This window comes from Amborella trichopoda, chromosome 2 (assembly GCF_054954075.1).
Source record: "Amborella trichopoda isolate Santa Cruz 75 chromosome 2, AtrichopodaSantaCruz75HAP2 v2.0, whole genome shotgun sequence".
Classification (NCBI taxonomy): Eukaryota; Viridiplantae; Streptophyta; class Magnoliopsida; order Amborellales; family Amborellaceae; genus Amborella; species Amborella trichopoda.
In genome coordinates, this window is record NC_142337.1 from 58,950,461 (window position 1) to 59,088,417 (window position 137,957).

The 137,957-nt window shown below is 34.4% G+C and overlaps 6 protein-coding genes and 2 long non-coding RNA genes across 18 annotated transcripts; 4 read left to right on the forward strand and 4 right to left on the reverse strand.

Moving 5' to 3' along the window:
• Positions 1–10,023: 10,023 nt before the first annotated feature.
• On the reverse strand, positions 10,024–31,295 carry LOC18431231 (small COPII coat GTPase SAR1A). Of its 2 annotated transcripts, none has more exons than XM_088858941.1 (3): positions 30,592–31,295; positions 15,816–15,947; positions 10,024–10,799 (listed from the first exon to the last, which is right to left on the reverse strand). In XM_088858941.1, exons 1-3 carry the CDS (start codon positions 30,718–30,720, stop codon positions 10,479–10,481), a joined length of 582 nt encoding a protein of 193 aa, XP_088715067.1. In that variant the 5' UTR covers positions 30,721–31,295; the 3' UTR covers positions 10,024–10,478. The 2 variants fall into 2 exon arrangements, with proteins under 2 accessions (XP_088715067.1, XP_088715068.1); XM_088858942.1 differs by having other exon boundaries at positions 10,024–14,213.
• Positions 31,296–36,228: 4,933 nt separating this feature from the next.
• On the reverse strand, positions 36,229–49,198 carry LOC18431230 (hypothetical protein). Of its 3 annotated transcripts, none has more exons than XR_016049806.1 (4): positions 48,691–49,151; positions 38,766–40,696; positions 37,296–37,612; positions 36,229–36,650 (listed from the first exon to the last, which is right to left on the reverse strand). It is a non-coding gene; the product is annotated as a hypothetical protein (long non-coding RNA). The 3 variants fall into 3 exon arrangements; XR_016049807.1 differs by having other exon boundaries at positions 37,296–37,600; positions 38,766–39,189; positions 48,691–49,138; XR_002280490.2 differs by having other exon boundaries at positions 36,229–40,696; positions 48,691–49,198.
• Positions 49,199–55,507: 6,309 nt separating this feature from the next.
• On the forward strand, positions 55,508–56,730 carry LOC18424745 (large ribosomal subunit protein eL29z). Of its 4 annotated transcripts, none has more exons than XM_011630835.3 (3): positions 55,508–55,693; positions 55,859–55,970; positions 56,440–56,730. In XM_011630835.3, the coding sequence occupies exons 2-3, from the start codon at positions 55,869–55,871 to the stop codon at positions 56,524–56,526; spliced, it is 189 nt and encodes a 62-aa protein (XP_011629137.1). In that variant the 5' UTR covers positions 55,508–55,693; positions 55,859–55,868; the 3' UTR covers positions 56,527–56,730. The 4 variants fall into 4 exon arrangements, with proteins under 4 accessions (XP_011629137.1, XP_088715071.1, XP_011629136.1 ...); XM_088858945.1 differs by having other exon boundaries at positions 55,863–55,970; XM_011630834.3 differs by having other exon boundaries at positions 55,508–55,549.
• Positions 56,731–64,812: 8,082 nt separating this feature from the next.
• Positions 64,813–74,746, reverse strand: LOC18431228 (dihydrolipoyl dehydrogenase 2, chloroplastic). The gene is made up of 15 exons (XM_088858946.1): positions 74,259–74,746; positions 73,114–73,260; positions 72,373–72,507; positions 71,899–72,016; positions 71,237–71,361; positions 71,002–71,127; positions 70,830–70,910; positions 70,456–70,518; positions 70,300–70,374; positions 70,118–70,196; positions 69,677–69,777; positions 67,699–67,812; positions 67,039–67,152; positions 65,798–65,869; positions 64,813–65,109 (listed from the first exon to the last, which is right to left on the reverse strand). Exons 1-15 carry the CDS (start codon positions 74,583–74,585, stop codon positions 65,062–65,064), a joined length of 1,725 nt encoding a protein of 574 aa, XP_088715072.1. The 5' UTR covers positions 74,586–74,746; the 3' UTR covers positions 64,813–65,061.
• Positions 74,747–77,096: 2,350 nt separating this feature from the next.
• LOC18431227 (Pentatricopeptide repeat (PPR) superfamily protein) lies at positions 77,097–80,330 on the forward strand. Of its 2 annotated transcripts, none has more exons than XM_020665377.2 (2): positions 77,097–77,577; positions 77,667–80,330. In XM_020665377.2, exon 2 carries the CDS (start codon positions 77,819–77,821, stop codon positions 80,192–80,194), a length of 2,376 nt encoding a protein of 791 aa, XP_020521036.1. In that variant the 5' UTR covers positions 77,097–77,577; positions 77,667–77,818; the 3' UTR covers positions 80,195–80,330. The 2 variants fall into 2 exon arrangements, with proteins under 2 accessions (XP_020521036.1, XP_006841418.1); XM_006841355.4 differs by having other exon boundaries at positions 77,166–77,568.
• A 3,023-nt stretch (positions 80,331–83,353) lies between these two features.
• LOC148783385 (uncharacterized) lies at positions 83,354–84,418 on the forward strand. Of its 2 annotated transcripts, none has more exons than XR_016050402.1 (2): positions 83,354–83,425; positions 84,159–84,418. It is a non-coding gene; the product is annotated as an uncharacterized LOC148783385 (long non-coding RNA). The 2 variants fall into 2 exon arrangements; XR_016050401.1 differs by having other exon boundaries at positions 83,376–83,963.
• Positions 84,419–89,296: 4,878 nt separating this feature from the next.
• MSH6 (MUTS homolog 6) lies at positions 89,297–113,723 on the reverse strand. Of its 3 annotated transcripts, none has more exons than XR_016049808.1 (21): positions 112,575–113,723; positions 111,222–111,318; positions 109,689–109,791; positions 109,552–109,605; positions 109,400–109,474; positions 108,307–108,375; positions 108,026–108,109; positions 106,923–107,120; positions 106,131–106,687; positions 105,915–106,044; positions 105,266–105,357; positions 102,512–102,690; positions 102,217–102,419; positions 101,744–101,845; positions 99,171–99,333; positions 93,811–94,109; positions 92,334–92,471; positions 92,102–92,204; positions 91,334–91,433; positions 90,913–91,042; positions 89,297–90,011 (listed from the first exon to the last, which is right to left on the reverse strand). XR_016049808.1 is itself a non-coding variant. In XM_006841354.4 (21 exons), exons 1-21 carry the CDS (start codon positions 113,569–113,571, stop codon positions 89,773–89,775), a joined length of 4,089 nt encoding a protein of 1,362 aa, XP_006841417.1. In that variant the 5' UTR covers positions 113,572–113,723; the 3' UTR covers positions 89,297–89,772. The 3 variants fall into 3 exon arrangements, 2 of the variants coding, with proteins under 2 accessions (XP_006841417.1, XP_088715073.1); XM_006841354.4 differs by having other exon boundaries at positions 92,102–92,181; XM_088858947.1 differs by lacking the exons at positions 109,400–109,474; positions 109,552–109,605; positions 109,689–109,791; positions 111,222–111,318; positions 112,575–113,723 and having other exon boundaries at positions 92,102–92,181; positions 108,026–108,114; positions 108,307–108,374.
• A 12,146-nt stretch (positions 113,724–125,869) lies between these two features.
• Positions 125,870–129,161, forward strand: LOC18431225 (universal stress protein A-like protein). The gene is made up of 5 exons (XM_006841353.4): positions 125,870–126,011; positions 126,188–126,367; positions 127,937–128,043; positions 128,555–128,673; positions 128,908–129,161. Exons 2-5 carry the CDS (start codon positions 126,202–126,204, stop codon positions 128,987–128,989), a joined length of 474 nt encoding a protein of 157 aa, XP_006841416.2. The 5' UTR covers positions 125,870–126,011; positions 126,188–126,201; the 3' UTR covers positions 128,990–129,161.
• Positions 129,162–137,957: the final 8,796 nt, after the last annotated feature.

Consider the following 137,957-nt stretch of genomic DNA (forward strand, 5'->3'; position numbering starts at 1 on the left):
AAGTTGTTGGATAAGAGGAAGCATCTAGTATGGACCACGTGTGCTACACACAACATCAATCTTATGTTAGAGAAGATCGGTGAGATCAAAATTGTGAAGGAGACTCTACAGGAAGCGAGGTTGGTGTCAAGATTTATATATAAGCATTCTAAAATTTTATTTTTGTTTAGAGAATAGTTTAAGAAAAAAGAGATAATCATGCCTTTCATAACCCGCTTTACGACAGATTACTTGGTTGTGGACTCCATTCGGGAATCTAAATGTGCATTAAAGAGATTGTTTGCCAGTGAAGAGTGATTAAATGACCTCTTCTTGAATTTCAGTACCGGGCTAAAAGTGGACGGCATAGTCTCAAATAGGAGGTTCTGGTCTCGATGTTCCAATATCGTAGAGGCCACTGCCCCTTTGGTCACAGTGTTAAGAATGGTGGATGCTGACAAGAAAGCTATTATGGACATCCTTTATGAAAGTATCGAGAGGGCCAAATCAGCTATTGGGGAGAAGTGTAGTTTTGCTAGTAAAGTGATCAAAATTATAGAAAGACGGTGGAACACCAAATTTGGACGTCCAATTCATTATGCAAGTAAATATATATTTATATCATTAGCATGTTTCAGTCTAAATTATTTTTTTATGAAATTTTAAATGACATTTCTCTATCTATATATTTTCTAAGTTACTACTTCAACCCAAAATTTTTCTATTTGATACATGAACATCCCCACAAGATTATGGAATGGGTCAGATACATTATTGCCAGGTTGGAGAGAAGCCATCGAAACCAGGTAGCAGCAATACAAGAGGTATTATTTAATATTTGGGTAAGAACTTAATTGAGTTGTTATATTTGTGAGGAATAATGCACTAAAACGAAATATTTTGTTTTAGTTTACTATGTATAGGGATGTTATAGGATCCTTCGGAACTAGACTTGTTAGGAATTCTCGAACTAAGATGGATGCAGGTTATCCCCTAACTAATATTTTGTTCATTCATATATATAATCTTATGAATTGTTCTTGCCCTTACAATGCTTTTTGCATTTTAATCCACCTGAATGGTGGGAGATATATGGTAGTGATGTACCTCACCTAAAAAAGATAACAATCAAGGTGCTCTCCTAGACATGTTTTGCTATTGGTTGTGAGCGAAACTGGAGTACGTTCCAATTATTACACTTAAATCTCCGAAAGCGACAAATAAGAAGGAAGCTTGAAGACTATGGGCCGATAGACTATGACACAATATTTGTCACAGACACAGCAGAACAATGGGTAGTAGAAGAAGATGATCTAGTTTTGCACAAGAGAGTGCTCCTTGAGGCTATCGGCGAGGAAGATCTTGAAGAAGGTGATGAGAAGCATGAAAGAGGAAGCAGCCCGCCAACATATCCACAATTCGTCAGAGATGTCGATTATATTGCACCTAATGAGGGAGAGTGGGAAGGGGGTCTAAGGGAAAATGAGAGAGATGATGATTCTGAGGCCACCCAATCCCAACAAAATTATTCACATATCGAGTCCCAGCAACAAGAGGGTAGGGATGAGCATGATAGTGTAGATGAGCATGAAGGATGGACAAGCTTCGGGGATTTTAGATTAAGACCACAACAAAACACTAACACTCAAGCATTTGGGTATAGTCAAGTGCCCACTAATTTGGATAATTCGTTTTTAGAATGAGTCAATGAATTGTCATGCAAATTCAATTAATGGCATCAACGTGACCAAGATGAAGAACGACGTCGTCTTGTCATTTTATTTTTAGATCATATGTTACGAATTGTATGCTTTATTGTAGTCCATGTATGATGATATACTTAATCCATGATAATTTTATGTTTATCCTTTTATGTAATGTAAATTAAATGGTAAACAGTAGTTCATGCAAGGAAAGAACATATCAACATTCGCATATTCATGCAAAGAAATGAAAATTCTTAATGGATTACCCTCATTTCTTATTGAATTCCTAAAAAACAACATTTATAATAAATTTTAATAATTTTTTCGGATTTTTTTTTAGGTTTAATCCGACGAACTCAGTCGATTACCGATCCGGATCGTCGATTGGCCGATCCGGATGGGTTTTTGAGATGCCCGATTCAGGTCACCGATCCGCTTTTTAAACGATTGGTGTCAAGAAATGTAGTTTCAATATTGGAAATCTTTGTGGTAGCCTTAAAGTATATTTTTATATTTAATTATAAAATTTAAAGCTTCAAAAATAGTGTATATCTACATATCTATGAAATCTTGAAAATTGACGGTCCAAAAATGCATTACAAAATACACTATTTCCAAAACTTGAAATCGATTTTTTTCTCATGTCCATGCTTCATGATGTCAAGATGATCGATTTGAAGATATTTGGGCATCAAAACAACCTCTTCTAGTGAAATTTTTTAGATAGGTTCAAAATTGATTGTTTAGAGCCTCGGCTCTATATAAACTTTTCCCATAATATAATGTTTTCTACATCACCATGAACGTAGATGCAGATTAGTAGACCTCAACACGGTGAGGTTATATTGTAGTGGCAGAAGTTGCTTCTACATGTTTTTATAATTAATCAATTATTATATTTTTTATTATAATAAATTATTTTTTATTTATAATTAAGAAAAAAGTGCTATATGCATCCGTGGATGCACTTCTACATCTCTATTCCTTGACGCATGATGAGATGAGATGGTAAACATGACACTATCGGAAAGATGGCATTTGATTCCTATCAAGAGGAACCATAAACCTATTTAACAATTCTATTACGTGGAGACTTCAAACATCTGATACAATGCGGTCACAATTTCTTACAACCATTTAATGTGAAATTTGATAGCAAAACCAATACTTTTTGGAACTTCACTTCTAGAGCTCCATCTCGCAGAATCAAAAGCTGGAATAAAATATTGAGTATATGGAGAATCTACCCTTTCTTTCTCTGTCTTTAAAAGCGTGAGTGAAGGTACGAAAGACAGGAGTTAGTTTGTTCAAGTCAATAAGAGGTAAGGTCTCGCTTAAGTGTGTTGTGGTATCTCCCGAGCGGCAGATGAAGAGGGTCTCTCTCCGAGGTCACTCTCAATATAAATAGGCACATCTTTGTGCACAGCTGATTGTGTAAGAAAATAGGTTCCTTCTATTCTTCCTAGAGGCAAGAGAAGCGTGCTATTCTTTGTCCTCCAAATCTCGTAAGAGAATATAATATAGGGCTATTTCCTCCATTAATGGGTATCTTTTTCCCCCTCGTGATTGGGTTTCCGTATATAATAAAGTTCGAGAAGATTTATTTTGAAGTTTGAGCTTGGTCAATGGAATGATTGCAGCCACCCAACTTTATATCCAATCGTCAAGATTATTGTGACCACATTGTCTCAATGGTAAATGGTCTCATTCTATACTTTCCCTAAAATACAAGTCATTATATGATATAATTTTATTAGAAGTGTGGTTACCATACTTAAAAAAAAATAATGATGCTATCTAATGCATACTTTCCAGTGTTGGAGCCGTGTTGATACCAAAATTAGGAAATCGTAATTTTTAACACGAATTCTTTGCAAAATATCGGCAATTTTTGTATCAAAATATCTGGAAAGATCATGACTACTTCGTTCAAATGTGAAAACGCTCCACTTTGCAATGTTGGAAAAAAGAAATCTTTTCAAAAAAGCTTTCCAATTTTTACATGCTTCCAAATTCAAAATTCTTTTTCTGTAGTGTTTATTCATTTGACATTTCTACAATTTATTTATGAGATAACTTACTACATTGAATCAAGATAAATATATAATAAACTAATTACTTAATATGCATTTGGTAAACAATTCATTGAAACGAATAAAAAACATTTATGTGGAATCTGTATGCCCCTTCTGCAGCAATGACGATGATAGTATTTGGCACATGTTGTTACAATGCAGGTTCTCACAGTATTCATGGAAATCGATTGCATGGAGGTGTGGTAAGCGTCTTATTCCAAACACATCTATTACAATAACGTTGAAAAATTGGATCGGCTTCGTATTCAAATCAGATGGGCTTCTTAATGTCTAGCTATCCCTTTTCTTCACCATAGTTTGGTTTCTATGGGAAGATCACAATTGCAGAATCTTCTAGAAGAAAGTTTCAAGAAAGGAAGGTTTTTTTAAGAAATATCACTCATCATGTTCTTGATTTAGCAAATGAGAAAGCTTGGGACTTCCATATAGCAAAAACGTCAATAATTGAAAACTTACAGATCCTTTGGCGCCAACAAAAAACAAAAATTCTATCCCAGTTGCTTGATCTTTCCCTCACCCCCAACACTTAAAGCTCAATGTTGACGATGCATCTTTCCAAATCCCGGGTATAACAGGTGGTGGTGGGGTCATCAGGGATATCAATGGTACTTTTATTACTGCTTTTGCTACCCCTTTTTGACATTGCATGTAATAATTGTGCAAAGTTCTTTACTTCAAAGGTGGGCGTTGATCTAGCCATTGAACTTTACTGTTTTCCACTCCAAATTGAAAGTGGTTCGTTAATGATGGTAAATATTATTCAATGATGTTGCAAAGCTCCAGGGGCACTCCACACAGTAGCAACCAATTGCCGACATTGACTTTGAGATCGTAGGTGGATCATTTATCACGTTTATTGTGAAGCTAACATAGTAGTAGATACATTTGCCAAGAAGTGAATATCTCTTTATTGTGCTACAATTTAGCATTTTAAACCGCCGAATTTTATTTCTCTATCTTTATTTCATGATTTTGCACAATTGCCTTATAGCAGGGTTGTTAAAATATGATTTGTATATCTCCATCTTTATTTAATGAAAAATGGGTAGCAGGCCTTCTCCCCATTGACTTACCCAAAAAAAAAACTAATAAAAAATTTCATCAACAATTTCTAAATAAAAGTGACATCTCATTTAAGATAGTATCAAATCTATACTATCCAAATATAATGAACGGTGCAGATTACTACAATTATTTCTACAGGCAATATTGCAACCTTAAGTAAACCGCACCCTCAACAAAGGAGACTGTATACATGCTAAATTTTGTGAGAGTGCAGTTTACTTAAGGTTGCAACACTTGTAGAAGTAAGGAGGCAGTGTTCATACCATCTATTTTAATTGCACACCTTAGATTTGACAATTCTTGTATAGAATACAATTTGTATAAACTTGCAGCCCTACAAGTAAAAAGGTGTAATTTGTTTTGTGGGATTGTATATAATGAGACAATTTACTTTTGGTAAGGATGTCACAATTATTTACAACCATCTAATGTGAAATCTGATAACTTGGGTGTGTTACGAAGTTAAAAAAAAATTATTTTGAACTTTGAGCTTGGTTAATGAAATCAATGCAGCCACACAATTTATATCCGATGGTCAAGATTAATTGTAACCACCTTGTACTAAAGGTAAATGATCTTGTTATATACTTTCCCTTTGTAAAAAGCTATAGAATAAACTCGGAATGTTAGATTATCATTATACCCCAACTTGCCACACTTTGGAGGTGCGTCAAACCAATAAATAAATATAATAATAAATAAAAATCAAGGGTCATTAATGTCTGTGTCTTTAGAAAGTTCTTTATAAAATAATAAATAAGAATGTGACTTTTAAATTTGTCCCCTCTATATTCTCCCTTGTTCTTTTTCCCTGAACTCTCATCCCTAAATTCTCTTTACTAAAAAATTATGTTTCATTTGTTACATGGATCTAGTGATAAGGTTGTTGAAAAAAATTACATCAATTTCTCCTTCAATTCTCTTTTTTGTTTTCTACCAACCTTTGAGGAGAAGCTGTCATGTGAGGCAATGAAGCACTTTTGCATTTAATAAAATAGAAGAAGAAATAAGGGTGAAGAAAATATACAACATGATAAACTTTTAAAAGAGGTTTTGATAATTTAATCCTGTCAATCAAAAAAGAAAATCTGGAAATCAGAATTCCAAAAATAATTTAACCTAAATAAAAACTTAAAACTCAACAAAAGATTACAAGTTGGGGAATATCCAAAAACTAACAGCTGAATAGGAATTCGAATGAATTATAAATGAAATGAAAATAAAAATATGTTATTAATTAGATGAACAATGATCCAATGCAACGGTTGTATCATAGTATAATGCAACGACACTTCTAGAAAACCATGTTTGTGGTATTTGTATGATCTCAAATTTTGCACACACACTCTCTTCATCTCAATAATCAATCCCTCCAAAAAACAAAAGTTCAATTTGAACTCTAGATATGGTCAAAATGAGTTCCTTTCAAAAACAAATCTAGACCATTCATTTTCTGAATTTCAAGATCTTAGCCTTTATAAACTAAAAATCATTTTTTCCTCTTTTAACATTGTTCATCTAATGATAATAAAGCCATCCAAAAAATTTGAAAATGAAAAAAATCCTTCTAAAACCTAGATCTAAGCATCTCACCGAAATAAACGGCCTATGTTAATTGACAAAGATCCATTGCTAGAGAGGGAGAGAGAGAGGAGAGAGAAAATAAAGAATCCAAAACTGTATTACAGTGCACAACTAAGAAAAATGCCTCAAAGTAAATATGATTAGGAGGATGCTTAACCAACCACCTATGCAAGAGAGATTTCCTCCCAGGTTGTCGTCGTAAAACGTACAGCCATATTATTCACATCAGAGAATTATAAGAGAGAGATAAAAGTTAACACCAAAGCTTGCTTGATTCTGTTCTTAGAGGCAAAGACTTATCTTCGATGAGCCAGCATCAACACCCAAGTGGTTTTTGAGGTCTTCTCCTTTATCATTAACAACAATGCAGAGCTCAAAACAGTCTTTAGAATCTGAGCATGCAACCTTTGAAGAAACCCAAAATCCCTTCTCTCGTCCAAATGAAAATGCAACTAATCCCTTCTCTTTCCAAATGAAAATGCAACTAGGAAATTCTTTTATCTAACATTTTTTGATGGCTTAAACAGGCTGCATCAAGGGGTCCTAAAATCCATCCTAGATACGAGAGAGTAAATGACAATATTATACAATTTTGGGGTTTAATTTAAGTTGAGAAATCTACCTTATTGTTGGAGCATACTATCCATTTTCTCTCCCGGTTAAAACACATTTTTACGACCTCAAATTTTTTTCATGTCACATCTTTAACTGAATGGCCAAAAAAGACAAAATAACTCGCGCTCCGTGAATGCCTGAGAAAGCAAATCTTGTTATAGGTTTCTTTTTCATGGTAAATGGAGATGGTCTCTACCCCTTTAACTAAAATCTAGAAGTGGCCTAGCCCTCACAAGATACAGGCTTTCTTATGGTTGCCTATTTAGAATAAAATATTGACAAATCGATAACCTAATCAAAAGGCGTAAAGTGCTTCCTAACATTTGCCTGATGTGTAAACTTGACTAGGAGACTTGGAATTATCTCTTTCTTCCTTCGTTACAATGTTGCATCTAGAAACTGGTATTGGTTCTTTATTGAACTAGGGGTCTATGCCTCTCTTCTGAGGTCGATAATGGACAATATTTCACAGTTTTCTTTTCACCACTTGCCTTCTGAAGGTTATATGGTCTGGTGCGGTGCGGTGCGGTACGGTGCTTTGGGAAATTTGAAAGAAAAGGAATAGAAGTACATTTGACAGTATTAGCCTTTCGTTTGACCGGTTGCTAGACAACATTAAGATCTCCATTTGGCATTGGTACTCGGTAACTAAGGATAACTGGGGCCTTTCTCAAGCGGATGTCATGGTTAATTTTCAAAAGCATCAAACCTCTCTTGCTCGGAAGAATCGAAACACATCGAAATGGTACCAGCCATACTTAATAATGGAAGAATTTGGCAGAAATATGTCAAATTGTCCCTCCTAATGGATCCATCCCGGACAGAGCTAAGGCTCGTGCCCAATCCGATCCGATAAAAATATGTTTCTCATCGGAAAAGTGAAGATACAGCCTTGCTGCTTCTAAACTCCACAGAGATTGACTGCTTCAGACTTAATTTTGATGGAAGCTCTCTTGGCAACCCTGGTTTGGCTGGCATAGGGGGTGTCTTACGTAATGGTTTGGGTGAGACTGTTTTTTCCTATGCGGGTGCTCTTGGTTCAGCTACGGCGAATCATTCTTTATTGCAATGACTTAAACTCATTTATCTTAAAAAATTTGGCTCATTGCTGTATTTGTGAAGGATACTATTTAAATATTATTAGTTGGTATAAAAGGAGTCGCACACCATGTGGTTACTTCGGTCTCTATAGCTGGAAATCATGGATGTTGCAGCTCCTTTTTTTTTTTTCCTTCTCTCATGTTTATTGTGAAGCCAACAATGTTGTTGACTCCTTTGCTAACGGAAGGGCTCTCTGTTAGTGTCCACTAATGTAATTTTCTTTGAGTAATTCTTATTAATAAAACTTGGAACCTTTGTCAAAAAAAAAAAAAACCTGTTAAATTAAACAAACTAACGAATTTTGGTGAGCGATGTGGTTTGCATAAGGCAGCACCCTCAAACAATCAAAGTAAAGTGTTTTTACAAACTTTGTCATGAAATGTAATTTTGGTGTTGAAAATTCTCAAGATGGTGTGAGAATCTATTTTTATCTCTAATTATAAAATTTTAAACTAAAAAAATAGTTCAAATCAAGCATATATATATATATATATATATATATATATATATGAAAATATTGAAAATTGACCGTCCAAATAATGCATTGCAAGATGTATTATTTTGAAGACTTGGAATCTCTTGATAGCAAGACACTATTTTTAAGACTTGAAATCTCTTTAATTCTCATATCTATACATCTCGATATCGAGATGATCAACTAGATATTTTTTCATTAAAAAGCAACCTTTTTTTAAGGATTTTAAAGGAACATCTTAATTTTACATGTTAAGATATAAACCTTACATAAATGTTTTTTTGGTGAGAACTTAGCGAAGAACTCATAATCCAATTCTATTTTAAAAAAGAAAATTATTGCATGCGGTATGGACCACATTTCTACAATATGTGGTCGGTCCTAAGGTATAAAGCCTCCACCTTAAAGATGGATGCAAATAGGTGGTCCACCTAAAAACAACAGTTATAAAGCTTCCATCTTAAAGATGGATACAAATAAGTAGTCCATCTAAAAACAATTGAAACTAACAATCCAATTGTTTTCTTAACAGAATTATTATTAAAATTTTCAAAAAAAAGAATATTTATTTTTTCACGTCTTTAAAAATTAAGTCCAAAAATCCATCTCAAAAATAGATTTTTAAGAGGTGACTCATAGAAACCGTGTCCTGTTAAAAATAATCACCAAAATTTAAGATAAGGAAAGACAATTGGCCTTCTCAAAGAATCAGTTAACATCCATACAAAGAAAAGGAGACAATTGGCCTCTTAAAATGATAAGGAATCAGTTAACATCCATACCAAGAAAAGGATTGCTCAAAAGATGGATGGACCAGCCAGATCTGACAATTGGAGCCACATATGCCGTTTCAGCACCAGAGCGGCACACCATAGAAGACTACCGTCTCATACCAAGGTGCTGGCAGTCAGAAAATCCCCCATGGTGTACCGGAAATAAAGGCCAAACAGGCCCAAGCTGATTTGCATCCTATGGTTGTATAAGATTTAGCGACAGAAAGCGAGCTTTGACGGATGAACTGGACATTGAAAATTTGAAACTTCCCATGAATATACGAGATTTCGAGTGAAAGAGAGCTTTGGAAGGCTCCTCTGGCTGATTTTTCATACGGTCTTTCGATTCGCATCATTTTCTTAGGAAAGGTCAATTTGAGTCGATAATGGAAAAAGCAACCACACACGAACTGAAAAAACAGAGCTGGCTAAAATTGATTTACTACCCTTCAGCTTTTCACCCAATGTTTTTTCTTTTCTTTTTCTTTTTCTTAACGCTAAAAAAAGAGCTAAAACATAATAAACAGTGGATAAAAAATACAGAATAAACAGTGGATAAAATAATAGAGAGTAGGCGAGGTGATACCAAACGAGACGCAAGACAGCATTCACATGTACATTACTACTACTTTCTTTTACTACTACTTTCTTTTCTCACTATTACCAGCACTCCAAATACCCCATACATTGGTGAAATACAAGCAAAATTTGTGAAACTCATAGACATACCGTATAATAAAACCGAAGCCAAAGCACAACAGCCAGGAGAGAACTAAATAAAGAAAAAAAAAAGGCAGCTACAGGAAGCAACCGACTGGCCTTTCAGTGAAGCGAGAGACAGACGAGTTCAAATCCGATTAAAATTACACTCACTTTACACCAAGGATTAATTAAATAGAGAACTATCATCATTTTTATCTCTCCGTTCTGGCAGAGGTGAGCACAAACACGCGTCACGCGTAAAAAAAACCGAGTTCTTCTACCAATCAAAACAGATTACGAAAGGGCTCGGCCAGAAGGATACTTTTGTTCAGAAGCTATGCCCAGCTCTCTCTCTATCTCTACTCTCTCATCTCTCTCTCACTCACTTGATGTATTGAGACAACCACTTGAAACCATCTCCATAACCCATCTTGCGGACAATGCTGCACATGAAGACTTCAAGGGGTCGGACATTGGAGTCAGAAAGGACTACTTTGCCCTTACCAGTGGTGAAGTTTGTGAGGCCGAGATAGTAGCGAAGCTCATCTTCAGAGGCGGCGTAGGGAATATCAATCTTGTTGCCCAATACAAGGAAGGGAACTGCGGCCAGTGAGTCATCGGAGAGGAGTGCGTCAAGCTCCTTCTTCGACTCTGCAAACCTCTCCTTGTCAGCTGCATCCACTAAGTAGACCACCGCATCCACCTGAAATTTTCAATTGGATTAATTTGCATCGAAAAGGATAGTGGAACGGAAGAGTAGACCACCGCAACCACCTGAAATTTTCAATTGGATTAATTTGCATCGAAAAGGATAGTGGAAGGGAAGAACGACCATTTTGTGTCGAAGACCCCAACGTGGATCGATGTACACAAACATGGATGTACACGTGTTTCTAACCAAAGAGATCAACATGAGTCACTATGACTTAACTTCATGGGCAATGATATTCATAATACATAATCAAAGAAGGTAAAATCTTGTAAAGCAACCAACCTTGGGGGGCTAAACACATCCCATCCCTCATAAAAAACTTCTATCGAAGTATTATGCTTTAACCATTAATATATTTTCATCAGTTTCAAAGAATAACTAACAGTGAAAGCCATAGGAGCAGAAGTAGTCATTACAGATAATCAATGAAGGCAAACTAATCAGTGAAGCCATAATTTCTACAAAAAAAAAAAGAAAAAGATAAAAAAAAAAGATCAGATCTATATCCCTACAGGAAATTTATCAAAATACCCATAGGAGATGATGCACAATTTAGTATTTTAGACTTTTGATACTATTCCAACTCACAATCATGAGTCTTTTTATTGGTATCTTAAAATTAAATAAAAAAACTATCGATACAATGTTAAATAGTTCATCTCACATGTGTATTTTCATAATTTTCCTTACTATGCACACATGAAGAGCGGCCAGGTTCCAAAACCTCAAAACTGAGTGCAGTGCAGAGAGGTTGAGAAGCACACAATAGAAACAATTAATAGATACATTCAAACAAAGTAAGGCAATGAAGTGTCGAAGACCCCAACTTGGATCGATGTACACAAACATGGATGTACACGTGTTTCTAACCAAAGAGATCAACATGAGTCATAAGCCTCCCAATCATGACTATGACTTAAGTTCATGGGCAATGATATTCATAATACATAATCAAAGAAGGTAAAATACCTTCAGGATTTTATACAATCTTGTAAAGCAACCAACCTTGGGGGGCCCAAACACATCCCATCCCTCATAAAAAACTTCTATAGAAGTATTATGCATTAACCATTAACATATTTTTATCAGTTTCAAAGAATAACTAAACAGTGAAAGCCATAGAGCAGAAGTAGTCATTACAGATAATCAAAGAAGGCAAACTAATCAGTGAAGCCATAATTCCTACAAAAAAAAGAGAAAGAAAAAAAAAAAGATCAGATCTATATTCCTACAGGAAATTTATCACCCATAGGAGATGATGCACAATTTAGTATTTTAGACTTTTGATACTATTCCAACTCACAATCATGAGTCTTTTTATTGGTATTTTAAAACTAAATCAAAAACTATCGATACAATGTTAAATAGTTCATCTCACATGCGTATTTTCATAATTTTCCTTACTATGCACGCATGAAGAGCGGCCACGTTCCAAAACCTCAAAACTGAGTGCAGTGCAGAGAGGTTGAGAAGCACACAATAGAAACAATTAATAGATACATTCAAACAAAGTAAGGCAATGAAGGAAGATCAGATTGCAGATAGACCCAAAAACCTCAGGCCCACTGTAACCCATAAAGGGGAAGATCAGGATACAAATAACCAAGAATATTTGGTAATCATGACATGACATGACCCATTGACACTGGAGCTTGGCAATCATTACATGACTTGACCCATTGACACTGGAGCTTGGCAATCATTACATGACATGACCCATTGACACTGGAATTTGAGGACATGCACTTCAAGAAAAAGAAAACAGAGAATTTAATTTCCACTTACAACTCCAACCAAACATCCTCAGTACAGCCAAAGGAGATACAATAGGTAAGATAAGTGGCTCATCATCTCTTTGAAGCCCCCTCAAAAAATAAGCCAAATCCTCTCCCATCGCGCATGCTTAGATCTTAATCCAAACCCATGCTTATTGCCCCAACTACCAATGGCCAGTATACTTTGGAGATTCCAAACCCATGCTTATTGCCCTACCCAACTACCAATTGCCAGTATACTTTGGAGATAAAACATTCATTGACAATTATGTTGCCGAACCTCTAGGGATCTACCAAAGTGATAACCTTCTATGATCAAGTATCACCTATATATCTATATATGCATCCAATGTATATGCCCGCCCTGGTTTGCCAGCATTCGGTTGCCTTTCTAGATTCTCATCTAGCATCCAATGTATATGCCGGCCCTGGTTTGCCAGCATTCAGTTCCCTTTCTAGATTCTCATCTAGCATCCAATGTATATGCCCGCCCTGGTTTGCCAGCATTCAGTTCCCTTTCTAGATTCTCATCTAGCATCCAATGTATATGCCTGCCCTGGTTTGCCAGCATTCAAGAGCAAATCTTGGTGCATGCTTCTTAATTTCAAATAATGGAAGTAGTTAATGTGCATGCTTCTTAGTTTCAAATAATGGAAGTAGTTAATGTGCACGCTTCTTAGTTTCAAATAATGGAAGTAGTTAATGTGCATGCTTCTTAGTTTCAAATAATGGAAGTAGTTAATGTGCATGCTTCTTAGTTTCAAATAATGGAAGTAAAGTAGTTAATGTGCATGCTTCTTAGTTTCAAATAATGGAAGTAGTTAATGTGCATGCTTCTTAGTTTCAAATAATGGAAGTAAAGTAGTTAATGTGCATGCTTCTTAGGTTCAAATAATGGAAGTAGTTAAAGAACATGCTTCTTAGTTTCAAATACTGGATTAATTTCAAATAATGGAAGTAGTTAATGTGCATGCTTCTTAGTTTCAAATAATGGAAGTAGTTAATGTGCATGCTTCTTAGTTTCAAATAATGGAAGTAGTTAATGTGAATGCTTCTTAGAGTTTCAAATAAAGGAAGTAGTTAATGTGCATGCTTATGCTTCTTAGTTTCAACTAATGGAAGTAGTTAATGTGCATGCTTCTTAGTAGTTAATTATGAGGAAGCAAAAGATGTCAGCCTTCTAATGTACATGTCATGGTTTGTCATCATTCGGATGCTTCTTAGCTTCAATGAATGAAAGTGATTTATGAGGAAGAAAAGCATACCAGCCTACACAGCACAATGTAGTTAATTATGAGGAAGCAAAAGATGTCAGCCTTCTAATGTACATGTCATGGTTTGTCATCATTCCAAGATAACTCATGGATGCTTCTTAGCTTCAATGAATGAATGTCATTTATGAGGAAGAAAAACATATCAGCCTATACAGCACAATGTAAAGTTGGAACACATCAAATAAGCCTAACTGTTATATTATCTACAACACTAATAAAGTCCACATTCAAAATTCCACATGATTCATATGAGTGAATATGTGCTTTGATAGACATCTCTGCTCCTGAAAAAGCTCCACCATGGGCGGCTTTGATACAACCAGATGAGCACACACCAAACCAAGATATCTCTGCGCCTGAAAAAACTCCACCATGGGCAGCAATCCAACCACAAATGAAATCAGTCTTTAATGCAGAGGACCACCCAATTTTCAATCACAATCATTTTAAGCCACATGCCACCACCATTAGAATTAATTTTACAGATTTTTCTTAGCAACATGTAGATGCACGCAGACACACATGCACGCACGTACATTAGGGTTTTGATGCGTGAGCACAAACACACACACGCAGTTTTGGTGTGTCAACCAATGCACCTATCCAAACACGATGCCCTTCAAAGATAAATCTTAGAGATGGATTTTGAATCTATATTTATAGAAGTCGATAGTCTCAACAACCAAGATATTTTAAACTTCCCTTTTGAACCGTTCATTTTAATTTTTTAACTTTTCACCGATCATCAGATCAGCACTTCTATTTGTTCGAGCAGAAAAATCAATCTAAATGGGAAATGCATCTAATGTGTCTTAGGACATGTTTCAGACCCTAAATCCATTACTAAGATAGATCTTTCAAACGGGATCACATTTGAATAAGACATCCAATTAAATGTTGTGTGTGCATCAGCTATAGCTGCTATTGTGGTCAATTAGACAACAGTATAGTAACAGTTTCATCTACCCAAGTCTGACAAAGAAAATTGCAAAACAGCTTTATTAAGCCGTTTTCATAAAGACACATTGATTACAGTAAGAATGACAGCTGCATAAGAACATACTCTGGGAAACCAGGCATGTTAATTGCAGCACTGTAAATATTTAGCATTGACAGGCAGCATCACATCATGTAGCCATGATTAAACCCAACCCAGAATACTTACCCAGGATGTGCATCATGGAATGTCCCCTACGAGACGTGTACCCATGAACGATTACATAAGGGAAATAATTACCACCTTACATAGGAAGCATTTTCAATGTTAATAAAGCTCAAGCATAAGATTTTTTTAAACTGTTTAATAGACCCTCAAAAAATTATGAATGGGCGACCTTTTTCAAAGAACAAACTAATTATCAAATATCAATAATCTTTAGCTACTCTCCTACTACCTTGTCCTTGAAAGCGAACACACTAAAATCTATTAAAATCAGAAGTTCTATTCGTAGCATATTTGATGTTATCTATCTAAAACAATGTAATAGGAAACACCGTAACAAAGATCTGTCATATTGGAAAGCCATACAAACCAGCTATCAATCTCGTCAAATGCTTTTAAGTCACCATAAAATAAATGGCAAGCTAATAGTGCACATATCAGACTCGATCAAAAGATCTCTGATGGTGCAGAAGAATAAAAATTAAAAATTGTGTAAAATTAGCATGCTAATGATTAAGCATCCTAAAGCCCAAATGGAAATGCCAAAATATGAGGAACAACCTCACCAGCCATCAAGATACACCAACTGAATAGCCTTTGCTAATAGATTGAACTCTATCCAGATAGAGTTTGCTAATAGATTGAACTCAAGGCAAATATCCAGACAACTAAAGCACAACTAAAGTACCAAATAACTAAAGTACTAAAACTAAAGTACCAAATAACTAAAGTACCAAATAATGCATTACACAAAGCTATAGGCACAAATATATCTAAGGTCAATCAAGACACTCACTTTTGCGTAGTAATCTTTCCACACTCTCCTGGCGATCTGATGACCCCCCAAATCAAATGCTTTGAACTTAATTTTTCCAATGCTTAGTTCCTCTGATGTCGGATACTGGGTAGGTTGGTGTTGTACCAATCTCTGCAACCAGCTAAAATCAAAACCCATAATATAACAAAAACCCATAACATAACAAAAAGAATAAGAAGGGCATTCTTGTTGGGCCATATAGACACTAATCTATCACCACATAAAAAACACACTCACAATCACAATCCGGGTGAGTGGCCAAGGCAAACGTTGAAATAAAATATAATGTGTCGACAACAACACAGTATACCACAAAAAATCACAAACTTGAAGTAAAATATAATCACTATGTAAACAACAAAAACACAGAGAATAACACAAAAACATCACACACACACATGCACACACAACACAAACAAAAAATTTACCTTCGTCGAGCAAAAGTACACCATAAAAGGCAAAGATAAAGTACAGCTGCATTAATATGACCCATCACAAACATTTCCAAGTACATTAACAGCAACTACGAAAAAATGAATAACATAAAACATAGTAAAGTACACAGAACAGATAATTTCATTGTGAGATTCAATAAAAAATAAAAATGGAACAAATATGTATATATATATATATATATATATATATATATATATATATATATATATGACCCATCGCAAACATTTCCAAGTACATTAATAGCAACCACGAAAAATTGAATAACAAAAAACATAGTAAAGTAGATAAAACAGATAATTTCATTGTGAGATTCAATAAATAATAAAAATGGAACAAATATATATATATATATATATGGCTGGGAAAGGGTGAAGAGGAGGGGGGGAACTATCATATTGTCTACATCCCCAAAACAATTGCAACATACACATCTAGATCAACTCTCTCTCTCTCTCTCTCTCTCTCTCTCTCTCTCTCTCTCTAGTATATAAGCTGTCTCCTTCTGTGTTCAGTTCGTATTAGAAACTTTTGATTAAGAAGATCGCTTTGAAACTTTGTAACACAATGTACAATAGCTAAAATCTCTTTTTTAACTGTTGAATAGTTTTGCTGAGTCTGGTTCCAAGCTTTGGAAGTCAAACGAACTAATTGTTCTTTTTCGAAAATTATTTGTTTTAAGATTCCTCCTAAACCTATTTCGGAGGCATCACATTCTATGATTTTAAAAGCATTAGGATTGGAGAGTGTAAGGCAAGGTCATGCCTTTGCCTTTATTTTTATTTTTCTGATAGCTGAGTATGTTCATCAGTCCACTTTGGTGGATTCTTTTTTAACCTTTGAAACAAAGGTTTAGCATCAATGGCCAAGTTTTTATAAAAATCGGCGATATAATTAAGACATCCCAGAAACCTTTGAAGTTCAATTTTTTCTAATATAATATATGGGACTTTATTAGCAAATTCAATTGCCCTATCTATGGAGACTATACTTCCTTGGAAAATATTATGTCCCAAAAACCTTATTTTGGTTTGGCAGAGACCACCAGTCCTGCATTTTTTGTAGCATTTATGAAAACATTTATATGTTTAAAGTGTTGTTCTAAATTTTCAGAAAATATTAGAACATCATCTATATAAATTATCATGTATGGATTGAAGATATCAATCATGATATTTTGAAATTCAAAAGGAGCATTTTTTAGTCCAAATGGCATTACATTCTATTCGTACTATACAAATGGAACGTTAAAAGCAGTCTTATACCTATCTTTTTCAGAAATCTGGATTTGCCAATATTCTGATTTTAAATCAAATTTAGAAAATATGCAAGCGCTAAACAGTCTATCAAGTAAATCTTTTTTATTTGGAATTGGATACCTTATCCATTTAAGAACCTTATTGAGACGTTTATAGTTTATTACCAGTCTAGGGGCCCCCCTCTCTTTTTCAGAAGCCTTCTCGACATACAATGCTGAACAACTCCATGGTGATGAACTTTTTCTGATAAGCTGTTTCTGGAGTAAATCATCAATTTCTTTTTTGCATATTTCTAGTAGTCAAGAATTCATTTGAATAGGTCTAGCTTTTGTGGGTATTTTATTTTCATTAAATCCTTCTTCATATGGCAAGCTTACTATATGCTTTAATGTTTGCTATATATTTTATATTTTCAGCCAAAGAGAGTTTTTCTTCTATTATTTTATATCTTAATTCTTCTTTTAAATGGCAAAGAAACTTTTCTTTATTTGAAATAATATGTTTCACATTATTAACTTCTCTTATTTTTGGTTTATCTACAAATTCGAATTTTAAACTGTCAGTACATAAGGCAAGTCCTTCCGCACATATTTCAGCGGATAATTCTCCTAAAGTATAAAGAGAGAGTAAGAAATTATTTCGTTAGGTTTATTTTTCAATCTATTTTTAACTCTTTCGGCAAAAAGGTATGGTAATCCGGCAATAAACTTTTCTTTCCAGTGATCAGCTTTACTGTCTTCTCTGGAAAGGAGCCGAGAAAAGAATACGTCTTTATACCATTTGTAATGAGATAATATTGGACATCTAAGATTAGATAGAAGATCTTCAGATCAGGCATCTAACAGGGCAGTACTCCCTACAAAATGGAGAGTTATTGTATATATAAGGGTGTTTACTGCATCGCTTTCACTATTGGTTATATCTTGTCCATATTCATTTTTCACTATCCATTGCCTTGTGGCAGTCAATATTTCTCTCTTGATGGTTTCATCCATATGAAAATCCCACCATCCTCTTAGCCAACGGGTAAAACCGCATACAATAGCCTTAGCTATCTCCTGATCATGATTACCACTTATTTTACAGGTTGTTGAATACATTGTCATATGTTTCATTGTGTCTAGTATCTGATGATCAGACATACCATCAATATTCCAATTAACTATTGCTCTTCCACAGTAAGACACTGCACTGGATATTAGGTCTTTTTCAAATTGTATATCTACAGGGGTAGACCTTGAATGATACATTCTGGTATGGGAAGTAGGCCTGAACTTTTTTCCATAATCTATTCTAATAAGGTTTCCTTCTTTAAATGCTTCCTCCATTTCATGTATTTCATCATTGGTTGAATTCTCTTCTTGCAATACCATAGCTTTTGATTCAACTAGAACTCTTTTACCCTTTATATCTAGTTTGGCTAATTTCTTTACCAATTCATCTATTAAATCCTTATTTTCTTCATTCCATCCAAACTGAATCGTCTTTATTAATTTCTGAAGGAGGTTTAAATAGAACAGCCTTTTTGCTTTCCTTTTCGTTTAATTTGGTTTTGTTATTTTGGAATTTATTTACTGTATTATCAATCCTGGTAGTTTGCTTTCCAATTGTTTGTAAGCATAGATTAGTATAATTGTTTTGCTCAATTATATGTGGTATAACATCTATTTTATGACTGTGGTGGTCAGTTTCTTTAAGAATTATCTTATAGGGAGAGGGTTTAGTTTCAGGTTTTTCTTTTAATGTCCTTTTTAATTGGAGACTCCTATCAGGAGGATGTATACTATGTATTTCTTCTCCTTTTGTAGTATAAAATGCTTGATATTGGTTTTCTATGGTGTTTAAACCGAAGACGAAGATTGGGATATCTTTTTCTTTCATAGTGGATCGTAGCAAGTCAAAAAATCCTATAGTTTGTTTATTTTTCTTTATAAATTTATTAAATCTTTTATGAAAAGCATCCAGTAGTTCTTGAGGAAATTCTGTTAAATACCAGTCACGAATTTCTTTATTTTTCTCGAAAAGGTAATCATTCTTGATTACTTCTAGGTCTATTTTTTCTTATTTTTGAAGAGTAAGAATATTAAAGTCTAAGTCTGAAGGTGTTGGTTCGTTATTAGATGAGCTAAGGTCATATATCTTATAGACAAGTTGATGGATATTACCAATGGTTTAAAAACCGGATCGGTGACCCGGATCGGGCTTTTCAAAAACCGATCCGGATCGGCGAATCGGCGATCCGGATCGGAATCGGGTGAATCGGTCAGAATAAAGCTTCAAAAAAATCCGAAAAAATTATTAAAATTCATTATAAATATTGGTTTTTAGGAATTCAATAAAAAATGAGGGTATTCCATTAAGAATTTTCATGTTTTTGAATGAATATGCGAATATTGATATGTTCTTTCCCTGCATGAACCGCCATTCAGCATTTAATTTACAGTATTTTGTGCTCATCCCTACACTGTTGCTGTTGGGACTCGATATGTGAATAATATGGCTGGGATAGGGTGGCCTCAGAATCATCATCTCTCTCGTTTTCTCTTTGAATAATATGGATTAAAAAAAAAAAAAACAAATTTTCAAAAAAATCTATCATGGATTAAAAAAAAAATCACAAATTTTCAAAAAATTCTATCATGGATTACAAAAAAAAATTCGATCATGGATTAAACAAAAAAAATCACAAATTTTCAAAAAATTCAATCATGGATTACATAAAATTCGATCATGGATTACATAAAATTCGATCATGGATTACATAAAATTCGATCATGGATTACAAAAAAAAACAAACAAAAAAAACAAAAAATTCAATCGTGGATTACAAAAAAAGAAAAAAATAGTTCGATCATGGATTACAAAAAATTCAATCATGGATTACAAAAAACTCTATCATGGGTTACAAAAAAAGCAAAAAACAAAAAATTCAATCATGGATTAAAAAAAAACAAACAAACATTTCAATCATGGATTACAAAAAAAAAACAAACATTTCGATCATATATTACAAAGCATTCGATCATGGATTACAAAAAATTCTATCATGGGTTACAAAAAAAAAAAAAAAAAAAAAAAAAACCGATCATGGATTACAAGAAAAGAAAACAAACATTTCGATCATGGATTACAAAAAATTCTATTATGGGTTACAAAAAACCAAAAAATTCGATCATGGATTACAAAAAAAATCTATCATGGATTACCAATAAAAAATAAAAAATAAATAAAAAATAAAAAATAAAAAATAAAAAAAAAAAAAATTCCGTACGGAATCGCCGATTCACTGTTCGGACTCGCCGATTCCGTACAGTGAATCGGCGATTCACTGTACAGAATCGTCCGGTTCTCTCTAGAACCGGACGATTTCCGATTTTTGGGCGATCCGGTTCCTTTTTCACTATTTCCGAGTCGAACCGGGCGAGTCCGGTTCGACTCGGCGTTTTTTAAAACGCTGGATATTACTATTAGTTCAGGTCAAGCCTTCTATTATTGGTCTTTGAGATATTGAAGAAGTAGAATGCCTAAAAGGTGTAGGAGTTGGAGTTTTGATAAAGCCTTCTGAGAGGTTAAGTCTGGTTCTTCTATTAGAGTTGAATTGGATTTCAATATCTCCATCAAGATATTCTATAATTTGATCGGGTTCTCTGTTTATTGGGGTCCTATAATGTTAATTTTCATTATATATAGACCAATTATCAGGAAGAATAATTTGGGACCAATTTACGGATTTAGGAATGACTGTATTAGATTTTTCAGCGTTAGTTTGAAAAAATATCGTTTGTCGTTTAGTATCTTTCTGAAGAACATTTGGACTTAAAGGTATTCATTACCCTATAGCATATCCTGTATATTAAAGCAATATTTTGAGAACCAGGGTTCATATCAAACCCTTGAGTTTTTAGATTCAAGGTGAGGACCTTTAAGAGATTAGGGTCTGTTAACGAAATAGAAAAATTAGGAAAACAATTAAAATATATAGGTCTATTACATAAGCCAGATTCAACTACTCCTAATAAGGAATCAGTAAATTTATTATGACGACTATCTCTTAAACATAAAAGTATAGAATTATTTAATCCTAATCGAGTTAGAGGTTTAATTGCTACTTGAATTAGTCCTATATGTAGATACTTATATTCTTTAGCTTTATGATTTTGAATCATTGGATCAGATAAAAGTTGAAAACTTTCTTGTTCATTATTAACAGATATATATTTGTTCTACAGTTTTAATAGAATAACCAGTCCTAAATTCAAATGTTCCTTTCTTATATATGTCAGATATAGGAACTCTTGGGATGTTCCAATTTTGTATTTGCTTTTCAATATTATCTATAATTATTTCCTCCTTATTTTTTATTCGTAATGTACCGTTTGATGAAGATGTTGTTATATTGGACAATGTCCAAATAAAATTTTCTATTTTAAGATAACGGATGAGTACACGAGTCAATCGGAAACAATCCTTGTGCCTTTTCAGTGGCTCTTTTGGCCTGTTTTTGGCAATACGGGTCACGACGACTTCTGGTCTCAACTCTCGGATTTATCTTAAATGTCAAATTTTATTAAGCTATTAGCCTACAGAACAGTATCTCCAACTACAGTTCACCACTGTAATTTTAACTTGGCTCTGATACCAACATCTCCCAAGATCTATTTTTCAATTAATACTTTAGTTGATTTTAAGCTTATCCTAAAAGGTACAGATAATTCATTGTAATAACATACGAATTTTTACAAGAAAGAAAACTAACAGACAAATAATAAACAATACTGGAGAAATGTCTATAATAAATCATTTAATGTAGGCAGAATTATTAAATTTTAGACATACTATAAATTTAAGTTACATAATAAACATAACCAAAACATACTTCAGATAATCAACTTTAACCACCGTAAAACAACTTACATTAAACACATGCAATAGCTGGAAAAGAGTTTCCACTCCTCCGGACAGTAGTTTGGTAGAGTTGGAAAATTACAATCACACATAAAATCTCTCTTTCACTCAAAAGAAGTTGATATGGTTATATATGTACCACCCGATACACAATAGTAACAAAATAAGAGAGAAAAGAGGGTTTAGACTATATTTTAGAAAAGAAACAGAGAGAGCAGAGAATTTATAGTAGATTAGAGGAAGATACTTATGCAAACATCTAATTCTGTAAAACCCAGAGTAAAACTTTTAGAGAGAGAGCGTTGATGGAAAAGTGAAGCTTTTAGAGAGAGCGGAGATGGAAGAGTGAAGCTTTAGAGAGAGCGAAGCTTGAAAGAGAGCAGAGATGGAAGAGTGAGGCTTTAGAAAGAGCGGCGATGGAAGAGCAAAGCTTTAGAGAGAGCCAAGAAAACTTAGGCTTCTTTTTCCCGATGCCTTCTTTGCTTGGCTGAGGTCTCTTTTTATAGACCCCGGACTCCAAATGTAATTAATTCCATTGCACAGTGGGGCGTCGGTTGAGTGACAGCTCAAAAGGGATGAGCAGAAAAAAGGTAGTAGTACAGTGGATGGAAGTGACCAAAAAGGCATCTTGGAACAGTGAAAAGGTGAATAGTATTTGTCGGCAGCATCTTGGAACAGTGAAAACGTGAATAGTATTTGTCGACAGCATCTTGAAACAGTGAAAAGGTGAATAGTATTTGTCGACAGCATCTTGAAACCGTGAATAGTATTTGTTGGCAGTATCTTGAAACAGTGAAAAGGTGAATAGTATTTGTCGGCAGCATCCTGGAACAGTGGAATAGTATTTGGGCTCGGCGATCTTTTGTTCGGGCTATTATGAAAAGTCAACTTGTGGTTGTATGAGCCCACAGTCCTCATTGTTTTGTGTGTAGTCTTCATCATTCCGAGTGGATGTGGACATTGCTTCTTCTTCTTCATCAAACATTTGAAGTAGCTTTTTCTTTAACTCTTCTTTAGTGGCCGTAGGGTTTTGTTGTCTCATCTTGTTTATATAGTCAGCTAAACCCTACGGCTACTAAAGAAGAGTTAAAGAAAAAGCCACTTCAAATGTTCGATGAAGAAGAAAAAACAATGTTCACATCCACTCAGAATGATGAAGACTACACACAAGAAAACGATGACTGTGGGCTCATACAACCACAAGTTGACTTTCCACAATAGCCCGAATAAAAGATCGGCTGAGCCCAAATACTATTCCACTGCTCCAAGATGCTGTCGACAAATACTATTTACCTTTTCACTGTTCCAAGATGCTGTTGACAAATACTATTCACCTTTCACTGTTCCAAGATGCTGCCGACAAATACTATACACCCTTTCACTGTTCCAAGAGGCTGCCGACAAATACTATTCACCTTTTTACTCTTCCAAGATGCTGTCGACAAATATTATTTACGTTTTCATTGTTCCAAGATGCTGCCGACAAAGACTATTCACCTTTTCACTGTTCCAAGATGCCTTTTTGGTCACTTCCATCCACTGTACTACCACTTTTTTCCTGCTCATCCCTTTTAAGATGTCACTCAACCGACGCCCGACTGTGCAATGGAATTAATTACATTTGGAGTCTGGGGTCTATAAAAAGAGACCTCAGCCAAGCAAAGAAGGCATCGAGAAAAAGAAGCCTAAGTTTTCTCAGCTTTCTCTAAAGCTTCACTCTTCCATCTCCGCTCTCTCTAAAGCTTCACTCTTCCATCTCCGCTCTCTCTAAAGCTTCACTCTTCCATCTCCGCTCTCTCTAAAAACTTCACTTTTCCATCAACGCTCTCTCTCTAAAAGTTTTACTCTGGGTTATATATAGAATTAGATGATTGCATAAGTATCTTCCTGTAATCTATACTAAATTCTCTGTTCTCTCTGTTTCTTTTCTAAAATATAGTCTAAACCCTCTTTTCTCTCTTATTTTGTTACTATTGTGTATCGGGTGGTACATATATAACCATACCGACTTCTTTTGAGTGAAAGAGAGATTTTATGTGTGATTGTAATTTTCCAACTCTACCGAGCAACTGTCCGGAGGAGTGGAAACTCTTTTCCAGCTATTGCATGTGTTTAATGTAAGTTGTTTTACAGTGGTTAAAGTTGATTATCTGAAGTATGTTTTGGTTATGTTTATTATGCAACTTAAATTTATAGTATGTCTAAAATTTAATAATTCTGCCTACATTAAATAATTTGTTATAGACATTTCTCCAGTATTGTTTATTATTTGTCTGTTAGTTTTCTTTCTTGTAAAAATTCGTACGTTATTACAATGAATTATCTGTACCTTTTAGGATAAGCTTAAAATCAACTAAAGTATTAATTGAAAAATAGATCTTGGGAGATGTTGGTATCAGAGCCCAGTTAAAATTATAGTGGTGAACTGTAGTTGGAGATACTGTTCAGTAGGCTAATAGCATAATAAAATTTGACATTTGAGATAAATCCGAGAGTTGAGACCAGAAGTCGTCGTGACCCGTACTGCCAAAAAAAAGGCCAGAAGAGCCACTGAAAAGGCTCAGGGACTGTTTTCGATTGACTCGTGTACTCATCCGTTATCTTAAAATGGAAAATTTTATTAGGACATTGTCCAATAGAACAGCATCTTCATCAAGAAGTACATTACGAATAAAAAATCAGGATGAAATAATTATAGACAATATTGAAAAACAAATACAAACTTGGAACATCCCAAGAGTTCCTATATCTGACATATATAAGAAAGGAACATTTGAATTTAGGACTGGTTATTCTATTAAAATTGTAGAACATAGTATATCTGTTAATAATGCACAAGAAAGTTTTCGACTTTTATCTGATCGAATGATCCAAAATCATAAAGTTAAAGAATATAAGTATCTACATATAGGACTAATTCAAGTAGCAGTTAAACCCTTAACTCGATTAGAATTAAATAATTCTATACTTTTATGTCTAAGAGACAGTCGTCATAATAAATTTACTGATTCCTCATTAAGAGTAGTTGAATCTAGCTTATGTAATGGACCTATATATTTTAATTGTTTTATTAATTTTTCTATTTCGTTAACAGACCCTAATCTCTTAAAGGTCCTCACCTTGAATCTAAAAACTCAAGGGTTTGATATGAACCCTGGTTCTCAAAAGATTGCTTTAATATACAGGATATGCTATAAGGTAATGAATACCTTAAGTCCAAATGTTCTTCAGAAAGATCCTAAAGGACAAACGATATTTTTTCAAACCAACGTTGAAAAATCTAATACAGTCATCCCTAAATCCGTAAATTGGTCCCAAATTATTCTTCCTGATAATTGGTCTATATATAATGAAAATCAACATTATAAGACCCCAATAAAAAGATAACCCAATCAAATTATAGAATATCCTGATGGAGCTAATGAAATCCAATTCAACTCTAATAGACGAACCAGACTTAACCTCTCAAAAGGCTCTATCAAAACTCCAACTCCTACACCTTCTAGGCATTCTACTTCTTTAATATCTCAAAGACCAATAATAGAAGGCTTGACCCGAACTAATAATAATATCCATCAACCTGTCTATACGATATATGACCTTAGCTCATCTAATAACGAACCAACACCTTCAGACTTAGACTTTAATATTCTTACTCTTCAAAAATAAGAAAAAATAGACCTAGAAGTAATCAAGAATGATTACCTTTCCGAGGAAAATAAAGAAATTCGTGACTGGTATTTAACAGAATTTCCTAAAGAACTACTAGATGCTTTTCATAAAAGATTTAATAAATTTATAAAGAAAAATAAACAAACTATAGGATATTTTGACTGGCTACGTTCCACTCTGAAAGAAAACGACATCCCAATCCCTGTCTTCGGTTTAAACACCATAGAAAACCAATATCAAGCATTTTATATTACAAAAGGAGAAGAAATACATAGTATACATCCTCCTGATAGGAGTCTCCAATTGAAAAGAACATTAAAAGAAAAACCTGAAACTAAACCCTCTCCCTATAAAATAATTCTTAAAGAAACTGACCACCACAGTCATAAAATAGATGTTATACCACATATAATTGAGCAAAACAAATTATACTAATCTATGCTTACAAACAATTGGAAAGCAAACTACCAGGATTGATAATACAGTAAATAAATTCCAAAATAACAAAACCAAATTAAACGAAAAGGAAAGCAAAAAGGCTGTTCTATTTAAACCTCCTCTAAAAATTAATAAAGGACGATTCAGCTTGAAAGGAATGAAGCAAAAAGAAAAAAATAAGGATTTAATAGATGAATTGGTAAAGAAATTAGCCAAACTAGATATAAAGGGTAAAAGAGTAATAGTTGAATCAGAAGCTATGGTATTGCAAGAAGAGAATTCAACCAATGATGAAATACATGAAATGGAGGAAGCATTTAAAGAAGGAAACCTTAATAAAATAGATTATGGAAAAAAGTTCAGGCCTACTTCCCATACCAGAATGTATCATTCAAGGCCAACTCCTGTAGATATACAATTTGAAAAGACTTAATATCCAGTACAGTATCCTACTCTGGAAGAGCAATAGTTAATTGGAATATTGATGGTATGTCTGATCATCAGAAACTAGACACAATGAAACATATGAAAATGTATTCAACAGCCTGTAAAATAAGTGGTAATCATGATCAGGAGATAGCTAAGGCTATTGTATGCAGTTTTACCGATTGGCTAAGAGAATGGTGAGATTTTCATATGGATGAAACCACCAAAAGAGAAATATTGACTGCCACAAGGCAATGGATAGTGAAAATGAATATGGACAAGATATAACCAATAGTGAAAGCGATGAAGTAAACACCCTTATATATACAATAACTCTCCATTTTGTAGGGAGTACTGCCTTGTTAGATGCCAGATCTGAAGATCTTCTATCTAATCTTAGATGTCCAACATTATCTCATTACAAATGATATAAAGACGTATTCTTTTCTCGGCTCCTTCCAGAGAAGACAGTAAAGCTGATCACTGCAAAGAAAAGTTTATTGCCGGATTACCATACCTTTTTGCCGAAAAAGTTAAAAATAGATTGAAAAATAAACATAACGGAATAATTCCTTACTCTCTTTATACTTTAGGAGAATTATGCGCTGAAATAAGTGCGGAAGGACTTGCCTTATGTACTGATTTAAAATTAAAGAGACAATTAGATAAACAAAGGATGACAGGCAAAAAAGAATTGGGTGATTTCTATGAGCAATTCGGATATAACACTCTATCCATGTCCAATAAACCCAATAAAAAACAATATAAAAACAAAAAATACAAATCCAGACATAAATCAAGTACTAGAGAAAAATTTACGAAGAAATTTGCCTCTAAAAATAATTTTAAAAAATCTGGAGGAAAAAGAAAAATCCTTGTATGTTATAACTGCGGTAAAGTGGGGCACTATAAAGACAAATGCCGAATAAAAAAGAAGATTAATGCCTTACATATAAAAGAAAATATAAAGAACCTGTTGTATCAAATATTACAAATGGATGAATCTGATGACAGTTCATCAAATACTGATTCATAACCACTTGTTGATGAAATTGAAGATGAAAATCTGATATTTAGTCGTGCCGACTCTGATGATAGTAATTGTTTTTGTAATATGCTTTCTGAGGAAGAAAACCTAATTATTGAAATAATCGATAAAATAACAAATCCGGAGGTCAAGAAAGAAGCTTTAACTCAATATATTCAGATCGCTAAAACAAAGAAGAAACCTCCCCCATTAGTAAGAACTCAGGAAGATTCTAGTCTTGCTGAGATTCTGAAAAGGATTAATACTAAAACCAATGTTCAGAAAGAGCCATCCATAGCTGAGCTTAAAAATGAAATAACTGAAGTAAAAAATGAATTAATAGCCCTTAAAAATAGAATAGAAATTCTAGAACTTACTTCTAATCTGCAAAATACTCTTGAGAACACTGATGAAGAAATAAAATTTGATAGTATCATAAACAATTATAAAAAGCCATTAACACCAATAGTTGAAACACCAGAATCCTCTAGTACTGTACCGACTAATAATTACGTAAACCTAATTTACAACGTAATTACACAAAAATGGTTTACACTCATAAGAATAATAGTAAATAAAGGATATAGTTTCCAATCCTTAGCCTTAATAGATTCCGGAGCAGATCTAAATTGTATAAATGAAGGTTTAGTACCTACTAAATATTTTAGTAAAACAACCCAAATATTAAATACTGCTGATGGCAGCAGGCTTATCATAAAATTATAAGCTCTCTAATGCTGTTATATGTAATAATGGAAACTGTTTTGAAATGCCATTCATCATGGTAAAAGGATTAAGCCAAGTTGTAATCCTTGGGACTCCATTTCTGAATCTTTTATATCCATTAAAAATTGATAGCTCAGGGATAGAAGCTAATATAGAAGGACACAGTATAAAATTCGAATTTGTAGATAAACCAAAAATAAGAGAAGCAAATAATGTGAAACAAATTATTTCAAACAAAGAAAAGTTTCTTTGCCATTTAAAAGAAGAATTAAGATATAAAATAATAGAAGAAAAACTCTCTTTGGCTGAAAATATAAAATATATTGCAAACATTAAAAAGAAGATAGAAAACAAAATTTGTGCAGACTTACCCAATGCTTTTTGGAATAGAAAAAAGCATATAGTAAGCTTGCCATATGAAGAAGGATTTAATGAAAATTAAATACCCACAAAAGCTAGACCTATTCAAATGAATCCCCGACTATTAGAAATATGCAAAAAAGAAATTGATGATTTACTCCAGAAATAGCTTATCAGACAAAGTTCATCACCATGGAGTTATTCAGCATTCTATGTCGAGAAGGCCTCTAAAAAAGAGAGGGGGGCCCCTAGACTGGTAATAAACTATAAACCTCTCAATAAGGTTCTTAAATGGATAAGGTATCCAATTCCAAATAAAAAAGATTCACTTGATAGACTGGTGAAAGCTTGCATATTTCCTAAATTTGATTTAAAATCAGGATATTGGCACATCCAAATTTCTGAAAAAGATAGGTATAAGACTGCTTTTAACGTTCCATTTGGACAGTACGAATGGAATGTAATGCCATTTGGACTCAAAAATGCTCCTTCTGAATTTCAAAATATCATGAATGATCTCTTCAATCCATACATGAAATTCATGATAGTTTATATCGATGATGTTCTAATATTTTCTGAAAATATAGAAAAACACTTTAAACATATAAATGTTTTCATAAATGCTATAAAAAATGCAGGACTGGTGGTCTCTGCCAAGAAAATCAGTCTCTGCCAAACCAAAATAAGGTTTTTGGGACATAACATTTTCCAAGGAAGTATAGTCCCCATAGATAGGGCAATTGAATTTGCTAATAAGAACACAGAAGGAGACAGCTTATATACTGGAGAGAGAGAGAGAGAGTGAGATGCAGGTCATGCAAGAGAAGTACCCAAGGATCCAGATTAGACCCACATTAACAAAAGAAATGGACCATCCATCAGACAAATCACGCTCTATTTGTACGAGAAAGAAACCAAGAAAACAATCACTAATCAAATAAGAACAAAAAATTGCACGACTCAGACATAAAAAATGTCATCCCGAGACAAATAATATAAGAATGAGTGAACACAAATATTGTGAATGGGTGTCATCAGAAATATCAGGCCATCCAAAAACATAAACCCAGAGTTAGATGCATGAATCAGGAAATAATATGAAGCAAGACTCCAATTTTCAAGGGCATAAATAAGAGAATCATAGACAAATGACCCATAAATCAATGAGCAATACAAACATAACTGAAGTATGAGATTCATCATAAACTACGATTCTGTGTGCAAGTTGACAATATTTCAGACAAATCAAGCAATAACAGAGCACAAAACGCATTAAAGAGGCACCAATTAGACAAGTTTATCGGGCAGCAGAAAAAAACAACAGAAGGATTTAGGCAAGATAAGATGGAGAGAAATTCCAAATTCTAAATCAGGTAATAATCATTCCTACCAAGTACCAACAATTACCAACAAAAGAACAATCCAAAATCATACAGATATTGCAATAAGATAGATAAAAAAATAAAATAAAATAAAAAAATCATATTACCTCATCCTTCAACATATGAAGGAGAGTAGTCTTCCCAGCGTTGTCAAGACCCAGAAAAAGGATCTTGGCCTCTTTCTGCCACAACCCTAAGGAAGCAAGAACACCATAGAACCAGTCAAGTAGAAACATGATTCCAGCCTATATAAAACCCTAGATCGTCAGAATTCTGGCCGGAAAATACTGGATCGGGTAGAAAAACACCCTAAATCACCAAAATCGACCGCAAAATAATCAGATCAGGCTCTCCAACTGTTCTTTTGAATAGCCCAATAACAGCCCGAAACACACCGGACCGGATGGGACCTGAGAAAGCCCTAAATCACCAGAAACGACCGCATAATAATCAGATCAGGGCTGAAAAATCTCCAACTGTTCCTTCGAATAGCCCGAGAACAGCCCGAAAATTGAAGATCTAAACGCCCGAGCTTTTACAACCCGACGGAAAAGCAGGTCGCATCGTCAGAAAATCGTACTTATCGTAGCTTCAAGACCTCCCTCGCCCTCTCTTAAACGAAAAATTACTTGTCGCAGCTTCAAGGCCTCCCTCGCTCGGCCTCCCTCTCATAAAACGGAAAATCGCACTTATCGCAGCTTCAAGACCTCTCTCGCGTAAAAAGGAAAAGAATGACCTCTCTTTCAACACCTCCCCCGCCCTCTCTCAAATCCTACTTATCGCAACTTCATGACCTCTCTCGCACTCTCTTGAGAAGTGGCCCTCTCTTAAACAGAGGTGCACAAAAAGGCCAAGAATTGACCCCTCTTAAAAAGAGGTACGCAAAAAGGTTAAGAATGAAAGGCACGGATTAAGTCCAGCTGTCCGGGCCGTATTTATATCGTGGATGAGATTCTGGTTACCGGCTTAAACGGTGGCCCGTGGACAAGAGAAGGGTATCTGAGATAGGTAGCAATAGGGTATCGCGTAATGAGGCCTGCCTCATCATCGGTCGTCGATGGTTCGATAGGCAATGAACGGTAGAGATTAGATGTTAATTACGCGAGGGGTTTCAGTGAGGAATCTAGTCACGCCATTCTTTGAAGGGAAAAAAACATGGAAAAATAGTTCGACAGGGCTGCAGCTCATCGAAAATTGTAGTTCTATTAAAACACTTTTATATCGATCATTATAGTGGTGAAAAAAAAAAAAATTAAACTTTAAAAAATATATATATTTTAATTAATTATCTAAACAGTTTATTTAGCCCAAAAATAAGTTTTCAAGGATCCGCAAGATCTATATTTTTTTAAATTTCAAAATTTTTTTAATTTCAAAATTATAATCGATGTTACAAATTGATTTTAGAGCCGTCGTAGAGATTTTCGTTGCCAAAAGTATTTCTTAACCAAGATTTAAGATGAAGATTTATTTATTTATTTATTTATAAAGCCTAGGCCTTCTAGAAACTTCATCCGATTGCACGGCTTCCATTAGGCCACAGCCTCGCGAAAAAAAAGTAAAGCTTGTCAGAAACACTACTTTGGGGATGGGCTTGATCATGAAGTTTGTTGCTCAAAAAACAGTATAGATCTTGCAAATCCGTAACCATTATAAAATAAACGGTCGAGTTAATGTACACAATTTTAAACTTTTATAATCTATTTTTCACTGGTCAAAGTTGAGATAATTTTTAAGTCTTGGAATCCTAGTATTTTTCACAAGCATAATGAAATATTTTTCACAAGCATAATGATGAAGGTGAAATGATTGATTTGGAAGCCTTTCAACACTAGAACTGCAATTTTTTTTTGGGAGTTTTTCGCTAGTGCAAATTTAATAGAGGATTGGACGTCCAAAATTTGGTATCAAAATAGTTTATAGAAAAAAAATTAAAAATAAAATAGTAGAGACGTGACATTGTGATTAGGGCAATCTTAACCCTCCATCCAAAATGGATGGTTGATAAAAGGAAGTATATAAGTTTTATGTTGTAGAGGAAACATAAAAAGCTTACCCCTAATTTAATATCTCATGAGTAAAAATGATTGGGACTTCCATATACAAAGATAAATAGTCTATTTGTAGAAAATCCCTATTATTAAATGTAGTAATGTACCATGTATTTTAAATTACAGTTCCAAAACAAGAGATTTTATCTAATCAAGACCAAGCTACTTGAGTTTAACCAAATAATATAAATGCCATTGCTTGTTTTATATGTGCTTCAAGTTTAGAACAAGATATTTCAAATTAAAATATATTTATTTCAAATTAAAATATGTTATAAGTTCAAAATCTTTTTTTTTTGGGTAGATTAGTGAGAAAGGGTCCCCTAAACAAGGGCTAGTGGCAGTTTGTAATCATTGAGATGTCACTAAAATGTTCGTCGCCACTACCATGAGAGCCTTTTAAGTTATTTGAGTTGTTTGAGAATGGGTTCAATGCTAAGTGGTCAAGGTTGGGGGTGTCATTTTATTCCGTCATGAGTTCCATTTTTAAATCATAGTAGGAGACTCCTTTTATGCTGAACTACCAAAAAAAAAAAAACACATAACTTGGAACCATCATAGTGGAGTTTGTGCATCACATGGCCTAAGAAATTTTTATGCTCATAACTTAGAACCATCATAGTCGAGTTTGCGCATCACATGGCCTCGATAGCATAAGGGGGAAATTATTAAATTGCCCTTGTTCCAATTCTCAATTGAATCGTATGGCCTAGATAGCATAAGGGGGGGGGGGGGAATTATTAAATTGCCCTTGTTCCAATTCTGAATTGAAAACAAAATCATAGTAGGAGACTCTTTTTATGCTGAACTACCCAAAAAAAAAAGCACATAGCAAAATTAATTGTTGTGAATGATTGTCCTTTTCTTTTAAGTGGTTTGGCAAACCATTTTCCTTATTGAGAGTTGTTTCATGCGGCCTAACCACATTTCTATATATGCGATCCAAAAATTGTAAAACATCCATTTTAAAGATGGATGCAAGTAGGTGTTCCATCTAAAAACAATAGAAATTAACGGTCCAAATGTTTTTTACTAGAATTATTATTTCTAGTTTTAAAATTTATTTATTTTTTCATATTCATGATCTCCATGTTAGAGATTACATGTCCTTAAAAATTAAATCTTAAAATCCATCTCCAAAAATAGATTTATTAAGTCTTAACGGACCCGGTTTTTATGCGGCCAAGCCCGCATATGTAGAAATGTGGGCCTCTTAATAAATCTATTTCTAGATGGATTTTAAGACTTAATTTTTAAGGACATGTAATTTTAAGCATGGAGATCATGAATATAAATAAATAAATAAAAATTTAAAACTAAAAAAAATAATTCTAGTAAAAACACATTTGGACCGTTAATTTCTATTGTTTTTAGATGGAACACCTACCTGCATCCATCTTTACGATGGATGCTTTATACTTTTTGGATCGTATATGTAAAAATACAGTCCAACCCACGTGAAACAATTTCCGTCCTTAAAAAAGATGACTACTAGGGAAGTACTGAAGTGAAATATGTTTTTAAAGTAACACCATACCGAAAAATCGATAAAAGATTCAGGATATCAAAATAGAAAAAACAATAACTACGCACAATGTATGTGCCATTAACTAGTGCCATCAATATGAAGTCTAGTAAGACCTTCATCATAGTCAGGATTGTTGCCAAGGGCCCAGCCCAAGGCCTAAAAGCTTTGGCCCCAACCCCGGGCCAAAAAAAAGGGCTATATGAATATGGAATAAAAGAAAAAGTATAATGAATTGTTGGCCATATGGCTTGATTTAATCCGAGCCACAAGACTTGCTGCAAAAATATTTTCCATTTAGATTCCATAAAGAATTGGAAGTGCTCAGCGTACATGGCAAGGCGAAGAGTGGGCACCAAGACTTGAATGGTACAACATGGCGCTTGTGCACCGTTCCGCCGTACATGGGCAAGAGACTTTCTCTAATTTGTTAAAATAAGAAAACAGACAGGCAAGTTTTTGTCCTTCATAGAGTTCTATCTTCCCCTTTATCCAACCGTCCATTCTGATTGAAGGGCTAAGATTGTCCCAATCACAATGTGATGTCTCTACACTATTTTATTTTAAATTTTTTTTATAAACTATTTTGACACCAAATTTGGACATCCATTCCTCTATTAGACTCGTACTAACAAAAGAAAAGAAAATATATATATATATATATATTCAATAAAATAAAATAACCAAAATACCTTTAAAAGTTTCAAAGGGTATTTTGGTCATTATATTTTATCAAAAAATTATTTTTAATATTTTTTATAGGTGATCCCCAATGAGAAAATGACAAATACCGAATTTAATATTCATACAATTTGTATAAAAAATACTAAAAATAAAATACTTTGATACGTCGGATCTAATATCAAACGGTGAGTACCTCTCTTGATCAAAATTGGATGACTGAATGGTAGGAAGAGGATAAACCTACAGCATAAAAACATTTCCCTTAAATTAGATGGCCTGGGGTGAGTCACGAAGTTCGAGAAAGTTTTTTTGAAACTTTGTGTCTATTAAATGACACTCTTACAAAAACTCATTTCAAAATTTAAGGGACAATAATGATTGTGATCTTCATATACAAAAGATAAATGGTATCTTTGCACACAATCCCTTGTGCCATTTAGCTCAATTTATTTGTACATTCAAAAATTGGATGGTCTCTACTAATAAACTATATTTTTTATGCAAATCTAAAATGAGAGTTTCTTTTCCTTTTCTGAGGCTCGTGAGGCTATCCGCAAGCCTGGGGCCTTAGAAAGGCTCAAAATTTAGATCCTAAAAACGCTCTTAGATTTAGAGAACTATTAGAACATATAAGATAGGCTCCGGAGAGCATATAATCTTTGCTAACCTAGAGATCTACATGCTCAAAATTGAGGTCCTAAAAACGCTCTTAGATTTAGAGAACTATTAGAACATATAAGATATGCTCCCGAGAGCATATAATCTTTGCTAACCTAGAGATCTACATGGTAGAGAGAGAGAGAGGCTGGATCATTTTAAGTAACAGTCTCTCCTTGAGTAACTGTAATTTTTTTATTTAGAATCTTAACATTTTACTATTTACTAGTCCCCAAACGCATATGGTTAATTAAAGGGGTACAAGTAACAAAGGTGAGGATGTGAGAAAACATTCTCTTTTTCACCCACAGTTCAAATAAAAGATGAGCATTGACTATCCTTTATGTATAATAGTTAGACATATCTAATTGTCTCAGTATCAACAATAAGGCAACTAAATATAACTAATTTTGACAACAAAAAGCTTTCTTCCTCATAATCTGGTTTTTTGCAACACTTGTGAAGATAATGGAAGGAGAATGACCAAGATAACCATGAATTTTCTCTCATTAAATGATAAATCTTAAATTCCAGAAATTTCGGAAATAAATAGTGCTCCGTGCCATCTTTTTTCTATAAAAGATAATTATAAACTATTAGTTAAAATTAGCAAAATAAAATTTTGAAAAACACAACTTTTATCACTTGCATGAAAAATTAAAAAATTTCAGGTATATGCAGCATGGGGGTTCTGCTACTTTTGGATTATTATTTATGAGATGTCCTCGTGCGCTCTGTATATAAAACTCAGAGATCTCAGTTAAGCTGCTTTCTGGGTAGGATTTAGAATTCTGATATAACTGCCAAAATCTGATCACCTAATACTAGCTGCAATAACTCAATGATATACAAGAAGGAATGATGGTAAAAAATAAGATATGCATACACACCTGATATACAAGAAGGAATGATGGTAAAAAATAAGATATGCATACACACCTGATATACAAGAAGGAATGATGGTAAAAAATAAGATATGCATACACACACCTGAGTGAGAGAAAGATTTGTAGGATCACTTGTGAAGGATTTGTTACTTCTTTTTCTTGTCATCCTCAGGCTTAATAAGCTGAACAGGTGCAGCAGGTATTCTAACCCACCATTCCTTCAATCTTCGGATCAGCTTCTCATTGCTTGCCTTCCTCAGAGGCATTTCTCTTGTATAAACCTCAAGAAATACCAGCATAATGATGGAATTCAGGGGCACCAACACAAACACTATCGTCAGGATGATCAACACAAGAGCAGCCTACAATTAAACAATAAATTATGCCTCACATGACAAAGTCATCATCAATATCATTCATAATGGGCAAGTTACGTAGCTGTAGAGTTCAGCACTTACAAACAAACAAATGATACATTATTCATTGTAATGTATATTGCTATGTGATTCTTCAACTTCCGCATAAAACCATGACGGTATCTCTAAATCATAATTCATTATTTCCTCAACCCAGTGCGCATTCACCAGTGAGCATAAGATACACATTTTTATCCATGAAGATAACTCTAAATGATAATTGATTATTTCCTCAACCCAGTGCGCATTTACCAGTGAGCATAAGAAACACATTTTTATTACCCATGGTAGCAGCCGATGGAGAGAGAGAAAAAGATCTTTTTGTTCCACTTTCAAATTCAGGTGGAGAATAGCTGTATCAGCCAATGGAGAGAGAGAGAGATCTTTTTGTTCCACTTTCAAATTCAGGTCAAGAATAGCTGTATCTTTAGAATACGATGAAAGCCAGCTAAAAAAAAATCATGAATCAATAACAGAGAGATCAAAAAGAATAAGTGTCAAGTATTCCTTAAAAAATAACCAAGGAGCAGCTCATTCACACAGAAGAAAATATAAAGGGGAGAGATTATGAAGAACAGGCGAGGTCCATACCCTTGGAAGAAGTGCGAACAAGAGAACTCTTAATTTGAGGAGCACGATGTTCCCTTCTTGGACAAGAGTTTCAAATTGAGAGATGGTCTCCTGCAACAATAGAGGCTGTTCTACAGGGTTCCGAGCAGGAGGAGGTGTAACCTTGAAAACTTCCAATTGCTTCCTTTTGTTCCGATGCTTATGCCAGAGTATTAGACAAGCAAGGATAATGAAAATGCAAGGCATGAAGTACTTTATCCAGCCCCCGTAAGCCAGAGATATGGGTCAAAGTGCAAGTCTTTGTGTTCCATGTGCCATGTTATAACCTATAGAAATACCTACTTTCAAGTAGTGAGAGAATTGCCAAAATATAGAAATAGAGAGGAATCATTCTTCGAATCATTATGCATAATTCTGATTCTGGGACCCAAGAATCAAACGAAATTGCAAATGTTTTAGCAAAATAGATAACAAATCCAAGGATTTCGATACATTCAATGTCAGCATTCGGCGTGCGTATTGTATAAGTCTTAGTATGCATAAGGACGCATGCATAAACCCTTGCATGAGAGAGACAGAGGGAGAGAGAGAGAGGAAGGAGAGAGAGAGAGAATCAATGTGTTGACATCATCCAGCGGTGGTCTAGATGAGTGCATAAAAAACTTACTAGCAAGAGGTTTACAAAACTATGATTACATCTCAAAGGGCTAAAAAAGCATAATTCTTTTTCCAAAAACAAAATCCTTAAAATTGGGGATTACGTATTTGGTTTCAAATAAAGTTAATAATCCAAAAATATGAGACAATCACCATTTACATCCAAAATATTTACTCTTTAAGTTCAGATAAAGATAAAGTATTTCTTAAAGGAAGAGTTTCACTTTCGAATTAGATTACCTACTAAATATTCCCAATCAAATACCAATGAAAAAAATGTACAAGAAATGATTAGGGAAAAATTGCAAGAAGCATAGTTTTGTCAGAAAAATATTTGTATGCAGACAAGCTAAAAAATTGCCTAAAATGGGGAAGATGCACCTTACATCATCCTCAGAAAACAGTCATAATTGTTGGTGTTCTTTTAGTATTCAAATTTACCTAAATAGATTTACCATTTGCCAATTTGACATACAATCATGCAGGCATTAGTAAAAAATAGCCAATTTGGCAGGTGCAACCAGATTCAACGGAACCATAACCCAATTTAGTCATGGCATGCCAAAGTGTTGAACTGGAAGGGTAATGTCCTTTCCCCGGCTAGACTAACCAAAAAAAGCCCATCCTACATTCTTGTATTTTGCGTTTTGCCTACCAGACTAGCTGACTCTTTGTCTACTTTTCTTGTTTAAATTAAGAAATCCCCAAAAATGCACACAAATAAACAAAGAAAAATCCCACTTGCCTAACCAGCTGAATCACTTTCTGATTCAGCTATATTACAGGGGATAAACTGAAATTACAAAAGCAACTGGTGAACATACCACTACATACCATCATTACGGCCAAATTAGTATCGATCCCCTCCACTTGCACTTGGTTTACAGTTTCGTGTGCTGCCTGAGCTCTTCCTAAATCATATTTTGACTTTCTCACTGCCTATTCAAGAGTATCAGTCTCACCAACCATGATGTTTCCATCCAAAAATGATGCCTTTTCAAGAGTATCCATCTCCTTAATTAATGCAAAGCCATGTTTTGCTAGTGTTGACAAAGATGATGCCTTATACGAACCAGAAGAATGCTTTGTGGCATTCTCTAATGTTTCCTTCTTATCATCAGATCTTCCAGTACTAAGCAGCTCCAGGTGATTTGATAGGGCTTCCAAAATTTTATCCCCTCGTGGAAGTTTTTCAGCTAAGTTGAAACAGTAAGAGGTGTTTTGAAACGGGATGGCCAGATATGGAAAGCTTCCTTCACTGCACGAAAGCGAAAAATGACTAATATTGCCTTGGAGAGTGCCTCTGCATGTGAAATATCTTCAAGATGGAACTTCCTTATAAATCTATTCACATGCAATACCTCTCGAATAATTTCCAACCAGTAGTCACATCGTGAATGACCTTTAAATTCAGGGAATTCCATCAAAACAGGCTCTGTTCTGTAGAATGTTTTTGTTAGAGATTGTTTCAAGATCCCCATGCATTGACAAAGTAGAGAGACCCATTTTTTAAAATGTACGATAGAGAGGAAAAACCATATGTATAATAAAAAGTACAAACATACACAGATGTTGACTTATATATCACAGCCTTATCAAAGAGCCATGCACCCAATGGTCCAGTCAAATCCGGCTTTATCACTTGTTTCAAGTCTTTCTGATAAATCATATTTAACAGGTTTATCATAGACACCTACTATCAATGACTCAAAAGTATAATGCGTGATTAGTCAATGTTAAGCGCCATGCCACAAATAGAGCTTCTTATGTTATCCAACAGATAAGCAGAAAGAAAAGCTATTGCCTTAGAACATAACATCAGGGAGGCAAAAAGCAATCTGACCAAGTGAAGTGTGGTATTTCAGAATAGAAGGGTTTCACATTAAAGAATGCTCACCAGGCCATGCAGATATTCCTATGTGTTGAAGTACTGATTGAATAGGAACATTGGCATCAACATCTACGATGATTTCTCCCTCTTCAAGTGGAAGGCTCGAAGCAAATGGAGACCCTGATAAGCTCTTTGCTTATTTAATTGCTCTATAGTACACAAACAGATATCATCACTAGAAATCATGTACACAGCCCTAACATATCATGCCTATAACTGAACTGCTATACTTTTTGGCTTTGCATTTGATAAATTCCCTTGCAAAACTTAAATTGGACCCACAACTAGCGTCTTTCTAAATAAACACAAAAAAGCCTCTGTAATACTTGAGATGTGCCAATGGCTACAGCAAACTCCCCAGCCAAGGAACAACTATAAATGAACATGTGAATTCACTACAGTCCAATTTCAAGGCATAGATTTTCTAGAACATTCTAGATAAACTACAATGTACAATGTACTAGGCATAACCTCTGTGTGCTACCATATACATTTCTAAGAGAACCCTTAAAATGAGGCCATCAGTAGTAGCAGTACCAAGATTATTTCATTAATAAGAAGAAAGGGAGTGAAATACAAAGAAGTGCAACTTCTACAAGCTGATGAGTATTCATTGCGACAACAATTGTTTATCTCACTTTGATTAAAGATTCACTGCCAATACCAGGGACTTCCCAAGCAAGCATCATATCAAATGTCAAGCACCTGAAATCCTTATCACTCAAGTGATCTGGACATTGAGTCAGTACACCTAGTGCTCTGTATGAGCAAAATTCTAAAAGATTCCGAGCATAAGAAGAAGGTTCCTTGACATTATTGGACATCTTAAGTCTCAGATTGGTGCTGCAGTTGTTCAGGTGAGAGAAGAAGAATCCTGCAATTGCATGATAACACCTCTTTTATGCTCAAGTCAATGAATGAGATGGGAATGGAAGCTACCAATTTTGTGGTAGTGAGGGCATAAGACAATAAACAACAGCTGTATCTTAGAGAGAGAGAGAGAGAGAGAGATAGAGAGATTCAGAAAATAGTCACAACATCATAGTCTGGAAGCCAAACATAATAACATCATTGTCTGGAAGCCCGATTGCTATGGAGAAGGAAAAAACAAGCTTGGAAGCCCTATTACTTAAAACTAAGTCCAATATTGGAAAGAAGCAACCTAATGCATGACGTAAATTGCGTGATCAACTAAAATGTGAAAAGATAACATAGACTGTCATTCTTGTGATCAATAGGAATTTTTTGGTTAACTGATGCTAACATTTTGCAATATAAATTCCTTGCAAACAGCCTGCTAGCATCACAGCTAACAGTAAAATCTTAGAATTATGGAGTGTTGTGAAAGGAGTGAGTATTCATAGGACAATTGGCTCATGTCACTTAGTAATTGACAAACTCATATTAAAAGCGCCTAAAGACTTGCAAACCATGTGAGCTAAAGTGGAACCCAGATAATGGTCTACGACCTTAAACGAGATCATCCAACACTAAAAATAGCTGCCTCACTCACATGCCTCTTCACCTTTCTATGGAAATGATACATTACACAAATAGAGATCTCACATGACATTGTCAACCCACTGAATAAGTTACATGAAATCCTTGGAAATATGATCATACATATTAAAAATCCATTTAGAATATTATATTCTAATAACAATGCCAGCCTACATGCTCTTGTTCTAACTCTTGGCATGGACCACACCCTAGTTGATCTCCAATGATGAATGACGAATAGACACTAGACCTAAGGATAAACTAAATAAATAGCAAAAGTACATTTACAATTCATCGCATGATATACTTTTAATCTTCTTGCTAGTGAAAACCTTGTCTAATGATAAAAAATATTGAGTATTAAGCATCTAAGAATAGAAACCACCACATAATTCCGAAGCATATAATAACAAGTATGTAAGCATCAATCTGATGATTATTACTATCCATTCCATGTAAATAAGCATCATTCTAGAACTCAGGCTGCAGCTTGCATTGTCAAGTTGTTGATGATTGCCAGATCACATCCCTGTTTCAAACAAATCCTACAACTGAACTACACAAAAGGTAATAAAAAAAGTAAGGGATTGCACGCAAAGATACCATTACCTTCCATACACAAAGGTCACAAATGCACCAAGCCGACATATGCAAATGTCATTTTCTTGCACAAAGTCCAAATAACTTTCTTGGACTTTTAGTGCAGTCAATGGCACCAGAACACCCCCTTCCCCAATTTCACATCAAGTAGCTAGAGGTGATTTTGATCTTTTTGTACCAAAGGTAAACAGTCTTATTGTAGAGTTTCCTTAATAAATATAAAAAACATCATTCTCATAATCATTCCTTACACAAGCATAATGTTAACAATATAAGAGAAAGAAAAAGAGATAAGAAAAACAAGGAACACATAAATTTTAACGTGGTTCGGCAATATTTGCCTACATCCACGAGAGTTTTTCTTCCACAATTCTTTATGCTTTTACAAGAAGCTCTACAAGGCTATATATACACAAAACCAAAGAGTGAGTCAAAAGGAAAGTACCCAAATTAATAGGATCTTGTAATCCCCAAAAAATCCTAAAAGAATAGCAACAAATAATAGGTGATGGGAAACAACCACAAGAAATTAGGTGATGATAAAGGAAAATCCAGGGCTACAGCATGGCATTGACTGTGAATCCTTCAACACTCCCCTACAAGTTGGATCGTAAATATCAATTGAGCCCAACTTGCTCAAAGGTTGTAAAAAATTTGTCTTTGAAATTGCCTTGGTAAAATATCTGCTAGCTGGTCTTCACTTAGAACAAATGGAGTGTTGATAATTCCAATTTGAACCTTATCGCGGACAAAGTGGCAGTCTACCTCAATGTGTTTAGTCCTTTCATGAAATACAGGATTTGAAGCAATATGAATGGCAGCCCGATTGTCACAAAACATTTTTATTAGCAGTTTCACTTGAAATCCGAGATCCTGAAGGAGAAACTTCAACCAAATAAGTTCACTTGCAGTAGCAGCCATGGCTCTATATTCGGCTTCTGCGCTTGATCTGGCGACCACACTTTGCTTTTTACTTTTCCAAGTGACAAGGTTTCCGCCCACCATTCCACAGAACCTAGTAGTAGACCTTCGATCATTCAAGTATCCAGCCCAATCAACATCAGAATATCTGACAATATCAATGTGATTATTACATTATAGCCAAATTCCTCTTTCAGGGCACGATTTTAGATATCAAAGGATTCTTTCAACAACAATCATATGACTAGTTCTTGGGGCATGCATAAATTGACAACTAGGCTAACACCATAAGCGATATCTCGCCCAGTAATAGTCAAATAGACTAGTTTCCCAACAAGTCTTTGAAATCTATCAATATTTTCAAGAGGCTCCCCTTCATTTGAAGTAAGTTTATTATTCAAGTCGACTGGAATATCAACAGGTTTGACCCCAAGTTTACCAATATCTTTTAAGAGATCCAAAACATACTTTCTTTGAGATATAAAAATTCCCTTTTTGGAGTATGCAACCTCAATTTCAAGAAGGTACTTGAGTTGTCCTAAATCTTTAATATCAAATTTGCTTTGAAAGTATCCTTTTAGCTATGAGATTCCTTCTTTGTCACTACCAGTTATTACAATATCATCAACATACACAAGGACAACAACAATTCCATTTTTTCCATTCTTACTGAATAAGGAATAGTCAGCAGAGCCCTTTTTAAACCCTATTCTTAATAGAGTAGTACTCAGCTGCATACCACGCTCTCGGAGATTGTTTGAGTTCATATAAAGCATTTTTATGTCTACAAGTAAGTTCAGGATTTCCTTCTTTAGGATGACCTAGAGGAAGATTCATATACACTTCTTCCTCATGGTGTCCATGGAGGAAGGCATTTTTTACGTCCATGTGCCATAAAGGCAAACCACAATTTACAGCAATAGAGAGAAGAACCCGAACAATGCCCATCTTGGCAACTGGGGCAAATGTTTCCTTATAATCTGATGCAGGGAGAAAATAAAACCAAAAAAAATAACAATAAAAAAAGAAAAAAAAGGTTGAGAGAATATACCCTCTCTCAAAGGTCTACATGGGAATCCACCCCAAAAACAATCTCTTCACGAGACCAAATCTATTCTCGAGACCAAATTTTATTAACTCATTCATTAATTTATAATGGAGGGAGATCTCCCTTAAATAAATTAAAAAAGAAGATAAACACTTTCCTATGTTACCTCTCCACCTTATTTTCTTTCTCTTAACCTCATGTACCAAAAAATTTGGCTAGATAGGCTGCGTTTTATCAAAGTCTCCCCCTAGAGACAAAACCTTGCTTAAAAAGATAAACTCCCCTTAGATTTAACATTATCTTATTTATACTCCTAAACTAACCACCCAATTGATCGATATCAATTCACGCACAAAATATGCCCACCTAATTATCCCTACGCACCTCCTATTTTTGAGTTAAAAGATAAACTAAAAAAACTATTTTTTTTTTTTCTCTGCATCATTCTCCCGGGTTGGGAGAAGCTCGACCTCGAGCTTATTGAACTCAAATCTTTTGGGGCCTTCTCAAAAGTTGGTGATGAAGTCCCACCATGAGCCTCGGTACCTTTTCTTCAATTTCTTCAAGACTGATGTAAGACTCTTCGCCTGCGACTGTGTTAAAAGAGTAATTGTTGAATACGAGCTTGGGCTAATTATTCCTAACTAGGAATGGGTCTAGCTCCAAAGACACACCATATGCAAGCAAACACCTTTGACCATGATATTTTGAGAGATCGATTTTAATATCAAAATCTCATGGTCGCTCTATAAAACGCGGATCTGGCTTGTAATCTTCGTTATGTTATAAATCAGCACCCTGGGTTTCGTGGAGTTATTGATGTAAGATTGTGGTTGTGAGTACCTTCTTCACGAGGAAGATTGTTCTCCAACCGCTGCAACATCTGATCCAACCGTTGCATCCCATGTTCTTCACAAAGAAGATTGTTCTCCAACTGCTGCTGATCCAACCATTGCATCCTTTGATTCCTCTCCTGATTCATCTCACGCAATTCAGATCGAAAATCCTCTAGGGCTTTAGTTTGTATCCAACGATCATCCATAGCAGGAGCAGGAATAACTTGTAAAACAAACCGGATATCTCTGGATCTGACTTGCTCGTTGTAGATCTAACTTCCTCTGATACCAATTGATGCAAGGAGAAAATAAAACCAAAAAAAATAACAATAAAAAAAAAAGAAAATGTTGAGAGAATATACCCTCTCTCAAAGGTCTGCATGGGAATCCACCCCAAAAACAATCTCTTCACAAGACCAAATCTCTTGTCAAGACCAAATTTTATTAACTCCTTCACTAATTTAAGGGAGATCTCCCTTAAATAGACTAAAAAAGAAGATAATATGTAGAATACTTAGAGCTAATATCCTTATCATCCATAGTTCTCAACTTTAACAGCATTAAAAGAGGGCAGCAATACTTACCACAGATGACCGAGCAAATCCAAAGAATGAAGCACACAAGCTGTCGAAGAAATCCACCCACAGGCTGCTTGTTTTCTCGATCCAACGTGCTATCAATACTCACGGCTTTTGGTTGGAAAATACACAACAAGCAAGAGATGACAAAAGCACAACAACATTACATTCAACAACAGATGACATTAATTTCAAGAGGCTAGCTTGATACACACGGCCTCAAGCAAATAACAATATCGCTGACAAAAACTTCAAGATAGTAGTTTTCCAGACAGTTTTAAATCAGCCAGCAGTGGTTTGTGTACACTGAAATTTTCTTGCAATAGATTGGAGAACAACGGCAGCAGATCGTGAAAAAAAAAAAAAAATGGCAAAAAAAACCACCACATTCAAAAGAAACGAAGAACCCTGGATGAGCAATGGATCGCTACATGCTTTGATACCATGTTAACAATATAAGAGAAAGAAAAAAATATAAAGAGAAAGAAGGAACACATAAATTTTAACGTGGTTCGGCAATATTTGCCTACATCCACAAGAGTTTTTCTTCCACAATTATTTATGCTTTTACAATAAGCTTTACAACGCTATATATACACAAAACCAAAGAGTAAGTCAAGAGGAAACTACCCAAATTAATATGATCTTGTAATCCCCAAAACATCCCAAAAAAATAGCAACAAATAATAGGTGATGGGAAACAACCGCAAGAAATTAGGTGATGATAAAGGAAAATTCAGGGCTATAGCATGGCATTGACCGTGAATCCTTCAACACTTGTATCCAGGGCTACAACATGGAATTTCCTTCAAATTTGTTACTTGTTAGTAAGATAACCAAAGATCTAAATTGCAATATTGTTTTCTCTCCTCAAAATGTTGTCTTTCAGGATCGGGCCACGGGGAGAAAGATTGGTGAAGGGAAAATTTTAAATGGGTTATATATTTTTTATCAAGAAAATAAAGCCTTAGTGGCTAGGCGTTCCAGTAGTAAGTTGTGGCATGCTAGAGTTGGCCACCCTTCAGATCATACTTTGCATCTTTTAATTCCTAATCTTCGTATTGACTCTCATGGATGTGATACTTGTCAATGCCATGTTGTAGCCCTGAATTTTCCTTTATCATCGCCTAATTTCTTGCGGTTGTTTCCCATCACCTATTATTTGTTGCTATTCTTTTGGGATTTTTTGAGGATTACAAGATCCTATTAATTAGGGTAGTTTCCTCTTGACTTACTCTTTGGTTTTGTGTATATGTAGCCTTGCAAAGCTTATTGTAAAAGCATAAATAATTGTGGAAAAAAAACTCTCGTGGATGTAGGTATCAGAGCATGTAGCGATCCATTGCTCATACAGGGTTCTTTGTTTCTTTTGAGTGTGGTGGTTTTCTTTGCCGTTGTTTTTTTTTTTTTTCACGATCTGCTGCCATTGTTGTTATTTGCTTGAGGCCGTGTGTATCAAGCAAGCCTCTTGAAATTAATGTCATCTGTTGTTGAATGTAATGTTGTTGTGTGCTTGTCATCTCTTGTTTGCTTTGTATTTTCCAACCAAAAGCCATGAGTATTGATTGCACGTTAGATCGAGAAAACCAGCAACCTATGAGTGGATTTCTTCTACAGCTTGTGTGCTTCATTCTTTTGGATTTGCTCAGTCATCTATGGTAAGTATTGCTGCCCTCTCTTACTGCTATTAAAAGTTCTTCTTATTGAGAACTATGGATGATAAGGACATTAGCTCTAAGTATTCTACATATGACTCTGAGTCCAATACTAGAATCAAACTAACTACTACCCCTCTTAGCGAACTCAATTATATTGCCTGGTCAAGGGCTGCAACTTTGGCCTTGGGTGGGAAATCTAAGATTGGACATATTATTGGAAAACCAAAAGCACCCAAGGCTGAAGATCCTACATTTGAAGATTCGCAAATGATCATATGGTAATGTCTTGGATTGTGAATTCTATGCAACCTACAATTGCTGAAATATTTACTCATTCACACAGCCCAACAATTATGGGAATCTATTAAGTCAGTTTATGGAAATCAAAACAATATTGCTCGCATATATTAATTGAAACAAGAAATATCCCAAGTTAAACAGGAAAAAACAGTAACTGAGTTCAAGTTGGTTGCTGTGGGATGAGTTAGCCACTTATACTCTTGCCACTACTGGCTTAACTGTTATCCAAAAACGTGTTTAGCAAGATCAAGTATATCAATTTATTGCTGCTTTAAAACCTGAATATGAGAAGCTTAAAAAGTCAAATATTGATGTCTGCTGAACTTCATAGTTTCTCGAGTGTTTACTCTACTATTTTAAGAGAAGAAACTAGGAAGGAGGTGATGAATCCTGATACAAATAACACTGAACTAATTGAGAAGTCTACCCTGTTGCAAATAATGAGAAGTCTACTAATAATGAAACAAGAGGAAGCGGTGTTTTTCATGGACGTCGTAGAGGGTGTCATAATAAAAGAGGGATCATGTTTAAATGTGATCATTGCAAAGCTATTGGCCACACAAAGGATCGATGTTGGGCTCTACATCCTCATCTGAGACCTTCAAAGGATATAAGAGGACATGGTATAAGAGGCAAGAGAACTGGCTTTTAAGCATCTACAACTGATTCACAATTTACTTTTGAAAAACTTGCTCAATTTTTTCAATAGTATGGTAAGAGCGGCAATACCTCCACACAAGACTCTCCCCAGTAAACAGGTAATTCCTCAGCTTACTCTTCTCACTCTCATTCAAATATTTATTTTTGGGTTATTGATTCAGGGGCTACTGATCATATGACTGGTAATCTTAAGTGCTTAACCAGTTTTGAGAAATCTTCTAATAACCCTCCTATATCGATAGCCAATGGTTCTATTATTCCTGTTCATGGTGTTGGAAAGTCTACAATTATTTCCAATTTGCATGATTCTGAAGCATTGTTTCTGCCATCATTTCCTTCAACACATAACATAAACAAATGCCTCGCAATTGACCATTACACAGAGATAATGGCAATCCAAGACCCTAATTCTGGTCTTCGACCTTTATTAGGCACTCTAAGAAAAGTAAGCATCTAACTTCCATAGAACAATTACCAATCAAACAGAAAATAAAAAAGACTTCCATAGGACTGATTTTGCCCAAAGACGAACAAAAATAAGAAAATAAAAAGGAAAAGAAAAATTCCATAGAAGCATACAAGAGCAAAGAAAACAAATTCAGCATTGGCGCATTTGAAGGTGGCTTAATAATGATCTCTTCCGCCATCTTAGATACAATGAAATCAAGATACAACTATAATAACATAAATTGAAGAAACCCCATTATCAATTCGTTGCATTTTTTACCATAATGAAATGTCGATACAAATGGAGGAAGAGCTCGCACCTGGAACAACGAGAACCACTGAATTGGCAATGGCCGATAGCCGAGGGATCGAATTTTCAAGAGCTTTATCACCATCTGATCTTTTGGGTTTCTTTCCGACTCCAGATATTGATTTAATGGAGTCATAGTCGCCGTAAACCCTTTCTTCATTGCGTCCAAAAAATTGCAGAGAAAATGCCCAGCCTTTTTTTTTGTTCTCTCGAGTTTCAGCCAAGCGTTTGAGCGCTTCTCATTTATAAGTGGCGCCCCGAGCGCACGAATCGGATTTTCCAATTCAAAATATTGTTATAAAGACGCACGAACATGCTCCCGCGAGAACTGGTAACCGATGCGATTCAATATTTGCGATTTTGAACGGCCGGTGATAAGATTAAGCGTTTAGGAGCTCATTTTCTTTCTCGCCAAAAATAATAGCATGGTAATGGTAAAACGGACCTCAAAATTTCATATCAAGGAAAATCTTTGAAACTCGTTTATGAAGAAGCGAATGATGTCATTGTCATCAATATGTGATGAGCCACCGAACCTGTGAGAAGTTTGATCCAGTCTAGTTGGATTTTAGAATAAATAAAGAAATAGATATAATAATTTAAAACATAAAATATATTAAAATGGGTTGAAAATAACTGTTTGAAACCGATCAAACATTGGCTTTTATTAATTTTTTAACAAACTCAAATTTTACTTTGGATCAAATTAAGCAAGATAATTACTCTGCAGTCCAACCGGTCAGACCACCAATTCGATCTCATCTCGATGACCATATATAATATACTCCCCAAAATGTATGCCATACATACACATCAACTTTTAGAATAAGAATAGTCCCTGTTCTAATAAAATTGGAGCAAATTTCCTATGGATCATATTATATTGTTCCAACTGAATACCTGCTTTGGGAAATTTTTCTTAAGCCTAAATTTTGGGATCCAAACATCAAATGAATATTTTTTAAGAGAAGCCAAAACAAATATTATGAGGTCCCATACTTTATTCACCCAAAAAAAAGGAGATCCCTTGATTTACCATTCAAAAGTTAAGCCACATTTTTTTTTTTTTCTATAAACCACATTAAAAAAAGATTATTCCTCTTAAGATCTGGTTTTGACCAAATCAAACTAGTTTGAGGCTTAGTTCGCAGTTCAACAAGTTTGATTGGCAAAATTTTGTTCAAATGTCACTAAGTAAAATGTCAAACTTTATCCTATTTAAGGGAGGATTGAATACAATGAGACGATTTATCTTTGACACAAAAAGGTTATAATTATTTATAATGACATGAGATTTGATAACTTGAGAATGTTACAAAATTCGAAAGATTTTATTTTGAAGATTGTGCTTGGTCGATGAAATAAGGATAAACTTTATCGGATGCTGCTACCTTATAATGTAGAACTACGGATGCCCCCCAAAAATCCATTGGAAAAGGTAGTTTTAATGTTGAAAAACCCTTTGATTTATAGATCTATTTGATTTTAACCATTTTTTCGATTTAAAATTTAATAATTATATGTAAAAATAGATTTTAAGATAATCCTAAGAACATTTTACATCAAAATTATATACCATGACAAAATTTGAAGGTGCACCTTGCCTCTACACCTACGGATGCATCCGTATGCAAACTGCACGCATCAAGTAAATGCAATAATCCAATTGCACAGCCAACGGTCAAAATTAATTATGATCATCTTATACCAAAAGTAAATCATCTCATTGTATCCTTTTCGAGTGCAACTTATTCTCCCAACTCAAGTTAAACTCCAAAATAAATCTTATTTTTTTATTATATTCCTTCATTTTTTTTATTTTTTATATATGTATGACATGCTAAGATTGCAGCATTTCAACCATTTGCCATTGAATGAGACTGACCAATTTCTTGATATGACTATTAGTGTATTAAAAAAATGACTTAGTGTTAATCCATTATAAATAAAATATTTAGGTTTGTTTGTCTATCACCACCAAATGCAATTTCACATTATGTCCATGCTATTTCATAGACTTATAGTATATTGAATAAGTTTATTTTTTTATCCCAAAAGATTTCCTACTATTCTGTCTATTTATTGCCTCCGGTAAAACACGTACTAGGATACTTTTTAGATTGCCAGATTTGGAAATGTAATCTCTAAAACCCATACACTAACCACACTAAAAAAGGAAATCTGAAATGAACTCTATGCACAAGAAAGAATAATGCATCGAGATTGAATAGAGACTGTTCAATTTTTTAAGGGCTAGATCTAAGTGTTACAAAACTTAAAATTCATTTTTTTTATTCTTTTAAAAATAATAATCTAGTAATTTTCATGCAGTTCTCCAAATGTCAGACCAAACAAATCTTCCTAAATAGGTATTTTGAGCGAGTGAATAGATATACAATATGCCCCTACGGGAGCACAGTATATGTGCTCTTAATTATCAAGGTTTTATGTCAAAATGTTTCATTATATAGACTTCTAAACAATTAGAATTATTTTATTTTTTTATCAGACCCGCCCTAAAGGCAGGAGTATTAACATCTCCATATGAGTATGATTTGATAAAGGAAAACAGTTTGATAGGATGCAACCCTATCAAAGTAAGTAAAAACTCTAACTTATCATTCATTGAAAATTACAATTAAAGTATTAAAATTTTTTATAACGATCTTTTTGGCTTGAACATTATGGTTGTTAAAAAGAAAATGATTTTAAACTCTAAAAATAGCATGTATTATAATAAATTATCTAGACCGCTCATTTAGCCCTAAGAGTAGGTATTCATAGTTCTGCAAGATATGTACTATTTTTTGAGTTTCGAATTTCATTGTCAGTATTGAAAATTGATTTTAGAGCCATCATAGAAATTTTTGTTGCCTAAACGCTTTTTGATGTGAGGTTTGTTTTATTTTTCACAAAGCCTAGGCATTATAAAAGCCTTATCATTTGATAAATTCCAAACATAGATTGTCTATTTTTAAGATTTTAAAGTGTTTATTGATTTGCTGGATCTGTACAATTTTAAAAATTTTAAATTTTATAATTGAAGATGAAAAAAAATTCCTAGCCATCACAAGGTTTTTGACACCGAAACAGAATTTTATAAGCGCGCCTTATTTCTACAATACAAGGAGGAAACCTTACACAAACCTCACCCTAGAAAAAATGGACTTCAAGTTTTGAAAATAAATATGCTTTTTAAGTATTCTTAGATATGCTTTGTAAGTATTCATAGATTAAAAAGTGGACTTCAAGTTTTGAAAATAGATATGCTTTTTAAGTATTCATAGATATGCTTTTTAAGTATTCATAGATTAAAAAATGGACTTCAAGTATGCTTTTTAAGTATTTATAGTATATTATCTACACCGTCAATTTTCAAGATTTTTAAGTATTGGTAAATATGCTTGATCTACACTACTTTTCAAGCTTTACAATTGTTAACTCGAGATAAAAATATATTTACCATAAATATTTTTTATTCTAAAATGACATTTGTCGATATTATTTGAAGGTGCGATACACTTTGATTGTTTAGGGCAATGGTTTAAAAACCGGATCGGTGACCCGGATCGGGCTTTTCAAAAACCGATCCGGATCGGCGAATCGGCGATCCGGATCGGCGAATCGGCGGTCCGGATCGGAATCGGGTGAATCGGTCAGAATAAATCTTCAAAAAAATCCGAAAAAATTATTAAAATTCATTATAAATATTGTTTTTTAGGAATTCAATAAAAAATGAGGGTACTCCATTAAGAATTTTCATGTTTTTGGATGAATATGCGAATATTGATATGTCCTATGTTTGGCAATTTTTTTACCTTTGCTAGCATTAAGAATTGCCACCATCTGTTTTTTTACATTACTAGGGACACTAGTGCATGCAGAAACTTCTCCCTTAACCCCTGCCAAGTGTTGCTTGAACCTATGTACCCCACTACTTATCACTCTTTGACAGTAATTACAAATAATTTTGTCTTTCTTGTTGAGATCAAGTCTGACCCCATGTTGCCATGCAGGGTCTTCTATAGATCTTGACATGATTCAACTGTTTTAAGATGTAAAAAGTTTAAATTAACCTGACAGTTCAAAAAGAAAAATAATCACAATATGTAGTGATAATATGTTGCGGTAGTTCATGTAGTCATATTCGTTGTTATTTGTTATTGCAAAATACCTTTTTTGACAATAATATTTCGTACATATCAATTACAAACATTTAGAATAATACAAAATGCAAGCTCCAAGCATGGCTACAACTCAATTATCAAGAACATACATTTTTTGCATTAAAAAATTAATAATAAAAACAATTCTTCAAAGAGCCGGCTAACATCATTCATTCCAACTTAAAAATCCATGAACAACAAATAAAAAAAATACAGTTTTGTATTGAAAATATAATAACATGCATTTTTTTGCATAAATAATCCATCAACATACAATTTTTTCAACAAAAACTTTAACAATAAAAATTTAAAATATGGTTTAATACCTCATGATAATTAAAACCTTGTCACGATTTTCACATCTTTTCGGAAAATCATCAATTTTCAAAAAATTCGATCATGAAAAAAAAAAAAAAAAAAATTACAGCAAACTCAAACAATAAAAATTAAAAATTAGGTTTAAATGTTTAATACATCATGATAATCAAAACTTTATCACGATTTTCACATCTTTTCGAAAAATCATCATTTTTCAAAAAATTCGATCATGGATAAAAAGAAATAAAAAAAAAAAGTACAGCAAATTTTCAAAAAATTCGATCATGGATTAAAAAAAAAATTAACAAATTTTCAAAAAGTTCGATCATGGATTAAAAAAAAAAATTCATAAATTTTCTAAAAATTCGATAATGGATTACAAAAAATTCGATCATGGATTACATAAAATTCGATCATGGATTACATAAAATTCGATCATGGATTACATAAAATTCGATCATGGATTACAAAAAAAAAAAAAAACATAAAAAAACAAAAAATTCGATCGTGGATTACAAGAACAAAAAAAAACAATTCCATCATGGATTACAAAAAATTCAATCATGGGTTACAAAAAAAAAAAAAACACAAAAAATTCGATCAAGGATTACAAGTAAAAAAAACAAACATTTTGATCATGGATTACAAAAAAGTTGATCATGGATTACAGAAAATTCGATCATGGATTACAAAAAATTCGATCATGGATTACATACAATTCGATCATGGATTACAAAAAAGTCGATCATGGATTACAGAAAATTCTATCATGGATTACAAGAAATTCGTTCATGGATTACATAAAATTCGATCATGCATTACAAAAAAAAAAAAAAAAAAAAAACAAAAAATTCGATCGTGGATTACTAAAAAAGAAAAAAACAATTACATCATGGATAACAAAAAATTCAATCATAGATTACAAAAAACTCTATCATGGGTTACATAAAAAACAAAAAACAAAAAATTCGATCATGGATTACAAAAAAAAACAAACATTTCGATCATGGATTACAAAACATTCGATCATGGATTACAAAAAATTCTATCATGGGTTACAAAAATAAAAAATAAAAAATAAAATTCGATCATGGATTACAAGAAAAAAAAACAAACATTTTGATCATGGATTACAAAAAATTCGATCATAGATTACAAAAAATTCTATCATGGGCAACAAAAAAAAAAAAAAAAAAAAAAAAAAAAAAAAAAAATTGTTCTTCACAGAGTCGTTTTACATAAGCGATTTTAACTCAAAAATTCACCTCCAAGTGAATAAATTACATCCAATTGACTATATTTTCTGATAAACAACAATATAAGGAATCAAAAACCTAAATTTTTAACACATTATTTCTAATATATCATGAAAACAAAATCAAAAGGCGGAAAAAAAAAAAAAAAAACAGCGGAATTTTTTTTCCCTGACATCTCACTGTTCATATCAAATTTCTTGCTGTAATTGACCAGATTACGTAAAATTAAAAATTTTAAATCATACTAGACACAATAAAGATTAAAAACCCTAATTATTGAACTCATTTTGTTCAAAATATGCCATGAAATAAATCAAATGGCGGAAAAACAAAAAAACCCAAAGTTCTTACCTGTTTTTGTGAACCGAAGCCTTCAATCTCCAAAAAAGTCTGTTTTTCTCAACGATTTTCACAAATTAGTAACAAAATCTTTTGATTCACAGCTTTAAGATCAATATGCCAACAAATTTTGAAAGATTCATGCCCTATTTGGCATGAAATTTCAAAAATGGCGGAAACCCTAAACCCCGAATTTTTCTTGATCCAAAAACAACCAATTTTTCCACCATTAAATCGTTAAAAAAGCTGAATAAAGCTGTTTACAGCCTGAAAAACAGATCACGTGCCGAAAAAAACAAAAAAAGTGATCAAAAAATGACAAATTTGAAAAAAATCCGTGAAGAACACTGTGCAACCCGTGTTCTTCACGGACTCGCCGATTCCGCACAGTGAATCGGCGAGTCACTGTGCGGAATCGTCCGGTTCTCTCTAGAACCGGACGATTCCCGGTTTTTGAACCGATCCGGTCCTTTTTTCGTGAATTCCGAGTCGAACCGGGCGAGTCCGGTTCGAATCGGCGATTTTTAAAACGCTGGTTTAGGGCCCTTATACAAACTACACCCCGAGTAACTGTTTACGCTCTTTGGAGGGTTGGGTCGGTTGACTCTGGACTGTCAGCTAGTTTTTGAAAATAATAAGGGTATTTGGGATCTCATTTTTACAATTTGTGGGGAGTGTTTGGTCATTTTTCTGCATTGAAAAGTTAGGGTTAGGGTTTACAAGAGACTCTGCTGCTATTTCATTCTGCAACTCAAGACCCTGCTACTTCCTTTCTCTTTCACACGCCAAGGTACTATCTCGCCCCCTCTCTCCTCTTCATACCCCGAGTCAATCTCTCTCTATTATTGATACGCTAAGTTAATCTCTCTATCGCCTCCCTCTACCGAGTCATTGTGTCCCCCTTTCTCTCTTTCCACTATAAGGGTCACTCTCTGTAAGAATATTCTCCCTCTCTTACTCTCTATATCCAGTGTACATGGACGCTTTCTCTTTATCTATCATAATAGTCTGGTAGTTATGTTGTTTGTTTGATTTGCATTTTGACATATTACGTTGAGTAAACTTAAATTTTTTTTATATGCAAAAAATAATATTTTAGTCAGGAAACAATGGCAAAGTCGAAGAACCACACAGCTCATAACCAATCTTACAAGGCTCACAAGAATGGAATCAAGAAACCCAGAAGGCAGAGGCACACCTCCACAAAAGGGGTAATCTGTTTTTCCTTGATCTCATAATGCGCAGTCTATGGTTCTCTGATATTTTGGTTTTTTCATTATTTCAATACGTGCTAATTTGCTATCATCTTATTATTCCCTCTGTTAGTTGTCATTATTTGGTATTTCTCCATTTGGGGATCCATCAATAGTATATATTTTTATAAGATGTTTTTCTTTTGGGTAATTTATCCATTGATTTCCAAGGAAGAAATCATGGGGTTAATGTCACAATGCATGCTCATTTGCATATTTTATATTTTATTATTATATTTCTGTTAGTTGTCTTTAATTTGCTATTTTTACATTTGGTGATCCATCAATAATCGTATAATATGTCTTATTTTGTTATAATTATCATTTGGTTTCCTAGGAATCAATCATGGGTTTAATGTCATTGTACAACAAATTTTTTTAATATATGGATGCATTCTGATGGATTTCGGAAATGGTGGGTTTACAGATGGATCCTAAATTCCTGAGGAATCAGAGGTATGCTAGGAAGCATAACAAACCCAATGGGGCTTCTGCCACCGAAGAGGAAGAATAGAATCGAGATTTTAGGGTTTTAAAATGCAATGACTATTTCAGTACATTTCTCTTATTTTTTTATGGGCTAGGTCTTTATTTTTGATTGACTATGGAGTTATTGACAAGGGCCTGACAAGGGCCTTAATTTTGAGCGTATGTAATAGTAATTGTTGGATTCACTCATTCGACGATATTATCAATTTTATTAATGTTGTGTGTTTAATTGCTGGATTCACTCATATGATGATATTATCAATTTTACTAATATTTTACTTTTTTGTTTTGGTGCAGTGTATTCTATTCTTATCAGTTTTAGTTTGAACCATTTATAATGTCTTGATTTATGGGTAAGAGAGTACTGTTTTCAATATTAGGAGAAATATTTAATGTATTTAAAAGTTCAATGGAAATGTGTCCCTTCAGTTCTCTTGAAATGCTTCGAATACTTGTGTACGGTTTCCAATGACCTTATAGTTAACTTTCATATAAAAATTCCCAATGTAAGGGTGTCCTTGAAATGTTATCTTGAAATCCCAATGTAAGGGTGGCTTTGAAATGTTATCTTATCTTGAAATGTTACTGTTCTTATCAGCTTTAGTTTGAACCATTTATAATGTCTTGATTTGTGCTGTAAAACAGAGAGGACTTTCACATAAGAATTCCCAATTTATTATAAATTAGACTCAGAATTGATTGTCCATATCAAAGGTGTTCATTCCCACTCCACTCTCTTAGGTTATGGAGTCGGTCTCTGTTCTTATCAGCTTTAGTTTGAACCATTAGCTTTAGTTTGAATCATTTATAATATCTGATTTATGGGTTAAACAGAGAAGAGTACTTATTTTTTGATGTGAAACTGCTATACAATCCTCTTTTTTTGTCAGGAGAATATATTTAAAGGTTCAATGGAAATGTGTCCAGTTCTCTTGAAATACTTGTGTACTGTTTCCAATGACCTTATAGTTGACTTTCCTATAAAAATTCCCAATGTAGGGGTGTCCTTGAAATGCTATCGTATGCAACTGAAAACTTTCATATAAGAATTCCCAATTTATATAAATATATTTCTCACAGATTGAGAAATGATTGTCCATATCAAAGGTTTTCATTCCCACTCCCTTAGCTTATGGAGTCGGTCTCTGTTCTTATCAGCTTTAGTTTGAACCATTTATAATCTCCTTATTTAAGGGTAAAACAGAGAGTAGTGCTTATTTTTTTGATGTGGTCAGGAGAAACATTTAATATATTTAAAAGTTCAATGGAAATGTGTTCCTTGCAGTTCTCTTGAAATACTCTTTCCAACGACCTTATAGTTAAGTTTCATGTAAAAATTCCCAATGTAAGGGCATTCTTGAAATGTTATCCGTTATGCAACTGAAAACTTTCATATAAGAATTCCCAATTTATATAAATATATTTGTCACAGATTGAGAAATGATCGTTCGTATCAAAGGTCTTCGTTCCCACTCTCTTAGGTGGGAACTCTCTTAGGTTATGGAGTTGGTCTCTGTTCTTATCAGCTTTAGTTTGAACCATTTAAAATGTCTTGATTTATGGGTAAAACAGTGGGTAGTACTTATTTTTTGATGTGGAACTGCCATGCAATCCTCTTTTTTTGTATCCCTGCAGTTCTCTTGAAATACTTGTGTACTGTTTCCAATGACCTTATAGGTAACTTTCATATAAAAATTCCCAGTGTAAGGGTGTCCTTGAAATGTTATCACGTATGCAACTGAAAACTTTCATATAAGAATTCCCAATTTATATAAATATATTTGTCACAGATTGAGAAATGATTGTCCATATCAAAGGTCTTCATGCCCACTCTCTTAGGTTATGGAGTCAGTCTCTACATTGGTCTTTGTCGTAACATTGTTTAGTTGTTTAAGGTGTTGAATGTTATGTTGCTAATTTCAAATTTCTTATTTGTTTGGTTTGCAATTTCTGTCTATGATAAAAAAATTGAAATTTCTCACTCATGAGGTCTGCAATTTTCTTCAGATGTGCATCCTCCCAATATTCTGACATCATGACACTGAAGCCATCAAGTGTGTTGCCTTCTGCTATTAAGGATTCCTAAAAACATTTGAGAAACACCTTAAGGCTAGGGAATTTTTTACACCCTACCATGCATGTCTCTGAAATGCTTATTTTATCTAATTTCCGTGGTTCTCAGTTGAATTCTCATTTTAGCTATGCTTTAGAAATCTATAGGTAGCGGGTGCTGATGGGCCTCAATCAATTTTGAACTGTATCTTTGTTGAATGCCACCTTCTCTTCGATTGATAATATTCCATCAGCATACGAATCTACCAATTCCTTTTCATCACTTCTCTGCTCATATTTTTCTTGCTAAGAATTTTACAAAATTCAGGCAAATTGCTCAGTATATCTGGCCTTTCCATATGAATGGGAAGTGTGGCGACCATGTTCATGAGGTATCGTATTTTACGCTCATACGAAGGACTTGATTAAAGGTGTAGCTCCTTTACCCTGCTTCCAAACACTTCCAATGTCTTCTACTTGATATATCCATATACCCAAAGACAAGGTACCCTATTTATTGAGCTCCAGGCCTCCAACTAATTCAACTGGGCCCTCCTAATGCTTAATAAACCAAAATATTGATACATATGCTTCCAAACACTTCTAATGACTTCTACTTGATATACCCAAAGACACAGTACCCTATTTATTGAGTTCCAGGCCTCCAACTAATTCAACCGGGCTCTCCTAATGCTTAATAAACCAAAATATTGATGTGTATCTTTCGTTAGTGTGATCTTGGTGGCAGAGGTAACCCATTAGCACTTTATGATTCAAGTCTGATTTGAGATTTCTCTATACTCTTATAGTCTTTCTTCATCAATTTTCTCTATACTATTATAGGCTTTCTTCATCAGCTTTCTGACAAAAAGTGGCAAATAAATAAATGTAACCATTTTGGTGCATATCCATCCTAAGCTTGCTAGGAAGATATCCCATTGATGGAGACAATTGGCTGAATCCTGTGAAACCCTTTCTAGAAGTTTATTGATATATTATTTTTACTCAAATTGGTATTGCAAAATTAAGCTCATGTTATATCTCTTACTCTCACATAGGTTAGCTCGAACTCAACATGGCCTCGTAACAACGAAACCTAGTAAAAAACAATTAAATCTAGTGAGAAACATGGGGCATTCAAGTTTAGGGTTTTGGATTAAAATTGCTGCTTTATTGTTTCTTTAGAGAATGAGACTATAAAATGCAATTCCACGTTTGTACTGGAGGAAAGTGCCCTAACCCATATTTTTTGCCTTTTATGAAGAAAGATGAGTTCACTCCGGTATATTGGAATAGTATCCCACTGTTCCCACCTATATATATAATTTCAATACCATAAAACTGGGTTTATTTAATGATAGAGCTTGACTTCCTGATTTGTTGGTGGTTTGTAAAATTGTAGATTCCATTTGCTTATCCCATTATTTGGATTCATAGCTGTTTTTCAGTCATAGCATGGACAGATTGAAAATAAGTCTTTAAGAATACTGAGATGTAACTGAAAGTATTCATACTCTTCTCATGTGTACCAATATCAATGCCTCATGTGAATACCAGACAACCACCCATATCTTACCAGTCCTTGGCAACTAAGCTGTGCAATGCATTTTCACTTCTTACATGGCAATAATGCTATCTGTGATCGGAAGAAGTAATAGGAAGAATCCCCGTAGTCTCACTTTTAGACCCTCTAAAAGACCAAGCTAGCTACTTGATCTATGACGAATCAGCAAATTAAAGGCGCTTAAAAAATGTGAAAGTAAAGTCTGAGTCTTGCTTGTGATGTTGTAGAATATAGTGAGCCAGGTCATAACTGTGGACGTCTATTCTGGCGATTGGTCATGAATGGGTCAAAACAGCTCTGTTTTATGGTTTGTGGGTGAGATAAATTTTCCATGTTATAAGCAGGGTAGAGAATGAGATTTACCCAACAACAGTTGAATTTTGCAAACATTACTCCAAGTATTCAGAAATGAGTCAAATTTCAGAATGGGACTTGCTCATGAGTAACTGTCATGTCCAGACTCCAGGTTGGCTGGAAGGCTTTGAGCTGGTATTGTGTTTGGTTGGGATTAAGCTATACAATAGGTATTCTGGTTATGGAGGGCATAAGGTCCTTCACCTTTGGATGCAGGGCATCTGAATCCTTGATTAGGATTGACGATCTGTTTCTACGACCTGGATACCTTGAGAACCTTTGTTGAGGTGTATTGAAGATTCAAACATATTGGATGGTGACTGTGTCACTGTATCATTGATTATGTTATGTTTTGCTGATATTTGGATGGATTGGATTACTGTTGAAGTTTTTGTGGTGAACTGAACTAGTCAGTAGTATAATAGAACGAGGTGTTTTAAGGGAACTTATAAATTATTCTGACAGAACAGAGGATGGTTGACCTTCGATTAGTTGATTGGCTTTGTGAGCAATCTTTATTTTAAAAAAGATGATCTGGTAGGGATTTGAATGGCAGTGAATTTGATTTGCGACATCTCTACTGAGACCAAGAGTGGTGATACCAGATGAATAAATTATTTTTTGTTGATCTTTTTACTTGAACAAAACTAAAACCTCTTGGTGAAGCAAATACTTGTTGGAGTATATGGTGCAAAACTCCAAAATGGCTATAACATAAATCCAAGTCTCTGCCTGCAAGCTGTTAATATTGGTTCAAATGTCTATTTCTTTTATTTTTTGTGCATTGTGTATTTACTTAGTAAATGTGATAGTTATTTTGTATTCTGGTTATTCTAATGACTTGCCCAAAAGCGCAATGCAACAACTCCATCCTCTCTGTCTCATTTTTGGTTATTCTGGCTTGTATAAATGGTGATAGTTATTTGGTTATTCTGGTTATTAAAGTGATAGTTATTTATTTTTCTGATATTCCGATGACTAGTCTCAAAGCATTTTGCACACCCGCATTTTTTTTTGGGTGTAGGTGTTGGGTTTTTTGTTAATTGGTGGTGGGGCAGGATGGGTGTCCTTCGCCCTCCTTTCCTCCCCCCTCTCTCTCTCTTTCTCTCCATTCTACCGAGCTCTCCCTCCCTCTCCATTCAACTGAGCTCTCCCTCCTTTCCATTCACCTGAGCTATGTTAAATGGATCTGTTAAATAGAGGTGTTAGAAGATGAGGACGCGTTGAACTTATCATATGGATGCTCTGCCATTAGATCTGTTAAATAGATGTGCAGAAGATGAGGGAGCGTCGAACTTATCATATGGATACTTTGCCATTAAATGGTGTATTAATATATATTTTTGAGTTTGAAAATTGGTTTGAATATAAAAAATTTTGATTTGTGCATACCATATTTTTGAAAAAGAAAAACTTGATTTACGCAGCTCATATTTTATGCAAATGTATATGATGATTAATTTGATCATACCAAGAGCACTTTTCGCCCGAATGCAAAAGCTCATATTTTATGCAAATGTGTATGATGATTAATTTTATCGTACCAAGAGCATTTTTGGCCCTATTGCAAAATGACACTCTAATTTGTCCATCTGTAGTGAATGTTAACACTTACTATTTTAAGTCCAGGTAAGAGTCGCGAGTTAGTAGTTCCAATGCCCCATTCATGCGAAATTCGTATGGCTTCTTAGTGGCTTGGTTAAGTTATTTGCTTAGAGTCATCATGTCTGCCAAAAATTTTGTGAGCTCAACATCAGGGTCTTTAGAAAAAACGCCGAGCTTTTAATTGGTTAGCGCTTAATGATTTGCAATGTTACGTTCTATGCTCGATTTCTAAAAAGGTAGGCTCGATTTCTACAAAAGGTAGGGGCTTGCTCTGCACTGACCAAGGAAAAAAAACGTTAGGGTCATTAGCATTCTTAAAAAATAAATGTTCAAAATAAATGGATGCAGTTAAAATGCGGTCAAGCCTGCACATGTACAATTGTGGGCTTGGCAATAAATATATTTTTAAATATGATTTGATCTTTATTTTTGGATAATATATAATCTTAAACATGGAGGTCATAAATATGAATAAATAAATAAAATTTGAAAATTAAAAATAATAATTATGTTAAGAAAACATTTGGACCGTTAGTTACCATTATTTTTAGATGGACCACCTATTTGCATCCATCTTTAAGATGGATGCTTAATACCTCTGGACCACATAATACCTCTTTAAGATGGATGCTTAATACCCCTGGACCTCTAGTTCAGCAGTCCAGTAAAATAGAAAATAAATTCCCAAAGCTTATGAGATCCAGGGAATGATCTATTTGCAATGAGGTTGTAAATTGGCACAGTATATAAAGTCAAATTTATTGGAAATCAAAATTGTTTCATATGTATTTGCTTACCTTTGAAGGGCATTTATGCGTTCATTTTCAATATTACAGTGGTGATACAAATAGTTCCCCGTGAGGACCATAATTTGTTAGCAGAAGTTTGCTCTTATTATCAATGATTATTCCGATATGATGGCTTATGAATCATCTCACATAAAGAAAGGCAATGTGACAAAGCATCAAAACTGATTCGTCGATAAAAATATAAAAAATTTAAATAAAATAATTAGATTAATTTGGTTCATAGGAGAAATAATAAAGAGCATTGAGTTGATAAAGATAGAGAAAATTGACTCAGGAACAAATTAAACCTCCATTTGCAAAGGTAAGGCCTAAACATTAATAGAAAAGCTATGGGAGCGATGGAACCAGTGACTGCTTAAGATTCTATTGAAAATGAATCCTAATGGTTCATTGGATGGGATGGCGGAACAAACCACCAACCATAATCTTATTGGGGTATTTGCGAAGGTGAGCATCCTTGGTCAGCAATGTTTTTATTTAATTTATATGTTTGGATGTATAAAGTCTTTGATTGGATGATTGAGAATTAACACACAATAATTATTAATTCTAAGGTGAAAAGAAAATTGAAATTAATAAATAACATTAAATTGGCTTGCCTTGATCCTGTAATTTGTGTGTTGGATGTATAAAATCCTATGATCTTTCATCGGATGATTGGGAATTAGTAGGCAATAAAAATCACGCATTAATTTAAAAAAACAATTGAATCAATTAATAACATTTTATTTTTGGCTTTACCTGAACGACCGGATCAGGATCATATGGATGTGGTTTCTGGATTTATATAACTTAAATATATGTGAATGCTCACAAAAAGAGAATTTTATTTGTAAACCCCCCAACGTATACGCGTGAGCAAGGCATTCTAAGCTTTTAACGTAATTTTGATATCTGAGCTTTTAACATAATTTTGAATCTAAGCTTTTATCATAATTTTGAAATCAGTGTTGGATACTCCCCCAACGATACTAAAATAACTACATTAAATGACAGCATAAATAGGAGAATTGGAGGTAACGGAGCTCTGGTACAGCTTAAGCTTAGATTGTCAAAATGCTTGATTCCAAAATGCATTTGTGCAGCTTTGATTTTGTTTCCAAAATTTTCTTGCTACTCTCCTATGGTTTTTGTCATGAACCTGATTGTCTATTCTTCATTCGTACAATAGATTTTCTTCAAAAATAAAAAATAAAAAATAAAAAATGTTAGATCTCCCTCTCACAGATACAATATCTCTCTCTCTCTCCCACAAACACAAACATTACTTGGTTGTGAGCATATCAGTTTATATAAAAATCCAATCCATCACTTTTAAAGAAAGAAAACGAAAATGAACATCAAGATACAAAGGAACATATATTTCGGCAGAAATAAAGACAATTTTGTCTTCATGCCGACTAGTTAACACGGCAAGAGAAGTTTCATTGTCACCAGCTAATTAATTTATTCATTTATATGTATTCAGTGTTTGTTCCCCTAAGAACTAGTTTTTTTACGCTCCCATTCATCTTTAAATTTCATAACTGAGATTCATTAGGTTTCTTGAGTAGGTTTGAACTTCAAACCAATTGTCATCTTTAAATTTCATAACTGAGATTCATTAGGTTTCTTGATTAGGTTTGAACTTCAAACCAATTTATGAAAGGAAATGTATACAATGAGATGACTTACTTTTGATACAAGGATATCATAATCATCATTAATCGTTAGATTTGAAATCGGGTGGTTGAAGATGTGTTATTGTTTGGCCAGAAAGTCCAAAATAAAATTTCTCCAATGTTGTGACACTTTCCTCTTTGGATTTCACATCCAAAGACTAAAAAGAATTGTGACCACCTTCTACCGAAAATCAATTGTCTCATAGTATACAACCCTTAATGGAATTCAACCTGGTACCAAAACCAAAGAAATTGAGAAGAGAAGGGAAAAGAATACAATACTAAATATTGAATATTTGAATAAGCATACAAAATTTCTTACATAAATGGACAACTAAATAAAATGTTTCTTAAATTGATCCAAACATGGATAAAATGGCAAACAACTGTTACAGAAGCCTAAGATCTAACCCCATGAAGAGAAAATTGAAAGGGAAGAGAAAAATGGTGGTTAGTTCTCTTGTAGAAAAAATTTAGATCTCAAAAGTTGGAATTCCTTGCTACCATTTTGCATGCTATACTGCAACAGGTTCTGCAACTGTCTTGGAAGCATGAATCTCAACCTAAGTCATAACTCATTATGTCAAAAAGATGCAATTTATATGAGGGGAATCTCAACCTAGGCCATTAATCATTATATAAAAAAAGATGCAATTTATATAAGGGAAAAGAATTGTCATCTTGCAAGACCATAGTTCCTCAAAACACAGGAAGATCTTTTTTGACGTACAAATTTTCAGATCATCTCTACCCATTCTAAGAATTTTTTTTTGGGTGGGGGGTGGGGGGGAGGGTGGGGGAAAGGATGGTTTAGAGCTCAAAAGATAAAAGATTGATTGTTTCTAAACTGCCCATTTGAGGGCCAATCAGATCTAGGACTTTAAGAGCTAAAACACTATTTCTTTTCAAAATTGTAGTTTTTTTTCCAAAATTGCTCAGGAGGAGAATCAAAGATGATATGAAAATTTTCAGCGCTGATGGCATTTCTCACAAGACCACCCTAGCAGGCCCATTATATAAAAGAAAACCAACAATAACAAATGATACAAGATAAAAGTGAAAAATTGTTCTTCCATGGCAAGCAGACAGAAGAAAACTAAATGTATTTCTAAAACCTTGATTATATATATAAAAAAAGAAGAAGAATACTTCTTAAGATGCACACTAGTGCTTATGCATGTATTGAGAAAATGTATATTGAGAAATTCATAGGTACATATATAATTTCGTTTTAAATTCAAAGGTGCATACCTTGGCAGCTTTGAAGAGTTCATCGAGCACTTCAGACAAGGTTGGATGAGCATGAACAGCAAATTTAATGTCCTAAAAACATTCATAAAAGACATGATCCAATAAGTTAATATAGCATGCCCACGTATGGTTTTCCCTTGTAAGAAAAGAAGAGGGTTCATCTTACTTAAATATTATGTGCATATTCAGAAAATAAGTACTACTCATTATGCTAATATATAGGAAACAAGGATTACTCTAATATCTATTCATAGTTTATAATCAGCAAAACCTAAAAACATTCTTAAAAGACATGATCCAATAAGTGATACAGCAAGCCCGTGTATGGTTTTCCCTTAAAAGAAAGGGGGTTCATTGTGCTTATTGTTAAATAACATCCATAAAAGACATGATCCAATAAGTGATGTAGCATGCCTATGTACGGTTTTCCCTTAAAAGAAAGGGGGTTCATCCTTAATGTTAAATAATATATGCATATTCATAAAATGAGTACTACTTATTATGCTAATATATAGAAAACAAGTATTTTTCATATATATTTTGGAGTTATGTTAGGGTTCTCATACATATGAGCATTTTCTTAATGTACTTAACATTTTTGAACACTCATTATCGCAGAACAAGGGGCAATGAGTGTCCAAAAATGTTTATTATCACCCCTTGTTCTCTGATAGTGAGTGTCCAAAAATGTTATTTGGCCGTGATAAACTGTCAATTTTAAATTTGATCCCCTGGACAATTAAGTATGGACAAAAATCGACACAAAATATGACTTCAAGATTCCCTTGGCATATGAGTTAAAATTATGTAAGATAAGCATCAAACATTTCCATTCACAAAAGGTCTCCAAAAACAAAGCAAATCTAGATTTCACAAAAACCTTGTTTTTCCACAATCTATACCAGCTAATAAGGCTTACAGGTCCCAAAAACAACCAGCTAACTATGACAATAGGCAGCAGTCTTGGTCTTGCACACTGAAGAGATTCTTTGCCCCTACAAGATCTAACAAGGATAAGAAGTATTTCCTAAGGTTTAATATGAGAACTGATGTGAAAAAAAGAAGCAGCGAAAAACACTCTGGAATTTGTTCAGCACATTTTGTTCCTGTTTAGAACCCTATCAGAACTTCTATTGTTCTACACATTATCATTATGAGCTCAAGTTCATTATGAAAATAAACAATTCACTTCTTTTACTTGAGGCAATAATAACTAAGCTTTAGAAGCACCACAGGCATACCTGAATACGTGTACCCAATGCTATGGCGTTGGACGCCTCATGGATCAGATCTGCAGCATGCAATCCCAAAATATGAACCCCAAGAATCTCCCCAGTGTCTGGTCTGTATATCAACTGCATGAAATGGGCATAGTTTAGACAATGGCAGGTTTTGTACTCTACATACTCTTCAGAAAATTAGAAATATGATGTACGTCTCCAGTGTATGAGACAAAAACCACATACCCATTTGGCAGTTAAGAATGCAAATCAAGAAAATAAACCAAGGCCGGGTACACCATTAAATGTGATCTCCACGCAAACACAAAATGATTGCAAACATAGAGAATAAATACAAGATGTTAATTTCTTTATTAGAATTTTAGAAAATGTGCTAAAGAATAAAGTGAAATGCATAGTTGCATGAAATATTCAAAATAAAATTATAAAATTACTGGACACTTGGTACTGTGATATTACAAGGTGAGTTTCTTCCCACACCAGAAACATGCAAAAGGGGTTGATTTTAGTGTACTGCAGTATGTCTTGCATCAAGAAGTAAGGGGAAGCTGCTTAAAGTCACCATCAATGAAAAAAGATAATACATATATATGGAAAATTAGCTTTCGATTAGCAGGTTCACTATGAGATGCATGATAAGATATGTCATCAAAATTTTACCTTTGCAAGCCCCTCCCCTTCATTTTCTGCAAGAGCCTTTGTGTTGGCCTTAAAACTTGTCTTGGCTACACTTATTTTAAACCCTTCCTTGTCAGCTTTCTCCTTTGCTTGTGGCTGAAGATAATAGTGCAAACATGGTGAAATGAACTTCATATTATGACATGAAGCTCCCAAAATGGGCATCATCAGAGGCTACATAAATATAAGAGAAAATATCTCTATGCCCCTTATTTTAAAATTTTATTTCACAATACCCCCCAGGTTTTAAAAGATATCTTGGGGCATAAAAATTCTAGATTTTATCTCTTCTAACCCCCAGAGTTATTTTAAACCTGTTTTTTTAGGCCAAACAAATCTAAAAAGACATGTCTTTTCTAAAATCCATCCTCCCAAACATCTATATAGAGAGGGCCTTCATGGAGGTGAGAGATTATCGGAAGGAGAGAGAGGTGTTTGGAGAAACACGAGAGGAGAGAGAGGGTGAGAGACACAGGAAGAGAGAGAGAGAAGTTTGGGGTATAAAAGTGAAGAGACAAAAAGGATTGGGTTTAGAAAGAGTATGTCTTTTTCACATTTGTTTAGGTTAAAAAATAGGTTTAAAGTGGCCAGGGGGTTAGAAGATATCTTTTGAAACCTTGGGTTTATCAAGTTATGAAACCTAAAAATAGGGGATATGGAGATATTTTCCCTAAATATAAACACATTAGATCAAGAAGATCTATTAAAGAGAACAATAAAAAAACACCACATAAGATCACGAAAAATGGAGATGTTAAATAGAAGATATAATAGCAAGAATAAACAGAAATCGTGAATTAAACTAGAACATAACATTGCATAAAGCTACTTAATGAAATGGAGAGAAGTAAGGAAATTATAAGAATTACAGACCCTCAAAATGTACCGATAAACAACTAACAGAAAACCTTTAGTCATAGCATGACCAGAGTCCAGATAAAAACACATGGTCTTAGAAAAGAAGTGTTCAGTTGTCCATAAGATATTTGACATTTTAAGAAAATTCAGAATCTTCGAAGCTTGAACACAAGCCCAGCTTCACACTCGAAGAGGATAATGTTTACCAATACTCCATACACTTGGGGAAACTAATTCAATGAAATTTTGAACAAGGTTTCTTTGAGAATATATATATATCACCAATACAAAACCGCAAAACTGGATACAGTGAGCTTAACAACAAAAATCAGATCCCAAATTCACAGGAGGCAGCACTTTCTACAGAATCCCCAGTTCAACAAATCAACTTTAAAAAATTAGCATATCTATGAGTCCAAATCTATTAATTCTTTAGACTACAAGGTTATGCTGGTGCTTATCATGGAAGGTGAATGAGGAGAAATTAAATTCAAATTTTTATACATTTTTATTGAGTATTGGTGCAATAAGAAATTATATACCATGCTCTGTGGCAATTGGAGAAATTATCTAGACGGAAGACCTCCTTTCTAATATCAGAGTATAATTCAAACTTTTATATCTTTTTATTATGTGTTGTTACTACCTAGTAGCAGTATTGCCTGCGCACTTTGTTTGACATTCAGTGCTGGTTTCTGACACATCCCACACATCAATGTATTTGCCAACTGATGATATTTATTGTAACAGTACTATCTATTTTTTAACATAGTGTTGCTTGGAATGGGTCCCTTGGTTAGCTTTGGGTATGTGGTCTCCCTTTGCAATGAGTTACAATGTAATGATCAATGTATAAACATTCATCATTCTTAGCAATAAAGGTACTTATCAAAAAGGAAAAATCTCACCCAGCCTAGGCCAGCTAGTTTATTAAGAAATAGAGAAATTGACCAGAACTGACACAAGGTGGCCAAGAGGCAGGTTTAAGCCAGATATGCGTCTTTGTTAGTCTGGTTTCCACTCTAGTTTTCGTAATATCTCTATAGCACAAATTAATAACAGAAAAAAAAATAAAATTAGGCAAGCAAGAAACTCAATATACCTCTGTATAGCCAACCATACTGATTTCTGGATGGGTAAAGCAAGCAGCAGGAATGCTCATGTGATTGACTACATGATCCCTCCCAGAAACTTGTTCAACGACTGACAAAATATATTAACAGGCCAATGAGAGTGATTGGTAAGAACAGAACCAGTAAAACAGAGGTAACAAGTAGTCAAGCAGTTGTTGTCTCAGTCTAATATGAAAGTATGCGAAAGTCCCAAAGCTTCAACCAATGCCAAGACTTGGAACCAAGCCACGTTGACGTGCCCAGTCCCAGGTCGAAGTTACTAAAATCAAAACGGACAATCTAGACTAAACTAATTATGAGTCTTTATTTTTGTGTAAAAGCAAAGGTCAAGCAAATCATTCATATAAAAGCATTCTCTTAATCTTTAAGGAGAGTTACTTAAAAAAAGGAAGTTGGTCAAACTGGTGGACCTGAGATTCCTTGTGCACTAGCAGTATGCGCAAGCATCATTTTCCCATTTGCATCTCCAATACAATATACATGAGGAACCTGAAAAGGAAACCATGCTTGATATACAAGACACAAACTAGGAAGTCGTGATAATATAAAATGATCAGCAATAATGAAGCTATGAAGGCAACTAATGGCAGACCAGTTTCCCATCGGCATCAATTACTCGCATCCGCTCATCAACAGGAACAAATCCACGTTCAGTCACAACATTAATCTGCACATGAACACAAAGATTTCATCAAAGTGGAGTTGTAGGCCTGTAGCCCTCCATTATATGAATCCTGCCAATACTTACATTCTCCAAACCAAGGCCCTTTGTGAATGGTGCCCTTCCAGTTGCAATAAGTGCTGCATCTACCTACATGAATAGTGTGAACCAGATTTGTTAGGAATTGCCTGCACAATCATGTAACCAACAACCATTGCGAGTAACATATATATATATATATATATATATATATATATATATACAAAACAGGCCAACCAGAGGTACGAAGTAGCATTTTTTTATTCCAAAACCATTATCAGTAATACAACAATGAAACATAGTAACTAACTTGTTCGTGAAAGTTGAACAACGATTCACCATAAAAGTGGGATAAATCTATCACAGAAAGAGCTAGTCTACTTTCATAACCTAGAGTTTGTATAAATCACTTGCAAGATTACCTCTAAAGTATCTTTTGGCTCCTTTGTTTTCGCATCAATAAGCTCTATACTGACAGGTTTCCCATCCTTCGCCGGAGTAATCTACAGTAAATTTTAAAATACATATCTTACAGTATTCTTAGGCTTGATTCCATCGCAAAATCATGAAATGTTGTCACAGAAGAGTCAATACCTTCTTTGCAAAAACACCAGTATGGAAATCAATTTTTCTTGGATTTATTAGGACTCTTTGTGCTAGCTTCCCTATCTCAGGGTCAAACCCAGGCATAATTTGATCCAAGGCTTCAATGAAAGTGACCTGTTCCATAGTAGTGAGCTTAATTCCTATTGATGATGATTTAAGAAACCAAAGATTCCATATTATTAAATATAAACAGCAAAGAGCAAAGATAGATAAATAAGCCCACCTCACTTCCAAGTGCCGTATATACATCACTGAATTCAAGACCAATATATCCACTACCTACAATTGCTATCCAATCTGGAACCCACTCCAACTTTAAAGCATGATCGCTAGTAAACACGGTCTTCCCTGCAGGCAATTACGAAACAAATCAGTAACAACACAGAAATAAAAGAAAATGCCTCCTTTTTTGTTCTTCATAGTGGCATATCAGAATTATAAACAGAAGTCATGGAGATCCTTGGTCAGCTGAGTGGGTTGCCCTAGGCAGAGACTGCACAACATAAGGATGCCAAGCAAAACCAATTCTTTTATTGCTCATATCTTTCAATTGAACACATTGAACTGTTTAAATTTCTCTAGTTTTACTTCTTGTATTTTTCTAGTAGTTATTAATAAAAAAAGTATCTGAATTTCTAATCTATACCTAAGAAGAGCGTCTGGGGTAATAACTGTCATGAGAAATAAAAGCCAGTATACATCTTAGCATCTAGCAGGAGATGCCAACATCAGACTATTTAGAAAGTATTTAAATATGTACCATTTCTCTTCCAAGATTGTGGAACCAACTAAAACTCCTTGCATGTCTAAACGAAATTCAACCAGTCTAACCTAACCTCAATGAAAACAAAGACCAACGATTTGGGACAGGAAACTAGAGCTTACCATCAACTTCAATGCCATTTGGAACAAAAGGAACAGAACCTGTAGCAATGATTATGCCTTTTGCAGTTATTACAGTGTCTGGGAAACCAACTTTTCCATATTTCACCTTTTGTGTATCCTGAAATATAAAACACAAACTATAATATAACAGCCTGGATTCATAAACTATTCATGACATAAGCAAATTTTCCACAGAGAATGTAAGTCTTGGACTAACAAAATAACACTGAAGTAATTTTGAGATAACTATAGCTGACAAATAAGTTATTGCTATAACCAATAATGGGCACCATGGCTGAAATATTTACACCTACGTTGCATGTTCTCTGATTCCAAAGGGAAAACATGATGTCTTTCATAACAATAAACGTTTTCTCATTGGACACGATTTTCATATGATCATCGTAACAATCGTACGGGAACTGTTAGAAACATCTGATCCAAATGCTTTGTCTACAACTGAGAGTCACTCACCAAAATGGTGCCAACACCAGTCAAGATGTCTACGCCCATAGCTTTCATTGAATTTGTTAAATTGCTGCGAATTTTTGAGGCAAGGTTATTTGCATGATCTGCAACACCCTGTCTATCATAACCAGCTGCTGGCACCTAATATTCAAAGCCCCCAGAGGTCAGAGAGGATTAAGATGAGGTAAAAACTAGAATTACAAACAAAATCTTGGAAACAGAAGCCAGTACTACTTTAATGAACACGAAGAAACTTGTAAAAGTACAACTGGAAAAAGACAATACAAGGAGACATGGCCTCATAAACAAGGGTGATGTTTGTATAAGGTGTCAACCTTAAACTATCAAAGTAAGGCACATTTCCAAATCTTGTAGGATCATGGAATTCTAGTACTGAAAATATTTACGATTGCTGGAAAATCTATTTCCACCTTTAGTTAATGAAATTTAAAGCTCCAAAAATAATGCAGATCAAACAGATCTATAAATACCTGAAGATCTTGAAAATGACAATCCAGATAATAAGATACAAGGTGCACCACTTTTAGGACTTAGAATCTTTTTATTTTCCATATCCAAGCATCTTGAGGTTACGTTGATCAGTTGAAGGGTTTTTGAGCATCAGAACAGAACCTTTTCTTAAGGGTTTTTAAGGTGTACCTTACTTCTATAGTACAAGATAGACACCTTATGTAAGTGTTTCCCGATAAAATATGGAAGTATAAAATGGAGGTAATAAACACTAACATGCAAACCCAAGGCTTTCAAATGGTGTTCACTTTGAAGGTCACGCATCCGACCACTAACGGCAAGGAGAGCCTTAGATGGAACACATCCTCTGTTTACGCAAGTTCCTCCAACCACATCCCCCTCAATGATTGCAGTTTTTAGACCCTGATAACAAGGCACACCATGAAATTATAGATATACAAAAAAATGTGCTTCTCATAAAGTCAAACCATATAAGAAAAAGAAGGGCCATACGAATTTCCAGAAAATAGAAAGAGAAGAAGTGAAACTGATATTATGCAGTATTTCCAAGTACTGATGCTTTGGATGACTATATGTAACAAAATTATGGTCTGCAAAGGGTTCCAAAAAACTCAGGTATTACTGAATACTAAAGTCCAAAGCATGTCATCAAAATATAGTGTTTAGACTACTAGGCATGTAAACAAGTTCAACTAGTATGCTCAAAGAAAGAAGACTAAAGCGTCCAATATTGGGTATATCCTTGCACATGGCATGCACAAGCACCAAATGGTTTTCCATATAAAATCTCTTTTATCATGGTCTGCATTGTATGTATAACTGCAAAGATCATAGGTAAACAAACATAAAATTGCATCTGAAGAAAAGTTGGCCTCTCATGTTAAGGAAAAAAGAATATGGAGTTTGAAAAATTATATGCTATGAAGAGCAAATTGTAGCAAAGCAGTAGTTGAGTGACTCCTAGAAAGCGCTGTTAAATAGTCTAATAACCTCATTTGCAGTTAAACAAAGAAGAACCATAAGGAACTCCTGGGACCAAAACAGCATGAGAAAATCATAAAGGAATTAAAAAAAACAAACTAACGTTTGATATTCGAAGTTTCAAACCCATCAAAGAAAAGCCTTTTTGATGGAATTACTTTGAAATTTTAAAAAGGAATCGACTTCAAATTTCTAATTTCTGAAGAGATTGCAATAAACACAATACAATTACTAAAGCATTACAAATCAAGCAAGTGATTAATAAGGAAATTAACAGCATTAAATCCAGTGTTGAAGAAATGCACATAACACTCAATGTTCTTTTATTGATTTTTGTTAATAGATCAAACTCTCTCCAGACAACGAAAACCATAAAAAAGAGCATCCTCTCTCTCTCTCTGCTTCATCAATTATCTTACCTTCTCAACAGCATGAAGAGCAGCGCCATGACCGCCAACTCCAGCTCCAATGATCACGAGATCATAATCGAACCCATTCTTTGAAGCACCACTCTCTGAAAGTGAAGCCGAAATCCTTTTGCGAAGCTGCCTAGGTTTCAATGGCTTCACCCAGGGAGAGCTACTCAACACTCTGCCTCTTAAATCTGAATAGGAAGAAGCTCCGAGCACATGGCGATGGAGTCCACAGAACCTCAACCCCGCCGCAAAATGGCATCGGGCAGCTGAATTATCCGATCTGAACGCAGTGAATGATGGAGGAATGGATGTAGAAATGGCAGCCTGCATTTTAGAGAGAGGGAGGGAGATAAGAGAGAGAATGGACTGTTATTTCTAAGAGAGATAGCAGGAGTGGAGCGTGGGCTGCACTGGTATTTGTAGGGAGGGGGAATTTGGAGAAAATGGAGAGAGAGAGAGAGAGAGAGAGAGAGAGAGAATGGCTTGGCCTCGGCGGATCCGTTGGGGGAGCGGAGAATTCGAAGGGGCCGATAACCTACTATGCTTGTACTATCACTGCTTCCTCTCTCTCTCTCTCACTAGATATCTTTTATTTCTATGGTCCCTCGCGCCACATTTTTCTCTCTCCTCTTTTCTCGCTTTCATTACTCTCACCAGGTTTCTTCTTTCTCTCGTGTGTTGCTCTATGTTTTCCTCCTCCGCTTAATATCTATCTCTTTCAATGTTCTGTCTCCCTCTCCTCTAACCTGTTTTTTGGGCACATAAAAGCAACGCGTTAATTTGAGCGTGTGTTAGCGGGAGAAACCCAAATAAATGCGCAGGTTTTGATAGGATTTCAATGGATGGCTCCACTCGATCTAAGAAAATGTTAGATCAAGAATTGGGGCTGGGGCTGGTCCGGTGGGGGTGGTCCGGTTCCACCACTATATGGGGAACCGGCTGGTTCCAGTTACAAACTGTCTAATTTTCTGGAAGAACTATCGATCCAGCCTCATCTTTTTTTTATTTTTAAATTTTTTGTTTTTCATAAATGTTTTAATTTTTTTGGCCTAGCTCTGATTAGCAATCCACTAGCCTGAAACAATTTTTAGGATTGACGATCCGGATGACTGATCTGTATTTTCAAATCATTGGTTCCACTTCTCGTAACAAAATCCCTGAAATTGGCCAACAAATCTTCAAATTTGTGTAAAAGAACATGCTTCTCATTGGAGAGTATTTTCAATCCAATTCCCTTCTTGGGCAAATTCTCTCCCCGAAGAGTAAGAGAGAGAGCGTGTGAAAGAGAAACTTCATTTTTGCTTATAAACCAACCATAGGAGAGTTAGAGAGAGAGGGTGAGGGAGAGAGAACTTCATTTTACAAATACTCAATCCCAGGCATTCAATGTGTTCACCGGCCCAAAATAAATTTAGGAATGGACATCCATGACAGATGTATACACAGAGAGCACCTTTAACTCGAGACACATTAACTTCTTTCTTCTTACAAACTCTCCCTCTTCAAGATTCACAGGCTTAAATCCAAATGGGACTCGAGAAATAGTTGACATATAATTTTGTTCATCGTGTACTATCTTATCTAAAATCAATAAATTCTGTAATACCATTTTGTTGGCTATTTACTGCATATTTTGTATTATATATAACATTGTATTACTTTTATATTGTTTTTGTGATTTTCAGATTTTTTAAAATAATTTTTAGCATTTCTGAAAATTACTTTAAGGTAAAGATGCTTATTCAAACAGATAAACTTATATGTAAAATTGTGTATAAGTTTACCAATGGATACTTCCAAATAATAGATAATCTAAGCAAAGTTAATTTATTAAAACAATGACTTATCAGCGATACCGAGTGTCCTCAAAAACACAAATTCTATTGAATATGTCCAAAAGTCCAATCCTTTTTGGATATATGAATTTATAAGTTGCAACTTTTTCTCTTTTTTTTTACAGTTTTAGATAGGTAAAGAGTAGGGATGCAATTCCCTATCATATTTGAAATAATCAATTTTTTTCAAATACTTTAATAAAACTTTAACTAAAACTCAAATGACCAACCCCCAATTGCTAGCTTTGAATGACTTAGATGAGACACTTCAAGTTCTTGTTATTTGGTAGGTCACCCTGAAAAGGACAAACAACAAATATCCAAACACAAAACAAACTTTTTCATTTTCACATGTATCACACCAAGGGACCAAATTCCACAACCGGATTCATGCAAAGAATATGACATTACATATTATGAGAATATTTTCATTTTTTCTTAACGTTTTGAGAGAGAGAAATCAAGCTTAAATATACAGGCTGCACAGGTTTAGAGCTCTTAATTGTTGGGGTGTTTAACTATCAAGATGGAGATTACATATGATCTACGCTTTATAATTAAAAAAGGTAAAACGCAAATATAGTTGTGGCCCAAGACACTAATCCCAATTATATCAATTGGCCCAAAAGACACTAATTCGATGGCGGTGCAGTTTTTAGATGGACCAATCGATATGATCAAGATTAGTGTCTTTTGGGCCACAACTATATTTATGGCATTTTACCTTTTTTAATTATAAAGCTTTGTATAATCTTTTTTTCATTATTATTAGGAAAAATTACATAAATATATGTTTTATTTTCTGTTATTACGAAAATACCTAATACTTTATATTATTACACATATGTTTTTCTTTTTTTTTAAAAAAAAGATTGAAACTAACTATTTTCGGTTTTTCAAAACCGAAATGGACATTATTATCTGAAAGGATGGAAGCTTAATTATTTTTAGTTTTTATATCCCCGATCTGATTTTTTAAACTTCTAACATCTTTTTCCTTAATTTCACCTTTTTTTGGCAAGTTTGCCTCGGTCCGATTTTTAAAACTTCCGACCGCTTGGTTACGTTTTAAAAAAAAGAGAACAATTGGCGCTCCGATGCTTTTAACATGGGGTGGTATTTTCAATAAATTAAAACAACACGGTTAGCGGGACCATATTTTCTTCCGTTGTCTGGAACTCTTGAGGGGAAATGGCAGGAGCCATGGCCATTAATGGGTTGCGTAAGTGTTTATACCTCGGAGTATATTGATGTTTGTCATGTACTCTGGGTTTGGACCAATCACATGGGAATGTGCGAGATAAGAGACGTAGTAGATTGAGGAAAGGTCACTGAATCTCTTTCTCTACAAGAGAGAGGAGACGCAGCGAGCCAACTCTCTCTCTCTCTCTCAACAATCTTTTGCAGCAGGAGCAGGAGACAGGCGGCAGCTGCATCGCAGTTTATATTCAACGCTTCTATTTCTCCCAAATTGGAAGGTAACTTAGGTATGAAATTTAGTCATGGCCGCTGCCATTTCCCCTCAATACGGTCCAACCACTGATAGGTTTTTTTTTGGTCTAAAACTGTTGTGCAGGATAAGGTTTTACACCAAACGTGGTGTTGCCTAACAAAACCCATTGCCATTAAAAGGGCTACGTAGATAACATTAGAAAGTACTAAAAAAACCCCGAGCAACACAAGGCCGAAGCCATGCTCGCACCCTAACCATGACCATACCCCTTTGTCATGAAGCATGCACCATATCATTTACCCACGAAACAGGACACCATCACGAGCCCACATCCGAACTCATGGCGCCTGGCCTCCCTCCTCCAAGCCTCCACCCGCACCCAGTCGCGCCCACGAGGACGTGCTATTCACGCCGTCATCATAACTTCCGGCCTCAAGCCAAGGGCCCACCTTCTCAACCTCCTCATCGCTTTCTATTGCAGCACCGAAGACTTAAAATGCGCGCACCATGTGTTCGACCGAATGCCTCAAAGAGACGTGGTCGCACGCACCACCCTGCTTGCCGCTCATGCGCGCTCCGGTGCCTTAGCAGTCGCGCACCAGATTTTCGATGAGATGCCCACCCGCGATGCAGTGGCCTATAACGCCATGATCTCGGCCTATGGCCACCATGGCGAGTTTCGCGAGGCCTTATCTCTCTTTAGGGCCATGCTTGAGCAAGGCAAGCCTAGGCCTGATGGGTTCACTTTTACAGCTGCTTTGAGTGCGTGCGCCGGGCTTGAGGACCAGAATTTGAGTTCCCAGGTCCATTGCCTTGCTTTGAAGGCAGGGTTAGCTCATGTAACCTCGGTTTCAAATGCTTTGATATCTGTCTATGTAAAAAGTGGGGAATTAGGGTTGGCTTCTAAGATGTTTACTGAATTGCTGAAGAGAGATGAGATTACATGGACCACAATGATTACAGGATTTGTTAGGATTGGGGACCTTGAGGGCGCTCGTAGAGTGTTTGAAGTGATGAGGGATAGATTTGATGTGGCATGGAATGCGATGATTGCAGGGTATGCACAACATGGGTTGTGTATGGAGGCCCTCGATTTGTTTCGAGATATGTTTGGGAAGGACATAATGCTCGATGAATTTACATATACAAGCTTGCTTAGTGCATGTGCAAATATAGGACTTGTGCGAACGGGCATGGAGGCACATGCTTACATTGTACACAGAGAGGCAGAGATATCGTTGCCAGTGTGGAACGCGATCATATCCTTGTATGCAAAATGTGGAAGAATGGAGGTAGCAATGAGAGTTTTCGATGCAATGAGAGAGAAAGATTTGGTCTCATGGAATGCAGTGGTATCTGGGTATGCAACCTTAGGCATGATCACAGAGGCTCGAGAGATTTTTGAGAAAATGATTGAAAGGAATGAGCTTACTTGGACTGTGATGATATCTGGGTCAGCTCAACATGGCCAAGGTGAGGAGGGCCTGAGGCTTTTTAATAGAATGAGGCACGAGGACTCTAGGCCTTGCGATTTTGCATTCGCCGGGGCCCTTACAGCTTGTGCATCGCTAGGAACTTTACGTCATGGTGCACAACTTCATGCCCAACTGATACAATTGGGGCTTGACGCTAGTGTATCAGCAGGCAATGCACTCATGACCATGTATGCAAGGTGTGGTGCAGTGGAGTCAGCTGAGAGAGCCTTTCGAGTCATGCCTACACCTGATGCGGTGTCTTGGAATGCAATGATTGCAGCCCTAGGGCAACATGGTCGGGGGTCTGAGGCCATAATGCTATTTGAGCGCATGCTTGTGGCAGGGTACAAGCCTGATAGGGTTACGTTCCTCACAGTGCTATCGTCGTGTAGCCACTCTGGTCTAGTAAATGAGGGCTGCAAATATTTCGACCTCATGGACAGAGCCTATGGCATTAAGCCTGGGCCTGACCATTATGCTCGCTTGGTTGACCTATTAGGACGGGCGGGCCGCCTCCAAGAGGCGAAACAAACTGTTGAAACCATGCCATTTTACCCTGATGCTTGCATTTGGGAGGCATTGCTAGCTGGGTGCCGGAACCATGGAGACATGGAGCTTGGATTGATGGCGGCTGAGCGCCTCTTCGAATTGAGGCCTCGACATGACGGTACTTATGTGTTGCTGTCGAACATGTACGCATCAATAGGGAAATGGGAAGGAGTGGCAAAGGTGAGGAAAACCATGAAAGACATGGGGGTGAAGAAGGAGCCAGGATGTAGTTGGATAGAGGTTGATAACCAAGTTCATGTGTTCTTGGTTGATGATACAGTGCACCCTTACGTGCACGAGGTGTATGCATTACTAGAGAAGCTTGGTGTGAGCATGAAGAAGCTCGGTTACATTCCTGATACCCGGTTTGTATTGCATGATGTGGGGTTGGAGCAAAAAGAATATGGCTTGTCGACACACAGTGAGAAATTGGCAGTGGGTTTCGGGTTGTTGAAGTTGCCAAAGGGTTCAGAGATTAGGGTCTTGAAGAACTTGAGGATATGTGGGGATTGCCACACTGCAATGAAGTTCATGTCTAAGGTTGTGGAGAGGGAGATCATTGTGAGGGATGGAAAGAGGTTCCACCATTTTAAGCATGGTGAATGCTCTTGCAGAGACTATTGGTGAGTGGACATGGGATACAGTTGGATGTTGGTCTTTATTCATTCTTTCATTCTTAGCCCACCAATTGTGGGATTATGTCAACTCACATTTGTGCTTGAAATTCCTACTTTTTTAAATTTTGATATTCATTTTCGCATCATTAGGATTCTCTGAATCATCTGAAGCAGTGGTTTAAAAAGCGGATCAGTGCCCCGGATCGGGCACCTCAAAAACCTAACCGGATCGGTGAATCGGTGATTTGGATCGGTGAATCGGTGATCCGGATCGGTGAATCAGTGATCCGGATCGAGAATCAGACGAATCGGTTGGATTAAGCCTTGAAAAATATCCAAAAAAATTACTAAAATTCATTATAAATATTGTTTTTTAGGAATCCAATAAGAAATGGGGGCACTACATTATTAAATTTCATTTTTTTCATTAATATGCTAATATTGAAATGTTTTCTTTCCCCGTATGAAGTTATGTTAACCATTAAATTTACAGCATACAAAAGAAAAATCATGGAATTGTCATTGATGAAGTATATAATCATACATGGACTACAATAAAGAATGGATTAAATCAATGAAAACATGGCCACCAAAATCTTGAATTAGCGGAAAACCCTAATCCGTTAAAAAAAACCCAAATTATTACAACTTAACTAATTATAATCTAAAATTATTACAATCTAACTATAGTATTATATATTGCAATTGAAATTGTTGGTTTACATTTTATAGATATTTTATTATACAAATAATAACAAATCCAAAATATCTAATAATATCATCTAATTTAAAATGTATTATTGACAACTGTAAAAAAGAAATAGTACATCACGTAATTTAGAATGCAAATAAATTAAAATAAATAAAGTAAAAGATTTGGTTATCAATGTAGAAATAAATTCTAAAGTGATATGAGTTAATGTTATTTTTCTCTCTTAAAATATCCTCTAAACTAATATTTTTTAATATTCAATAAACTAGAATTAGTATTATTATTAATTTTTTAATATCTTATGAGCTAGTACTAATTTTTAATTTCATTTAATTACTTAATTAATTATTAATCATACAATGAAATAATCCCATGAGATAATAGCCTACTAGAGTTTTAAAAATATTAGAAAAAACTTCCATGTAATTTAAAAATAATTTAGTATATATAAAAATAATTATATTGATATAAATTTAATATAATTATATTTAATTTATTAACATAAACAAACAACAATTTCATATAATTATGTTAATTTTTGTAAATTATTAAATAGAATTTTATTTTTGTAATTATATGTACTTTATATTTGTACAGACTATTTCATTTGATAGATGTCATTGTATAAGAGAGAGATCTATTTATAAAATGTTTAATTTATACACCATTATACATATGAGAGAGAGATCTATTTATAAAGTATGTAATTTATTTTATACATATACACCATTATACATGTGAGAGAGAGAGAGAGAGCACCAATACCTTATTTACACGCATATTGTTTGATGAGAATTATCCCACATAGAAGTTTTAGAGAAGATTTGATTGGTATAAATTGTTTCTGGTGGGGCTCGTTCAAATCGGCCGATTCCAACAATCGGGCACGGGACGACTGATTCTCGGGTCGAATCGGCCGATTTCAACGCTACAAATTGTCGGTTCGCCTCTAAACACGCCCGATTTTCGGTTATAAGGGAGAATCGAACACGGGATGACCGATTCCCGGGTTGAATCGGCTGATTCCAACGGCTGATATAAAGTAAATGGATGCTAACCACGATTATGCCCTCCGGACATAAGCGAGAATCGGGCACGGGATGACCGATGCCCGAGTCGAATCGGCTGATTCCAACGACTGATCTGAAGTAAATGGATGCTAACCAGGATTATGCCGATTCATGAACTCATTTTTTGTAATAATTTTCATACTTGACTGTGAAAGGAAGGTGTATTGCAAGACATTAGCTATTATCATAAAACTGTCTGCATGCCTCAACCATTTTCAGTGGGGCAAAAACCAGTTCACGTTAAAGTTTTTGGAAACTAAAGCACAAAAATTATAAGGAAATTCATGCTAAAGTGGCAACTATCCAATGTAAAACATGTATCTTGAATTGGAATGTGGGTTTTTAACGTAGGAAATAGCTCGTGTGCGCAAAGACACTTGCGGGGAGACCATGCACATGTATGTATGTGTGTGTGTGAGAGACCCGGGGAGTTGTTGTCGTGTGCTTCCAAAAAGATTATGCACATCAATGGTGGTGACGAAGAAAGGTGGAAAAGATAAAGTGACTCAGTAAAGGTCTTTTAGTAAGAGTTCCTTCGTTTAAAAAGATATTAATTTTTTTTATTTTAAGGTTAAAAAGGCGCACAAAAAACTTAAAAGAGGAAGACTCTATTGGGGATGGCATTTCGATTTCAAATGGTATGCCGGCCGCTGGACAACCATCTCATATCAATAGGGTTGATGTGTCTCAAACCTCAGCTCGATATCTTTCAATTTTATTCTTTGAAAAAAATGAGAAAATCATATAAAAATTATTAAACTTTGATTATGGGTTTAATAGGCTTTTAGAACAATATAACATAGATATCATCGGAAAGAATTGTTAAGTTCATTTGAAGAGGGAAAAGGTTTATACAAGGTGGCAAACCTTAAAAATGTAGAATTAAAGATGCACATAAAAAATCTATTGAAAAACGTTGTTTTAATATTGAAAAACCTTTTAATTAATTATCTCAACATCGAGATGTATGAATATTAAAAAAAAAAAAGAACAAAAAGATTTTGAGTCCCATAATCGTATATCTTGCAACAAACTATCTAGACCGTCTATTTTCAATATTTTCATATGCGTATAGATCTACTTGATTTTAACCCTTTGGAGTTTAAATTTTATGATTAGATATAAGAATAGATTTTTAGATAATTTTAAGAATTTTTTGTACCAAAATTACATATTATAATAAAATTTGGAAACGTGCCTTAATTAGATTGTTTAAAATTACAACCTTACAGAAACGGCACCCTTTAAAGAATTAATAATTCACTTTTAAGAGTTACGAACATATTACATGTCATATGCACTTGTTTGGCATGGAACACTCATTAGGCATGATTTATGCCACTAGGCTTATAAAGCGAATGGATTTAAAACAAGAACTAAATTGATGAGATTGTATGAATCGTTAGGCATGATTCATGCCACTAGGCTTATAAAGCGAATGGATATGGAGGCGACGCATGTAAGTAGTTCAAGCGTATCTGTAGAGTGGATGAATTAAAACAAAAACCATAAAAGTGAGAAACTTGAAAATTTGAGAAGTGGATGAATTAAACCAAAAACTATAGAAGTGAGATACTAGAAAATTTGAGACGTAGGTTAATTAAAAGAAAAACTATAAAAATTAAGAAACTACAAAATTTGAGATATTGGAGATGACTGATATAAGTATGATTCAAATTCCTTGAAACAAAAAGCTTCTCCACGAACAACTTTTTTTCACGCTCTATCGTCCCAATGTACACTTTCAAATTTCTTTTTCACATCTCTCTTTATTTAGGTTTAGAACCTATCTTTTTATTTAGCTTTTTCGTTCTCTCTTATCTTTCGCATGGGAAACCTATAAACAAGAGATTATTCATCTTTCTCATGGAAACTCAAACAAAGACACACAAATAAGAGATGATCCATCTTTAACATGAAAACTCACAAACAAAGACACAAACAAGAGATGATGCATATTTCGCATAGAAACCAAGTCATGTGATTTAATTTTTCAGGTAATTTTTTCCAATCTTCGACATCTTTAAAGTAGTTTAATATTTGTTTTAATTTCTTAACTTGTTTTGTTTTTTCAATTGCTAAAATTTGAGAGTCTGCTAAGTTTTTTTTTTTTCAACCACTAAAATATGGGAGCCTATTATTATTATTTTTTTATATATTTTTTCATATATGATTTGTTCATGTGGTTTCAGAATGTCTGATACTAAAGGATAATGGGAAGATTCAAGTGCTAATCGACATATTGTAAGCTCAAAAAGCCTTTTCAATAATTTCAAAGAAATAAAAACAGCGGGAGAAATACTTCTATTCTGGTGTAACAAGTAGGTTATATATAGAGCAATCGATCTTACCAGTTCATTAAGTAGGTTGTATATAGGGCAATCGATTTTAGCAGTTCCTTTTTCATGTAAATGAGAAAGTTGATAATAAAATTTCTACTTATTCTAGTTAATGTTGATTTTGTAATGATTGTTATGCATACACGAAATCTTAGGCTGGTCCACGTAAAAAAATTTAAAATAAATAGGTTAATAAATATGTTGATTTTGTAATGGTTGTTGATGCATATACGAAATCTTAGGCTTGTCCACGTAAATGTTTTTAAACTCAACAAGTTAATGAAGAAATGTCGTATTCAAATCTAAATAATGTAGAATTTTCAACCTGTAAGCATAAACAAAAAAATGACTAGGAAATCATTCAATAAATATATGAGAGTTAATGAATTGTTGAATGTGGTCCACTCAGATATTTGTGGGCCTCTTAATGTTAAAACTCATAAAGGATGTTATATTTCATCACTTTTATCGATGTTTTTTCTAGGTTTGGATATGTTTATCTAATCTATCATAAATCAAAAGCCCTAATACTATTTAAAATATATAAAAAAGAAGTAGAAAACTATTTGGGTAGGAACATCAAAGTTGATAGGGGATGTGAATATACATCTGAAGCTTTCAACTCTTATTACCAAGAATATGGTCTTAAAATACATACTAATATGCTTTATACCACAACAAAATGGAATAATTGAAAGGTATAATAGAACTCTATTAGAAATGACTAGATCCATGATGACTTATGCTAGTATGCCCAAGACCTTTTGAGGAGAAGTAATACGCACATCTATATATATTCTCAATAGGGTTCCAACTAAAGTAATAGATTCTACCCCTTATAAATTGTGGATAGATAGAAGACCTAATCTAAGCAACTTAAAAAGGTGGAAACCCATGTTTTAATTCCATATCAACAACTTTAAAAAGCGGGAGTCAACAACCCATGTTCTAATTTCATATCAACAAATAAATAAGTTAGAAAACAAAATTCTTGTTTGTAATTTTATAGAATACCCTGAAAGTTCAAAGGGCTATAGATTTTATCATAAGAGTAAGGGACTCGTTGAAAGTAGAGATGTTGAGTTCCTAGAATATTTCAATAAAAAAATCTACCTGTAATGAATAATGATGATCCACTTAAGATCACAGGTTACTTAGATACACCACTTACAATGGTCATGAATAACCTTGACCAACATGATGATATTGAAGTACTCACACACACTATGTTAAGTGGTCAAAAGAGGTCTAGAACTCCTCCATCATACCTTGATGATTTCTATATCTACATGAGTGAGCAGATATACAATCTTATTGACCTAGATGAAATAAATAATCCCTTTGACTTCAATGATGCGATGAAGTTATAAGGATCTCAAAAATGACTTAATGTCATGAGAGACGAATTAGATTCTATTGAGAAAAACAAAGTTTGGGATTTATGTAATTTACCATCAGATAGGAAACCTATAGGTTCCAAATAGGTACTTAAAATAAGCTAAAATCTGATTGATCAATTGATAAATTTAAAGCTACGTTAGTAGCAAAGGAATTTACCTAAAAAAAAGAAATTGACTATATTGACACTTACTCTCTTGTTTCTATGTTTATATCCGTAAGAAATTTTTTGGCAATCGTTACATTTTATAACTTAGAACTATACCAAATGGATGTAAAGACGACATTCTTTACTGGCGAATTAAAGGAAATCAACTACATGAAGCAACCTAATGGCTTTATAATTAAAGGTCAAGAAAATAAAATATAAAAAATAAATAAGGCTTTATATGGTTTAAAACAATCTTCAAAACAATGATACTTAATATTTCATGATGGGATATGAAGTATTATTAAATCTAGAATGTTATGTTTGAGCCAAGAGAAACATATTGACTCTGCTCTTAAAAGATTTCAAATGAAAAATTGTAAACTATGTTTACTCATCTTGAAAGGAGAACAAAGTTGTCTAGGAAGGATTATCTAGTAGAAAGATAATAAAAACCTAATATTCCCAATGCACAAGCTATTGGTAGCTTAGTATGTTCAGTACGATGCACAATACCAGATTTGAATTATGTTTTAGGTGTTGTAAGTAGATATCAAAGCAATACGTGCATAGCCTATTAGAAAACAGTCAAAATAATTTTAAGGTACATTAAGTGAACAAAACACGTTAAAGTATTTTTTCAAATAGATAAACTTGAAGTTCTAGGATATATAGATGCAAATTTTGTTGGGAATAAGGACAATAGTAAGTCCACCTCAAGGCATGTCTTCCTTTTTGGAGGTGTAGTTGTTTCTTAATATAACTAAAAACAAATATATGTCGCTATGTACACACATGAAGCTGAGTACATTGCATATATTTATGTTATTTAGATAAAGTGCTTCATAGATGACTTGAAGCTACAAATCGATGAACCAATACAAATGTTTTTTGATAATCAAGCTGCATTTAAATTAATACAAAGTAGAGCAAATCGCTCCAAATGAAGACATATAGATGTGTACAATATCATTACATTCAAGATATAGTAAAGAAAATAAAATAACTATTAGTTATTTGCCCTCATCATATATGATCGTTGATCCATTGATAAATGATCTAAGCATTGAATTTCTTTCTATTCACACTAACTTAATGAAACTTAAAAAAGTTTAAGTCAGTCAATTTCCATGAGTGACAAATCCATATTAACATGAAAATCATCATGATGAAAATTATGAACATTTATTATGAGAGACATATCTGCAAAAGAGTTAGAAAAACCTCATGACAAAATATTGTAGTAAAGGTCATACCAAAAATTGAAGTGTGCGTATAACTTCTTATTGGGCTCGGCCGTCATGGCCAAGTGGGAGATGTTAGCACGTGTGGCCATGAGGCCTCACATTGCCTCACCTATTTTTGTGGACCTCTATTTTTATGAGAGAAATCCCATATACATATATGCTTATCCATTTATAAAGGATTTTGTTAAATATAATATATAAATATATAATTCAATTTCTCAATGATTTCTAACGTTCGTGTAGATAAGTATCCACGAGATCTGGGAGTTTCTTTCTTAAATACCCGTTGAGAAAAGAAACGTTGGGCCTCATCTTCTTCCCATAAGTATGAGAAGTCAGAAAGAGAAAAATACAACAAAGAAAATACAGAGCCTCCAGTAAATAGAAAGAGCTTTTATTCTCTCTCTCAGGGTTTCTAATTAAAATTCTGACTTTGCATCACCAGCCTCACGGCACACCCCTCTCAGATCTTAGGTGTGGAGCTCATCCTCGTTCCATTAATTTTGCTTTCAAGGCCATACCTCAAAACCTAGCCAGCAAAATAGGTGTGCACTGGAAACTCTTTTAATGGCTTGCAAATCCATTTTTTGAAGCTCAAAAAATGTGCAAAAACCGACCAACATATGAAGTCTTGAAACAAGCCATCCAAAAATTACCAATAAGGATTTAAAATAGACAATCCAATAATAGCCTTGCAAGATAAATCATCTTTAATGTTTGAAATTCATTATTTTTATTTCATATCCAAAGGTAGAGATGATCATTTTGCAAGTTTTTCAAAACAACATTGTTTAAACATGTCTCATATTTGCAAAAAAAGAAAAAAAAAAAGCTTATCCAATTTTTTAATAATAATGAGATCTTTGCGGTCCTAAGTCCAAAATTCTCTTGTTATCAACAAGTGAGTTTTTTCTAACTCTCCAACTAGCGACAAACAATGGTCACCCGCCGTGTCTAATAAACTTGTACCGATGAAGTCCCTGGTTCTTAATTTTTTTTTTGTTTTTTGGGGTGAAATCTTACTTCTTATTAGATAGGATTGAGTAATTTTTTCCTTTTTGAGTTTGAACTGATTTTGATTAAATAAATGTAAAAGCGTATCTTAGTTTACAATACGAAAAAGTTGGCTTCCATATTCAGGATGAGGACATCCAACGGAGAAACGGGTAGGATTCTTGCCCCTTATATAAAAGTGATGTGTACAAGGAAACTAGTTTTTCAAAAAAAGAATCAGTAGGCGGATCCTGTGCTGGTTGTTGGATCACCAGACCGGATCAGTTTGCGATCAAAAAAAATATTTTAAAAACAAAAATAAATAAATAAATAAATATATATATATATATAGACCATAATGCCTATTTTAAAACAAATAATACGAAATGTTAGTTAGGGCACTGGCCTAACCACAATTTAACCTTCTTAATAAGAATCATAATATATTATAAACAAAATACCAATTCAGCCCTAGAATGAATACTCTTGAACAATTCCAAATCTGGATCGAATGATTTTACTCCCCAACAATATTAGTGGTATGGAAGAATTTATTTTATATCCAGTAAAGTCTTTAAATATGTGAAACAATTATGAATTTTTCTTTTATAGACCATAGAGAATATACTAAGATACTGATTGGAACTTTTTACATGCTCTTTCCAAAAACTTGTGATTCTTACTGGATTATTGACAATCCATAATATCATCTTCGGATTTTACCATTACCATTCTACCTAAACCGCTTAGTGCAAATTGTGATGAGAATATCACCCTCATCCTTATTATTACTACGTGATACGGCTCCTTGTCTGTGTCCAAACAATTGATACCATGAATTCAATGAGACTTGACGAAATGGGGAAGGTGCCGTTCTTTCTCTACAAGGGAACCAAAGATTGTTTTTGTTCATGACCAATTTCCATGTATGAATTTGGATACGTCTTTGTTTTCCTCTTTAAACAATTCTTCAATTTGTGGCCGATGTTTTTTGGATCCTTTCTTGACCAAACACATTTCCGTGGAAAAAACAGAAAAGTTTTGTAGACATTTGTAGCCATTCTCAAAAAAATTTATGGCCGGTAGAAATCGTTTGAGCCAAGAGGCCCTTAATTTCAAGCCAAAAGAGAAAAAATATAAAGGAAAAATATTTAAGACAGCAGGCTTATTTGTAGATCCCAAATTTCGAATATACATGTGTAATCAAAATAATAATAATAACAATAATAAGATAAAACTGAATTAGCACAAAAATATGATAAACATTGGCAGCATATGCACACCAAATAATTACAGGCATGTTAGACAAAATTACAGTGGAGAATTCTCGAGGAGAAATCCTCCTAAAGAAACTCCCACTAAAAGCCCAATAATTAAGTTCACTAAACCAAGTAAATCATGCTTGGATACATGGATTAGTAGGACCTTTATGCACAAAAAGGCAAAATACAAAGCCATACACTAAATCAATTGCAAAACTAAGTTGCCTTCGGCTTACCAATGCTTCCATACTAAGTTGCCTTCTGCTTACCAATGCTTCCATGCTCTAGACTCGATCCGTTAACATAACCAAGAAAGCCCCAATGAACCTGCGTTTGCCACATCTAGTTCCAAAGCAACTGGACGCATCTCATATATATCCTCAGGCCTTCACATTTTGAGATCATTGGTGATACCATCCTCACTGAAAAGACAACCTCACTCTTCTCTGAAGTTCATTTAGAAGACCCATATCTGAATTTTCAAGCCTTTCATGGCAGTTTGAAGCTTTACTGATATTCACCATCTCTTTGATAAATGAGAACTCATCATTGCCATAATCCGGTGGTTTGTCTCCACAGTTAGATGCACGTTTACCATATCTTGCTTCAAATTCCACTGACTTCTCATTGGCCTTTGTGAGGACAGAATGTGGGATTCCTGCAGTGGTGGATACCAAGATAATGAATTGTTGACCCGACTAAGCGAGAAGGAAAAAAAGCACGTCGGTCTGTTTAATATACAGTAAAATCAGATATTGGAACAAACGGCAGTCCATTGACAAGAGAAGTGGGGGCTGTTTCTCCATGGCACTCCCATCTCTCTCTCTCTCTTCAAGTACCCCCCACAAATTGGATTTTTTCTTGCTTTTATTTTTCTGCACCAAACCTCTAGGTGTCTGATAGCTAATGATAGCCCACCAGTGTTGCACTTTATACACCCGCATGAACCCAGTAGCATGTTTAAAGAAGAGGTTTTAGGAATCGAAGGCCGGTATGTATCGCTAAGATTCTGGGAGAAATAATCACCTTTCCAACAACGTGCCCATATTGACATTTAAGGTGCTGTTGTGCTGACATTAATATGTCCATTCACTGCAATGTTCACCTAGTGACGAACAGAATATAGACTTCCAAAGAAAATGAGGTGATAGAGGAAGCCCCCCTCAATTAAGAAGGCACGCCCTCGGTCACAATTATATCTAATAAATTGAAATTATCATAATTTTACCCCAATGGATCCTATAGCTGACTATAATTCAATAATATCGTTGTAAACAGAACTTATCATGATAATTTAGAGTTATCCCGTTAGAAAACCTTTCCCAATAGTAACTTGTATGTAGTGTGGAAGCAAAATAAGCAATTTGAAATTGAAAAGAAATATTTCATTTACCTAAAAATAGGTCTAAAATTCTCAATAAAGCAAATATGAAGATTACTAATGAGGTTTGCTTGAAAAATCTCAAATCCTCTGCATACGAGGTTTGCTTGAAATTGTTGTACAAGATTACTAATGATCCAAAGGATTATATCAAAAGAAAAAATGGTAGCAAGAATACCTGCCAAACGGGCAACATTAACACCATAGCTTTTAGGACATGCACCAGGTGTTAGCTTGTAAAGAAATGTGACCTCTTCAATCCCATCAACACCCTTGCCAACATGACATGCCATGTGGCACAAGGAGACCTACATAAATAGGTAGCAATTGCTTAATGAATACTCGACAACTTAGAGAACCATTGAGGTCCTACTAACACAAGAACTCAAAAGTAAATGACGATAGTAATAGCAACCATTGAGCAACACATAAAGTACGGTTGCCATTTACTCGTATGGGGTACAGAGGCAGATCTGAGCATATTGTAGTTATTCCCGACATTGTAATCTTAACCCATGTATCATGCCAGCTAAATCATCCTTATTTTTGTAATAAAATAAATAATAGCAAAAAAGTTGCAACCAGATCAACATAAATACCTTTGGATCTTTCTCGTAATTCACAGCTAGTTGGTGGTAGTGAGTAGAAAATATGCCTCGACAACCTATTGTGTGGACAAGGTGTTCTAGAACTGCATCTCTGCCAAAAACCATCCAACTTGAGTAAGTAAAGTATTCAAGGCCTTAATGTAATTTACCACAATCTTGCATGATCGATTTTATTCTTTTTTGTTCTTTTTCTTTCTTTCGTTCTTTTTTTAATTTTGATGCTAGGAGGAGGTGTAGAAGAGAAAGCTCTCTACAAATATCAATGAAGCTGGTCACTTTGAACTTCAAGAGGTTATTGTCGCCATCATCATTATCTGAGCCTTTTCCCAACTATTTGGGATTGGCTATACAAATCCTGATCTGCCATTTTGCTCTATCAAGCATCATACCCTTAATGAGGCAATAAGTCCCTGTATCTTTTCTTACTACTTTCAACCATGCCCTTTTGGGTCTACCCCTTGCCCATTTTGAGCCTTCCACTTGAACTAACTCACACCTCCTAACAAGTGTTAAATTGGGTATTCGCTGCATATTTCCAATCCAACTAAGTCTACTTCCTCTCATCTTATCATATATTGGAGCCACACCTAAGTTCTCTCAAATACATTCATTTCAAATTCCATCCCTTCTTGTCATGTCACTAATCCATTTCAACTTCCTCATCTTAGCTACACTCATCTTATGGGTATGTTGTTTCTTGAACATTCTGCCCCAATAGTAAAAGAAATGTTACAGAAAGATATTAAAAAATGCACGCACGCTATAGCTTGTCCATCTGAGGTTGATGTTCCACGCCCCAGCTCATCCAGTGCCACCAAGGAATTTGATGTAGCTGACATCTGAGCGAACCAGCCATGTAGAACTATCAAAATCCACTAAATTAAATCAAGCAATTAGCAAGAAAAGGACAACTTTGTGTAGAAAACAAGATAATGAATTGGATATTAAACAAATATTTTTAGTGACATCAATCCTAGAAGGAAAACTTCACCAGCATAGACGAGGTCTCTGAGAGCTCTGTAAGGAAGGTACTTTGACCAGTAAATATGTTGTCTCTTGCACCCATTCTAACAAATATTCTGTCAACAGGTGAAAGTTGAAAGCTCTCAGCTGGAACATATGACCCAACCTATGAAAGGAAACAAAACAATCAGATTTTAAACCATTCACTGTTAAAATTTTGAAATAAACAATGAGAGAGCTAAACTGTGTAAATGGAAAAGTAGGATGCTAGCAGCAGGCTCTCTGCCCAGGAAAATAGACCAACGATTTTCAGGACAACAGAAACTAATTGATGAGGATAGGATGGGAGGCACTGCAACCCCCAAGATGCCATAAAGAAACCCATCAAACCGAATATGACATAAACACATGCTTACAACATTAATCTCCTTCACTCTCTTCCTCACTCTCCTAAGGGGTAAGGTGATTTTATTTTTCTGATAAGTCCCTAGATGGTATAAGTCATCTTCAATGTGTTTCAAGGGCAAGTGCGATTATGATCTGAAGTCTGATGAAGTGCTGTTGCAAATAGAAACTGAAAAGCACTACAAATACAAAGGTGACAGCACAACAAAATGCTTCATTTAAACTTCCAATAGTGTTTCATTTCAAAGTGCCATGATTGTTCAGAAGTTGGTGAAAATAACATCAATGAGCTTTTTTTCAATGCCATGGTAAGATATAAACTATTGTTATTTTGCTTTATTATTCTTTTTTATCTTCAGGCACAGTCACTAATTTTCTTTTTTTAATGCTTTCTTTTATTTCCCTTTCTTGCTAAATTATCAACATTTATATGTTTTATGGTTTTTAGACCTGTTTCTTATTTTCTCTTTTTCTCAGACTTCCTTTTTTTTTTACTTCTTTCATGCTCAAATGTATCATGTGCTTTTACTGCTTGCCAGAAGTTTGATACTAATCATTTTTTGAAATCAATGCTCCAAACAACACAATATTACTTTCTCTAGATTAGTAATTATACTTACCTAACATTTTTCCTTTGTTTTTTCAGGAACTCTCAGACCCACACAACCCCACACCCCCCAGCCCCAAAATCAACCCCCCCCCCCCCCCCCCCCCCCCCCCCCCCCCCAAAAAAAAAAAAAAAAGGAAGAACAAAGCAAAAAAGACTATAAAAAGGAAAAGAAAAGTGAAAAGTGGTTTGTTAATTCCTTTTGCTCTGGTTTTCCGTTCTTTGTAGTTTCTAGTTTATAATTTTACATCCATTCCATAATTTCTATTGAACACTTTCAAGATCGAAATATCTTATTTTATTTTCTTTTATTTCTACAGTTCTTTTTGTTTCGGTAATTTTTATTTGCTTTTCAATTGAATGACCATTGGGTTTCATGTACCAGGGATGAGTTTTGTGTCTGCAAGCATAAACACCCTCGTCCTCACATTCCACCCACGTGCAAAATGTGTTGCTAAATACACAACTTTACATCAAATGGACAAGACGTTACCTGTGCCAAAATAACAGCCAAGCAAACTTGGCGTAAAAGAGTTGATTTACCACCCATGTTAGGACCAGTTAGAAGGATAAATCTAGCACCTTCGGCTGTGCCAATTCTCAGATCATTAGGAACAAATGATCCCTTCCCTAAAGCATCACTTCTAAGAATAGGATGCCCCAGATTTTCAGCGAACAAACTGAAGCCTTCTTTCCCATCACCGGAAGAAGACATTCTGAGGATGGTTGGGCAGCAAGCAGGTCCCTCAAAATACTCACTCGCAATAGCCAAACTTGTCAAAGCATCTAGCTCTGCATTAGATATGGCCAGAATAAGCATAAACTTCTTTCAGAAAGGCATCTCTATTCCTCAAAAACAAGTGAAAAATATTGATAAGTAACAGAAGCAATTTGCGAAAAGTTGCCATCCAAAAGAACAATCAAGTTCAACATTTCACCATGAATCCTCCAGTGATATTTCATAAAGAATATTATTGTTGTTTTACACTTGCATACGGTTAGTAGTCAATCCATCATTGTGAGAAAATTATTGTTACTTTATAGTTAGACTATGAGCAAAGGTTAGACTATGAGCAAACAGAAAAAAATAACAATTCAAAAGGCCAAAAGTAAAACCAGGATCCCTTGGTCAAAAATCCAAATTAAAAACCGGAATCCTTTCCCCCAATTCTATCATATTCATGTCATTTTGACGTAAGGCTACAGCTAACTGAAATGAAGATGATTTAGAACTTTTCATTCAATTCATCAGACCGCCACAGCCACTCTGTCTGAAGCACATCAACTTCAGCCAGATGCCCACTTCAGCTGAACCTAACAAAGTCCATCAGGAGGGGCAATGTGCCAATCATTCTCTGGAGATGAGAGATGAGGCCAAAGACGTGCATGGAAAACTTGGTGGGAATGCAACAGATGAGACGTACATCGGAAACAAAAGTGAACAAGGAGGGGAGATCAGCCCAGCAAAGTGTAGTGAACTCAACTAGAAAGCATGGGTACCTTGCTTTGTGAGCTTTTAAATGTTACATTCATATGTAATATTTATAATAGTATAAATGTGAATATATAATGTACATACAGATAAATCTATATGCTAAGGGTGAATAGATAGAGTGTGAATTGTTTCCATCTCCATGAGTCTCTTTTCCTCCAACTTTCCTAAAAAACCCTTTCCAAAAGCCTGAATAAGTTTGGAATTCCTAGATCATCTCTTTTCACATTACATTCTCAATTTCTATCTCTAAGCACATTTAACTAAATTTATGGCCACCTCTATTCTCTTTCTCAAAGTGCAGGCCTTTCCTAAAACCAAGTCTATTATTTTAAATTGGAATTAAGTATTTTAAAACAATGAATATTCATAATATGGGATCTTGATTTAATGCAAACTATTCATATTTTGAACATTTTTATAAATAGGGAAGTTTTATAGGACAGTTGTGAGACCAGCTTGCTTTATAGGAGGAATGTTCAACAGTCAAGAAACAACATACCCACAGGATGAGTGTAATTGAGATGAAGATGTTGAGATAGATGAGTGGCAAGACAAGAAAGGATACAATTCGAAATGAATACATTCAAGGGAACTTAAGTGTGGCTTCAATTGGCAATAAGATGAGGAAAAGTAGACTTACGTGGGCAAGCCATGTTCAGAACTAATACATCACCGGTTAGGAGGTGCAACTTGATTCAGTGGAACAATAGAAGGCTTTAAAAGGGCAAGGGGAAGGCCCAAAAAGACATAGATGGAAGTAGTGAGAAAAGATATGGGGCCCTATGGTCTTACTGAAGGAATGACCCTTAAAGCAGAATGGTAGAACGGCATTTGTGTAGCAAATACTAAATAGATGGGATAAGGCTCTGATGGTGATGATGATGATGAGGAAATTCTTTGAAGATAGTTGAAAATTTCAATTGTAGTATGATGGCATAAATTAGTTAAAAATAAATGAAAACGAGTAATTAAAAAAAAAACTAAAATTGGATAAACTAGAACTCCATTAAAATTTCAAGTCTCATCTTCAATTGGCATCAACTGCTTTCCACAAAAAAAAAAATCAAATTTTAAAAATTTTATCATATACAATGCTTCTTAAAATGAAGAAATTTCAAACAAAATTATGATAAATTTTACAAGGCATTTTGTGCGACACATTTGCCATTATTGAGTAATATACATTCTATGGATTATAAGAATCTAATATCTGCTTCCCAAATGTTGGTGATGCTTGAGATGGCATAAATTTGTTTTGAATCGAAATGCATGTCAAATGTTTGTATCTCCTTGTCTGGGATGATTGTATGGTACTTTTGGGAGGAACAAAACATTGTGATTCATGGAAGAAAGAGGTGTTAAAGAGAATACGTTCTTCAAAGCATCCTTAGTTCAATATTTGGAGGCTGTGCATGGCTGGTGCTTTCATCAAAGAGAGATTCATATTGTACAAAACCTCCAACTTACTTGCCATCCTGTCCTGTCTACCCTTAATAAACCTTCATGAGTTGGATACCTCGTCAAATCGAATTCCTAAAGCTTAACATCATTGGTGCATTTCTTGTAACCTGTAAAGGTGGGTTGTGGAGGTTGGATTCGTGATCATGATAGCCTTTGTCTGGTGACATTTTCCATTCCCTTAGGCATTAGAAAAAGCAATTTTGTGGAGTTCATTTTATTAGAAAAGGGTGTTTCTCTTGCTGCAGAATTCAACTATCCCAATTTACTTATAGAAAGCGATTATATGTTTCTGGTTGCCTAATCAGTAGGTTTCCCCTCCTAAGGGCCTTTGCACTATCACAAAAACTTGCATCACCAAGCTTCAGATTTTAACATGGATTAATCATATATTGAGAGAGATAAACCAGGTGACGGATGCACTCACTAAGCATGGGACTACGCAACCATCACTTGGACTTAATAGTGGGCCCCTTTCCCAGCTAACTTCCCCCCCAAAAAAAATATATTAACGTAATATATAATATGGAATATATATAATTCACACAACTTGGGATCATAAGAGACATGGACGAATTCTATTTAAGGGCAGGATATAGTTACATCAATGGAAGTGACTGAATGTGTTGCCTATGATAAAAGAGCCTGGCATCAACCCAACAACAGGCTAAGTTTAGTACACACAACATCAGTTGGGTTGACAAAATCTAACGTCACGTAAGAGTTGTTCCAAGAAAAACAGATATTTGCTAAGAAAAAGGGAAACTAAAGTAAATATCCCCTTTCATTACGGTATTAATAAAATGTCCCACATATTTTCAATTTTACATGCATCTCTTTTTCTTCCTTTTCCTTTTTCCCTCTTTTAAAATTCCAAGTTCCAGAACAGGGCATTTCTTTGTTCTTAATATTCAGAATTTCTAGTTCTGAACCAAAACTGTTGATGAAAAACCGGATCAGAACTTGAAATTCTGAGACGGACACTTAATTTATTTTAACAAAAGAGGACGTAAGCATGCACCCAGAGGAGCTCACAATAAACATAATCCCTCAAATAAATTGTTTATTACACTAAAAGTTTCAAATAATTAGAAATTTAAAATCATGTACGACCCAAAAAATAGGATCCCAAATAATAAAAAAGAAATAAAAGAAAAGAAAAATATTTTTTATGAGGAAACAAGTGTACAATGTGCTCCTGGAGGGGCGCACTTTAATGGAAGGAGTTAAAGAAAAAGAAAAAGAAAAAGTTCGGCACTCAATGGGCTTTTAATCAGCTCATTAAATTTTCCTCTTTCTTTAACTTCTTCCAATACAGTGTTCCCTCCAGAAATGTTTTTTTGCTTTTGAAATGTGGGATCAGTTATAGAATCCCAGATGATTATTTAAATAAAGTTGTCAATGTAATAAGTCAAATGTTTGAGGGCTTATGTTTACAGTGAGCATATTGTACTCTCTTTTCTAAGGGGTGATTTTAGACGGTTTCTGAACTTGAAGATCCGAACCGGTCTTTTACTACCAAACCAGTTTTTCAACAAAACAGTAAGCTCGAAACTCGGAAGTGCCAAACCAGAAACTAAGCCAAAAAGGGCTAAAAAAATCCCAAATTTCAAAACAAAAAATTAGACCAAAAAAAATTTATCCCAATTTGAAACTTCAAGTTCCAAAACTGAAATTAAGCCACAACAATATCTATATATCCGGGTTCGGAACTTGGATCTCTGAACAGGGGGCATTTTGGGGAAAATATAAAATCAGAAAAAAGGGGACATGCGTGTCCAACTGGAAAATATGTGGGACATTTTCTAAATACTGCAAAATAAAAGGGGTAATTATGTTAATTTCCCTGAGAAAAATAAGAAAATTATGAGCATAAAAATAAGAAAGATTAATACTACTATAGAGGTGAAGCCAATGTTTGAAACATGGGACTCACCCAAGTCAACTCGGCTCAGGAACTAAGCAAGCTTCACCCGAGCAGTCAATTTTGGAGAAGTATACAAAGAGACCATTTACTTTTAGTGAGAGGAGGTCATAATCACTGCATGTCAGCTTTTAAATCGGGTGATTTTGTGTCATTAACTAGACTCAAACGTTTAAAACAAAATACTAATAATAATAATAATAATTCTCAAACTTCATGACACACTCCGAGCTACCCAATTTGACATCTAATGGCTCGGAGTGATTCTAACCTTCTTGTAACAATGGGAAATGGTCTCATAATATACATTCCTGACAGTTTTATGCCAATTTTCCATTAGACTTGGCCAATACCACCACCCACACCCACAACCCTGCCAAACATGGCCAACGGAAATTTCTAACCCTGTAACAAATAAGGAACACTCTGCAATGCCACCAGGAAGGCAAACAGCTGCATCAATTTTATAGATGCAACGTTACGATATACATTTATTAATATATGATATAGGACTATCTAAAACATACAGAATAACAACCAGTAGTATGCGACGAAAACATGCTAACGGTACTAAAACAAAGATAGAGTTCAATACAGAAATGTATGTAATAAATAACATCGACCAATGACCACTAATGGTGCAGATCAGGGCTATCTTTTGACTTTCATGTTAAAATTCATTAGAGTTTCAATGATCTAATATGACAGTTAAAGATATCCCATAATGGAATCAGCCCTATCCCTTGCATTTTTTATTCCAAATTTCAACAAATCAAAAATCTCCCCCATCATTTAGGCAAGTTTCAGAGCCAAGGTGCACATCTACTCTTATATGCTTTCTGTGCCGATGTTCTCAGGCTTTTATGTGCATATGTTGTACACTAACTGCAGAAAAAGAATGTTACATAAATCACAAGCTGACAACAAAGTTGAGAACTTAATGCAACAGGTAGAAGAAAAAAAAGAAAGAAAAGACCTGCAACTGCAGAAACTAACTGCCTCCACTTTTTATGATGCTCACAGAACTGCACAATAAATCTTTGCAGGATGGTTTTCAATGAAGCATCCTTCTCAGCTTCAGCATGAGAAAGTTCTCCAAGGAACTTCATGATTTCCGGAGTCCAATACCTAAAGTACCCCTTAAAAATACCAAACAAAAAAGTCAAACAGGCTAGAAAACCTAAGATTCGTACAGAGAAAATCATCTAACAGCCAATATTTCATGGATGAGACAGATCCACCATGGCCAGTTCAATATCAGCAATTTTCACATAAAAAAATTCAGGAAACACTAAGTCATATGCAAATTTATCAAGCGCCACAAGTCACTCCAAGGAGCTGTAAATGAAGTAAGGTATTTAATTTTATATAAAGAGATCATAACGTACATGAAACAAAATTGAACACTTCCATTGCAAGGTTGTTGCTTGGACAAAACGTCATTGTCCAATAAAAAACAACTAAAGCAAGAACATCACAGAAATTATTAAATTTTTATATAAATGGAAATAATCCCAATAAAGAAGGGACAATACATGCAACAGTCATAAAACACAATGAGATTTACTTACCCAAAAAAAAATCACAATGATAATTGCGATGCAAAAGAACGCAAGCCAAAGTCACTGAAAAATTCATCATTCGGTAAGGCAGGCATAGCACGCATTCACCCCATCAATAAAGATGCCCACATGATCAAGGGTCAAGATTAAGGTTACGAGTGGGGGTGAAAGTGGACAAGCCTGGACCAGGTCAATGTCAACCCCCGGCCATCACCCAAGAGTTCTGCCCTGGGCTGGGTCTGGGCCCAACCATTAATATGGGTGGATTATTAAAAGCTGGATTATTAATTTGAGCAAACCATCAAAGTTTTGACTCTTCCTAACACATTGTTCCTAACATGGGTGGATTATTAAAAACTGGAATGGCTAAATAAAGCACATGTACAGTGTTATCATAAACAAAACAGCTACCTAACCAATGAGGGATCTTATCCAATCAAAACGAGTGCAACAACTAGTCAAACTGGTTGAACCAGATGTTCAAAAAAATAAAAGAAAATTGAGAATAATAGTTAAAAACAAGAAATATATTACGAAAAAATTGCCCAACTCTATTTAAGCAGTCCAACCAGTAAAAACCGGATAGTCAAACCGGTCAAAAGTCAAAACCGGTCAAATAATGGTTTTGACCAGTTCCCGACCAAACTCAGTTTTTGCTTTGGAGCAAACCGGCCAATGCACCGGTTTGGGAGTCCAACCAAGGAGTTCAGCCAATCTTGACAACTATGCGTCTAAAAAGTATACTTAAAAATGAAAAGTCTGGCCAGCCCATTAACCTTACTAAAGGTCTATCAAAGCTCATAATTGAGGCCCGAGACACCCCCCCACCACACCCCACCCCACCCCACCCCACCCCCACACAATAAAAAAAAAAAAAAAGAGGAGCCAGGCCCTTAACAATGAGGCAGGTCTAGTCCAACAGCCTTTTCGGGAAACAATACCCAGCCCTTCTGCATGACAAGCCTATGAGGCCTGCAGGGCCAACCCGGACCATTTTCAGTCCTTATTAAAATTGATCAACATTAAATTTCACACATCTGCTGAGCCTCAGCAACTGAAAAGGTAACTGATCAAAATTACCCCAACTTTTGACTTGTAGTCTGTATATTTGCAGGTGGAATGAATTTAATAAGTTAATCTGCCATAGTAAATCCACCTTCATTCATCTCCAATTCCCACAAAGTTTGCCAGAAAAGACACCAATCCAACAAAAGGAACTGAGGCAAGTTTCAAAAAATGAAGAGCATAAATTACACTAGGGAACACCATAAAATGTTATCCCCAAACAGCTAAGGAAAAATGGAAATAGCCCCAAAGTCCACACCTTTTCAAAAAAGAAATACAAGTAGAAAAAGTTGGAAAACAAAGAATGATTTTGAGAAGTTACTTTTACCTTTCCACTGTAACCTCATAAAACTATCTGCCTTGGCTGGGGATTCTACTCCACTTGCCTGATCTCCACATCAGATAGAAAGTTTCCATGTTCTCTTCTACTTTTCTTGCTCAAGAGGATTATTTGTTGTGTGGCAAACTAAAATACATGTCTTTGAAACAAACTTATGTTCTTAAGATCATTAATAAAAGAGAAAAGGAACCTGCAATTAACCTTCCAAAATTTACTTTCTCAGCTAACATTATTTTAACTAACCATATTTACTTATGCTTGTCAATGGTTACAACAGAGAATCAATCATTTAGGACAGGAACATAATACTGTCCATATAGGAATACTTTCAAATTTTGATTTAACTGATCAAACCTATGCATACTACTCAAGCATTCAAGCAAGAGTTATTTCTTGAGTCCACAATAGAATCCTACTGCAGGTGCCATTCAGGTAGAAGACCTACAAGGAAACAAGCTCTGGTAGAGACAGCTTGTTCTTTATATCCCCAGGGATTTAAAGCATATATACACATCAAAACAGTACATGACTCCTTAAAAGATATGGTTCAAACAAAATACACCGCTTCTAGGCGTTGCACACCTTTCTTGATGACCGCAACTCATAGTCCCGAGGAATATTTTGTTGCAAACTTTCAGGTACTTCTAGCAGATAGTGGTCTTTCCCAACAGACACATAATTGATCTACAAGAAAATATACATCAGAACAAAATTTCAACAAGTGAACATAGACAATCCAATGGACTGTGAAAACCAACCACTGAGATCATCAACATCCAACGAAATGAGGACAGTGATTGGAGAAGTGGACCCATCATTTGAATCATTTCCTTTCGGTGGGTCCTGCACATTCTCCATCCCCTTCAATCATGTCATTGAATGTGATGAACCATTCTCCATCCCCAGCTATCATGTCATTGAATGTGATGAACCCAAAAGACAATGGTTCCAGAGTTCATATTTTTTTTAATCAATAACTCTGTCTTACATGGAAACCATAAAATTTTGAACATTCTTATTGAACAAGTTTTTGTGCTTCCAACATAGGTACTTACTGATGCATCCCCAAGTGCTTTCCTCTGCTCCTTCAAGTGACGGGCTAGACAAGTTTCAATATCCTTGACAGTTTTACATGCGGAATCATATTCAACATCACCACCTTCATGGGGCACAACATGTCCCGTACGATCAGCTTCAGACCAATCAAATGCATCCACAAAGTACTTCAGCATGGGTTCAATGTCAGGAACACCTTTTCCTGAAGAAATACAACAACAGCGACACAAAGACATAAGGAGTTCCACAATTAAAAAATACACAACTGCCAATAGAAGGAAGAACAACAGATACCTGGCGTCAACAGATGACGAAGTACGTTAGAGTTCATACAGTCTAAGGCATTGGCAAAAGACGAATAAGCTGAGGCCATGGATTGACAGCCTCGGAGAGCAGCAAGGAACTGTACAAGCTGTTTCTTTGCTGCATCCTCATAAAGGACAACGTTACTGGCATTTCTCCCCTTGGCTTCACTGCAATATTACCCAAACATGGATTATCAAAGAAAATAACCCTTAAAAGAGCATCTTTATAGTAACACGTTGTTCAATTTTATATATATATATATATATATATGGAAAAGACTGGTGTAGGCCCAATAGCCTATAGCTACATATGAGCCCAACGGCCGAGATTCAATTTGGGCCAATCCAATGATCACAATTGTAATTTGTATTTCAATTTTAATTTTTTTTTATAAATCCAAATTACTTGAAATTTTGAGAGTGTTTTTTTAAAAATAAGATAATCTAATAAAAATATCAAAAAAATAATTTGTAAAACATAAATTGAACAAATTATCGAAATTTTTTAGGGGTATTTTGATAAATTTATATTTTACGAATTATTTTTTTAATATTTTTATTAGATTCGCCTTGATGAGAAAAATCGACATACAAAATTTCATATTATTTGGATTTGTAGAAAAAAATTAAAATTAAAATACGAAATGAGATTGTGACCGATCGACCCAAATTGAATTTGAGCCGTTGGGCTCATATGTAGTTGTACGCTAGTGGGCCTACGCCAGCTTTTACCTATATATGTATGTGTGTGAATGTATGTATGTGTGTGTATGTACGTATGTATGTATGTATGTGTGTGTGTATGGAAATGAATAAAACGAGGCCATTTACTTTTGATATAAGAGGGTCACAGTCATTATTAACTGTTAGATGTGAAATCGAGTGTTGCGGATGTATCATTGATTGGGCACAAAATCCAAAATAAAATTTCTCAAATGTTGTGACACACTTCAATTTTTTAGATTTCTAATCCAATGGGTAAAAATGATTGTGACCTCCTTGTATCAAAAGTAAATGATCCCATAGTATACAATCCCTACATATAGTTAACCCTCAAAATGCAAAGGTTAATAGTAGAATGGGCTGTGATGGGTGCATTTATCAAAAATATCATAACTTTTTTGTTTAAAAAATGGTTCAAATAAGGGAAACTTGAAATCTTTTATAAAAGTACAATAGTATTTTATAAGTAAGTGTCTTGACACTTTATTTAAAAAATACCCTTGTCCTCTAGTAAAAGTTTCTACTTTACCTTTTATAAAGATGACAAAAGCATCCATCGTCTTTTAGTGATATTGACACAAACACCCTTACTTGATAAGCAAGATACCACAAAAAGTAATAAAAGAAAAAAAAACCCTATAGTGTATAAATTCACCTTTCACAACTCCTTTTAACTTTAACCTTTGTATTTTCATGGGTTGTGAATTGTAGATTATCCCTATATATATATATATATATATATATATATATATATATATATATATATATATATATAGAGAGAGAGAGAGAGAGAGAGGTGTGGTTTGCATAAAGTTGCAACATTAAACAATCAAATTAAGGCGCACCTACAAATTTTATCGCAAATATATTTCTGGTGTTAAAAATTCTTAAGACGATTTGAGAATCTATTTTGATTTCTAATTATAAAACTTTAGACTCCAAAAATGGTTCAAAACAAGTAGACCTATAAATACATGGATATCTTCAATATGGATGGTCCAGACAATGTGTTGCAAGATACACTATTTTTGGGACTTGAACTCTTTTTTTCTTTTCATACTCATACATATCGACGTCGAGATGATCAATTAGCGGGTTTTCCAACATCAAAACAACCTTTTATGATGGATTTTTTAGATACACCTTAATTCTACATTTTAAGGTTGCAACCTATATGTATATATGGGAAACACTCCACAACGCCTATAGGCGAAAATGAACAGTGATTTCACCTATGCTCATCACCGTCCAAAGTTTATTACACGGTCACAATTGTCTGGTAGTGTTTCATTTTTAATTTGTTTTCTACAAATCGGAATGATCTGAAATTTAGAACGTGCGTTCATCAAAAATAAGAGAATCTAATAAAAATATAAAAAAAATAATTTGAAAAATATAAATTGATCAAAATACCCCTAATAATTTACGGGGGTATTTTGATCGATTTATATTTTGCGAAATATTTTTTTTATATTTTTATTAGGTGCGCCTCACTAAGATGTACACACGTTCTAAATTTCATATCATTCTGATTTATAGAAAAACAATGAAAATTGAAACACTACCGGACAATCGTGACCGTACGATGAACTTTGGACGGTGATGAGCATAGGCAAAATCACTGTTCATTTTCGCCTATTGGCGTTGGGAAGACTTTTTCCTATATATATATATATATACCTATAGTCTTGTATGTATCATAAGTATTATTACTAGTCTTGTATGTATCATGAGTATTATTACTTAATTTTGCATAGACAACACAAAGTTGCTCCTCAATATAACAATATAATCAAATGAAACCATTTCAATTAGATTTTTTTCCCCTAAATACAGAAAGATTACAGGTCTTTCAAAAGCTAGATATTTTCCCCTTTAAATTTGAGAATTTCATCTTAGAAAATGTGCAATTGCAATTGCAGAATATGGAAATTTTAGAGAAACTACAGAACATATAAGAAAGTAGACCCGTGAAGGTAGCACTCGAACCAGAACAAAATAACAATGCAGCATAACTTGCCTGTTGGCAAATACTCGCGCCAGCAACCTTTCCATATCAGGAAGCTTAAACATCTCTTTTCGGAATTCAAGAGCAGATGATAAAGCAGCATTCTGGTGTATATAGAAATCAGGGAAACTTTAGATAATTAGAACAGGGAACCACAAATAAATAAGGCTACCACATATTACATGTATCAATATCAATTGTGTCGTGGCCGCTTGCAAAGGTATGGAAAAATGTCCATGACCACCCAAAGAGTAGATAAAGCGCAACACAGAAAATTAAAGCATCTTAAAAAACTCAAATATCCAAATCAGCAATAACGGGGTCAAAGTTAAACCATTTAGTTTGAACTGGCAGAAAAGACCAATTTTTCAGAAGATCCAACTCGCAAACAGATCAGATAAGACTTGGAACATATTCACTTTAAAATATAAAAAATCTGCCAATGCATTTGCTTTAATTGTGACTGAAAAAATGGGAAAGGGAAAAACCACAAGAACATATTATCATAATCGTGACAGTATTAAAATGACAGTGTTTCACTAAATGCAGAGTTCCATATGACTTTGCAAGCAGTGAATTATCAACCATAATGCAGAGTGCATCTCCAAAGACATTTAAACCAAAATACAGTAGAACTATTACGAAAACGTGAAGGACTCACCTTCAAATCGGCAATGGCATTTTGACGGTCCAAAATTGAATCTATGTCGTTAAGAGGCCTTGCCAGCCAATTCCGAAGAAGCCTTTTCCCAAAAGCCGTCACACAGTGGTCCACTTGGGCAAACAGCGTTCTAAAAGAAAACACTGTATTATCAGGAAGCAATCATAAAGAATGAACCCAAAGCAGCGCAACTAAATTTCTGAGTTTCGTATCTACCCTGCGGTGCCTCTGTTGCAATTATTCTCAAAGATCTCAAGATTCTCTAAAGCAGCTGCATCAAGCGTCATATATGACCTCTGTGGGGCATTTGAAACCCCCAGAGAAAGAAGTGACTCAAACTTTGCAAACCTGAGAACAGATTCATCCAGATATGCCTGTCTCAAATAAAACAGGCAGCCCCCAAAAGCTGAAAGAGCATATTGACCATTCTCGCCTGCACCTACTAGCTCAGATATGACAATAGGTAGATATTCAAGCTCACTCTCACCAATATGGGGATTCTCACATACCCTTAAATTCTCTGTATCACTCAAACATCCAAGTGCTATATTTTCCTTAAACAATTTATACAGATTCGTGAGCTCTGAAATAGTTCTTTCAGCATCCCAGAACTCTAAGCCTGGAACTAATTCATTAACTAAAGGGTCTCTTGTGTGGACAATCAAAACCTTTTCAGTTTCAGGATGAAGAGCACCAGTAGGCTTGATAAGCTCCACAGGCCTCAACTCCGATAATATTGAACATAATCGACGACGTTCTGCATCATCACCAAACTGGCAGGCAGTATTTTAGTTAGTGCACTAATAGTATGGTATTTGAACCATCAAAAGGAACAAACACGCTATTACATTCAACTGAGCAATGAATTGCCAACACTATCTCAGGCCACAAAATTCAGCCTAAAAACATCTTATGAATGTTGAGAAAAAAAAAAGAAAAACTAAAAACAATTAGTCAAATCAAGTGCTCAACTGATGTCCTTGACGCTGATATCCAATACAATGTTACCTGTCCAAGCATAAATTTGCTAGTGGAAACATCAACTATGCAGATACCCAGGATCGTATCGTCATTTTTCTCATCCATCGATGTATGAATATCTTCAGTCACTGACATCAGATAAGAAGCATCAGGGTTCATAGACATCATCTCGCCTTCTGCAAGCGTACCCTTCGTAATCACAGCGCATGCTTCTCGTTTGACAACCTTCAATGCAGAAATGTGTCAGACCACAACACATGACACACACTATATAGATACAGACACACAAGCACACATGCATATTTAATGTAAATGTGTCTGGTATTATAATATCATAATAAGCAATCAACAAATATCATTGCTTTTTTTTTGGGTAATTCAGTGGGGAAGACAAGCCCCTACCCGTTTTTTCAAGTAGATTGGGAGTTAGCTTTTTTGAAAGTATTAGTGGTGTGGTGTGGTGTTAGTGGTGGGAATGGAAACCACAATGTGGTGACTATGGTGTGGGGTACTACCACCACGACCCCAGCCCCTTTCCCAACAAATATCATTGCTTACAAAAAGAATTATGCACAAGTACAATTATCAGATAATTACATGCAGTTTCCAACAGGAAATAGAAAAAAGCAAAAGAATACCATAGACTATTGATCTATGGTAAGGCTAGTTGGTCAGGGTAGAGAGGCCCCACAACATGGCATCTTGAGTTCCATTTCCACCATGAGCAGGGGACACCTTCCCAACTGAACTACCCAAAAAAACAAAAAGATTAATTATCTATGGTATCCTCACAATTCCTTGGGTCTGGTTCATCACTGTCCTATGAAATTGACAGCGATGGGCAGAAAAAACCCACAAGAACAGAACCTAAACTCAATGTTGGGTCCAACTCTCTTTCCATTGCTGTCCATCTCATCAAGATGGTAATGACCTAATGGACTTGAGTACACCAAAAGGCACTCATCGTGTTACAGAATATTTTGAATCCATACTTATCATGGACATTTTGTGATGAAGACATCCATCCATTTATGCATGAATATCATGCAACCTATGCATGAATATCACGCAACCTTTTATGGATGACGTCTTTTCAGATGCCCAACCATCAAAAGCAAACAAAGACCAACCTTGTCTTTAGAACCCATTTCCCTGCGACGGAGCTCTAACTGGTCAGGTGTTTCAATTTGCTCAACAACAAGAACTCGATAACCCTGTTCTGTCAAGTCATTTTAGAGGAAGATCATCCAAGTGTAATTTGCACTCCATAAAATGAACCCATGAAAGAAAAAGCCAGAATACATGAGTGCCAATATCCCAGACTAAGATCTAGCAAGTGTAGAAGTGGAAATTAGTATAAATCGAGATAACAAATAAAACAACAAAAGATTAACGATCCTCATGTATTTACCTTTCTAGCCAATTTTTCCACATTGACAGAGAAATTCTTTTCTGGAAACCCACAATGTGGCTGCTCTCCCTGGATATATGGACAGAAGCAGATGGCTATCACAGGAAAAATAGAAATGAAAAATAGGAAAGGATAGCCAAATCTAACGTGGAACATGGAATCCAGAAGCACAAAGGTATTTCCCAGAAGTGCTAATACACCATCCAGTACTGGCAATCTTAACCACTTACAGTATAGCTATATAGCTAGATATCCCTCACTGGGCAATGTTCCATTTCATTTCATTGAAGGCATGCATGCCGGTTCAAATTGTAAATGTAACAAATGTTTGAGAACATAGCTGCAAGAACCAGCATAAGCTGAAATCCTGCAAAAGCCCATCATATGCTGAAAAGGTATGCTATGATCGAGATATCCACATGATATCCACGTCGACTGTGTTTCATATGGTCCATCACCACCTGATCAATGGGTTGGATGCTGATGTAGAGAGAGAGGGACATAGATTGAAGTCATGTTATGGCCCACTCTGTCTCCACCACTGTCCAACTCATTGATTGGACAATGATGATCCTCATATCACATATCTGATGTGATCACATGGATCATAGTATGCATTCCTGATCTATAGACCCACACAATATCTTCAACCTTTCTGAGCCAAAAGGAGACCTAGAAGGGACCACTAAGGATCAAAAAAACAACATGGCAGTGCATCAGAGTTTGCTCAAATTCCCACGCTTAGCTTTACCGCTAATTTGATAATGCTAAATATGTATGTATTTACCTCCATATATATGTATTTATACGCACATATGCAAAGACACACACACAGAATGTTATATCTTTCCCAATGAAATTGAAATATACTAGGTATAAGTCAATAAACACATAGCTAATGGCACACACAGATTTTGATTACCCTACCCATTCCTAGAATCTGTTGTGAAGAATACTTTTCAGGAATTAAAAAAAAAAAAAGGAATTAATGTTTAATCATAATATTAATAAAAATGAACAGCATGACATCCATGAAGCAACACACAGAAGAAAAAAATTCCAGTATACTAATTAGCAAAACATGACTGCATACCGCCATGTACTGTAGCTCGAGTTCCTTAGCTCCTGTGTGAGCATCCATTTCGAACAATTCATAAAACTTGCCCATCTGCACAATGGAACACATATTCAGAAGCATTTAAAGTGAACTTGTTTCTAGTTGACTCCACAAGAGATCAAACTTACCTTGAAAAATAAAACCTTGTCCATATGCTTTGACTTGAAATCCCACCATTGACGCTACACATAAGAAGATACTTGGTCATGAAGAAAACAAAAAGGGAAGACATTTGGAAAAAGATTGCTAAAAGGAAATCAACTACCTGAGCACCAGTCAAACCCTTCAGAAATTTCTGAGGTAAATAAAGAGTTTTAGAATCATAATTTAAATCTCCAGGTTTTCTTCCATTGGCATCCCGACGTCCTCTGCAGTTTTAAATACTAAATCCTCATCAAAAAAAAATTCAAGCTACAAAGAAGCCCATGCCACAATGTATACAATACAATATTTTTTACATACTTAAATATAGCACTATTTAGATGCTTGGCAACATATCAAAACAATACAAGTTTTCTTATACTTTCTCTGTCATTTCAAAACCTGGCTCTAAGACAAGGGGAAGAGCTATATGACTTCATATTGAAGCTCCTGGAACATTAAAGATAATCCAAAAATGATAGTTTGCATTCGTTCAAAACTTTCCCAACTAAGAGTTTTGATTCATTTTAAGTTTGCCCAAGCTCTGAAAATTTTGGAAATGTTTAATCTGCACAAACAGGACTCGATCTACTTGGAACTTAAGACTCCAATCCCCACCACAACCCACATTCCCTCGCCCCAACACACACCCAAAGAAAAGGGTAAAAATAAAAGTAAAAATAAAAATGCATGCAGGAGATGACAAAATCCACACTAAACTGAGGTCCATATGGTGGTTACTATCAGTATTAGTTTCAGGCGATCATTACCGGGAACTGCCCTATCAGAGCCAAGGGGAAGTCAGCCTATGCATAAAGCACTCGTCTCATTAGAGACCCAAGCATCTGAGGTAGCTGCCTGGATTTTTCCTACTTGAATAATCTGACCAATAAGCTGGGATGAAAGACACCCAACAAAGAATATTTGAAAACACAGACACCTCTGTCCATATGCAACTCATGTGTAGAAGCTACATCCCCGAAACAGAAGGCGCTGTTATCATGCTCTTAGAAATGAGTGAAACCTTTGCATTTACATTACAAAATATTTGAAGCACCAAGTTTTTCTATGTCCAAAATGCATGACTATTAAGAAGAAGTAAATAAATAAACTTGTTCATAGAGATTACAATGGAGGATCCCACTCGAGAGCTTAAAAGATAATTGATAAGGGCTACATGGTTAAACATGTGTAACAAAAGGACATCCTCATTTCCAGACATCTGAATTTTCCAATAACCAACTAAAATTTTCTTTTTTACCATAATATAACTGGTATAAGAATGAATTTCCTCAAAACTTAACAGCCTCAACTTTATTTGTTTTATCACTAAGAGTTAATCTTCATGACGAAAAAACTACAATTTTATATTGCATTCTCCTATTGGAAGCAGTACTTAAATAGCCAAACAAGTCAAGTGGTCATTTAAATTAGAAAACAGGGAAATCTGGTTTCGCAAAGGAAAAGAAAAAGTCCAGCAACTGTAGACCTAAAACATGACACAAATTCAAATCTGTGATCATAAAGCACAGTGCCAAAGGAGTTAACTTGCTTATAGGATGGGTGACTAACTGACAACAGATTTTATCTTATTATTATTGGTCTATGAAGTCAAATGAAAAGAAACAGAACAAGATTGATAGTGATGCCAACTTACGTTCCAAGGAACTCAAACTTTTCTGCCTCACGGGCACAGAACCGCCCTGCCACATCTGCTGTGAGACAATCCTTGGGTAGACATTGTTTCAACTCCCCTGCAGTAAATGATGCTTAAGTTTAAATAATGACACTGAAGTTTAAATAGTAAAACCCATAAATGCGTGGGATACTTATCACATGCTAAGAAGGCCAAAAATGAAATTGAGGTTTGTCCAACCAACAAATCTAAAATATGAACGAGAAAAGTGGAAAACACAAATAGCTCGATGCAGGTGGATTGAAACTATATCAATAAAAAGTATATGTCATCTGAAACACACTTTTTGATCTACTAATAAATATTGTTATCTGCCTCTGAAAGGACTGAGAAAACAGCTTGATTCAAGGAAAGCAAATCTAGAAAGGAAAACTTATTGAAATAGATTAGAATAGCAGATCCCATGCTGCAGAGTAACATTTTTACTATAAAATAAGAAATGTTAATGTTTGTGGATCAAAAGACTTTAACTGAGCTTTCTAAAGTTGAATGTTCCATAAAACAATGAATAAGAATATTTAACTATATACATAAAAGTTCAGAAATGCAAAGGTATAGTTTGCTCTCACTTGACTGTATCATTCAGATTATCCACTAGAAATAGGATAAGAATAATAATATAATCATAGTCACTATAAACAATTCAAGTAGATATATCATATTTTTTATAATTTATGAGTAAGTGATTAGCAAAAAATTCAATAGCACACCAAAATATTGGGAGAAAGGACTTAAGAACACGGTTTCTATGAGTCCATCTAGAAATCAGTCACCTCTTAAAAATCTATTTTTGAGATGGATTTTTTTACTTAATTTTTAAGATGAAATAGCAAACATGGAGATCGTGAATATGAAAAGATAAATAAATTTTGAAAATTAAAAATAATAATTCTATTAAGAAAATATTTGGACTGTTAGTTTCAATTGTTTTTAGATGGACCACCTAAAGATGGATGCTTTATACCTCAGGGACCGTAAAGGTAGAAATGCCGCATGAAACAATTTTCCTTGGCAGAAATAAGAGGCAGAGAGGAAGGAAATTATTCCCTTGGACTGGTTCTTCTCCTTCTAGTTCTCCCTCTTTTTTATGTCAAATAAATATAGGAAATTTAAATTTGACTAACAATTTGGGTACATATGAACTGCCAATTTCCTGCAATTCAAATTTGCGTAAAATTCTAAAATGAACTGCCAATTCTCTTGAGCGGTTTATGTACTTTGTATCCACGCAATCCCACATACAAACAGCTCCATAAAAAAACATGGGTAAAGAACCAGTATAGTCTACCTGAGGTAATGCATTGCTAATCTTACCATGGACATTGTTTGGAGTCTTTGGACTCTCAGAGACTGCATTCCCCTTGTCTTTGAAGTTGAATTTTTGTGAATCTCCCGACTTCTCAAACCTGCCCTCTGTACCCCCTTTCGGTTTACGCCCACTCCTGGAGCCCAAATTAATGGAATCCTGCCCTTTTTTTCTCTTTTTCGATGCTTGGCTTGGGTTTTTCAATTCCAAATCAGCATCATCTGAATCATCGCTAATTCCATTTTTGACATTCTTATCCCAATCTTCATCCAAATAATCGTCACTGATACCCCCACTGACTGATAATTCCTTCTCTTCTGTCTCATCCTCAAATGATATTGCGCGCTTATCAGTGTCTGAAACCCTTCTAAGGCGACCACGCCTCTTTGAGGGTGGCTCAACCCACTCAATCTTCTCCCTCTCCAAATCCAATTCCTCTTCCTGAGCATCGTCATAAAGAACAATATGCTTCCCACTAGGCTTATCATGAGCCTTGATACAACCTTCATACCACTCTTTGTCCAAGGGCCAGTAAACCCTAATTCTCCTCCCCACAAATTCCTCGCCATACAGAACTCCCTCTCCATTTGAAACAGTCGTACAGCCATTTGATAACGGTGATGTCCCCAAATTTCGTGAAGATTTTGATGCCAATGCAGGACTCATTGAAGACCCAGACTTGAATAAATTTACTGGAGATTCAAAGTTCGAACTCGTGTTTGGAGAAGAACTAACTACTCTCCCTGAATCATCTAATTTCCGTGAAGATTTTGAGGTGGTTTTTGAGGCAGATTTGGTTGGAGCTGATTCAGCCAAATTTACAGGAGAACCAGAATTTAGGGCAGAAGTTTCTAGTGGAGAAAGTGAAGGCCCAATACATAGAATGGATTTTTCCTTCGCTTGAGGTGGAGATGGTGCGGGCTTACCAGGAGAGAAGAAAAAGGTTATTGGGCGTTGTTGGGGAGCAGGTGTACCGCCACTGCTTGTTCTCTTTGTAGGAGCCATGAGAGAGAGATTGTGATATTCGTTTGATACAAGTTTATGGTGAGGCTTGAAGCAGAGAGAGAGAGGGAAGGAGGGCACACTAGTGAGCGAGTTTGAAGAAAGGAAATGAACGAGAGAGAGAGAGAGATGGGTGAAGAAACGAAGAGAGGAGGAGCAGTTAGGGCAAGAGCAATGGCAAGAGAGAGCACAATGCAAGAAATGCGCAGGAAGTAAAATGTGTGTGTGAGAGAGAGAGAGAGAGGAGAGAGTGAGAGAGACGAGCTTGGGGAAAAGAATTTAGGGTGAGCGAGAAAACATATGGACAGTGTGGGGGTGTGTTTCAGGGGAGTGCATAGTAAGCGACGATAGAAAAAATTAAGAGAGAGAGAGAGGCGTGCGTGTTACAGGGAAGTGTAAGAGAGACAGAAGTATGGGGTTTCAGAGAACCCTCAGCATTTTTGGCGGGAGGTCGCAGTAATGTTGGCGGCAATGGACTCCTCGTAACATTATATACTTGGAGTTAAATTGTTAACCGTAGTTAACATTTCTTAACCAGACCTACTTTCAAAGAAGGAAATCAGAGTCTTATTCGAAGCGTATGATAAATGCTACCGCGAGATCATAATGTATCCATAGTAAGCTACTTTAGATTGTGTTTTGCCTCAAAATCTGGGAGATGTCGTGGATTCCCATAAACATAAATTCTCTTTCCATACTAATTTTGATTTTTTAGACATGCAGTTTCTATTAAGCGTAGCCTTTATGAATAGAGTAAAGTCTTACCTCGAATCTTCATCATTTAGAAAGCACTTTGCATTGGAGATCTTCATGATGCTCTAAAATTAATTTTTAATGTAGGGATGTGAAATTTAAAGCTCAAAAAGTCATACATATTTTATGGATCCATGAACACTATTTTTAGGGTGAAATGAACTATCTAGATATGCGTCACAATATATTGTATTCTTTGGACTTTAAATCCTAGTTTTTTTCACATTTATAATGGTCAACACAGAGAACTGTAATTTTATTTGGGTTTTGAAGTGAAGTTTTACTTGTTTTGATAGAGTTGCAATCCTATCAAAATATTTTTTATTTTTAGCACATAAAAAAATATAATTTTTTTTTCTTTTAGTTCTTTTCAGGGAGGCTACTAAATAGAAGAAATCCCATCTGCAACGTTATTTTAATTTTCCAGTATAACAAACAAGCGATACGCTCGTATGTAAAACCATTTCACGAAAAAAAATACGTATCTTTGGCTTTAACGTACCAGGGCAAGGGCAAATAATGAAACAAAAGATTGGGATTATGAGAACAAACACGAGGGAATCTCTGTGCATATAAAATACCAGAAACCACCTGGAACTATTTTTTTATTCATTGTTGTTGAATATGGAGCAAAGTACCTGAATTTTGTAAGAAATGCACAATTTCATAGTTGACAGATGAGCCCCCAAGAGGAGCAAATAGAGAAAGCGTCTACTCTCTATTTACTTGCCTCACGGCCAGTGGTTCAGAACTCGCCGAACCTACTAAAGAATCATCATAATTATATTGGAGGCCATTTTAATAGATGAAACCAGTGTTTTAAAAAACGTCGAGTCGAACTAGTTCGATTCGGAAATCGTAAAAAGTGGATCGTATCGACTAAAAAATCGGAAATCGTCCGATTCTAGAGAGAACCGGACGATTCTGTATAGTGACTCGTCGATTCACTGTACGGAATCGGCGAGTTTGAACAGTGAATCGGAGAGTCCCGTATGAATTTTTTTTTTTTTTTTTTTTTTTTTTTTTTTTTTTTTTTTTTTTTTTTTTTTTTTTTTTTTTTTTGTAATCCATGATAGATTTTTTTGTAATACTTGATCGATTTTTTTGTAATCCATGATCGAATTGTTTTTGTTTTTTTGTAATCCATGATCGAATTGTTTTTGTTTTTTTGTAATCCATGATCGAATTTTTTGTTTTTTTGTAACCCATGATAGAATTTTTTGTAATCCATGATCGAATTTTTTGTAATTCATGATCGAAACGTTTGTTTTTTCTTGTAATCCATGATTGAATTTTTTGTTTTTTTTTATGTTTTTGTAACCCATGATAGAATTTTTTGTAATCCATGATCGAATGTTTTGTAATACATGATCGAAATGTTTGTTTTTTTTTGTAATCCATGATCGAAATGTTTGTTTTTTTTTTTGTAATCCATGATTGAATTTTTTGTTTTTTGCTTTTTTTTGTAACCCATGATAGAGTTTTTTGTAATCCATTATTGAATTTTTTGTAATCCATGATCGAATTGTTTTTTTCTTTTTTTGTAATCCACGATTGAATTTTTTGTTTTTTTTTGTTTGTTTTTTTTTGTAATCCATGATCGAATTTTATGTAATCCATGATTGAATTTTTTGAAAATTTGTGACTTTTTTTTTTTAATCCATGATCGAATTTTTTTTTGTAATCCATGATAGAATTTTTTGAAAATTTGTGATTTTTTTTTGTAATCCATGATCGATTTTTTTGAAAATTTGTTTTTTTTTTTTTTTTAATCCATATTATTCAAAGAGAAAATGAAAGAGATGATGATTATGAGGCCACCCTATCCCAGCCATATTATTCACATATCGAGTCCCAACAGCAACAGTGTAGGGATGAGCACGACAGTGCAGGTGAGCATGAAAGATGGACAATCTTCGGGGATTTTAGATTGGGAACACAACAAAACACTAACACTCAGGGATTTGAGAATAATCAGACGCCTGTTAATATCGATGATTCATTTTTAGATCGAATCAATGAATTGTTAAACGAATTCAATCAATGGCACCAGCGTGACCAAGAAAAACAATAACGTCGTCTATCATTTTATTTTTAGATCATATGTTACTAATTTTATGTTTCATTATAGTCCATGTATGTTGATATACTTATTCCATGATAATTATATGTTTATCCTTTTGTGTGATGTAAATTAAATGCCGAATGGCGGTTCATGCAGGGAAAGAACATATCAATATTCACATATTCATTCAAAAACATGAAAATTCTTAATGGAGTACCCTCATTTCTTATTGAATTCCTAAAAAATAATATTTATAATGAATTTTAATAACTTTTTCGGATTTTTTTTAAGCTTTATTCTAATCGATTCACCCGATTCCCGATCCGGATCGCCGATTCGCCGATCCGGAACGGTTTTTTGGAAGCCCGATCCGAGTCACCGATCCGTTTTTTAAACCATTGGATGAAACTAAAAAATCATTCGTTTAATAAATAACATTATTTATAGTATCCTCATCATCATGACTTTTTCCCAATTAATTAGGGCCAACTTGTAACTCAATAGTGTACCAGGGAAAAACGGGTGAGGCTGAGTAACTCCAAGTGAACTGGGGCGAGTCCCAGCACACTGTTGCGAATATGTGTTCCTACACCACAAGGAAATTTAAAACTTATCCTTGATGGGACTTATCACTAGTGTGATTGGAGATTATAATGGTAAAACTTTTATGGGTGTGGTTTGTATAAGGCGCGAATATGTGTTCCTACACCACAAGGAAATTTAAAACTTATCCTTGATGGGACTTATCACTAGTGTGATTGGAGATTATAATGGTAAAACTTTTATGGGTGTGGTTTGTATAAGGCTGATGCTCAAAGCAATCAAATTAAAGCGCACCTTTAAATAATGTTGGAACATGCCGTTTTAGTATAATAATTTTTTGTGATGGCCTGAAAATTATTATTTTTTAATTATAAAATTTAAATGTCCCAAAATAGTGCATATCGAACATATCTATTTGAACAATTGAAAATCTTAAAAACTGATCGTCTAGATAAGATATTACAAAATTAAAACCAATCTCTTCTAATGAATTTTTGAAGTAAGCCTTAATTTGATTGTATAGAGCCTCGCCTTTATATAAACTTTTTTCGACTTTTCCTTCATTTTTGGGGCCTCGTGGAGTGAGTGTTTCCAATGAAGCTAAAGCCAAAGCTCTATTACAGCAATATCTCATACCCATGCGATCTCTCAAGGAAGTTAAGCAGAGGGCAGAAGGGACAGGGGGAATATGGTTAGATGGTGCAATGAAACCGTGAGTGCATCACGGTGACTAACCCCAAATATTGAGGAGATTAGGGAAATTATAATAGCAAAAATATTTGAGTCAATTTATATAGAACGATACCATTTACCCTGTAGGAAAAGTATACGGATCATTTACTTGTGATACAAGGTAATCACAATTAATCTTTGACTTTTCGATGTGAAATTAGATGGCTACATTTATTTTATTCATCAAGCTCAAACTTCAAATGAAATTTTCTCGATCTTTGTAACACATCCAAGATATCAGATTTCGCATGGGATGGTTATAACCACTTGTGACCTTATTGTATCAAAGGTAAATGATTTCATTATATACAATCTCTTATACATGTAAAAAATAAATGGTCTCTTTATATATTTCCCCTTTATCCAAATGGAACAATCCAAACAGTTCCTGTAGTTACACGCCATATCAATGTAGTCATGACTTTTATTATGTAAATAAATTTTATAAAAGTATACAAACAAATTATTTACTTTTAGTATAATGATGTCACAATCACTCTTGTCTGTCTGATTTTAAATAAAGTGGTTGCAAGTGAGTCATTTACTAGACTCAATGTTCACAACAACAACAAATAAAAATCTCGAGCTTCATGACATATCCTAAACTATCAATTTTGACATCTAATGACGAGCAATGATTGTGACATCCTCATAATAATGGCAAATAATATCATAGTATACAATTCCATAAATTTTGTACGCTCGTATCCTTTTGAGAAGCATGAATGAGACAATACCTTGGAAAAAGTGTTGTAGAAGATGTTAAGACCAAAGGGAGAGATGGGGCCTTTCTTTCTCCCTCTTACGAAGAACCAAAACGTTAACCCTTTTAATTTATTTATGGGAAAATATCATATTATATCTTGTTTTTAACTTCTATATCTCATCAGACTTAAAAATTGAAAACATTACTTGTAAGCAAAAAGATTCAATCTTTTCTATCTTTCAATCTCCTGAACCATTTTGATCATGTATTATTGACCTTAACAACTTATGAAATGATTCTATCTCTCTCTCTAAAACTCCATCTCTCTCACACATCATCGTCTCTCTCTAAAACCCAAACTTCATCTCTTTCTGACATCGTCTTTCTCTCTCTCAAAACTACATCTCTCTCTAAAATCCAAACTCCATCACTCTCTCTCTAAAACTCCATCTCTCTCTTACGTGTTCGAACTCAAGCTAAACCCCTTGATTGGTAAACTTACAAAAAAGCGAAGAGAGAGAGAGAGATGGAGTTTGAATTGAGTGTCATTTTAGTGTTTATTTGGATAAAAAATTTATGGTTAAAATGACTTAGAGGATTGTAAGATAGAAAAAATAAAAATCTTTTGCTTGCGAGTGATATTTTCAATTATTGAGTCTCATGAGATATGAAAGTTAAATGATAAAGGGATATTTTCTCTTTATTTATTATCGACTTTGGATTGAAAACACGACAATAAATCCAGAGTTATTGGCCTCGGATTTAAAACACGACACTGAGTCCGGAGTTTCTTTTACATGGTTTAAAAGTTAAGACCATTTATTATCTATCCCATGAAAAATATCACCACTAAGAGTTCAAAAAAAATGTCCAAAATAAAGGCCACCCAAGAGGGAGGTTACCAACCATCTTCGTACTCCCCTTTCCAGGTTTAGAGGGAGATACCATAGTATAAGGAGACCACAAACCTATTTCATGCTCCACGGTTTTGCCCTCCTTGCATGCCTCTTTTCAGTCCCCAATTTCTAGGTTTTCTATTAACAAACAAAAGAGGAAGAGACATTTAAGCATAGATAACCTTTCACCATTTCCAGCTAGGCCATAAACATAAAGCTTACCCACTTTAGAAACTTCAACTACTTCTTATTATGTTCTTTATCTTGAGGGCCCTCCCTCACCCTTCTCATATAAACCTTGTCCTTATCCTTTGCAAGTGGAAAGAAGGTTATATATTTTCCCAGCATTTCGCTGGAGACAACTTTACCCCTTGAGAAGTTTGAGAATGCACGTCGACATAATTAAATAATAAATATGTGATTTCTCTCAATCGAAATCGCCCAAATCAGACCGAGATCAAGGTGATACTAGAGAGGAACCCAGCAATACCCAATTATCCATTTTTTAAATATTTTTTTGTAATGACTTCGTTTAATATGGCCCAATCCAACTTAAGATTGCAAGGCGACAGAAGCAAGATCCTGACAATCAAGGGTCCGATTTCAATTTTGTAACCACTGCATGTGATTAGATAGTCTTGAAAAAATGAAAAAATTAATTTTCTTTATGTTTTTCATCCCTAAATAGTGTTTAAATTAAACTAAGGAGTTCCTTGTGCGTTCTGGGGATTATATTCCTAGTAGAGAGCACATTCAATGGCTTACTTTAGCCCAAATCTGAAACTAGTCTTGTCCTCTCTCACAAACATTTGTTTGTTTACGTTCAATTCACACTTAGAGCAACCTGCACTCCAACAGAGAAAAGTAATAAAGTGAAAACGAAACTCAACCCACCCATATTCATGTAAACGCATCGATCTTTAAAAGAAAAGAAAAAACAAAAAAATAATAATAATAATAATATAAAAGAGTTATAGGCATGGGATCGTCCAAATGGACAGGCGTATATAATTGACCTATGTCAAGGACATTATAGGTCGCATAACCAACAAAATAGTGTAGGCCTCGCGGCTCAAATTGAATCGGATACATCTAGATGGCCAACCTTGTGTGTTAATATTTTTAGTTTTATTTTCTCAATTTAATAAATTCTATAATTTGGTGTTGGGTTTATGTGGCATTTAAAGGCCTTATAAAAGCTTGTATGAGCATTATATATAATGAATCGTAAACTTAGTGGGAGTATGGTCATCTTGTGGACCATACTAGGTAAATGCAATTTGCCGATACTCGGACAATACTTGATGTACTAGACCAACCGAATTGGAAAACCTAATGTACCTAGGCATAGAGATGAAACTAATAAGGGTTAGCCCTCGATGAAGTCGGAGTATACTCGGATGAGAGCCGAGTGACTATGCGAGTCTTGTGTGTGATGAATAATCTATAGTGACTGGACTAAAACCTCATCGTTGTATCATCACACAACATGTACGTAGATAGTTGTATTGAGATAATAATCTACCATTGATTGTTAAACATGTACATGTGTAAGAGATTATCCCAATGCACCATAGAGTCATAGTTGCATCATGATTTATACACCATAGAGTCAATGGGCGGTCTAATCATGAACTCCTGCAGTGGACTATGGGTCATGGGAACTACTGGGTCAGTTTGAGAAAACTAGTGTGGATCGTGATCTACAGTTGAAGGTACTTATTTGGATCCGATTCCCATCAAAATTAATTTAATTTAATTAATTTTATGTTATTTGATTTTTAAAATGTTTATTTTAATTTTTATGAATCTTATTTTATTTAATTTCATCATTTGAATTTATAAATCAATAACATTTTATTTCTAAAGTTTTAAATAAACTAAGAGGTTTGAAAAATATAAAAATCACTTTTTATTGTTTCTAAAATATATGGGACCCTCCATAATTATTGAATGCCTGTTTAAATCACACGAGACAATAGGTGGGACCCATAAATGGCCACCAAATGGTGGTAAGCCCCACCCATAGGAGATTGCATTTAATCATTAAATATTGTGAGAGTCATCTCATGGTAATTGGCTTTCTTTTTGTGGAGATAAACCTACTTACAATAAAGTAATGAAATATGTGGTTTTAGAAAATAATGAATATTTACTATTAGATAAAGTAAAAAAATATGTTTCTTATTTAACTTGTTTGATGGGAATAGGTTTAGAAATGGGAGAATAAGGTTATAACATCTTCCTTGGTATCTAAAATGGTGGATCTAGTAAATGAATTACTCATGTCTCTCACCCCATAAGTCTCTTTAAATCGATGCAAGATTTGCTCCTACGATTTTATGACAAACCCTAATACATAAAAAATTTATAAAATGGATCATTCTCTTCCCTTGTATCTACATCTTTTACTTACTCTCTTATCTCTCTAAATAGAATTTCTCTCTCTAGCCTCTATAAGGGGCACACCTCATATAGGTTACTCTCTTTCTCTCCAAAAAACCTAAGGGACCCCACCATAGCCTACATCTCTCTCTTTTACAAACTATCATAAGGGACGCGTACTCAAGCTAAGCTAGGTTAAGCTTGAATCTCTCTCATATGTTCTAAATCAAGCTAGATTTTGGTTATGTGAGTTTGTTAGCAGCAAATGAATCATCCCTAGCTATTAGTTTTCTCCTTTTTTTCTTGATTTTTATCTCTCATAAGGATCAAACCAATGGGTTTTAATTAAGCCTAAGCATTGAGGGTTTACGTGGGTGGTTCTAAATTGGAATCCATGTGCATTATTTGGGTTTTGCCACAAGAAGGATAAATCAAGGGACCGATCAAATATCCTGAGCACTATCAGAAAGAGGACTCTCGACATGGGGTGTATTAAGCCCGGTTGAGGTAATATCCGCCACCCTCTTTTGTTTATTCCATACTTATTTATTGTGTCTTTTATTTTCAAGCATAGGTTGTGTTATTTGTTTTTTATTAAATGAAAAAATTTGAATGGCTTCAACTTATTGAGATCCTATTATATTATTTTATTTTATTTGAAGTTATTATATTGTAAAATGACTACATGCAAGTGATATAGACCATGAAGGAAAGAAAAAATAAAATAAAATAAAAAAATTATTATATATGTCAACTAGATCACACGAGTTTTTATTTTGTTTGGACATATATGATCCTGATCAAGGTGTTCCAAATAATAACAAAACACATATAAGAAGAGGCAAAAATGTATCTGCCATGTTTGGTGATATATAACTTCCAGCATGCAAACATCCCACCTATATGGTTTCGTAAGCAACACGGCTCATCAATTTTTTATCAATATTAATGCCACAACCTTAGGTCTTCCTAATGATAAATCCAAAAGATATTCTACTCCCGTAGGGTAGAATGTCTATTTACTCCCTCAGATAAAACCCTACATGTAATTGACTTAGGACAACAAAGTTTGGGATGAAACCTCTTTAACCCATAGGTTTGAAATAAATACCTATGTGATCTTTTGTTGGGGAAATACAATTTATTATTATTATTATTATTATTATTATTATTATTAATAATAATCACCCATTATGTTTTGGCAACAAGATCACTCACATATGGTCTTATTACAAACAATAGATATTCCAAAATAAAATTGCATAATAATAAAACTCAACTACTTGATGTCATTCATACAATCTAATATTATGCTTGATAGTATACAAATAAAAGAACAAGTAAATAAAATAAAAGATGCCGGATATTAGCTCAACCGGGCATTTTGCATCCCACACCGAGTCACCACATCCAATAGCACGGGATCTGTGGTCTAGCTTCAATCTCAAACCGAAAAAGCTGATTTTCGCCAAACTAGGTAACCACCTTTAAAATCTCTACCAAACCCTAACCCCAAAAAATAACTTTAAGCTTCCCTCTGATTTATTACCCTAGTTGATTCTTAAGTCTAGAGATGAAAGAGCGAACTACCTAGGGTTGGGCATGCCCCTTTGAGAGTTTTAGAGAGAGAAGGTTATAGAGATAAATATAGAGGAGAGAGAGTGGGGTGTGCCCCTCTAGGAGAGAGGTGAGAGAGATATTATGTGTGAGAGCGAGGTCGTGTAGAGATAGGAAATAAAATTATCTTTTATGGTGCAAAGTTAAGTTTAGGGTTTCTTAAGGTTTTCACATAGTTTGTATCTTTCATGAGATTGAATCTAGACCGTTGATCAATGTGACTTGTGGGGTGAGAGATCTGAGCCATCCATTACATAGATGGGCCATCAACATTATGGAAGGTGCTTTGACCATTATCCCCCTTTTCTTAAACTATTTTTGCATCAATATATTTAAATAAAATAAATAACATGCATTCCATAAAATTGCATGATCCATCTCCCATATTTCATAAGGATATGCCAAATATTATCAATCAAATAAATATTACAAAATATACATAAGATAAGGTCAATATTTACTATCTATTCAAATTGATCATATCCCCTTAACGCAAACTTGCTCTAAAACGAAATAAGCCATAGTCAATATGTTCCTACCAAAATTTGACCACATGCCACAAATCAAAGTTACCATAACTTAAAGACTTGAAAACAAAGAAAATAAAAAGAATCCAAAGGGGTGGGCCGTGCCAACCCTATGTGGCACATGTGGGTCCCCACTCACATGCTACACGGTGGGCCCATGTGCACTTTGGGCCCCCCATGAAATTTTATAAATAGTTTAAATTTAAATAAAACAAATTAATGTATATTTAAATTTTTACAATTTTGTAAAGTCAATAACTGCATTTTGATAAATCAAAAAATCATAAATAAAATATTGAGAGGTCCATAAAAATTCAAATAATAAAACTAAAATCATTTCAAACACAATTAAATTAATATGATTGGAAAAATATCCATATGTTTTAGGAATTCAAGCTGTAATTATGGGGTACTTCATCGTCAACTGTGGACTACATACCTCACTAGCTTTATCAAACCGACCCAGTGTTTTCCATGACCCACAGTCCAAGTAGGGGCTCATTAGCAGGTCACCAAAGTCAAGCCGATGAATCAAGGGGTCGCAATCCCAATTTATGAATTACAGGTCCTCCCCTAGAAACTAGTCAAGTTCACCAACAGCTCTATGGTGCATAAGGATATCTCTCTCGCACATGCATATGCTGCACTCAAAGGTGGATAACTGGCTTTCCCGAACGATCTATCGATATGCATGCCGTGTGATGGAACATGGATGAGGATTTGGCCCTCGTATCTGTAGGCCTACCATCACACATAAGGGTAACACAGTCACTCAGCTCACTCATCCAGGCATAAGCTCCGGCCTCATAAAGGGCTAACCCAAAACCTTTATCGGTTTATTCTTTATGCCCAGGTACTTTGAGTTTATCAACCGACTGGTCTAGATCGTCAAGCATAGCCCGATATTAGCAAACAACATTTGCTTAGTATGATCATCGACAAACCATACTCCCACTGAGTTTATATTCTACTATAATAAATATTTATCATTACATACTTAGAAGGCCTTTAAAGGCCACATAAACCTAACAAGATTAACTCTAATAAGGAAATATTTCTTAATTGTACCCTCTGCAGACTTGAAACAATATTATAAATTTTTATGATAAATAATCACCTAATAATATAGTTCTCAAAATTTTAAATTGAAATAAATCTTTCTATGCAGGTCTTTTGACTATGGGATAGCTCCCAAGGGAGTATTATATATATATGCTCAATGGTAAATAGCAGCATGAAAAAAAAAAAAAAAAAGTCTTTGAATGGGAAAATCAAACCCTTTTTTAATAGGGGATTGTATCTTATAACCATTTGATGCAAAATTTGATAGCTTAGGTGTTATAAAGTTCGATTTTTTTTTTTGGAAAATTTACTTACGAACCGAGTTTTTTTTACCATTATAACGGTATGGCTCGAAAATAGGTCATTTTCAGGCCATACAGTTATAACGGTAAAAAAACCCAGTCCGTATGTAAATTTTATTCTATATTTTGAAATTTGAGATTGGTTAATGAAATAAATACAACAATCCAATTTCACATCAAATGATCAAGATTAATTGTAACTACCCTGTACCAAAGATAAATGGTATTATTGTTAGTGTATGGATATCTTGTTAGTATTGATATATATCATTATAAATACATATAAGTCTGACTATATATATCTTTTGATAATGTTAAGTTTAAATAAGTATATTTAAATTAGTTAATAATTATCGATAACAGTTGGTATCATATCTTATTAAAAGTAGGATTATTCAACGATAGCAAGTGTAACAACCGCCAAAACCGATGGCCTTTAGCCATCACAACTAGTTTACGAGCATTGGATGCATACCCGCAGGCATTGGGTGTGCCGTCGTAGTCGAGTCTAGGTCGTGTCCCGACCCGATCTATGCACAAACTAAGTGCGCCTCGTACATTCTCATTTATTCAAGCTTAAAAACGAATCTCTAGTGCTGAGGTGCTTACTGGAATTAACTAGCAAAGTAGAGGGTATTCTAGTAATCAGAAAACCACCATGTAAATCTAGTAATCAGAAAACCACCGTGTAATTCAGGTAACGCAAACCGTGGTTTCCAAAACCAAGAGTACCGCTTAGATTCAAACCCTTTATAAACCCCTCAATTGCCATCAATGCTGAGAGATCAAATATTGCAGGTGTTACTTACCATTACCCTTCTTTGCAAAGCTCAATCTCTCTCTGCTACACGTACCGTACGTCTAAGCTCCAGATCTCTTTGGGTTATTTACTGTTTTGTCCTTCATCATAAGATATCTTAGGATTATTTTACTGTTAATCATCATTATTCCTATACAGCCATGGCTTCAAAGCTCTGAGATGGTTGCTAGTGTTACCGTTTTTCCCTTACTCTGAAATCTCTGTTTTATAGGGTTCATTGGTTTAATGGAGAGGAGGATCGTAGTAGCAGTGGATGAGAGCGAGGAGAGCACGTATGCGCTCTCATGGTGCCTGAAAAACCTAATTTCAGAGTCCTCAAAAGATACCATCATTCTCTTATATGTCAGGAAACCCCCTCTTGAATACCCTGAATTGGATGGAACATTTACAGGTATCATGCCCATGATCTTGTGCACATAAATTTAAGCGCAGTGTTTGGGAATTGTTATTTCTCTATATGGTTTTGAAACTCTGCCTCGAACTATATTTATATTTATTCGTCACATTTAACTTACATAAGTCTGTCTAGCGTGTTATTGTTACACGTAAGCTTTTTGCAGATTTCCAATGGTCCCGGCAGAACATCCCATTTTTATAAAAGCTTCACTTTTTTTAACTTCATTCAAGCTTTCAAAGAAGCTTTAAAAATTTTTGTAGATTTCGAATGGTCAGGGTTAGAATCCTGGCAGAACATCCTACCTATTTTTATAAAAACTGAAAACTAGTATAGGATCCTGTTTTTATAAAAACTTATCACTTTTTTTTTACTTAATAGAAGCTTTAATAGAATCTTTAAAAAAATTGCAAGCCATGAGGAATCAAACCCACAACCACTTATTTTTACTTAATAGAAGCTTTAAAAAAATTGCAAGCCATCAGGAATCAAGCCGCCAATGTCCCGCGGCATAATCAACATGCCATTAACTATTTGATGTTAATAAACTTCGCATTAAATATCATATTATATGTTTTATTTTTATTTATTTTTGACTCGAATGAGTTACTTGGACTTACCCGAGTAAATTGCCTTGGCTAGGGCCGAGTATCTTGGCCGAGTAGATATTTTGAATACTGTTTATCTATAAAACATTTCACACAATTCTCATCTTTCAATGTATGGTATACTGTAAAACTATTTAGCTCTCACATGAGGTGGTCACAATGACCAATGGCTGTTAGATACAACTTAAGTGTGTTACAAAGTTTAACGATTTTATTTTGAAATTTGTGTCTAGTGAATGGAACAACTGCAGTCGCCTAATATCACATCCAATAGTTGATCTCAACTTTTACCTCCATGTGTGGATATACAATGGTCCTCATATGATATACCTTTCAAGTTCTATATGTTGTGGTTTGCATAAGGTTGCAACCTTAAACAATCTAATTAAGGTACTATAAATGTATTTTTGATAAAAAAAATTCTTATGATGGCTCGAGAATCTATTTTCACCTTTAATTATAAAATTTTACATTCTAAAAATAGTTCAAATCAAGTAGATCTATAAAACACAAGAAAATCCTGAAAATTAACGGTTCACATAATGTGTTGAAAGATACACTATTTTGCGGATTCAAAATCTTTTTTTCTTTTTATATTTATACATCTCCGTGTCGAGATGATCACATATAAGGTTGCAATTTTATATAAACTTTCTCCATTTCTATAAGACTATATTTGTAGTTCTAGGAAATGGGCATGGGACATTGTGTTAGCACACCCATTATTTTTTCTAAATCCATAAAAAAACCGAAGAAGACGACGAGCACTGACCCTAGATGGCCCGGCCCCTAGGCCAAATTTAGTAGTCGGGGGTGCTTCGGAGCCAAGCAAAATGGATAGGGGAGTGCCCCTGATATTCTAATATAAGTTAAGCACTATTGAGTTTCAGCTAGTAAATTCGTTTGGGTTCTGCATTGTTTAATTTTTTTAATTATTTTGCCTTTTCCTTTTTGGTAGCATATCTTTTCTCCAATAATATCAGGGCAACCATGGATAAATATAGCAAGGATCTGGCTGAATCGGTGATGGAGAAAGCCAAAATGATATGCCAAAGCTCTCCACATGTAAGATATTATTTACTTTTTTATTTGTTGTCATTTATTCATAGCAATTGTGAAAGACAATAACCAAGGGTGAGCCTGAAATGATAAGCTCCCTAAAAAGTGAAGGATAAATAGTCTACCTCTGACATTGCTACTTTAATGGAATGAGTCTAATGGGGCGCACATCAAAAAAAAGGAAAAGAAAAAGAAGGGTAAGTCAATGGGGATCTGGACCCTATCTTTTTCACGTTCTTTCAGTTATTTGGTTATATGCCTATGTAAAAAGCATATACTAAGACATTGGAATGTGTTATGCAATTGAGGAGATTGGGGGTGTCCATTTGATTATGCTCAAAATCCGAAAAAGTAAATTTTCAAATTTTATAATACAATTAAAGTGGAAGCTCTCAGTTAACGATGATTGTGATTTCTTTGTACTTTATAATATGCCATCCATATATTTATATTTATATTTAAATTTAAGAGCTTATATGGAGGTATCTCATTTTATTAAGACTTTTTTGTGAAATAGGTAATGGTTGAGACAAAAGTGGGGTGTGGAGATCCAAGGGAAGTGATATGTGAGCAAGTTGAAAAGCTTAGAGGAGATCTACTGGTCATGGGAAGCCATGGTTACGGTGCCTTCAAAAGGTATTTTATCCATTTTTAATCTAATAAATGAAAACATCTATGCCTATTGTTAATCTATTTTTTTAGGTAAGTACTGTTAATCTAATTAACTGAATGTTAATACCCATAGGTTAATCTGGTCAATTAAACATTAGAGAAGGAGGCTAATAGACAATTAACAATGATAGAATCTTCTTCTATGTTATCTTTTTCATTGCTCTCTTACTTAAAAGACTGTGGGGTTTGATATTGCAGGGCTTTTCTTGGGAGTGTGAGCAATCACTGTGCTAACAACACCAAATTACCAGTTTTGATAGTTAAACGTCCCAAGGATTAAGGCTTTTAATAACTCTAATTATTTAACTTTGTATTACTGTCCTTTTTTTTTTTTGAGAAAAGTTATTAGTTGTGGTAGAAATTAGTGTTTTCTTTCTTCCAAGTACATATTAGAAAAATGTACATATATTTGTTTTGGATTTCTAATTGATTAGTGATACTCTTTTCTTGAACCACATGTAGCTAATTTGGGCGTTAGGGGATTAATTTGGAGGTTGGTTTGGGGTTTAATCCCTTAGGACCCCATCACCACCGACAATTCAATTCCTTGAAAAGGAATATAGATGTATGCTGCAAAACTATGTATCTTTGATACAAGAAGATTACGATAGCTGTTAGCCATTGGACTTGAAATTTGGAGCTAAGCATATGTAGCAAAGCTTGAGAAAATTTTTTTTGAACATTGTGCATAATAAATGGCACATCCTTAGCCATCCAATTCCACATCTCATGGATGGGGATGTTCATGAAATTTTTAGGTCAAAAGTAAATTGTCTTATTCTATAGTTTCTCATATACTAGTATCATCTAGTTTGTTTAATCACCCGAAACCATTTGAGGTAAAATTGAGTGATTAAGAATACTCTTATGTGAAATTGGGTTTTAAGGAAGTGCCATCGCCTCGATCAAAGAATGCAGCAATGTTTTTCAAATTTCGTCTCTGGTGATTTTTGAAGAAATTTAAAACGCGACATAGCAAAACACCTCAAGAAATTGATGTCAACCACCAACAAAACATCCTCCAATCCATGAAAGACATAGTATACAATAAGATCTCCTATGCGAGTCCTGCAGTAACATAGCGGAAAAGAGAGGAAAGGAAGAAAAAGCACGAGTTAGGTGGAAAAAGGAACATAAGTATGTTCATATCATCTTATATCAAAAGAAGAAAAAAGCGCAGAAAAAAAGGGTTCGGTTGATTTCAAGTGGGAAAATTTTATAAAGATTAGCACCTTAAATTGTAAAATTAAGGCGCACTAAAAAAATCTATTAGAAAAGGTTATTTTGATGTTGGAAGATCATCTAATTGATCATCTTGATATTGAGATCTATAGATATAGATAAGATAGATTTAAAGTCTTAAAAATAGTACATCTTGTTTGAACTGTTTATTTTCAAGATTTTTATGTGATTATAGATAGGTTTGATTTGAACTATTTTAGGAGTTTAAAATTTTATAATCAGAGATAAAAATAGATTCTCGAGTCATCCTAAAAATCTCATGACAAAATTTAGAAGTGCGTCTTTGATTGTTTAACAAAAAAGAATAGCTGATTCAAAAATTTGTACTTGAGATGAATTATTCCGTTCACTAGATCATATAATCCATATGGTCATGGTAAAGATAAATGTCGTCCGCCTCTTGTCCAGGATGGCCAGCTGAGAAAAAGTACGACATAAAATTAAAGGGAAACTACCATTTAGCCATAAGGTCTTTCACTCGGTGGTAAACATATCAGTTTGGTTGTTGGGAGGCAAAGGGTTCAAATATTTGAAGTTTGTCCTAAAAAACTAAATGACCTATTCGTTTTCTTAAGAAGTTTGTCCTAAAAAAACTAAATGACCTATTCGTTTTCTTAAGAAGTTTGTCCTAAAAAACTAAATGACCTATTCGTTTTCTTAAGAATTGGGCTTGGGATCAAGTGATTAGCAGTTAAAGAAAAACTCATTAAATGTCAATTGGGATCCTTTTAATTACTTTGTACGAGATTTCAGCCCCTTAAATAATAAATTAAATTACCGATATGTTTCGTATGGCCGCTCTCCCTCGCTATCCAACCTTTGAGAATCTGTATATAACGAACGTACTATAATGCTTGTTGAATGTTGAACAATATGTTGCAAGAACTTTATATAGAAAATACAATATAACATATTTGATGTTCCTGGCTAGCATGAATGTTAGGACTGATTTCTTTTTGGCCTTTAGTTGCTGTTTTTTGCACAATGCCTTTAGTTTCTCTTTTGCAAGAGACAAGTTATCCTTCCTCCGCATGTCCTAGAATATACATTTCTGAAATGTAATTCCATTATCAAAAGGTTCACTTAAAGGTGTTTGGGCTTTCAACATGATGTCTTGAATTTTATTTTTATTAGAAGTAAAAAAACCCTTTTCTCGCTAAACTACAAAATAAATAAGTAAATAAAAATTACCTAAACTTATCTTTGCGATCATTGTTGAGGCCGTTGCATACAAAGCCTGGCCTTAGAAGCATTACAATAGCATGGCCACTGCATTACAATAGCCTAGACAAGTTTATGTAAAACATTTTGGGTTATATTTGACAACTGAAGTCTCTAACTCTAGTGGCTGGATATAAGTTTATGTAAAACATTTTGGGTTATATTTAACAACTGAAATTTCTAACTCTAGTGGCTGGATATTCCAACTTACTGCAGTACTTTCCTATTTGTTAATATGAAGTGCCACATGAAGTTTTGGTCTAAAATTTCACTTATCTTGTTCTTTTATGAAGTTCACTTACCTCAAATTGGGGCAGAGAAGAGAGAATATGGGTCTCTTTTAATTCATCATACTAAGTTAAGCACAGGGATGAGAGAGAACCAACCAAAAAGAATGGGTGCGGTTTGTATAGAGCATAGGCTCTAAACAATCAAATTAGAACCCACCTTCAAATAGGGTCGAGAAATGTAGTTTCAATACTGGAAATCTTTGTAATAACCTTGACATATATTTATTCTTTATTTATAAAGTTTAAAGCTCCAAAAATAGTGTAGATCGATCTGACAGATCTATGAAAGCATGAAAATCTCGAAAATTGACGGTCCAAAAATACGTTACAAAAGACATTATTTTCAAAACTTAAAATCTATTTTTTTCTTATGTTCATGCATCTTGATGTCGAGATGATCAATTTGAGGATATTTGAACATCAAAACAACCTCTTCTAGTGAAATTTTTGAAGTAGGCTCTAATTTGATTGCTTAGAGTCTCAGCTCTATATAAACTTTTCCCAAAAAGAATAAGAGAGAGAACCTTGCCTCAAATTGGGCAGGAGGAGATAAAAACAGTATCAGGCCATTTAATTACATAATCGTAAGTTAAGCATAGAAGATGTATGCCTGCCAAAATTAGCCTTAAAGGGCTAGCTTCAATGTTACATACTTAGTTATTTACCATGTTGACTAGGGTATTTGTGTTACATATTTAGTTATTTACCATGTTTACTAGGGTATTTGAAAATAAAAAGCATGGGGTTTGCCTTAATCTCTATAATTAAAGTTTATATTATCTCCGGTCCTCAAGTTTAAGAGGCTTTAAAAATATTGGCAAAAATGCCTTTATAAGTAGATTCACTCGAGTTCGATAAGTTTTGATAAAATTTATTTTGAAATTTGAGCTTGGTCAATAGAGTAAATGCAGCTATTTAATTTCATAGTCAATGGTCAAGATTAATTATGACTACCTGATAACATGTCTCATTCTATACTTGTTCTTTATATATATATATATATATATATATATATATATATATATATATATAAAGTTTGGGTGAGCCCACTAGCTCTCAGGAAAAAATGAGCCTAGCGGCCCATATTCAATATGGGCCGATCTGACGAACACGGATGTCCGGTAGTATTTGAATTTTAATTTTTTTTCTACAAATCTAAATCATTTGAAATAGGAAGATACTACAAAACGCCTATAGAAAAAAATGAACAGTGGTTTCGCCTACCCTCATATAGCACAGTTATAGTTTTCAAGTAGTGTTTTATTATTATTTTTTTATTTTTTACTAATCGGAATGATCTAAAGTTTGGAGAGTCTGTACATCTTAATAAGACGCACCTAATAAAAATATGAAAAAATAATTTACAAAATATAAATTAACTAAAATACCTCCAATATATATGGGGGTATTTTGATAAATTTATATTTGGCGAATTATTTTTTTCATATTTTTATTAGATGTGCCTCACCAAGATGTATACACTCTCCAAATTGTAAGTAATTTAGAATTGTAGAAAGAAAATGAAATTTAAAATACTACTAGACAACTTGATCGTACGATGAAGTATGGATGGTAATGAGGGTAGGCGAAATCACTGTTCATTTTCACCTATAGGCGTTGGAAAGAGTTTTCCATATATATATATATATATATATATATATATATATATATATATATATATATATATATATATATATATATATATATATATATATATATATATATATATATGTTGATACTTACAAATACCTATGAGTGAATTTCTATAGTACTTAATCACAATTCATCACCATCCAAAGTTTATAGACAACTATAATTATCCAACAGTATTTGAATTTTAATATTATTGAAAACTCCAATTAATCTAAAATTTAGAGTGTTCGTACATCTAACCATCTTGCACTTAAATAAGACATTAGAAAATAATTATAAAATATAAAATAAAAAAATATTTTAAAAATATTCATAGGGGTCATTTGATTATTTTTTATATTTTATTTAGGTGTGTCTCACTACGGTGCACACACCCACAAAATTTGAGGTTAATCATATATGTACAAAATAATAATTAAAATTCAAACACTAAAAGACAATCGTGATATTTGATGGACTTTGGATGGTATGAGTAAAAGATTGTATAACATTATTCATAAATTTAAGTGTTTTCATATATATATATGAAGATACTACAAAACACCTATAGGTGAAAATGAACAGTGATTTTGCCTACCCTCATCACCATCCAAATTTTATTGTATGGTCACAGTTGTTCGGTAGTATTTCAATTTGTTTTTACTAATCGTAATGATATAAAATTTGGAGTGTGCGTACATCTTAGTGAGACATATTTAATAAAAATATGAAAAAAATAATTCATAAAATATAAATTGACTAAAATACCTAAAAAATTTATGGGGGTAATTTGGTCAATTTATATTTTATGAATTATTTTTTTTCATATTTTTATTAGGTGCGTCTCACTAAGAGGTACATACGTTCTAAATTTCAGATAATTTTGATTAGCAAAAAATAAAAAATAAAACACTACCAGACAACTTTCACCATCTAAACATCATCGCACGGTCACAGTTGTCCGTTAGTGTTTCATTTTTCATTTTTTTTTGACTAATCGGAATGATTTAAAATTTGGAATATGTGTCCATCTTAGTGAGGCACACCTAATAAAGTATGAAAAAAATAAATTGTAAAATATAAATTGTCCAAAATACCCACGTAAATTTTAGATCATTCCAATTAATAAAAAGAATAAATGAAAATTGAAACACTACTGAACAACTGCGATCGTACGATGAAATTTGGATGGTGATGAGGCTAGACAAAATCATTGTTCATTTTTGCCTATAGGTGTTTTGTAGTAACTTCATATATATATATATATATATATATATATATATATATATATATATATATATATATGGTACAGTTGGCATATGGATGCATCTGTAGCTGTAAAGGTAAGGTGCACCTTCAAATTTTATTATGGCATATAATTTTGATGTAAAATGTTGTTGGGATTATCTCAAAATCTGTTTTTATATCTAATTATAAAATTTTCAATTTCAAAAAATGGTTAAAATCAAGTATATCTATAAACATATGAAAATCTTGAAAATGGACGGTGTAGATAATATGTTGTAAAATGCACTATTTATGAGACTTAAAATCTTTTTATTTTTCATGGTCATAAATTTCAATGTTTAGTGATCAATCAAAGGGTTTTTCAACATTAAAACTACATTTTCCAATCGATTTTTTAGGTGCATCAGTAGTTCTACATTATAAGGTTGCATCCTTAGTATAATTTTTTCCTATTCACAAGTAATTTGTATAAGGACCAGGTTTTTATGAGTCCCACGACTCATACTATTCTGATGCGGGCTCCCTCTAGCTCCCATTTTTTATATAAATCTTAGACCCAATTTGTAGAGATCCATTATTTACACTATGATGATCATGAATATAAAATAAAAAATAAAACATTTTTGTTACAAAATTTCCTATCCATTGGATAGGAATCTTTAGTTGTGGACGTTCGTCTCAAAGATGAACATTTGTAAGTAAGCGGGCTGGTGACAGTTGACTCATAAAGCATTTTTTTCTTTTTATAAATCATGTGTTAGAGCATTTTAAGTTTCTTCCAAGTTAAAAATCCATCAAAACGTAGTGACAAATGGGTTGATTGTTTTACCATCATTTGATGTTTTACTTCTAAAGATTTTAGTGAGAAGATTAGCATTTTTAAAACTTTTTTTTTAAAAAATCATGTTTTGGAGGATTTTAAGTTTCTTCCAAGTTGAAAATCCATCAAAACGTAGTGACAAATGGGTTGATTGTTTTACCATCATTTGATGTTTTATTTCTAAAGATTATAGTGAGAAGATTAGCATTTTTAAAACTTTTTTTTTTAAAAATCATGTTTTGGAGGATTTTAAGTTCCTTCCAAGTTGAAAATCCATCAAGACATATTGACAAATGGGTTGATTGTTTTACCATCGTTCTACTTCTAAAGATTATAGTCCGAAGATTAGCATTTTGAGTTTTTTTGGTAATTCAATAGAGAAGACAAACTCTAACCGTTTTTTCAAATAATTTAGGAATTCATTTTTTGAAATTTTTTAAATAATTTAAGAATTAATTTATTGAAATTATTAATAAAATAATATCACGAAGAATAAAAACCACAGCGTGGTGAATAGGGTGTGGGGGTGCTACCACCCTGACCCTAGCCCTATAATATTTTTGTTCTTTTAGATTGGTTGCGAGTCCTATACGACCCTTTGAGTGTTCCGTCAGAAAGAGTATTATGGATGATAAGAATAATTTGTATCTCATTGACTAGTATCTCCAATAAATTGAAACTTTCTCTATTTTCCCCTAATAAATTTTATTGTCGTTAATAACTTGGATATTATCTTAGCAAAATGAATATAGCACGATATCATAAAGCATCCCGTTATTATCAGATGAAAAAGATTTACGGTGAATGGAAAATTAGCAATTAAATTTGAAAATAAATATTCATTTACCTAAAAATAACTTTAAAACATCAATAACAAATGCGGAGCAATTTGCAAGGAATTGATAATAGATATGTAAGTTAAAGCTATTAAGGTGGATAATGAGTTTTGATATTTTAATTCTAATACACTTTAGAAATTATTATTGACTGTCATTAGTAAAAGTTTTAATATATTTATATATTTTATTGTATATAATTTGATTTCATTTTTTATTAATTTCAATAAAAAATTATTTACTATTATATAATTTATTTAGTTTAATATAATAATGTCCAAGTAATTATCCGATAAATTGTTAATTAACCTCGATCCATAATATCCCAATCATCATGATTGACACACGTTTGTATTTGGATTCTCTAAAACATATGGTTAACCTATCAGCATTTTGGTTTCCTTAAAAGGAAAATTGGGGTCCTCAATTGTTATTGTTGACTTGTATTTCTCCTAAATTTTGACGCTTAAATTGGGTGAAAACAAAGTTTTGTGTAGTGCTTTTGCGTTCTTTAAACTATGAATTGTTGGGTTCATGTAGCCTTTAAAGGCCTTATGAGTGCTTATAAAATGAAATAATATAGTGGAACATGAACTCAGTGGGAGTATGGTCCCTCGTGGATCATATTAAACAAACGATGGTTTGCTGATACCAATATGTGCTTAACGATCTATATTAGTCGGTTAGAAAAAACCCATGTTACTTGGGCATGAAAAACAAACCGATGAGGGTTTATGGGTTAGCTCTTGATGAGGTCAGAGAACATGCCCAGATGAGTGAGCCGAGGGACTGTGTGACCCTTGTGTGTGATGGTGGCCTACAGAGACATGGGCCAAAACCTCATCCATGTACCATCATACGATATGCATATTGATAGATTGTTGGGGAAAGCTAGAAATCCACGTTTTAGGGTGAAGCATATGCATATGCGACAGATACCCTATGCGTCATAGAGCTGTGGTCGCATAAAGTCTCGGTGACATTGACTTGTTTGAATGACCTGAAATCCACATATTGGGATTACGATCCCTTAGTTCATCAGTCGGACTTTAGTGACCTGCTAATGAGCTCCTGCTTTGACTGTGGGTCATGAAAAACACTTGGTCGGTCTAATAAAGCAAGTGTGGTCTGTAGTCCACAGTTGAAGGTGGAGTGCCCCACCTTCGTTGATTTTTAAGCCATATGGATCATTTTCCTATTAAATTAATATAATTGTGTTTGTTTTATGATGAAAATTATTTTAAGATTATTATTTGAATTTTTATGAACCCCTGAATATTTTATTTATAATTTTTGGATTTATAAAATTAAAGATATTGATTTTACAATTGTTTAAATACTCAAATAATATTTTAAAATCTTTTTATTAATTTTAAATATATAAAAATATCATAAGAGCCCATTTATAAAATTAAAGATATTGATTTTACAATTTTTTAAATACTCAAATAATATTTTAAAATCTTTTTATTAATTTTAAATATATAAAAATTTCATGGGAGCCCATTGTGCACATAGGCCCGCCATATTTTTAGAAAGTGGGGCCCATGAGTGCCTCCATTGGGTGGCACGCCCCACCCTTATTATCTTTTCTATTTTTTTGGTGATATAGTATGTGGCCATATGGTTGGAAGATATTGATTAAATATTGACTTGATAAATCTTTGAAATATTTTGTGGAAAGATTGAGTATACTTGTGCTATTTTATAGTATACACAATATTTTGATTAGATTTAATTTATTATTTTCTATTGATGGGAAAATGGTTTAGGAAATGAGGATAATGGTTCATGCACCTTCCATAATGTTGATGGCCTATATATGAAATGGATGGCTCAGATCTTTCATCCCACAAGTCACCATTGATTGACGGTCTATGTTCAATCTCACAATAAGAGGCAAGGCAAATAAAACCTTGAGAAACCCTAAGCTTATTCAAAGCCTATAAAAATGGATTG

Coding starts and splice junctions, on each gene's coding strand:
- LOC18431231 (XM_088858941.1), bottom strand. CDS start 30,720: ATGTTTCTACTTGACTGGTTCTATGGTGTTCTTGCTTCCTTAGGGTTG. Junction 15,948..30,591: donor TTCATATGTTGAAGGATGAG/GTAATATGATTT, acceptor AGCTGGTTGCAG/AGATTGGTACAACACCAACC. Junction 10,800..15,815: donor GGAAAGATTACTACGCAAAA/GTGAGTGTCTTG, acceptor TGAAAATTTCAG/GTGGATGCGGTGGTCTACTT.
- LOC18424745 (XM_011630835.3), top strand. CDS start 55,869: ATGGCAAAGTCGAAGAACCACACAGCTCATAACCAATCTTACAAGGCT. Junction 55,971..56,439: donor GGCACACCTCCACAAAAGGG/GTAATCTGTTTT, acceptor GTGGGTTTACAG/ATGGATCCTAAATTCCTGAG.
- LOC18431228 (XM_088858946.1), bottom strand. CDS start 74,585: ATGCAGGCTGCCATTTCTACATCCATTCCTCCATCATTCACTGCGTTC. Junction 71,362..71,898: donor AAATGGCATTGAAGTTGATG/GTAAGCTCTAGT, acceptor AATTGCCTGCAG/GGAAGACCGTGTTTACTAGC. Junction 70,911..71,001: donor CTGGTGTTTTTGCAAAGAAG/GTATTGACTCTT, acceptor AATTTACTGTAG/ATTACTCCGGCGAAGGATGG.
- LOC18431227 (XM_020665377.2), top strand. CDS start 77,819: ATGAAGCATGCACCATATCATTTACCCACGAAACAGGACACCATCACG.
- MSH6 (XM_006841354.4), bottom strand. CDS start 113,571: ATGGCTCCTACAAAGAGAACAAGCAGTGGCGGTACACCTGCTCCCCAA. Junction 94,110..99,170: donor GTTAGTTTCTGCAGTTGCAG/GTCTTTTCTTTC, acceptor TATCTAATGCAG/AGCTAGATGCTTTGACAAGT. Junction 91,043..91,333: donor ATTACGAGAAAGATCCAAAG/GTATTTATGTTG, acceptor CTATTTATGTAG/GTCTCCTTGTGCCACATGGC.
- LOC18431225 (XM_006841353.4), top strand. CDS start 126,202: ATGGAGAGGAGGATCGTAGTAGCAGTGGATGAGAGCGAGGAGAGCACG. Junction 126,368..127,936: donor ATTGGATGGAACATTTACAG/GTATCATGCCCA, acceptor CCTTTTTGGTAG/CATATCTTTTCTCCAATAAT. Junction 128,044..128,554: donor TATGCCAAAGCTCTCCACAT/GTAAGATATTAT, acceptor TTTGTGAAATAG/GTAATGGTTGAGACAAAAGT.